Genomic DNA, 141062 nt, shown 5'->3' on the forward strand with positions numbered 1-141062 from the left:
CCCTGGCTCCGCGTCGAGCTGCCACGCACCCCCGCACACTCCCCTACTCGCCACGGCGATTGCCATGAACAGCCAAGCTGCCACAGCTGTGTGCCCCCCAGCACCCGTCCTCCCCAGCAAGCTCACCCCCAGTACGACCTCCCCTCTTCCCCGTGCCTATAAAAGGGTAGAGCCCCAACCCTGTGCGCGCCCAGACCATTGCCGGCGAGCAGAGCTCGGCCCACCGTGGAACCACCCCCTCCACCCCCACATTCTCCAATCCAAGCTGCGCACAGCCTCCTCCACCCCATACGGCACCTCCCCGACCCATCCCCCTCCGCCCTGACCCGCCGGAATTGCCCAGAACTATCGCCGAACTTCCATTGGCGCCGGCGAGATCCGCCCAACGCCGAACTCCTCTCCCCGGCCTTCCTCTGCACAAGCCGACCCCTGGAATGGAAGCTCCTCGGCCTCCTGAAGCTCTCTGACCCATCCGCTCCCTCTTTCCCTCACCGGAGCATGGACGCCGGTGACCAGAGCCACCGCCGACCGCCCCTCTCCGCGGACCTGCCTCCTCCGACCCTCTCCCGATGAGCCACGACCACCCAAAGGTAGCTCTCGACCTCCTCTCCATTTTCCCCCACTTTCCCCCTACCTCCGGCGACTCTCCTCGCCGGGAAACGCCGCGCCATCATCTCCCCTGTTCTGTGAGTTCCACCAGGGACCTACAGTTAAAAGAAACAAAACTTCCAGGGCCCAAAGTGCAAAATGTACATGAACTTCAAAACAGCAGACATGTAAAATACATATAAAATGGTATAAAAATCATAAAAATATAAACTCAACTGTTCTGGAATCCTTAGAACAAGAAATACAACTTTTGTTACAGCCACATGTTCATATTTTGCTTTTATTTTAATCTAAGAAAAATACTAGTTTAAATGGCCCATAAATGTTCTAGGAGTTTGGTTCAGTAACTATGCTTGATTTTTTGATATGTTGAACTTAGTACTGTTAGAGAACCTGATAAAAATATGAGCTCTGTTTGAAATTTTTTGCTTGCTCAAATGATCAAGATTCCTAAATCTACTAGTATTGCTCATGTATTAATGCTGGTAGAAATAATGAGGTTCTGTGTATGAAACTTTTTCCTTGTATGCAGGTCACTAAAATCTTAAAGTTGCGCAAGTTTGAGAAATTTTAGATTAGTCTAACTATATATTTGAGTTAATGCTTGATAAGTAGGCTTTATTTGTGATAAATAGTTCCTTTTCGTAGAAAAATCTGATAATATTTTTGGGACTCTATTTTAGTCATAAATGCACGTCTACAAAATTTGAGATCCATTTGATGACCATAACGGTAGATACAAAATGTGCATGTTATGCCATGAATAGATTTGTTTTTTTTCCTGGTAACAATAATGCTTGAATGCTCATGAGTTTTGCTCCCATTACTAAACAGTGTGTGTAGATGCTATAGAAAAAGTTTGACATGCTTTACTACACATTTGATAATTCGAATAATAATGCATGTGTATACATTGTTTTATTCCTTGATATTTATAATTGTGATGAAAATGCTTCATATTTTTATTGCAGCATTTTTAGATATAAAGTAAGCTCTAGTAAAAGTTTTATTTGCAGAAACCTTGTAGAACTCTTTGTAGAATTAAAGTTTGATAAATGCATGTTAACATTGCCAATTTTATATCTCCTGTTATATGCGCAGATTAAATTTGAAAAAATTACAGTTCAGCACACATCATGTCTAGTTGTTGCTGTTAAATTTTGAACTCCAGAACTAGTGTAGTTTAGTTTGGATAAATACATATTCATTTGTACATGCTCAGATTTGGATAATTTTCATGGCTAGATGCTTTATTGTTTTTACTTGAAATTTTTACTGGGAGTATCTGAGTAGATGAAGTACCTTACATAAAAAGTTTAGCTCCAGAAACTAATCCTAACTTATGAAGTCAAATAGTAAAACAACTAGGTGTTTACATTTAATATAAAACCCGCCACACAGCTCTTTTATGAAGTAAAGAGAATTCAAGAACTACTCTATAAATGATTGCCCAGAAAATAAAGTGAACTAAGACCACCACAACAAACACATGCTATACTAGACTATAACTTTATAGTGAAGGAAAGAAATATGTTTATATCATGTTGTAACAATATCATTTCTGCATGCATATAGAAACGGTAAATCTACTCGACGGTGATTACGAATTGGTGCCCGCGAATACTACCACTCCGGAAAGTGTCTTTCTTAATTACTGACGTGAATCAAGACCCGAACTAATGTTCGGAAGAGCCCAAGGCTACTTTTGAACAGTGCCCAAGAAGGCAAGCCCCGGTGCATAATCCCATTATTTTACACATTATATTCATCTTACTATTTGTATATGTTGTAATTATTTTTATTTCACATTTATGTTTTCTAGGAGTTGATCGAAAACCTTAGGTGCATGATCCCTAGGTACCTATGTTTGTTATCCGAATCTTTTTCTCGGCTAGTTGCCCCGCTAACTAGATACGGTAGAAGTTGCGAGGTTTCCTGCCTTTCGCGAGATTATAGGAGTTGACTGACTTTAATTTCTGCTGAAATATAAGGACAACGGGCGGGGTTGTGTAGTTGTGATACCCCGCTGGTGTAGGCAAAATGGCTAAGGTCGCGGTGTGTGGCTCATTTCGTTAAGCGTTTGAAAGTACTAGCCACATACCGAGAAATATGGTAATCGGTAAGCTTAAGTACTTGATTGGACCAGCGAGTGGAACGATCTCGCACCCTCTTGGTAGAAGTAGGTTTATTTTTGTCCGGACGTACGGGTGCAGAGTGGTCGGACTCTGTAGTCGGGGAGGGTGTTCCGGATCCACGGACTGGAAAGAAAGGGGAACAGTAGCGTGGGCGGGAGCGAAGTCGATCCCCATGCGTGTGGTCTAGGTTCCCCTTGCCAGGTTGCAATTCGATTCAGAATCGTCCGTCTCTCACGGCATGAGATTGCTTAACGTTTCTGGTCACATAGAGTAACAAGTGGAACATGATGATGATAATACTGCTGGTTGATTAAATGATTGCTCTACCATATTTGTATAGAGTTAGATGCAAACTTAGAACGGTTAATTCAACTAGAATATGGTAAAGTTAAAATCTGAAAATAAGGATCAACTCTTAGTGGCGTTTTTGGCAAAACAAACCCCACCAACCAAAAAGCCTTGCATGTCTAGTTATCGGATTATGTTATATCCGGTGACAGGTAAGTCTTGCTGAGTATTAGTATACTCAGCCTTGCTTGTGGCACTGTTTTTTAGGTACAAACTTCAAAGATCTGTTTGCGAGTCTTACTTGGCCGTGTACTTTGCCTCCGGGCTGGTCTGTTGAGTGGGATGGTCCTTCAGCCGGTGCTGACCACCCTCCTGCTGAGTGACGCTTTCGTACGGGCTTTATCGATGCGTCACGTTATCTCGCTAGTTATCTTTTAATGCTTCTGCTGAACATTGAGACTTGAATAATTTGAGTAGATGGAGCTCTGGAGTACTTTACTATTCTGAACCCGGTTTGTAATAAATTCATCTTCCGCTGCAATCACTCTGAGATGTATGAAATGTTCTGTGTTCTAATCTCTGGGCTCACCTTCGTGTGAGTGTTGTCTGCTGATCCTGGAATAGCGTGGCTTTTATCGAGGCTTCACTCGAGGAACTACCGGTGAGTGCCAATTTGGGTCAGAGTTGCTTAGCAACAAGGATCAATGCACCCGGGCCCAGTAGTTTTGGGTGCTTCCGCAACAATACCGAACCCAGTCCACGCAGGCGCAACCACTGGCGCCGCGGCACGCACGGGTGCGGCGGTGGCTGGCACGGGCACGGCGGCGGTGGCGCCCTGGGATCACGGCCGCGCCGCGCCGGGAGCAGCGGCGGCGGCGGCGGCGCCCTGGGACCACGGCTGCGCCGCGCCGTCAGCAGGGGCGGCGGCGGCGGCGCCCTAGGGCCACGGCCGAACCGCGGGGGGCATCCCGAGCGCAGACCATGGAGGGGAGGGGGGAGCAGCAGCGTTGGCGGCGGCGGCCGCGACCCCCGCGCCTTGGGCACCCTGGGCGGCGGCCGCGGCCCTGGCAGCGGCCCCCGCGCCAGCCGTGGCGGCAGCAGTGTCGTCGTCGTCAACCGCGGGCGCCAGCGGCCCAGGCGGCGGCTGGAGCGGCTGCTGCAGTGGGCCCATGGGGTGGAAGGGGCCCGTGGGCCCGACGTCCCCCGTGCCAGAGGCCCCCGCGCTCGCGCCCGCCGCGGCGGCGGCAGGGGCGCCATGAAGGCCGCGGCGGGTCTGGGCCATGCGGGAACAGGGGAGGAAGGGGTAGGGGTGGTGGGAAGGGGGGAGGGGGCGCTGGCGGCCGGCCGGCCATGGAGCTGGCGGCGGCGGTGGCTAGAGAAGGAGAGGGGGAGAGAGAGCTATCTAATACCATGCTAGAGGATAATTGCATTGTAGTATTCCTCCAAACTCTAGAAGGGTGGGTAATATAGTAGCTATACATGAGCCTCTATACATGGGCTCACATATACACCAACACTTTTAGATATGTCAATCCTCTGCGCTCTTAAAGTTGCTTCTGAATTGACATGTTCAAACAATTAAATGGAAGTGTTGCTGCTGAACAATGTTTTACCTGCTGTCTCGTGCCCTTAAATTATTTATGAAGACATGCTTCGAAGATTCACTGAGAAATATGTTTCACAAAGGTATCTTGAAGATTGTGTGGGTAATGTTACAAGAATTTGGGCGGTCTGTCTGTAGCTTTCAGCATATTTGCATCATAAAGATTTGACTATTAAATTAAAGAGCTGTTCTGGTGCAGAGAAGAAGGGGCTGTGATCTGTATCTATGACTAAAACTTCACTGGGCGGCCACTTCTTGATCATGGAATCTTGTTGTTGAGGGTCCAGCATATGGTCGCGCTCTGTCTTTATGAAAATCCAATTGATTCGATTCAATCTCTCATCATCTCCTTCAAAGCTTGCAGTACTAATAGCTGTTGCTGGCCATGGACCCATCAGCATTGAAGCAAGTACTGATTCCTATAAGATAAAAACAAATAAGTACAAGGTAAATTTTACATAATTATTCTCGTTTCACTGGGCAGATGTTTAATTGGTGGGGAAATGATTGAACTAGGAGCTATTGTATTTATGATGATACTACGTTTAGATTTTGGTGATATAATCAGTGGTTTGGTAAAGAGAGTGGCTTTGGTTAGCACATGCCCACATTTCATATAATACCTCTTCAGGGCTTTGTTGGGATAGTCGATCACGTTGGAATTCTGGTCTCAAGGCAATGGTTGTTGGAGGATCATCTGCCCCTGCACCAAGCGTCAACTCAATCTCATTTTCAGGCAAAGTTGGTAACCCCTGTTACATGTTAATATTCAAAGGATGTAATTAGCTTACATGGTATGATCGGAGAGGATTAAATATAGTAAATTTATCACTAATTAAGTTAATTTCATATAATTGTTTCAGAGTTCTTCTAAAACTCCCTGTACTTTCTGTTTCATGTCTATCATGCAAATGACTTTGTTGGGAACAAGTCAGGTTTGTGAGAAATATCAGGTGCCTAGTTGAAAATGTCAACCATATTTAGTGGATTTTTTTGGCACATATACTTTAGCTACATCAACTAGGTGATCTACACTCATATGAGCTATTACATTTCTTTTTTTAAAAAAAATCTTAATGCATGCATTCTTTCTGTTGTATTCTTTGTCTTTGCTTATTTGCCGTATATTTATGGGTTATACTCTAATCAGTTGCTAGGTGATCTATGATTTATGAAGAGATGGAAAATTTTTCAGAACATTACATCTTTCTTATCTTCATCAGATTGAAAACCAAATGGTAGCATTGTAGCTGCCACAAAAAATGCTTGACTGATCCTGTCAACGAATTCATGCATTGCATGAATCACACTCAGCCCTCCAGTACCATGTCCATGTCAACGAATTCATGCATTGCATGAATCACACTCAGCCCTCCAGTACCATGTCCAACTAGAATTACCTGTAATAATACTAAAACTAGTTAGTATGTTTTGTTGGAATTGATCTCCACCAGTTGGCCCAACGGCCAACTAATCTCTTGACCTCGCGCCCTGATCGGGGGCCCAGCCCAAGACGAGGCTGGTGGGCCCCCGTCGCGTAGCCCTATAAAGAGCGGGTGGGGAGTGACAGCTCACTTCACGAGGTTCACCGCCGTCCCTTCCCCACCTCAAAACCCTAATCCGATCAGAGAGGGTGGGCTGCAGCGGCGGGAAGCACCACCGGCGCTGCCACTTCACTGCGCGTCACCACCGCGTCTCCACTGCACCGCCCGTCGCCGCCCCTGAGCGGATCTTCAGCGAGGAACGCGAGATGGCAGGCGGCTCGAGCACCACTGGAGAAGGTCTTCATCTCTCTTAGTATCTGTTACTGTTGTAGATCTAGGATTCTCATGTACTCTGAACAGAGAAAGATGGAGGAAATCCACTCAATCTATTATCTCTGCGGTACTAAAGATTTAACATTGGTATCAAAGCCAACAGTAGAGAGTAGATCGAGATTGGACAGAGAAATTCGATGCAAGTCGAACAAAGAAAGACCCGGACCCTAATTGACTCGGATTTGGGGAAAGAATCAAACAGAAAGAATGAATACATCGATCTTGGCTCGAAAACGACGTCAAACCCTAACCCTAGAGCAAAGGGCGGCGGGTACTCACCGTCCGCCGCCAACACCGCCGGCCACCGCCGCACGGAAAAGTCCCGCACCGCCGCTCGCCATCCAGGACGCCGGAGGCACGAGCGCGCACGGGCTCGGGGCACCGCCGCCAAGCCACTCGACGGCGGCGCCAGCCACACCTCCTCCGTGGTCGCCATGGCCGTCGTCTCCGTGGCCGCCGCCGTTTCGCATGGAGAGAGAAAGGGGAGGGTGGAAATGGGCTAGGGTTTCCAGAGAAACCGGCGCCGACTGGTTTTGTCCCGCCGGGGGGAGCGGACGGCCGTCGGATCAGATCCGACGGCCGAGAGCTCGCCGAGGCCTCGTGGCCTGAATCAGGCCTAGGCGGGGGACGCGCGGGGGCCAAATTCCCAGGTTGCGGCCTGGGCGCGGGGAGCGCCGTGCGCACGTTGAGCGGGCTGGGCTGATTTAGCGTTTGGGCCACCTGCACAGTGATGGTTTTCAATGTTTTTTCTATTTTTTTCAGAAGCTTTTTCAATAGAATTTTGAATGAATTTCTTTATAGTTTGATCTCTATTCAATTTTTCACCAATGTGTATATTGTTTAGAGATAAAAGTTCATAGTTTTGCTTCTGAAAATAGAAATTCCTATATGTTTCCGCTACAAAGTTTATATTGTTGCTCTTTAATTTAATTAGAACCAACGGGACAATTAAATTTTAAGAGCATGATCAAAGAGCCTACTTTGAGTAAGTTTTATCTCTATTCAATTTTGAACCAACGAGATAAATTGTTTAGAGAGAAACTGAGCACAAAGTATTGTGACTATAAAGAAAATGTTTTCCGCTACTACAATAATGTTATCTTTCAATTAAGTCGGAACCAACGAGAAGATTTAATTGGAAGAATAGTTTAAAGGTCTTAAATGAGTTTTTCCCTGTGGGTCAAAGACACATTTAAAGATTAAAGTCTCAGAAAAGCTTCTGTTGTCTTAAGTTAAAGTTAAGTTTTGGCATCATTTCGCCAATTGAAGTCTCAAGGTTGAGCATTGGTTTGTCCTTACAAAAGGAATCATAAAGAAAATTCTCCAAGAAGAGAAATTTAAAGTTAATTATAGTATTGTTATTTTCTGACCAACGTTGATGATAACAATATTATAATTTTATGAGTCATAGCTTAAACTTTAAATTCTTTTGCAAATGTTGCATCAAAGTGACCTTTTTGAGAGAATATATAAAGAACTGTTGTTAAAGTAAAGAAATGTATTTTTTTCCGCTGCAATAAAGTTAATCATCCTCTAATTAAATTCGAACCATCGGAAGAATTTAATTTTGAGGACAGACATATGGTTTTAAAGTTAATTGTGTTTTCTATACATTAATTCTGTTTCTGCCCAATGGTGATACGATTTTAATGTAGAGGAAAGATGTTTTATTCTATTTCTACCCAACGGTGATATAGAATAGAACTTAAAGTTTTATTTATTGTCTTTTCAGACAAAGTTTTGCATGTAGTCCTTCTTGAAGGGACAAAAGAAAATGAACTGGGTACTTGTGACTCAGAAAGAAAGAAAGAAAGTCATTGCATCAGAAAATGTATTCTCTGTAAAAGAATGGCTTAAAAAGAAATGTACTTATGGATGTTGATCCAAGAAAGAAGATAGAGCAATAAGAGATCGTTTTGAGAAATGTCTCTTATGTACTCTCTATCAAGAAGAATTCATTTTGAGTTCATTCAAAGTTGTGACAAGTCATACATGTTTAATTTGACCAATGTCATATTAAGCATGTGTGTCATGGAATATTTAGATTTATTTCTAAATTTGATATGAACCGATCCTGACATTTTTGTCAGGAAAAAGTATGAAATAACCAGGAGCAATAAGTTTTCCATACTTGTTGATGTTGTATACAACACCTGTTGTTAGCTTTTTAAAGAAGATGAATAATGTAAAGAAGGGTCTTGTTATGCAAGAGCCTATAGAGTCCATTGCCTTTAGGCAAAGAGCAACAGCAGCCCTATACAGAAAACAATGTGCCAAGAAAAGAAATGGAGGTTGATTCCACCTCATTTGAAGAAGTCACGAGAATTCTATGGGCTAAGTCCATGGAAAAGGAAAATGATTCCTAAAAGAGTCATCACAGTAGGTTGTAATGGTCCTACAAAGAGAAATGTGACTCTAGAGGGAATGGTGAAAGATATAACGCAAGGCTTGTAACAAAAGTTTCACACAAAGAGAAGAAATGTTTACATGACACTACTTGACGTTTTGTCATGGAAAGAAAGAATATATGAGATACCACAAGAAGAAACCCATTTAAAGCCTTGAGATGGTGGTGTCTAAAGTTCATAGAAATAGTAAGAATTTGGGTTTAAAGAGATTGAGGAGGACAATAGTTTTAAGGAAAGTTAAAAAATGGGAAATTTTATTTCCACAACTTAAAGATAACACCCTACCCACTAGTGGTGGTGTTAATATGCTATTTCAGATAAAGAATTCTTGTCCTCAAGTTTTTTATCTCGGTGGTTGGTTTTCGTTCTAAGAATTGAAACTCATCGAGATAAAAAGAAAGGGGTATTATGGTTACAACAAAGACATACTTAGAAAAAATTCTAAAGAGATGAAGTATGCATATGATTAAACCTACGCCTGTTCCTATCGTCAAGGGTAATAGTTTTGGGAACTTTAGTGTTCCAGGAACCAATGTGAGATGGAAATAGTTCCATAAGCTTCAGCTGTTGGAAGCTTTATGAGTGCGCAAGTAAAGAATTTACCCTGACATTTTTTGTGTATCCGGGTCATTTTGGCAAAAGTTCAATCCAGATATATAGATCACTGGAATGAAATTGAGAATATCGGTCTCATGCTAAAAAAGAAATAACTAGTACTCTCAAAGGGTTGTGAGTACAAAAGTAGAGCTTGTGAAATATGTAGCGAAATCCACAATTGTCGCTAACTTTCACACTTGGAGTTTTTGTGTGGAAAATCTCCAAAATAAAATAATTAACATCAATGTGATGCAAAGACATAGTATAGCATAATACGAGGCCGAGGGACAGGCAAAATGGTTAAAGGAATATGTACCCGGAGTTTGATAATGGTTGACAACAGCGATAACCATTTAAGCAGTTTGCTCCTATGACAACGAGTCAAGTGTGGTGCCAAACACATTGACACAAAGTTATACGTTGTAAAGGAGAAAGTCCGAAATTATGTTGAAATGCATTGAGTAAAAGAATGACAGACATGTGTTTGTGGATCCACTTATTAAAGACTTGCCGCCCAGTGTGTACAGAGAACACACAGTCGACATGGGTTTATGGTATAGCCTATATTTTCCGGACAATAAAGGGCCCAAAGTTAAAGTATCTATTTCAGAACAGAGACATATATTGTAGCTGTTGAATCTATCGGCAACCGACCATGACGATGAAACTGCTCTATGCATTAATCTGTGATGAAATATGAAAAGAAGTAAAAGATATAAAGATGAAAGTATAAGAGGAGATCAAGGGGGAGGATGTTGGAATTGATCTCCACCAGTTGGCCCAACGGCCAACTAATCTCTTGACCTCGCGCCCTGATCGGGGGGCCAGCCCAAGACGAGGCTGGTGGGCCCCCGTCGCGCAGCCCTATAAAGAGCAGGTGGGGAGTGACAGCTCACTTCACGAGGTTCACCGCCGTCACTTCCTTACCTCAAAACCCTAATCCGATCAGAGAGGGTGGGCTGCAGCGGCGGGAAGCACCACCGGCGCTGCCACTTCACTGCGCGTCACCGCCGCGTCTCCACTGCACTGTCCGTCGCCGCCCCTGAGCGGATCTTCAGCGAGGAACGCGAGATGGCAGGCGGCTCGAGCACCACTAGAGAAGGTCTTCATCCCTCTTAGTTTCTGTTATTGTTGTAGATCTAGGATTCCCATGTATTCTGAACAGAGAAAGATGAAGGAAATCCACTCGATCTATTATCTCTACGGTACTAAAGATTTAACATGTTTCACCAAATATCTCTTTCCCATGTCCATGCTCTTCACAGTTTTGAACATTGTTCATAAATATCTCCTGAACTACCTTAACCACTTTTGCTGTAATTAACTATAGTTTGTAACATAGTAATCTGGTCGTCACCTTTTATTCAACATAGCATAAAGGATTTTTCTTCAGGTCTTTTCTGTTGAATAACATAGTATGATATTATAGATTGTGGTAAGATATTAATTAATGCCTTGGTAACAAGGAGAACAATGCACATACCTTCTCCCCCTCTGGCAAGGTTGAGATGAGGTCTATGAGCGGCTAGTCATACTGCTTGAATGACCGAACTGTGTTGGGGTCAGTAGGACCAACACCACCTCCGGCGAGATCAATGCATGTGACCCGGTAGCCGGAGCCCTCATGGAGCCATCGGAGCTTGAACCAGCACCATGCTCCATGAACAAGCACAAAGTGCTCCTTTGCCATGCCCATTTAGTTTGGCACTTTGGCCTATTCCTATCGATCTATATTTCTCCCAGCAGATGGATATAACTATCTGGGGACATGCAGCAGGGGAGCTGCATTTGCATGGCCAATTCCAAATGTCAAACCGAGCAAGCGTTCCAGTGGTTTCTATTCTAAATAGAGGGTCTCCGGGATGTGCCTACATTTGTGGCATGTGAATTGGCCTAATATGGTCGATTTTGCAGAACATTGTGTGTGGACCAGCTTGTTTTTCGCCCTGCATTGTGACTGGTGTTTAGCTTTTGTGGCCTTGAGTTTTCAGGAACTTTCTATCTATATTCTCTGCATGCTGCTTGCTCTTTGGCATATCAAAAGCCCAAAATGACCTTCGTTACAAAAATCCTTGTAGAGTTATACCGCACATAGATGATACCGTGATACATGTATTCATCTAATTTGATTTCACAATATGTTTAAAATGAAGGACTGACAACAAACTACTGATACTCTTTCGCAAAAAAAAAACAAACTACTGATACTCCATCCCCTAACGATCTACATATGAGTATTTTGGAGTCTTCCCATTTAATTCTTCGCATGAGTAGTACTCGACTTGTTTGTCGTGCACAGTCGTCAACTAGTGGCATGCATGCCCCTTTAATTGTGTGGAATGCTTATGTTATTGACCAACATATGTATAGTTAATTGCTCTGGCTTGCATAAACAAGCTGCTTAATGGACTCTCTTATTAGTCCTTGGTATTGGTGAAAACCCCTATGTGTAGATCTTTAGGGGATGCCGGGATGGAATGGTACTCCGGGTGCTATGCTTGTGACGATATTCATTGTTTAGCTTCATCTCTAGTAGTCCATAGTAATTCTTGTGTGATTTTCGTAAGTGTTTTTTTATTAATGTATGCACACCGACCTCTATGAACGTACGTATACAAATTCTACTCCTGTGAGCATCTTCAAAGATTGAGCCGGCAAATCTTTAAGATTGATGAAGTCTCTATAGAAAGCACAACGCCGTTAAATTCTATAATATTTTCTCCTATAGAGAGTTGAATCCAAAACTTGAAATGCTATTGAGGTTTTAGTAACCACCGCGCTACATGCCCTTTCCCTTGTAAATGTTTCTTATATGTGGACTTCTATGTCCTCTATTATTGACTGGATATAGTGCTTACAATTTACACATTTCATCGCCCAAAGAGATTTTATGATAACACAATTGATTCAGTTCCGTATGAGAATTATCCACTCACGAGATTGAAAAAATATGGTGAAGATTTTAATAATTGCTGCAAGTATCTTTATATGTACAAATAATAAATAAAGAAGTTCAACTTACTGTCTCCAAGTAGAACTAAAGTCTAAATAATCTCCTAAACTATAACTTGATTCAATTACCCCTAAACTATTTCATTTAGTGCATTTTATCCCATAATACAATTTGTATTTTTTGTTTCTCTATACCCAAGTTGAATTTTAATTTCAAATTTTGCAGGGTAGCAGTAGACATCACAATGTATTTTTTATACAGTTTTAAACTCCAAGAATTAATTTTTTTATTAAATATCCTAAACTATCAAAATAATAAAAAAAATTATGATGTATTTTTTCTAACCTGTGTTGTGATGTGTACTATCATCTTGTAAAATTTCCATCCACCTACGTATGGAGAAATGAAAAAGATGAATTGTATTATGGGGTAATTTGAACTAAAAGGTATATTTTAGTAGGGGTAAAATGACCAATGATAGTTTATAGGTTATCCGGACTTTGGGTATAGTCGAGTGAGTAATTTAGACTTTTTCCATTAATAAACCTACTTGCATATGGTTGTGGGTGCAGCGCTGATGCAAAATTACACCCTTGGTGAGTACATAGATACACAAGATATTTCTTTTCGAACCATAGTACGGACGTAGACGCTCAATTATACACATATACACTCATCCCTATGAATACACGCATGCAACCATATCCCTATAAGCACATTTGAGAGACTATTACCTAAGATTAACGAAATCACCAAATGCGTCTTGCTGTCAACGGGCGCGTCGCCTACCCCAAAGGTGCCTTGCTGTCGATGGACACATCACTACCACTAAAAGAATAACGTTAGTTAAATTATGGAATAAATATAGAAAAATGCGATCATCCATGTCGAGTTGAGGACTCGAATCCAACTGGATGTCACTACAATGAACATTAGCATCTGAGCTACAATTAGTTCGTCAAAATACAAGGTACTTCATCTATTCTAGTTGTCAATCCGACCTGTAGTCACTGCATTGGGCAGATTAAAGCATGAGTGTAAAGTTCAATTTGCAGATACGAGTGCAGGCGTAAAAATCATCTGTTTGGTAATATATTGTGGGCGGGTTTCTAATCCATTATTCCCTCCTTCCAGCTTTGTAGATCGCATGAGCTTCTACTCCAAAGACCAAAGGCAAGGCTGGGTCATGCGCTAGCACATTTACTCCCGTTTGCATGAAGGCATGCAGCCCCCTTGAATCTCGTCCATGTTTTTTTTTAGCAAAATCCTGTTCATATTTAAATGCTAATTAAACCACTGAATTAAACTTCTTCCGCGCCATACTTTTTCTCTCCCAACTGTCGAATAATACCACTCGTTGTTGCCGATTTGCATTCATGTGACTTACTAAGGTAAGTGGCTACTGGGTGACAGGAGATGTTCGAGGGTGCACCCTTTATTTGTAGAAAAGTAAATTTTACTCGCGCGCCTTACAAAGCTGGAAGGAGGGAGTAGTATCTTATTCGATTCATCGCCATTCTGTTTGGACGTGTAGATTAATGTCTTAGTTTATGATCTGAATACATTTTCAAGCCAAAACGGTTGAATCAAAGTTCATTTGTGAATTGTACATTCACGTGAGCCAAAAAGGTCGGCACAAAATTTAAAGTATCGAACGTTGTCATGTTGCATACTTGCATGTTGGCATCGGCAGCATAATATGGCTAGGTTAAGCTGTTAAAGGGTTACTTGACTACTACTGCATCCAAGAAAAGAAATTGTTTTGCTTGAGCACTACTCTACCCGCGAAAATAAAAAAAAATGGTTTACTTGCCTGCTAGTGCCGCATACTATAAATTTAAATGTCTTGAGGGGTCGAGGTGGAAATTTCCTTCAGACCCAATTCGGCATGGGAAGGAAACGATGCACGCCCGCAGCATTGGATTTATAGGCTAGCTCGCCCGCCCGCGCACGCCTCGCCGGAGACGCCGTCGAGCAGCGTCTTGGCGCGCCCGGACCCCGACGTTCGCGGCGGGGGCGCGTCCACGGACGCCACCAGGCGGCTGCTGGAGCGGGGAGCCAGGCAGCAGCCCGCCTTGTTGACGCTGTACGAGAGGTCGGCGAAGCTGAGCACGTAGGGGACGGGCGCGAGCGGCGTCTTCGTGTGCCCGGAGGCCGCCATGCCTGCTGTATCCGCTGCGTCACGAACGCTCGAGCCTCGTTGCAGGAACCAGGCGAGGGTGGGCATGGTGCTTCCTGGCTTGGATGTACCTTGGATGTTTGGTTGTGTGAATAGCGTCCGTGGGCTCGTTTACTTGTTATAGAGAGGGGCGTAGTGGGCAGTGCGAGCCCGAGTCGTGCTCTGCTCCGACTCGGGTCGGCTGCGGACGGAGTGCATGCTCGAGCTCGGCCTCGGAGTAGGAGTCCGTCCGGCTAGTAGCTGCTAGCTGGGTTGGCCCCTCCGCTGAAGCTAGCTAGGAGAGATCATGTCGAAGAACACATTTATTCCCAACTGTTCGTGGTATGATTGAGCCAGCGCAAGAACCGATCTGTAGCTTTTTAATTACGCATTGAACTCTACATGCAAGAAACCACATCTGGAAAACAATGAACTCGTTAATTAAGCATTAAATTAGGAGCCGGCAATGTAGGCGGAAGCTAGTATGTGCATTCAGAGAGGGTTGCCGGAAAGGAAAATACAATGCGTGGAAGCTTTGCATATGTGCGCACCTGCTACATGATCAAGGACAAGTTATTCAATCCAGAAAAGCGCAGCCATAATGCGTGGTTCGTGTGTACGGATCGAAAGCCGTGCGTGCACGATCAGTCATAGCAGAGGATAATGTGCAGTGAAGCTGCCAAATGGACCATTGCATGGACGGCAAGCTCTCTTCACTTCAACTGCAATATCATATTGCCAATATGTGGCTGCCACGAGGGCAAATTATCTGGCAAATATCCAAATTTAGCGGTCTAAGAAGTTCAAATATCAACGTTACAAAGCAGGGATAGCCCGAGGGCAACAGATCCTTACAAAAGTTTCTGGCTCACAAAAGCACAAGTCGTCGAGAAAATGGGTGGCAAATACAGTTCTGTCTTAAAGCTGAAAATGTAACTATTACAACTGAATCGGCACACTGCATCTCAAACTGGGATGGAAGGTTTTCAGGGGGACTGGCTTCCTCTTGGTGAACCCCGGCCGCCATCATCATCACCAGCATTGCCTTTGGGACTAGGGCTCCGGTCATCTCTAGGGCTCGGGCTGCGCCCATTGGCTGCAGGGCTACGGTAGCCATCAGATGGGCTACGGCTCCTGCTCCTGCTCCTGCTCCTGCTGTTCTCCCTCCTCACAGGGCTGTCACCACGGTCTGAACCGTTGCGTTCACCATTGTCCTTTGGTGGCGGGCTCATCTGATCCCTTGGGCGGGGACTCCTTGGGCTCCTACTGTCGTTAGGTGTGGAGCTGCGCTCCTTTTCCTTTGCACTTGGTGAAGCAGAACGCCTGGGGCTCCTGCTGTAGCTAAGACTCCTTGATCTCCTCTCATCACGGTCTCGGCGTCCACCCCTGGGAGATCCAGATGGGGATCTAGAACGGCTGGATATAATACAAGGACACGTTAGAAAAAGACGGATGGCAAAAACATGAATAGCTCAGAAAAATAATCCATAGGGGTTTCATCAGCATACCTATAGCTCCGGCTTCTGCTGTAGCTCCGGCTGCGCCCCCGTCCACGGCGTGGAGATGGTGACCGTGAATAACTTCTCTCACGCCTGAAATATGTTTAGCAAGCAGACTCTTGAGTAAAAACATATACAATAATAAGCAGCAATTGAAGTGCCTGATAGCGGTGGAATGGAGCTGAAGAATGTTATCAATGAACACCTGAGATTCCTTGGACTGTTCTGGCAATTTCTTTCTATGTGGCCCCTTTCTCCACAACGGTAGCATTTGTTCTTCCAGTCACCAGCCTTGCAATCCCTTGCCCAGTGACCATCAGTTCCACAGTTAAAACAGCGACCTGTCCCTGGCGGAGGCCCTCTTCCCATGTACTCGCGTGAGCCACCAGAACCACGAGGAACCTGCAGTCACAGATGTTTGAAAGACCACGCGTTCAATATCAAAGCACATGCTCATTAAATCAGAAGCTTGAAAAAAATATATATTGTGATCATTCAGAAATCGGATAACTAGCCAGCAACTTACCCCTTTAGCAAACTCAACGATAATGCGGCTGCCATCAACTTCCCTGCCATCTAGGTTGTATTGTGCATCATCAGCATCACGAGGATCGCTGAATTCCTGTTTAGCAAAGAGAAGAGGCACACGAAAAAAAGAGATGCCACATGTGAAAAGTACCTTTTTTTTACAATTCCCATAGCATGTGTGAACCAACACTAAGAAAAGGTGAATTATTCAGAATCAAAATGGGGGCAGTAAAATTCACGTACAATAAATGCATAGTCGCGCTTCAACTCCACTTCTCGTATTCTGCGCAAATGGTTGCCACAAACAATAAGCCGTCATGAGTCAAGTACTCAAATGCATCATCAAGTCGCAACTTCCACTACAACAGTCAATAAGATTACACCAAGGGCGCCCTTCACCAAAGTCCTCCACAAATATTGGAACAATGGCCACCAATTCCACCAAGGGCACCCTTCCACCACAGACCTCCCAGGTGTAAAAAACCAAAAAAACCTTCAACAAGATCATTCAAGTCAAACACACAAGGCCAGGAGGTCAAACATCTACTCTGTGCTTGCTGAAATAACAGAGAATACCAAACAAAAAAGTGGCTTGTATAGCCTCATCCACAAAACGCTGAGAATGCTCCTAGTATCACTGAACCCTCATCATCTATATGAACAAGGATAGGAAGAACCCCCTCACTTATTAGCGTAGTCTAAGTTCTGGACACCAGACCACCTGCATCCCCATGTCAGGAGGATTATAGTCACAGTTTAAGAGATGACAGCCTGGTGTATACCATATTTAACCAGGCTAACTTATTACTACATGTCAACATCAAATGCTCATGTTAAGCTCTAGGACAGAAATGGTGTTTTGCCCTCATAATAACAAGTAACACACTCTGGACTTCACAAGAACTCTTTGTGAATATGTTTCTTACCTTCCATATTTGCTGAAAAGATATTCCAGATCACGGGTACGAGTGCGGGAGGACAGTCTGCCAACATACAAGCGTGTGTTCCCATAACGATCATCATAGCGAGGCATGTCTACTGAACACATGAAAACCTTCAATCAGTCATTTCATAAAAAATCTAGCTAAAGTACACATGATAGTATGAACTCTATAGTTGAGACTTGAGAGAAGCACATTGAGTACAAAAACGATATCAGAACCTAAAAATAATATCACATACTATCTAGAAAATTCTCCTCGGTCTCAATTTACACAACTCGATGGCAATTGGAAAATCACAGCAATTGCAGCATCTAGCATCACAAGGTTCAGTTAGGAATTGTGCTACAAACTTAACTGTGCTACTCAGTTCTAATCAGAAGACCCACCTGAGATAAATCATTTGTGATCTGTGAACACTGAACTGACCACTCTACGATTGATGCTAGCAAACAACAGCCCGTGGATTGGCGGTTTGACGACCTTTTATTTAAATAAATGTCAAGCTGCAACTATTCCTAATTCCAGAGGAAGTAAAACTAAGATCCGCGCTATAAATCCTTCACCGTATAACCGACGAAAACAGCTTGAACCAGCAAAATCAAAGAGCAAGTTGCCCCACCCGCAAAACACAGATTTTGCGGACAAAAAAAGAACTTATTGCTTGAAAACGATAAATACAACTAGATCTGACCGAGAACTAACAAACCCCCTAAACATGGAGAACCCCTAGAAAGTAAATTGATAGTCCCCTCCGCGCATCAAGTCCAGCGTAATACAAATAAACAGATCCGCAACAAAAAATATAAAAGAAAAACTTTTGGATTGAAGGGCTCGCAGCAGAGCAGAGAATCTGCAGAACACCATGAAAAAACGGTCGCAGCAGAGTAGATAATCTGCAGAGCACAAAGCAACCGACTGCAGCGCGCCCGAGTGAGGAGAAAGAGAGAAGCAGTTGCCGCGGCGGAGGGTTACCTGGATCTGGATCGAGGCGCCTCCGGCGGCGGCGCGGAGGGGGCAGGGTAGAGGGTGGTGCAGCGGCGCGAGTAGGGATGGCAACGGGGCTATCCCCGCCGGGGACCTGCGGAACGTTCCTCTCCCCGACACATCAAAATTTCCCCGTTTCAATCCCCGTCCCCGCTCGCGGGGGGAGGATTTTCCCTGTCCCCGTCCCCGAGCGGGGATCAGATACCCGACGGGTGCCTCGTCCCCGACAAATCCCACCCAAAACAGAATACAAATCAACACATAAATCCCCAGCAGCCTTCTTTGTTGGAGCTTTCTTCAAGCAGCGGCAATTGCTTTGGTAGACGATGGTGGAGCGTTCTTCTTCGTGGCCTTGCAGGTGGAGGTCGAGCAGCCACTACTGGATCTTTTGTACGGCAGTGGAGTCCTTCACGTAGTCGTCAGATCCAGCGCCGACAACCTCGCCCTCGCCCTTACTTGTCTCGGTGGGGATCCAGCAGCGGCCGACTGGAGACGTCGGCGCTGGGGAAGAGCAGGCGAGCGGGCGGCTAGCGACAGCAACGTGGCGCTAAGGGGGAGACGGGGAGTGGAGGTGGAGGCGTCGTGGTCGTGGATGGAGGAGGGGACGGCGACCTCCAACGGTGCCCCACATCCCTCCCCCCAGCCCATATCGGGGGAGCTACAGGGGAATCCGATCCAACGGTTCAGTATAGCTCTCCTTATATATTCCTATATATAGAGTGAGTTCTAACTTTCTTATATTTCTAATCACACTGTTTCTTCGCGATATTAATCCCGTTTGAGCCCTGTAACATGATGATAATGTATATTATGACAGTACAAATACTGTATGATTTTTTTAAAATTCAAAAACATTAAATAAATAGTTAGTTAATGAGTGATAGTATATATGGGGAATAGATATGTGGGGAATGGTTGGAGAGAAGTAGTTATAGGGGGATGAATTTTTTGGAGGAAAATAGTAAAATATAATAAATAGTACGTTTGGGGGAGTTGGACGGGGAATGATTGGAGCAAGCCTAAGGCCTGGGCGGCGCACGGACACAAGATGGAGTGGAGGTGGAGGCGCTGCGGATTGCGGCCTTGCGGGGTGGCGGCGTGCGGCTTGGCCAGAAGAAGCTCCTTGGATTGGGGAGCTAGGGTTTTCAGGTTTTATATTGCAGTATTTTGAACATGGACTAATTTTCTGTGTTGGGCTTCTTTTGGCCTGTGTAAAATACGGAGTTTTTTTATTTTTATATTTTTCAAAATCGTTTTTTACAGAAATATGTTTTCGGTTTCATAATTTACAGTTTTATACCCCTACCGCCCGGCTGCGGGGCGGCCGGCCCCCTGCCGCCCTACTGCCGGGCAGTAGGGACCTGAATGTAAATAAAATTTATTTTTATTCGTATTTTGGCCTCTGGGTGAGCCTGCCGCCCGGCAGGGGGCGGCAGGCCCCCCTCTACATAAAAGGCTGAGTTCCCCCCTTCCTCCCTCATTTGCTTCCCACGACATCCAGAGAGGGGGGGAGATAGGACGGGTGAGGGAGGGAGTTGCAGCGGCGAAGCCCTGCCTGATTTTGGATCCGGACCGCATGTAATAAATATTTCTCAACTTTCTTATTCTAAATTTTTTGTATGTTTAATTCTATAATTAGTGTATGCAGCAGTAATGATATTTTTTGTACTGTTTTTATTATAATTTATGTAGAATTAAGATTAGTTTTTAGAAAAACCATTTATGTTTACCAACCTTTTTGTGGTATTGATTAGTTGTTTAATGCGAGAAATTTTTTAAAAAATGCTCAAAAATTGTAGAAAATGCTAGAAAAGTTTATGAAAATTTCAAATAAATTGTAGAAAATATAGAAAACTTATATGAAAAATGCAGATAAATTGTAGAAAATGTTAGAAAAAATTATTTATAAAAATTTATTGTACAAAAATTGTAGAAAATGCTAGAAAAGTTTATGAAAATTTCAAATAAATTGTAGAAAATATAGAAAACTTATATTTTTTGTGTTAGGTATGGCCGAAGATACGCCAGCTCTACTTGACCGAGTCATAGACTCGTCGCACCGGTCCTTCCTTGCAGTGGTTCAGCGCGTGAAACTTAACGTGCTGCGTCCACGTCCACCAGCGGAGTTGATTCCTGTTGACCCACGATGGGCGCCCAGGTGATATGTCGTCGGATTATGTTTCTGAGAATACGTTTGCTTCGTATACGTTTCCTACATAATGTACTTACCTTTGATCGTTCTACTTTTCAGGTTGAGTGAGGCTGGTCTTCTTACTATAGGCCGTCTTGCTGAGAGTGGTTTGGCAAAGCTGGACAGGTCCCTACTGACGGCTTTGGTTGATAGATGGAGGCCTGAGACACACACCTTCCACCTCCCTTGTGGGGAGATGTCACCAACCCTACAGGACGTTGCGATGCTGCTGGGTCTTCCTATCAGTGGGGATGTCGTAGGGCCTCGCGTTGTCCCGTCTACGTGGTTGGACGATCTTGAAAAGCGTTTTGCAAATATTGACATCGCGATTGATGTAGAGGAGCACCCAAAAGCAACAGGGCCTGCCAAGTCATGGATTCTGCAGTTTCAGGTACATACCTCGTTTTGTTATGATTAATGATAGAGTTATGCTTTTGACTAGTTGGTACTCATAAATGTTCATCTTTTCTATGCAGTCCGACAATTTGGTACATGATGCTGATGAGGATAGCGTCACTCGATCCCTTGAGGCATACCTATTGTGTTTGTTTGGATACATAATATTCAACAACTCACACGGGGCTTATGTGGATAGGGTGCTTGTGCCTTACGCACAGGAGATCGTAGAGGCAGCTGTGGAGGAAATGCCTCAATACAGTTGAGGTTCAGCGGTACTTGCAATTCTTACAAGATGTCCAATTCTGCTACAGCTTTGGTCGTACGAGAGGATAGCAATTGGTCGTCCGATTATCGACCACTCACCGTATGAGCCGGATATGTAAGGTGACACCGAGGATGATAGGCCGACCATGGGGACTCTCTGGTACGCTCGTCAGGTACGAAAATGACTGCTACTCGTACTATTCTGTTGGCAATTCTGTTGCTTTGTTTGACCCTCTTTGTATTTCTTATTGGTATATATTATTAATTTCGTGCAGAAGAGTTGGGCCCACATACAGTCTCGGCGGTCCTATCCTGAGTTTGTAGCTGAGTTTGATCGGTTGACACCGGAAGACGTTGTGTGGGAGCCCTACTCCCAGTTGGCTATAAACACTCGTGCACCGTTCGGGATATCTTCGGTTTGCTGTCAGGACCAGGGCCTTTGGATGACAACTACAGTGTTGGTGTACGACGTTTACATTGAGGCCCAGTCCGGATAGAGTCAGGAGGCAGTTCGGTCAAAGGCAGTTGTATCCTGTGCTGTCAGCATTGGATCGGGTCCAACGTGATGACCACAGGTAATGATTCATATGTCATTTCAGTGATAATGCATTGCTGCTTTAACTAATCAATATTTAGTTTGTCGAGGGCTGGTCAACCCTTCTCGAACATGTGGGTGACAAGGGTGAAGCCTTGGGTCGATGGCTGGGACCAGGCAGAGGAGAACGTGACGCTTCCGACCCCTGCACACACGGAGGCTTCGTACAGGGCGTACCTGAGCTGGTACCAGCCTAAAACTCGTTGCCGCTTGATATATGCTAACATGCATCCAGAGCCGCATGTTGCGACCCCACAGGATGGCTATGCACAACATAGGGATGAGGCATTAGCTGGGGCGGTGAGTCAAAGATATCATCGCTTTTCAAATATTTTAGATTAGAGTGTTAATGATTTTCTTTTTCTTGCATGCAGTTTGAAATGTGCAGGTTGATGGACGTAGATGCCAGAGCGAATTTGATGAGGATTCGAGCGGGATCTATGATGGATAGGAATGAGCAAGAGTCGGCCTGGACCCAAGTTTCACAAAGAGCACATTCCATACTTGAAGCCTTTGGTAGCCGGACATCGTACGAGGACTCCTACGGTTCGTCTCAAGCCTCGACCTCGTTTCCTTGTGGTCCCACACAGCAGCAGCCTTCCCCAGTACCTTATTGGTCTCAGCAGCATTATCCAGGTACGTGAGGATACTTACTGACTTCTTACTTTGATAACAACAATTAATTCTCAGTCCATACAGGTGATGGACAGCCACCTTATCGACCTCACGGAGGGACCCAGTTTAGTACCATGGGACCAGCTGCAGGGATGTCATTTCAACCAACACATGCACCACCACGATATTTCGGTAAACATATAGTCCATATCTTAATTTCAATTAATTTTTGTATGAAGTCTTTTTTTTGCATTTACATATAGGATCACAACACTTATATGATGCGGGACCTTCTTCGTATTACCCTATGACGACAGCAGAAGGAACGCAAGGTAAATACCTAATACGTAACCCGAATTTATCATGTTCTTCTTATTTCTATGAATATTTTAAATAATTTGAACGGTTTACAGGATCACACCATCAACTTCCTGATATGGGTCATTCTTCGTATCCACCACCAACAGGTACATATGATGAATATGTACCCAAATAGATGACTTATAAGACGATGATTAAGATATCTTAATTGCTACTGCATAGGGGCCACACAAGATACCTTGGAGGTGAACTTCGAAGACTGGAGTCGGTTATTTTCTACACCTAACCAGCAGGCCGATCCTACCTTCCAGACACCTGTGGCCACCGGACGTCCAGGTAGAGACGTAGGGCCTCCAGACCGACACACATACCCTACAGACCACATCCACGCACAGCGTAAAAGAGGTCGACATGGCCAGGGTGGTTAGGAGGTGCTTCTAGTTGTTTCTGTATTTTTGTTATGAACATGTCGTCATGTTATACTTATTTCGTTCTCATGCATCACATATTTCGTTCTCAGTTGCATATGTGTATGAATTGCTAAGTTATACTTTTCATATTCATCTACTTTTCTAATGATTTTTATTTCTATCCAAAATATTTAAAACCACATCTAATGCCGCACTGCCGCACTGACGGGCAAGATTTAACCTGCGGGAGGGGCCTGCGGCCTACCGCCCCGCCACCGGGCGGCGGGTACTCAGGGGCCAAAATGCGATTAAAAATAAATTTTATTTACATTAAGGTCCCTACCGCCCGGCAGAAGAGCGGCAGGGGGCCGGCCGCCCCGCAGCCGGACGGTAGGGATATAAATCTGTAAATTATGAAACCGAAAATATATTTCTGTAAAAAATAATTTTGAAAAATATAAAAATAAAAAAACGCTAAAATACGTACTCGGGTGCCCCAACAGGGATCGGGGCCAGGGACCCAGAGAACGTTCTCTCCCCCGCTCCGCCGGACCGGGACCAAATTTAGCCGTTAAGGTCCCCGTGGGGATTAAAATCACCCCCATTTTAATTTCTAAGGGCTTTTGGCAGATCGTGGGTGACTAACCCCGGGAAATATTAACCCACGGGGATTTAATTTGGACTTGGAAATTCCCCTGACCGGCAGGGCAGCGCGGCACCCCCTCCCGGTTGCTGTTTGGAAGAGAATCCTGACGCTGGCGGCGGGGCAATCCTGTGGGGGGCAACTCCACCACCATATGCTCTTTTTTTAAAAAAAAAATATCAAAATATTGAGAGCACATGGAAATCCGCAACAATACTACAGACTAATACTCTAGTACATTGTTGCAGATAAATAAAGACTTGTCTAGCAGCAAATTCCTGGATCACATATCCATCTCCATTAGGTAAGGCAAACAAGCACATTTGGTCATCAAACAAAAACTTCGTATCTTGCAAGCACACAGGCCTTGAAAATACTGCATTTATGCCAAACCAATACTGCATTGCTGCCAAACTGCACCTATACAAAAATTCAGATCCTACAAGGCCTCCTGCCAGCTGAAAACACGGTGTAACCATTTCATCTGAGATCTCTCCGCAGCCAGGTCCCTGAAAAGTAAAGGAACATTTGCAGTGCATTGTTAAGACAAATTGCATTACAATAGTAGAAGCCAGCAGGATATATACTCATGCACGGCCAATCAGTCATGAATGGATTAACTAATGAAACAAAGTAATGATTTAACCAATTGAAGTTGAGAAATGTATTCGGAATAAGTTTCTCACCAGTGAGGTCAAATCACGTTACTTCCCGTTTTGTGAAAACAGAAAGCAAACAGTTCCTTAGGAAGAAAAACAGAGCAATACAACAGTTCAGACATAGACATTAGTTTCAGGAGGGGCCCTGATATACTACTTTCAAGTTTCAACATAAATAGCGCTACTTTTCATACTAGCACCATCATCTGAAAGTGCAACAAATTTCAACATCCTAGTGAGATCCATGGCACAAATAAGTGTTATCTTGGGACACAATCAGATATGTCATTCAGGTTAATTAACCAGACAGTTTTCTGATAAACAGACAGGGAGCGTTTGATTTGACTGTCAGCTCAGACATGCTTGACAAGCTACAAGCAGCTCAAGTTAATTGTTAAATACAAAAAGAAATTAGAATGATGGTTTGTTAATGGAGATGATCTTGGAGATCAGCAAGGATAGAATATACAAGACATCATGGAGCATGTGCACAGTACCTGCTAATATGCTTATTCATCCTAGTACTAGAAAATAAAGACTAACAAGCCAATCTCTCCTAGAACATTTAGTCCATGCCTGCTCACTGCTCATTCAGTTCTACTCTAAAAAAGCATATTAGCAGTCTAATTTCAAGTGCAAGTCCACTTTACACCACCTCTCATGACCTTCTAAGACTTCTTTGACATATTTTGGACCGGTCAAAACCGAGGTGTGCTCTGGCTCTTTCTCATCATACATGCCCAATTGAAGTGCGGGGACCAGGACAAAAAATAATTCATGATCCTCTTCTTCTTCCTCTAACATGAATCTCCTAACTTCCTCATCCCAAGAGTCCATGATCTAGTATATAGATAATATTACTTAGTAAAATATTTACTAACATGGTACGTAATGCCTAAAAAAACAGAACAATACTGCAGATAAACAACCAGGTTCAAAGATTGGCAGCCAAGTCCATCACTACTATATCTAATATTTTGCACCAGATCCAAACTTAAATGGTATAAATAATAGCATGTGCAGACGATCAGGAAAGGGTTCATAGCCTACAAGCAGTACTTAAAACTAGTAGCTCATCGATGCAAATATAGTTTATATGGGAACTATAATTATGACTTACTTTCAGAAAAACTGTCCTGGGAACTTATAAGAGCCAAAGTCTGCATATGACAAGCAGCAAAAAATTATGATCTTGGTGGCTTCCTTGAGCAGGAGGGTCGTCTGTTATTCCTATTCGGCCTGACTTAGCTTGCTGAATAAGTGTGTAGTGTACTCACATGGATGGATTCGATGGAGACAGACTGCTAACTATCAGACTCTGCTAACTGAAACAAAAAGACTGACACTGAGTACTAAACACAGGGCTACATCCAACAGATACGAATTGTGAACCATCAAAAGTTAAATCAAGCTTTCAGTACCCAAAGCTACTCAATGCATTCTGAACAGTAGTACACAATACATGAGAATTCAATTACTGCAACATAAAAGTTATTAGTACTACTTGCGTAGTATTTCCCCTGGTCACCGAACATGTGCTTTACGATTTGTAAGCTTTTCTTTTTCTCAAGCCAATCAAATTCTGAAACAATTGAATGATGGTACCTGAATGAACTAGTATTGGAACCAGCACTCAACCTACCGGTTTAACAAAAAAAATTCAGAGACGACTGGCAGCAACGATAGCCTACCGCTACGGGCAACCACACATCTCACGTCTCAATTAAGGGCTAGTTTGGGAGTACAGACATGGATTTGGAGCCACGGTACATCAGAGTTTGATTGAGATTTACCTGGAACCCGAGGTCGACCTAGGAATGGCCAGGGAGAGGAAGAGGAGTGCCTGTGTCAGATCTCCCGCTCACCAGTGCTCTGCTCCTGATCGCAAGACTTCTTCAGTAGGATCTATAAGAAAAAGATGAGAGGAGAGGAGAGGAGAAACCCTAGCGGGGGCAGGGAGATTAATGGGGATGGGGAGGGGGAATCACCTGATACGAAGGATGAAGTGGCTGCAGGGACACCAGCGGAGGAGAACGGCCGTCGCGAGATCGTCGGAGGAGATCGGCAGGCGGCGGCGGCGCTCTGCCGATCGACCTCGCGACTCCGCGAAGCGAGACGAGGGACGGGGACTTCTCCCCGGTGTGGGGAGGTCGGGCGCGATTCCACGGGGTTATTGGGCTCACCTGGGCCAGAAACCCCCACGCAGCGGGCTTCCAAAGGCGCATGCTGGACTCTGCGGGAAGAATTCCGCGTGGGCTGCCGGCCCGGGGAAACGACGGGGAACTGGACTTCCAAACTGGGCCTAAGGGCTAGTTTGGAAGCCCACATTCCCGGCCTTTTCCCCGGGCTGGCGGCCCACGCGGAATTCGCACCCGGCCCAGATTTTCCCTGCATTTGGAAGCCCACCCGCGGGGGGAGCCCGACCCGACCCCCTGTTTTCCCTGGGGCCGGCGCTCCCCACCACCCGAGTCCGGGCGCGGCACCCCCGAGCGATTCCGCGTCCGCTCGCGATGAGAGGCGCCGCCACCTCCGACACCCGAGTCGATGCGCCGCTGGTCGGGCGCCGCCACTGCGCCTACACCTCCTGTGCCGCCCCGCCCCTCCGCCCTCCCCCGTCCGGATTGCGCCGCCCTCCATCTCCTCCCCAGGATCTCCTCCATCTGTCGTCCAGCTGCCGTCGTCTGCCTCGCCGTCCAGATGCATGTCGTCACCGCCCCTCGCCAGCCGTCGCGTCATCACCGCCCCTCGTCCAAGTAGTAGGTCCTCCTCCTCCTCCTTCCCTTTGTAATTTCTTTGTCAGTGAGATCTGGCGGATGGTGCTTATGGCCTGTGAAGTAATTTCAGCGATTCTGACTTTATCTTGTTACATTATGGATCCTTACTTATTTTTGGACATAGATAGCTAAATGGCTTAGCCCGCTATTTAAAACATTGATCCTCCATTGACTTGCTTTCGATTATATGTTGTTTGTGTTCAAATTATGTGTGGATTAATGAACTATGGTAACTGGTTTGTTTGACTTGAGTAGTTTATGTACCTAGTATCTCATATCTTGGCTTAGGTAAGCCACTTGTTATCTAGAACCAAAGAGATCCACTGGCCAGTTATGATGCATGGTTGCCAAAAATTATATATGAGAAACAACCATTCATGTCTACTGCAAGCTGCCATGCCCAGATATGAGATGAAGGTGGCCTCTAGTGGAAGGAACCACTTATTTTGCAACTGCTCACTACAATTGTACATAGAGATCGATCACCAACATTTGTGGTTCTAGCTGTGTTAGTGAAGCTTAGTTTTTTTTGGAATGTATTTGGCAGATGTGGTAGCATGCCGTTGCTCCTTGTTCAACCAATAATAGGAAGAACTTCGACTATAAGGTTGGTTATACGAATGGTGTATACCATTTGTACAAAAAGAATGTTTCCCTCTGATTTCACCTGATATGTGTTTAATCCTCTTCCTTTTCCCTATTTATTTGGCACTGTCCTTCAAATAACTTTGCCAAAAAAAAGGACTGGTATAATATATGGTCTAGTATTTATGCAGAAATAACTATGGATTCAAATAGTATTTATCTAGCTAGCATGTTTGAACAGATGACAGTTGTTTCTATTTTTATATGCTGTTGTTTCCATATGACAGCTAGCTAGCACTATTTTACTAATAAATAATATTATATCTATAGTAGAAAATGGATTCTTGGGAGGATCAAGTTAGAAGATTCATGTTAGATGAGGAAGAAGAGGATGACGAGCTATTTCTAGTTATGGTCCCTGCGCTTCAATTGTGCATGTACGACGAGAAGATGCCAGAGCACACCTCATCTCTATCTGGGGCACAAAGGGTAAAAGAAATTTTAGAAGGTCATGAGAGGTGGTGCAAAGTGGAATTTAGGATGGAGTCTCATATTTTTAGAGCAGTAGCACATTTTCTCAGAGTGGAGAATTTATTATGTGATACCCGTGGTGTTAAGATTGAGGAGCAGTTAGGAATGTTTATCTTCATGCTCTCTCATAATGCTAGCACCGAGAGGCTAAGAAAGAAATTCCAACATAGTAGAGAGACAATACATCGGAAAATTACGGAGGTCTTTGATATAATTCCAGCTCTCACTCGTAGATTTGTGAAGCTGCCAAATGTAAACCAGACTCATGTCAAGATTGCTTTTGATCCTCGATATATGCCTTTCTTCCTTGTTAGTAATAGGTATTAAATATTTGCGCTAATCACAACTTCACAACACATGGTTCCAACACTCATTCCTTGGATTTCTTTTCTTTTCTTTAATGCAGAACTGCATTGGTGCTATAGATGGTACTCATGCCCCAATCACCATTTCAGAAGAAAGAGCAGCTCCTTACAGAAATAGGAAGGGAACATTGTCACAAAATGTGATGTGCGTCTGTGACTTTGATCTGAAATTTACTTTCATCTCATGTGGGTGGGAGGGATCAGCATATGATGCGGGAGTCCTTCGATCTGCTCGTAGTAAGGGCTTTGACGTGCCAGTGGGGAAGTTTTACCTTGTAGATGGTGGATACGCAAACACACCCTCATTCATTGCTCCTTACCGAGGTGTTAGATACCACCTTAGCGAGTTTAGGAGGCATAGATCATATGCAAACTATAAGGAACTGTTTAACCACCGTCATGCTCAACTCCGTAATCATATTGAAAGAGCTTTTGGTGTGCTGAAAAAACGGTTTCGAATTCTCAAAGTGGGGACCTTCCATCCAATTGATAATCAAATTAAAATTCCAGCAATAGCGGCGGTCTTTCACAATATCATTAGAGGGCATCATGGCGATGAAGGGTGGTTGGATCACCAACCAAATAATATAAACCCAGAGGATTTTGTTAACCTGCCAGAGGGGGATGATGACTACCCAAATGAAGTGGAATCAAATGATGGAAACACCCTACGAGACCAAATTGCTCTTCAAATGTGGGCTCATTACAATAATTAGTTGATGCTTATGTGTGGTTATTGTAATGTACTCTAAGTTTTACTCTATGGCATGTAATATACAAATGTGGGCTCAGTACAATAATTAGTTGATGCTTATGTGTGATTATTGTAATGTACTCTTAAGTTTTACTCTATGGCATGTAATATATACTTTATGTAATGTAATATGGGTGTCTTTGTTGGAGTATATTGAGCCCATGTGTATAGAGGCCCATTTAGAGGCCAATGTATAGGTTCTATATATACCCACTCATCTAGGGTTGGAAGAATAGAGGAATTATTCCCGTCATTATGGTATCATTAGTCTAGGTTAGGGTTTCCCTTCCTCTGCTCCCTCCCAACTCCCAGCTCGCAGCACCCGGCGCCGCCGGCCCCCTCCCTTCCCCTCTCCTCCTTCCCTCCTCTCCCTCGCTCCCCCTCTGCTCCGGGCGCAGGGGGGCCTGCACCGGGCGCGCTGGGTGCCGCCGCCGCCTGGCCCCTGTCCTCCCATGCTTCTGCCGCGCACGGGGCTCGGGGAGGCCCGCGGCCGCCCTACGCCACCGTCGCGATGGCTGCTGCCACCGGCGCGTGTACTCCCGGCGCAGGCGCAGCCGCGGGCGGCACTGTGGCCGCCAGCGCGGGCCCTCCCACTCAGATCCGCCCTGGGGCTGCCGCCCTGGCTGCCCCGGCGGGTCCTGGCGCCGCCGCAGCCGCGGGGTGGGCCGCCGCCGCCGCACAGGGGGCCGTGGACGTCGCACAGGCACTGCCTGCGGCTGCCGCAGCCGCCCAGACCACCGCCGCCCAGGACGTTCCTGGCGGGGGCGTGTGCGCGGGTGGGCCTTCTGACGCTGCTCTGGACGACGCCGTCACCGCTGTTGCCGCCGTCACCGCCCACCGAGCTGCGATTGCTGCCGGCAAGCAGCCCGCAGCAGCCACGGCCGCCGCCGGTCCCACGTGGCCCGAGCTCGGGATGCCTCCCATGGATGCGCCGCTCTCCGCCACCGCCTTCCGTGGTCAGCAGGCCGACGCCGCTCTCGCTGCGGCACTCCTCGCCGCCAAGTCGGAAGCTTCAGCGGCCCAGGAGCGGGTCCGCGTGGCTGCCCTCGCCTGGGAGCGCGAGCGCGCCACGGCCGACGCCCTCGCCCTCCGGGTCGCCGAGGCGGAGCGCTTCCTCCGCGTCTCCTCCATCCAGTCCGTCGACCCCGAGCACGGCACCTCCTCCTCCCACCAGGCCCCGCACGCTGGATCTGGAGCTCGGTACGACCCGACTGACCCCATGGTCGCCCAGCTCCACCTCCAGGCGGCCGGCGTCCAGAACATCAGGGCTCTGGTCTCCGTCCTCCTCGACCCCGCGTCCTCCTCCTACGGCCGCTGGCGGGACCAGGTCCTCCTCACCCTCCGCCACTACGCCCTTGATGACCACGTCCTCGTCGACTCGCCGTCGCCCTGTCCTGGATCTTCGGGACCATCTCCCTGGATCTTCAGGACCTCGTCAGGACACACGGCGGCACCGCACGGCAGGCCTGGGTGGCGCTCGAGGGGTAGTTCCTCGGCAACGCCGAGTACCACGCCCTCCAGCTCGACGCCACCTTTCGCACCTTCGTGCAGGGGGACCTCTCCGTCGGTGAGTACTGCCGGTGGATGAAGAGCATGGCCGATGCTCTTCACGACCTCGGGGATCCAGTGTCCGATCGGGTCTTGGTGCTCAATGTCCTACGGGGACTGAGCAGCACCTACGACCACCTGAAGGGCTGGATCGCCCGCCAGAGGCCCTTCCCCACCTTCCTGCAGGTCCGGGACGACCTCGCCCTCGAGATCACCAGGGGTCTCGCACCCGGATCGTCCTCGCCCACCCCCGCCGCGCTCGTTGCTACTCCACCGGCCTCCTCCGCTGCCCCCGCCAGGCAGACCGGAGGAGGGGGGGGCCGTGGACGTCGCCGGCGACGGGGTGGTGGTGGCGGCACTGGTGGCCCTGCTTCTGGGAGCACCGGTACCGGTGGGGGCCGTCGGGGCGCGCCGATACCGGCTCCGGCTCCCGCTCCTGCCCCTACCGCTGGAGGTACGCCCTGGCCATCCTTCAACAACCCATGGTCAGGGCGCATCTCGATGTGGCCGTTCCAGGGTCCGGGAGGGGGGCCTCGTCCTCAGCTCCAGCCGGCGGCCATGTTCACTGGCGCTGCTCCACTCTTCGCGCCGTCCTGGACCCCGCCCGCTCAGCCCAGCCAACAGCCGACCTGGCCTGGGGGGTGGGACCAGGCCGCTCTGGCGCAGTCCTTCAGCACCATGGGACTGACGCCGCCGACGAGCACCGAGTGGATCGCCGACTCGGGTGCTTCGTTCCACACCACTCCCGATGCTGGTATCCTCTCTTCTGTCTGACCCCCACACTCCTCTTGTCCTTCTTCTATCATGGTTGGTGATGGATCTTGCCTTCCTGTCACCGCTGTGGGTTCTGCTCCTCGTCTTCCTAATGTTCTTGTTGCTCCTCAAATGGTTCACAACCTTCTTTCTATTCGCCAGTTTACTGCTGACAACTCATGTTTTATCGAATTTGACTCCTCTGGTCTTACTGTGAAGGATTCGGCTTCCCGGCGTCCGCTCCTCCGAGGTGACAGTCTGGGGCCCCTTTACACTCTTCGGCTTCCTGCTTCCGCTGCCTCGCCTTCGGCTTCTTCGTCTTCTACTTTTGCCGTGACGCCTTCTTCCACCACGTGGCACCGCCGGCTTGGTCACCCCGGCCACGACATTTTGGCTCAGCTCCGCCGTAGTACCGATGTTCCATGTACTAGGGCTCCTGCTGAGCACCTCTGTCATGCGTGCCAGTTAGGTCGTCATGTTAGACTTCCGTTTTCTTTTTCTTCTTCGCATGCTGAGCGTGTTTTTTTATCTCATTCACTGTGACCTGTGGACATCTCCTGTACTCTTGGACTTTCCCTTTGCGCGCCAAGTCTGAGACCTTCCCCACCCTCCTCCACTTCTTTGCCTGGGTGTCCACTCAGTTCGGCCTCACCGTTAAGGCCGTCCAGTGTGACAACGGGCGGGAGTTCAATAACTCCACCTCCCGGACTTTCTTCCTGTCTCGGGGTGTTCAGCTGCGTATGTCTTGTCCGTATACCTCTCCTCAGAACGGCAAGGCTGAGCGGATGATTCGCACGACGAACGACGTCGTGCGCACCCTTCTGATCCAGGCTTCTCCCCCCCCCCCCCCGCGCTTCTGGGCTGAGAGCCTCCACACCGCCACCTACCTGCTCAACCGCCTTCCGTTCACTGCTTCTCCTGCTCCCACACCACACTCTTTTCGGTACCCCTCCTCGCTACGACCACCTTCGGGTCTTCGGGTGTGCGTGTTACCCTAACACCTCCGCCACCGCTTCTCACAAGCTGGCGCCCCGCTCGACTCGTTGTGTGTTCCTCGGGTACTCCCCTGACCACAAGGGGTACCGATGCTTTGACCTCACCTCTCGCCGCGTTCTGATCTCCCGACATGTCGTCTTCGACGAGTCGGATTTCCCCTACTCCACCTCCTCCATACCTTCTTCTGATCCCGAGCTGGCGTCTCTGTTTCCGACTGACCCGGTGGTTCAGCCACCGTTACCTGTCTGTCCTTTTCCTGCAGGTTTTCCCGGCGCATCGGCACCGCTTCCGGTGATCCCTGCTGCGCCAAGCGCGGCCCCGGTGCCCGCGGTCGCGCCACGCGCGGCCCCGGTGCCCGCGGTCGCGCCACGCGCGGCCCCCGGACCTCCGGTCGTGCCGCGCACGGACCCGGTGTCCTCTGCTGTGCCACGCGCGGCCCCGGTGCCTTCCCCTGCACCTGAGCGGTACGCTCAGCCGGTGCAGGTGTACCGGCGTCGTTCGACGCCGAACTCGGCGCCGCAGCTTTACGCTGAGCCGGTGCAGGTGTACCGGCGTCGTTCCGCGTCGACACCGGCGCCGCCTCCTGCTCCGGAGGCTCCTGCGACGCCGACACCGGAGCCGTCGCTGCCGCCGCCTCCTCCGGCTCCCTCTCAAGCAGAGCCGGAGGTGTACCACCCGCCGGTCATCCATCGGGATCCTCGGCATATCCATCCCATGGTGACTCGGCGGATGGCGTCCCAGGCCGCGACTCTCTCCGCCACCGAGGGAGAGCCGCGGGTCTCTCCGGTACCCTCCTCTGTCCGCGACGCCTTGGCGGATCCTCACTGGCGTCGCGCGATGGAAGAGGAGTACGCGGCTCTTCTTGCCAACCAGACGTGGGACCTCGTGCCGCGTCCGTCTGGTTGCAATGTGGTGACTGGCAAGTGGATCTGGACGCATAAGCGTCGGGCTGACGGCACACTGGAGCACTACAAGGCTCGCTGGGTTCTCCGGGGGTTCACTCAGCGGCCTAGTGTGGACTATGATGAGACTTTCAGCCTGGTCGTGAAGTCCACTATGGTGCGCACGGTCCTCTCGCGCACTTGGCCTGTGCACCAGCTGGACGTGAAGAATGCATTTCTTCACGGCACCTTGTCAGAGACTGTTTACTGCTCTCAGCCTGCGGGATTTGTGGACTCGAGTCGTCCGGATATGGTCTGCCGGCTCAACAAGTCTCTCTATGGACTGAAGCAGGCTCCACGGGCTTGGTACTCTCGGTTCGCCACGTTCTTGTTGACACTGGGGTTCACCGAGGCCAAGTCTGACACGTCTCTCTTCATCTACCGTCGTGGGAATGAGACGGCATATATGCTGCTATATGTCGATGACATTGTGCTCACAGCTTCCAGTCAGCAGTTGCTTCAGAGTCTGGCCGGCGCTTTGCAGTACCTCACCTTCACCAGGCCGGACCTCATCTACGCTGTTCAGCAGGTCTGTCTCCACATGCATGATCCCCGGGAGTCACACCTTGCTGCGCTGAAGCGTCTCCTCCGGTACGTCCGTGGCACTGTGGACCTCGGCCTGGTACTTCACCGCTCGTCTTCTGCTGAGCTGGTGGTCTACACCGACGCTGACTGGGCTGGCTGCACGGACACTCGTCGCTCCACCTCCGGCTACGCCGTCTTCCTGGGCGGCAACCTGGTCTCCTGGTCGTCCAAGCGGCAGCCGGTTGTCTCCCGCTCTAGTGCCGAGGCGGAGTACCGGGCTGTCGCTAACAGCGTGGCGGAGGCGTCCTGGCTACGACAGCTCTTGGCGGAGCTCCACAGCCCGCTCGCCAAGAGTACGCTCGTCTACTGCAACAACGTCAGCGACGTGTATCTCTCCACTAACCCCGTCCAGCATCAGCGGACGAAGCACGTGGAGATCGACCTACACTTCGTGCGCGACAGAGTCGCCATCGGCGATGTTCGGGGACGGATCAGCGGACGGATCAGAATGGAGCGAGCTAGAACCTACTTCAAAGATCCGTCCTCTTTACTAAGATCTGATCTCCTACTTCCAGTAGTTTTACGAACTGAACTACATTCATCATTTGGGACAAAGTGCATATATATTTTGACAACTTGATATCAAAACAAAGAGCCGGTACAAGTGCTATCACTACAGAAGGTACAAGTGCTATCACTACAGAAGGTACTGGTGCTAAATCTTGAACTTAAAAGCTATCAATTTATCTCAAGCAATATAAGCTAGAACTGAATTATTTGAAAACAAGAAAGCTCCTTCGCTTGGCTCCACAAACATCTATAAATACTCTTTGGCAATGAACTACAGAAGGTATTGGTGCTAAATCTTGAACTTAAAAGCTAACAATTTATCTCAGGCAATATAAGCTAGAACTGAATCAAGTAGAGCAAGGGCTAATTCTGCAGCACCATACCATCAAATCAATGTGCTGGCTAACTGAATTATCACTCCAAGAAAGATGCCCCAGCACCAAAAGCACTGCCACCACCATTGCAAAAGCTAGGTCTTCTACCCTGAACAAACAAAAACAATAATTCTACAGTTTCAGTCAAAGTAAACAAGAATACATTTTCCAAATAAGCAGAGCTAATGATCAGCACGTTAGATATACCTGAGAAATTTTCTTCTTCAACCAAATAAGCCTAACCTTTGGATTTTTTGTGCCCACAAAGATTTGTCTGTTCATTTCAGATTAGAATAACTCATTACAATCTGCCTTCTGCTCATCAGTTAGTTCTTCTATGGCATCCACAATGTCAATACAATTCTGAACAGAATAGTCCTCTTCACGTTTCTTCTTCTCATTGAGCTCCTTCATAGTTTTTTCAATCTGCCCTTTCCTGAAATCAATGTAGTCTCCAAGTCTTGCAGCCATTTGACTTTGCTTACGTTTCTTGCCACTGAAACCTTCCACATCCTCTGAAGTTTTATTTGTTGCAGCAGGTTGAACTTCAGTGCTCTCTATGCCATCAAGACCAGAATTGAATGGATGACCAGAATTGAATGGATTTCTACTAGGTACTGTGTTATGGGTGCTTTGCTCTGACATACTTCTCTGAGGTGCAGGTTCAACTCGCTGCTTAGTTATCTGAGGTGTAGGCTCAACTCGGTGCTCTGTTCTTTGAGGAGCAGACTGGGTGGATGTAAAATTTAAATCTCTTGTGGCAATACTTCCTATTGTACAAGTGAATTATTAAACAAGTGAAAAAACACAAGTGAATTACTTAACTGATACCTAGATAAAAGTATTACCGTCATACAATGCTTCCAAGCTGTTAAATAAAGGAAAAACATTCTTGCGAAACTTGCCAACTTTAGTATTATCCTATTTGAACACAACAAAACATATATGATTAGTAGTTAGGAATCAGAATAGACACCTCAAGATTCCAAACTAAATAAACAAAACTTATTGATTAGTACTTACATTTATCAATTTCTCCCAAATTTGTGGTTTGGCGTTGATCATACCCAAAGTGTCAATCCAGCCGACACCACTTTTTCTAGCTTCCCGTATTATCTTATAGTTCCCCTTTAGTTATTTCTCCTTTTCTTGTACTTGTTGCTTTGTGAATTGTGCACCAGGAAACCTTTCATTGAATTTGTTGGTAATACTTCTCCAACCTTCCGCTGTCCAACCATTCTGTCCCCTCAGCATGGGGATGTTGACAAGCGCCTGCAATGTTTCCACAAGTCCTTTCTCATAAGTGTAGCTCCATGTAGCCCTTGAACTTTCTGTTGACATGGCTATTAGAAATAAATGATATATTAGCGTTAGAAATATAAATCATTAGGAAATGTTTTAGCCATAGAAAATGGAGCAATTAAGACACCCAGATTACATTACATAAAGTATATATTACATGCCATAGAGTAAAACTTAAGAGTACATTACAATAATCACACATAAGCATCAACTAATTATTGTACTGAGCCCACATTTGTATGTATTACATGCCATAGAGTAAAACTTAGAGTACATTACAATAACCACACATAAGCATCAACTAATTATTGTAATGAGCCCACATTTGAAGAGCAATTTGGTCTCGTAGGGTGTTTCCATCATTTGATTCCACTTCATTTGGGTAGTCATCATCCCCCTTTAGCAGGTCAACAAAGTCCTCTGGGTTTATATTATTTGGTTGGTGATCCAACCACCCTTCATCGCCATGATGCCTTCTAATGATATTGTGAAAGACCGCCACTATTGCTGGAATTTTAATTTGATTATCAATTGGATGGAAGGTCCCCACTTTGAGAATTTGAAACCGTTTTTTCAGCACAACAAAAGCTCTTTCAATATGATTACGGAGTTGAGCATGCCAGTGTTAAACAGTTCCTTATAGTTTGCATATGATCTATGCCTCCTAAACTCGCTAAGGTGGTATCTAACACCTCGGTAAGGAGCAATGAATGAGGGTGTGTTTGCGTATCCACCATCTACAAGGTAAAACTTCCCCACTGGCACGTCAAAGCCCTTACTACGAGCAGATCGAAGGACTCCCGCATCATATGCTGATCCCTCCCACCCACATGAGATGAAAGTAAATTTCAGATCAAAGTCACAGACGCACATCACATTTTGTGACAATGTTCCCTTCCTATTTCTGTAAGGAGCTGCTCTTTCTTCTGAAATGGTGATTGGGACATGAGTACCATCTATAGCACCAATGCAGTTCTGCATTAAAGAAAAGAAAAGAAATCCAAGGAATGAGTGTTGGAACCATGTGTTGTGAAGTTGTGATTAGCGCAAATATTTAATACCTATTACTAACAAGGAAGAAAGGCATATATCGAGGATCAGAAGCAATCTTGACATGAGTCTGGTTTACATTTGGCAGCTTCACAAATCTACGAGTGAGAGCTGGAATTATATCAAAGACCTCCGTAATTTTCCGATGTATTGTCTCTCCACTATGTTGGAATTTCTTTTTTAGCCTCTTGGTGCTAGCATTATGAGAGAGCATGAACATAAACATTCCTAACTGCTCCTCAATCTTAACACCACGGGTATCACGTAATAAATTCTCCACTCTGAGAAAATGTGCTACTGCTCTAAAAATATGAGACTCCATCCTAAATTCCACTTTGCACCACCTCTCATGACCTTCTAAAATTTCTTTTACCCTTTGTGCCCCAAATAGAGATGAGGTGTGCTCTGGCATCTTCTCGTCGTACATGCACAATTGAAGCGCAGGGACCATAATTAGAAATAGCTCGTCATCCTCTTCTTCCTCATCTAACATGAATCTTCTAACTTGATCCTCCCAAGAATCCATTTTCTACTATGGATATGTACAAGGATGCGACGACGTTTGTCCGGACATGTGATGGCGACACCACTAACTTTCCTATTAACATAGGCCTACACCAGGGGTCAGCTTTGAGCCCTTATTTATTTGCTTTAGTGCTGGATGAGGTCACAAGGGATATACAAGGTGAGATCTCTTGGTGTATGCTCTTTGCTGATGATGTGGTACTAGTTGACGAGAGTAGGGCAGGGGTTAATAGGAAGTTAGAGCTGTGGAGACGCACGCTAGAGTCGAAAGGGTTTAGACTTAGTAGGACCAAGACCGAGTACATGATATGTGATTTCAGTGCGACTAGGCATGAGGGGGGAGACGTTAGTCTAGATGGGCAAGTGGTGGCCCAGAAGGATACTTTTCGGTATTTAGGATCGGTGCTACAAAAGGATGGCGACATTGATGAAGATGTTAAGTATAGAATTTCAGCTGGCTGGTTGAAATGACGTCAATCTTCTGGCATCCTTTGTGACAAAAGGGTGCCACAAAAGCTTAAAGACAAGTTCTATAGGACGGCAATTCGCCCGGCGATGTTATACGGTGCTGAATGTTGGCCTAAAAAAGGCGACATGTCCAGCAACTGAGTGTAACAGAGATGCGGATGTTGCGGTGGTTTTGCGGGCACACAAGGAGGGATAGAGTCCGAAACGAAGCTATTCGGGATAGGGTCGGGGTGGCACCAATTGAGGAGAAACTTATCCAATATTGGCTGAGATGGTTTGGACATGTCCAACGGAGGCCTCCTGAGGCGCCGGTGCGTAGTGGGGTTCTTGAGCGGGTCGATAATGTAAAGAGGGGTAGAGATAGACCTAAACTGACTTGGGATGAGTCGGTTAAGAGAGACCTTAAGGATTGGAATATCTCTAAAGAGATAGCTTTGAATAGGAGCGCTTGGAGACTAGCTATCAATGTGCCTGAACCATGACCTTTATTTCTTTGGGGTTTCATTTCTAGCCTACCCCAACTTGCTTAGGAAAAAAAGGCTATGTTGTTATTATTGTAGTAAAATAGTGCTAGCTAGCTGTCATATGGAAACAACAGCATATAAAAATAGAAACAACTGTCATCTGTTCAAACATGCTAGCTAGATAAATACTATTTGAATCCATAGTTATTGCTGCATAAATACTAGTCCATATCTTATACCAGTCCTTTTTTTTTGGCAAAGTTATTTGAAGGACGGTGCCAAATAAACAGGGAAAAGGAAGAGGATTAAACACATATCAGGTGAAATCAGAGGGAAACATTCTTTTTGTACAAATGGTATACACCATTCGTCTAACCAACCTTATAGTCGAAGTTCTTCCTATTATTGGTTGAACAAGGAGCAATGGCATGCTACCACATCTGCCAAATACATTCCAAAAAAAAACTAAGCTTCACTAACACAGCTAGAACCACAAATGTTGGTGATCGATCTCTATGTACAATTGTAGTGAGCAGTTGCAAAATAAGTGGTTCCTTCCACTAGAGGCCACCTTCATCTCATATCTGGGCATGGCAGCTTGCTGCTTGCAGCAGACATGAATGGTTGTTTCTCATATATAATTTTTGGCAACCATGCATCATAACTGGCCGGTGGATCTCTTTGGTTCTTGATAACAAGTGGCTTACCTAGGCCAAGATATGAGATACTAGGTACATAAACTACTCAAGTCAAACAAACCGGTTACCCTAGTTCATTAATCCACACATAATTTGAACATAAACAACATATAATCGAAAGCAAGTCAATTGATGATCCATAATGTAACAAGATAAAGTCAGAATCGCTAAAATTACTTCACAGGCCATAAGCACCATCCGCCAGATCTCACTGACAAAGAAATTACAAAGGGAAGGAGGAGGAGGAGGGGGAGGACCTACTTGGACGAGGGGCGGTGATGACGCGGCGGCTGGCGAGGGGCGGTGACGATGCGCGGCTGGACGGCGAGGCAGACGACGGCAGCTGGACGGCAGATGGAGGAGATGCCGGGGAGCAGATGGAGGGCGGTGCGGCCCGAACGGGGGAGGGCGGAGGGGCGGGGCGGCGCAGGTGGCGGCGCCCGACCAGCGGCGCATCGACTCGGGAGCCGGAGGTGGCGGCGCCTCTCATCGCGAGCGGACACGGAGTCGCTCGGGGGTGCCGCGCCCGGACTCGGGAGGTGGGGAGCGCCGGCCCCAGGGAAAAAAGGGGGTCGGGTCGGGGCCCCTGCGGGTGGGCTTCCAAATGCAGGGAAAATCTGGGCCGGGTGCGAATTCCGCGTGGGCCGCCAGCCCGGGGAAAAGGCCGGGAACGTGGGCTTCCAAACTTGCCCTAATAGATGAAGAATGCCACCCCACCCGTTGCCATCCCCTCCCGAGCAAATCCCACCCCACACCCCTTTTCCCGGCCGCCGCCGTCGCCGCGGCGCCCGAAACCCTAGCCGCATTCGCGGCCCTCGCCGCCGCATCGTCCGGAATCCCAGCCCCCTTCGGCGCCTCCGCGACCGCCGGAGAGGAGGCCATGGACGACGTGTGCGAGGGGAAGGACTTCTCCTTCCCGGAGCAGGAGCTGCGGGTGCTCCAGCTGTGGAAGGAGAACGACGCCTTCAACGAGCAGCTCCGCCGCACGGAGGGCGGCGAGGAGTTCGTGTTCTACGACGGGCCCCCTTTCGCCACGGGCCTGCCCCACTACGGCCACATACTCGCCGGCACCATCAAGGACGTGGTCACCCGCCACCAGTCGATGCGAGGGCGGCACGTCTCGCGCCGGTTCGGGTGGGACTGCCACGGCCTCCCCGTCGAGTTCGAGATCGACAAGGCGCTCGGCATCACCAACCGGCAGCAGGTGTTCGACATCGGCATCGCCAAGTACAACGAGACGTGCCGCAGCATCGTCACCAAGTACGTCTCCGAGTGGGAGGCCGTCGTCACGCGCACAGGGAGGTGGATTGACTTCAAGAATGACTACAAGACCATGGACATCAACTTCATGGAGAGCGTGTGGTGGGTCTTTGCGCAGCTCTGGAAGAAGGACCTCGTCTACAAGGGCTTCAAGGTCGCTTCTGTAATCCCGCACATGGCTAATTTTTGAGTCTGTGTTCATAGTTCTGACTTCTGAGTTAGTTGTACAAAGTACGGCAATATTAGATTCAGTGAGTTTAGTCTGACAAGCTTAGGATTCAGTGAATCAAAACTTAATTGTGCTTTTAGCTTTTCCTACTGACTATTTTTCTTATTTTGGGTTTAAAATTGCTATATGTTGGCTAGTATCATATGCAACTATCAGCATATTCCATTTTTTTTTTGCATCATCTCAATGTGAGAAGTACTTATCAGCACATAGTTAATGCTGTATGATCTACAATTTCCATTGTTTAGCTTTATATATTACTTTTGTTCCCCTGCTTTGTATATTGCTTCTGTAAGGGAATGCTTCATTTCTAATTTGTTGATCTGGGGCTTGTGACCGTGCGTATGTATTTTAAGGCTGGGGTGTGGCTGTCACCTTAGGAATTATATATTGGTTCTAGGGTATTCTGTGCCAGTGATGTTCAAATATTATTTCTGTACAGCTTGCCTTATGATCCTTCCCGAAATAGGAGAAGAACAAGAAACATACATGATATCTGGCAATAACTTATGCTCTCTAAAATATTGAAATGTATCTGAGTTCTGTTTCTGTTCATTGTAATGCAAGGAACCCATTGAAACCTCCTGAATTCTTGTTCTTGTTCCAGGTGATGCCTTACAGCACAGGCTGCAAAACCGCACTGTCAAATTTTGAGGCAGCACTGGACTATAGGGTTGGTTATTGGCTTCCTTGCTGATCTTGCTAATTTTGTTCTTTTAGTTTGTAGTAACTGATTTTTAAATTGTATCATAGACTGTTCCTGACCCAGCGGTGATGGTATCCTTCCCTATTGTTGGTGATGCGGACAATGCAGCTCTTGTTGCATGGACTACAACACCCTGGACACTTCCAAGTAACCTAGCATTATGCGTCAATGCCAACCTCACGTATGCAAAGGTTGGTACTTATCATTTTTTGCATGCCGTCTGCATATTCTGCTCCATGTCTACAGCCCACCCCGGTTGTTTTGTTACTAGAGATTTATTATTCATGCACTTCTCTGCCTGTAATGTTGTCTGAGGATGCTTATACTATATACAAACAGGTTAAGGACAGGACAAATGCAGCAGTATATATTGTTGCGGAGTCTAGGCTTGGGCAATTGCCAGTTAAGGTCAAAGCTTCAGGAAAGAAGCAGGCACCTTCAAAGGGAAGCAATGCTGAAGGTGTTCAGGATGGTTTGGATAAGGAATCATATGAGCTGTTGGCAAAGATTCCTGGGTCATCCTTGGTTGGCTTAAAGTAAGTACTCTTCTTTTGAATTTTAACCCTTTTTGTAGTTGGTCTTTTACCATTGGATCAGATTTCAACAACATAATAAGCTCTTACATATATGTATTGTCACTTGCCTGCACTTCTGTAAGTGTTTGGACCAGTTTCCTGTAATTTTGTTAACCACTGTTGTGTTTTGTAAGACCTCGCTGCTCTGAGCTAAGTAGTCCATATAGCTTGTGATTTGGACGTTCAAATTCTAGAAAATCGCTGCATGTGGATATTTTGCACTGATAATTAGCGTACTCGAACAATGATTCCACTCCTGTCCATTGAAGTTCTATATCTTTACCAAGCACTGCCACTCTTGAGTCTTGATTGCTGAAGATTGCTTTAGAATCTTGAATTCATTATATTGCCAATAATAATTGGAGTATATTTGGAACTTCTTCTATTCTTATGACTGGTGCCATTTTATCTGGTTGCAGATATACTCCTCTATTTTACTTTTTTATGGAACTTCAAGAGACTGCCTTTAGAGTGATTGCGGATAACTATGTCACTGATGATAGTGGAACTGGTGTCGTCCATTGTGCTCCTGCTTTTGGTGAAGACGACCACCGTGTTTGCCTTGCTGCTGGGATTTTTGAGGTTGGATTTTTTTTCTTCTTGAGTTCATGAATATCCAGACTAACTAATATTCTGCTAAGGCATTTAGTCCTGAGAGAAAAGATTACAAAAACCAGGAAACTCGTTTTCAGAAACACAGGGCAGTAACCCTATCTATTTTAATCAAAATGATACAGCATAAATGCTAAATGAGTTTTTCTAACACCTTCTCTTTAAATTTTTCTTCCCCCTTAAGAGCTCTTGTTTTTAGATCAGCGGAAGTATTTATACGCACATTTGATTTATTAAAAATAAAGCTAGAGCTTAGTTCAGTATTTCCCTAATCTTCACAGTTTGACTTGAAGTTCGGGAATAAAATTTTCCTTTTTAGCATAACGTTGTTAATTTATCAATGGATACAGTTTTGTCATGCTGCTTCATTGATGCAAACCATCTCTGGTGATGGGATGCAATTGTGTTGATCTATTTGTTCCCAATTCGGAAGAATGGTCATTGTCTAGAATGACTTGTTTTGTACATCTTTTTGTGCATTGTATCTCTGGCTAGTCAATCATGATCTTGTTTCAATATTTTATCTAATTTAACCTTTCCGATGGCTTCACATGCAGACTGCTGGGCTTGTTGTCGCTGTTGATGATGATGGGTGTTTTATTGAAAAGATTACTGATTTTAAAGGGCGATATGTCAAAGAAGCCGATAAGGACATCATTAATGCTGTTAAGGCAAGTTGCTGTTTCAATTTTCATTAGACTCGTATCCCTAGTCTTCAATAACCTTTGCTTCTAGTTGCCCAACCAACATTGCTGCAGCAAACCATTATTTTTATTTGCATGAGGATTGCACTCTGAAAAATGATAACAATATGAACAGGATAAAGGAAGACTTGTTAGTAAAGGGAGCATTGAGCACTCTTATCCATTTTGTTGGCGCTCGGGCACTCCTCTTATCTATCGGGCTGTTCCCAGCTGGTAATCTTTCTGTACAATGTCGCATAAATATTTTGTCCAAATGCTGACAATTGATGATTTTTTTCATTCAGCTTGATTTTAAGTGCTTTGGTCCTTGTTCTGATAATGTGACAATCCTTTCTGTTACCTCTCTTACTGTCTTATACAACATGGAATGATCACTCCATGGATTTTCCCCCATCATGTTATAGTGAGCCAGATACATAAATAAATCCTCAATCTTTTTTGTTTCCTTTAATCTCTAGTAGTATTACTATTGCCAATGCCTTTCTATTTGACTATGAGTTTTCCTTTGAGTTGATGACTCATGTTGGGTTCCATCTCTAGCCTGCTTAAACTTGCTTGGGACTAAACGACTTTGTCCTTGTTGCATGTTACTTCAGTTCATCTGCCCTTTACTTCCATTACAGTCTTCCTGTTGAATTGCTTGTATTTATTGGAGGAATGTATACCTGAAATAGCTTTTCTGTAGGTTTGTCAAGGTTGAGAAGATTAAGGACCAGTTGCTGGAATGTACTAAGGAGACCTACTGGGTGCCTGAGTATGTTAAGGTATCTTACTTCTTGCTACTCGACACAGTGCCATCTGGAAAAAATACCTTGTTGAGAGAAACCCCATGTGGAATTACTCCTCATAGCCGTTAAAACTGTATTTTGCCCATGCTTAGATGGCTATGATGGAATCTCACATGGTATTGTCCTCGTAGAGGTCCTTTCTGTGTTTCTAAAAATCTAGACGGGAAGTAGCCCCTTAATTGGGGATTTTGTAACGTAAGATTAGCTATTGATAGTATTGTGTTTACCACTGAGCACATTTGATTGTTAAGGCTGGCTCTATATAAAGAAAAATTTATCATGAGGAACGAATTAGTTTGGTGCCACAAGTCCTGTCACCCATCTTGATCTCTCATTTCCCAAGAATGTTAATACTGCATGGTGATCCTCCCTGGCTCCCAGAGGTGCTCGCCTGCCATTTTCTCATAACATTACTTGGCCTTAAACGACATTCAGCAATGCGCACAAGCTGTAGAATTTTTCTTAAGTGTTATCTTAGAGTCACTTGTGAATGAATTGCCAGTGGTACTAAACCCCAACATTACTCTGGCTGATTTTGTTAATAAATGAATTATGGATTGGCTAAAGGTGTTGTAAAAATAAGGAGGCTTTCGATTGGGGATTGAGGATAGTGAACCACTAGGAATATGGTCAGCTCTTGTGAAAAAATATGGTAAGTTGCTATTTCACAGCAGCTCTTGAAAGCAATTTTTTTAACGACCACATTGCTGCTTATGAAGTGTTTTTCCAGTCAGACCCTACCAAGTCCAGAGAGCTGACAAATGTTGCAGGCAGTATCGCCTTTTTTTTTTCTTTCTGAAACTAGGTCCAGCAAGTGCTTAAAGATGCACGTTAGGGAGCTTTAGAGCAGTACTTTGGACTATGTTGCCTTATTATGAAAGTCCCAGTGTTCTTACCCCCAATGATGAGGTTGGCTGACATGTGATTTGTACTTGTGCATACTTAATCATTTCTTAGCTGCATGTGGCACCAATGCCCACATTGTTTTGCCTTTTCAGTTCTGTTTTCATCCCATGTTTCTAATACTCCTTCCAGTTTTCATTGTTTGCAATATATACATAACCTGAAGTATGAACATTAGACTGTTTGGAGGGTTTATGTGGTTAATAACAACATATTCACGAAGGATGATGCCGAAGGTTTCTGTTTTAACTTTTTTTTTTTACAATGAATGCATGCAGGAAAAAAGATTTCACAACTGGCTTGAAGGCGCTCGTGATTGGGCTGTTAGCAGAACTAGGTTCTGGGGCACTCCACTTCCACTGTGGATGAGTCAAGATGGTGAAGAAATTGTTGTTATGGATTCCATTGAGAAACTTGAAAAATTATCTGGAGTGAAGGTTAGCATATTTCTTTCGAGTTTCATCTCTAGCCTACCCCAACTTGCTTGGGAAAAAAGGCTATGTTGTTGTTGTTGTTGTTGAAGGTTAGCATATCCACTATTGATCTTACATTATCTTGACTGAGGATTTGAAACGATGGTGGATTTTGTTATATTCTCTTTCCTTGTTACTGAGACATTTCATGTGGCAAATAATAGGCACTTATTAAGTTATTATCTAGATCTCCTGATCACTCCCAAACTTGTCGTGGACTCGTGGTAACTTTTGTTTTCTCTTGCTAACATATCGTCAGGTTACTGATCTTCACCGACACTATGTTGACGATATTACAATTCCCTCTAAGAGAGGACCCGAGCTTGGTGTGCTCAAACGTGTTGACGATGTAAGTTTCTTTGGACCCTAACTAAGAATTTTAGTTTACATGTGCTGTGCATCTTAATTTACAGTGATGTCCCGGTATTCAATTATTCAATTGACCTTTTCCTTTTCTGTTAGGCCATACAACATTTAGATTGAATATACCTGTAACTGAGATGTTGACATAATAAACCTAAGATGATTCAAGTGCAAAATGTTTGCTCTTAGTAAATAGTAATCTCTAATTTGATTGAGTACAGCTATTTCGGTCTCAAGAAAAAATAAAACTACTTATGATTTAAATATCGACTTAAATACCAATGGAATTTTTTTAATAAGGTATCTAGGTGAGAAACTCTTGTGGGGCTGCGCCTTCTCTTTTTGTTGCTTAGATTTCTGTAGCATTAGATGTTACCTTGATTTTGCTGAAGTGGTTGGTACTATGCAAGTTCCCTTTGATGTTTGAATTTCAATAGCATGTATTAAATTTCTGCTGTTTTGTAATTTTACAACTATTTCTGTTTTTTTATCAGAGCTATTCATATTAAGTTGTGTATGTGTGAACATTTGGCTTGTCAATGCAATGGATGTGAATGTTTAACGTATCAGTGTTTTTCTTGGTTTTATAATGGTTTTCACTAAGCAATTCTGGTTGTTGCTCAGGTTTTCGACTGCTGGTTCGAGAGTGGGTCGATGCCGTATGCCTACATTCATTATCCTTTTGAGAATAAGGAGCTATTTGAAAAGAATTTTCCTGGCAATTTTGTTGCAGAGGGTTTAGACCAAACACGCGGATGGTTCGTTACTCTTTTCAGAATAATAGAAAGTGGTATAATGGTTTCATTAGTCAGTAATGATTGGAGGGTGCATTTTCTTCCTTCTATCTGTTCAATTATGGCCTTTTGTGATGTTTCATGATTTTATGCCATGTATGTTTTTTTCATGCGGAATATTTGTGCAAATCTTGGGACACTTATGAAGACCTGTCAATTTAGTTCTGAAGCCATGTACTTCCTAGCACCTTGCTCCTCTTGGCTTCAAACTCTGCTTCCTTGCTTGTGTGGAAGACATGATTGATTTTCTCTGTTAACATGATGTTTCTGCTTGGATGAATTTACTTTCCTTGTCATAATTTATGAACATATAATATTGTATTTTTAAAATTTTGGTGAAGAAACGGGTATTTCCTGCCATATGGTTGTGATGCATTATTTCGTACCCAAAAGAAGTGAACATCTTTCATTTCTTTAAAGTCACACCTCTATTTTCTTATGTTCTCAGATAAACTGGCCTACTTAGAAAATGTATAGCTTGCACAATATATCAAATGAGAAGTAGAGGTGAAATGGAATAATAGGGATTATATCATAAATAACAAGTGAAAGTGATATTGCTGTTTGCTGATACTGTGCACTAAAGGCCATTAACTTCCTTCACTTCTTATTACTTTTGTCCTTGTATACTTTTTATGTCCTTATGAAATGAGTAATCTGCATTGGTCTGCACTTTTGGGTCCTATCTTGTATCTTCTTAATATTTCCATTTTCTTTATCCTATATTAGTTCCTGCCACAGTTGATAAGAATAGAATCCTCATTATTTTGGGTCTAGAATGTCTGCTAAAAGCCAATAATTGCAACTATGGCACTGCTTCAAACCGTCATACCATGCTTATTAATGGTGGATATGAATTGCGCCTTTATGATGTAGCTTAATACTGCAGGTTCTATACTCTGATGGTGCTCTCAACAGCACTGTTTGGGAAGCCTGCATTTAAGAATCTTATATGCAATGGTCTTGTCTTGGCTGAGGATGGTAAGAAAATGAGCAAGAGTAAGAAGAATTATCCTTCACCCACAGATCTCATCGATGAGTATGGAGCGGTATGTGGTGCTTGCTTTGAACAAGTCGATGTCTGTCATAGGTAGATACATGCATATTGACTCTGTGTTGCAATTAGAAATTGAATTGGAGTTTCCTTTCTTTCAGGATGCTTTGCGACTATATTTGATAAATTCGCCGGTTGTACGTGCAGAGTCTCTACGATTCAAACGTAGTGGTGTTTACAGTGTTGTAAGTTGATTCTTGAAAAGTCTGTGCTCTCTTACTGTCATTTGGTCAGGCTACTGGTCTGCATATAAATCATATGATATCAATTGTCCAATGATATTGTGCTATTGTTAATTGCTACCTTGACGAAAAGAACATGACCTCCAATTTGATTTGCTTTTAATTTATCAGGTGAAAGATGTCTTCCTCCCATGGTATAATGCTTACAGATTCTTTGTTCAAAATGCGAAGAGACTTGAAGTTGAGGGTCTTGCCGTATTTTCTCTGATTGATCAAGCGTCACTTCTAAAATCATCCAATGTTTTAGACCACTGGATAAACTCTGCAACTGAAAGTCTAGTCAGCTTTGTTCAACAGGAGATGGATGCATATCGGCTTTACACGGTTGAATGCTTTACTGTTTTTCTTGATATTTGTTCCCTTGAAAGATCTTTGTGGATGTAATTTGTTATCTTTTGTACACTGCAGGTTGTGCCATATTTGGTAAAATACATCGACAATCTTACTAACATCTACGTGCGATTGAATCGCAAACGGTTAAAGGGACGTACTGGAGAAGAAGACTGCAGAATTTCTCTTTCAACGCTATACCATGTAAGTACATTCCAGTAATGCACAGTTTTCAGCTTCATTTGGTAAATGGTGCTGCAAATTGACTATGGATCACTGAAAAATGTATTTTAAACCTAGCTTATACATCAGTTTACTGTTAACGTGCCAATTTCATCTGTTCTGCCCATCTATGTCTGTATTGTGACTAATATTGTGTTTACAACGATGCTGATAAGTCAGTTTCTTTGTAGCTTTTGGCTACGTTCCTCCAATTATCATCCATTTTCGCTCACATTTTCTCTCTCTCTAGTTTAATGCACTCAAATTATCAAAATGTAGGCTCTTGTTACAACTTGCGTGGCGATGGCTCCATTTACACCGTTCTTTACTGAAGTTCTCTATCAAAATCTACGGAAGGCCTCAAATAAATCTGAGGAGAGCATTCATTTCTGCAAGTTTCCTTCCACAACTGGGGAGGTAACTGTTCTTCATCTAAACATTCTATTATGTCATAATTTATCAGATTGACTTATGGCTTAATGTGCAAATGATCTCGTTACATTATCAGAGAGATGAGCGTGTTGAACAAAGTGTGAATAGGATGATGACCATCATTGATCTCGCACGTAATATTCGTGAGCGGCATAACAAAGCTCTCAAAACACCACTCAAGTATGTCCAGGCTCCCTTAATCTTTTGCATGTGTATATTTTCTATGACGATGTGCGTCGTTCTGCATTTAGTAGCATTCAGCTGTCATATCGCCAGTAATTTGTGTTTTCAGGGAGATGGTGGTTGTGCATCCAGACAATGAATTCCTTGAAGACATCACGGGGAAACTGAAAGAGGTTTGTTTTTTGTACTGAAACCTATCAGTTATTAGCTTGTTAGTTTTCGCCCATTCTGAAATTGTATAGAGCTTTTAGCAGTCACCAACCAGATGCATTCGTAGCTGTTCAAATTCTTTTACTTAGTTTTCACTTACATTTTATTCTTCAGTGTTGAATGTTGACAACATCTACTCTGTACCATGTAGTATGTCATGGAAGAAATCAATGTTAAGACTGTCACTCCATGTAATGATCCCTTGGTGTATGCTTCTCTGCGGGCCGAACCTAATTTCAGGTATTATTAGTTCAACACACTAATTAAGTAATTATCGCACATTTCATATCCATTACTCAGTGCTTGTGGTGTATTCGTAGTGTGCTAGGCAAAAGACTTGGAAAAGACATGGGCAAAGTATCAAATGAGGTGAAGAAGATGACCCAGGAACAGATCTTATCCTTTGAGGAAAGTGGGGAGATTACATTCTTTGGCCATTGCTTGAAGCAAGATGATATTAAGGTAATATTCCATGGACACACATCTCCTGTTTGATGGAGCAAACAATTGTCAAGGATATTACTTTAGATCAAGACTGGGTGATATGTGCTAGTTTAGTTATTCATCTCCACCTAGTTGTATGCATAAGTGTTAGCAAGGGTTATTGGGCTGGGCCTTTGGCCCTAGGTGCTGGTGCACAGGCCTTGTGCCTTGCAGTGTGCTGCAGCCCTAGGATAGATAGATGGGATAGATGATGATCTATTAGGCAAGGATCTCCTGGCTGGTGTTGTTTCCATATACCCCAGAGACCCATGCTCTTTGCATCTCATCAATCAATCTATTATTTCCGAGCCATATTGGTTCCATGGTACCACGAGTCCTAAGTTCCCCAGATTCATCTTCCGCTGCCCTAGATCTGCGCGCTGTCCTTGGCTGCGCCTATGTCCAAGTTCCCCTTACCGAGGAGGCACACCAAAAGCAGCAGCAAGAGCACCAGGCCGTTGAACATAACTAACTTCCCAGTGCTTGGATGCCGTTGAACATATCTGCATCCGGCAAATATTTTTCAACTTGTATGATGAGACAATATTTGGGATTTCTGTTTTCACTGGGGGCTTTATGTCCAATTAAATTTAGAAGTTATTTTTTTTAACTGAAGTTATTTTATTTCAGTCTGCTGCATCTTCACATGTACATAATTTACCATTTAGACCCTATATTTTTATAGGTGGTCCGGCAATTCAAGCGTCCTGAAAACGTGTCAGAGAAGGAGATTGATGCTGCAGGAGACGGTTTGTAATAAATATGCTACTTTATCTTGGTAGTTTGGCTAATATTTTTCGTTAACACTGTTGTTTTTGTTGCAGGTGACGTTTTGGTCATTTTAGATCTACGAGCTGATCAGTCATTGTTTGAAGCTGGAGTTGCTCGAGAGGTAGTCATAGTTCTTTATTTGTGTTTAAGCTTTGGTACATTGTTTCGGAAACTTCAGTTACACAAACGAAAAAGATAAATACATTTGTTCAGGAACACAGTTACTTATTGCAAAAGTTATAGTTTAATATGATTAATATATGCATCTCTGTCCAGGTTGTGAACAGGATCCAAAAGTTACGGAAGACTGTTCAGCTCGAACCTTCTGATCCAGTTGATGTATATTACAAATCTGTGGACCATGACAAAAATTCGCTGGGAGAGATTTTGAATTCACAGGTCAGCTAAAATTGGTTGGTCTAAAGGATACTTGTTTTGGAACATGTTTTTCAGGGAAATTGGTTTGTTCTGTACAGGTTAAGTATATTAGGGACGCACTTGGTTCGCCACTCGTTCCAAAGGAAATGGCACCAATAGATGTGGTAAGTCTGGATCTTCAACCCTTTTTTGTTGCATCACTGATCTTCAAATTCAATTTGAATAATGCATCCTTATCAACCATTTTGCATCCTTGGTATCTTCATCAATAATAGATTTTTTGTAGTTTAATATTGCATTGGGAGATTTATGTACTCCGGTAGTGTCTTTCAGTTCCATAGCAATTGGTCTCCTTTAACACCTAGGTTTCTAGTCAATTTTTCTTTTGCTTGGTTTGGTTTGCAAGAAGGGCGGGCCTGGTGCAGCGGTAGAGCATACCGTCTGTAACTGAAAGGTCCCGGGTTCGAGCCCCAGCCTCTGCACATTTGTGTGGGTAAGGCTTGGGGCTTAAAAACAACCCTTCCCCAGACCCCGCACAGTGCGGGAAGCCTACGGCACTGGGTATGCCCTTTTGGTTTGGTTTGCAAGTTTGAGCAGTTATTTGAAGGACAAACCAGCAGCAGATACCATACCTGATCTATCAAAATGATGGCATATTTGGCATGTCATTTAGGTCTACATTGGCATATTTGGAGTTTATCAAACTGATGTTTAATAACCTGGTTTTTGACAAAATTCGAAATGGTGGCGTTCACAGGTGTTTGTTGGTGAGGAGTCTCATGATGTACATGATATGTCATTTGTCATATACATTGCAAGGTCATGCCCTCTTCTTTCGCCAGATCTTCTTGCTCATGCCTCAGGTAAATCTTGTAGACTCCAGATTATGTGTACGAACCTCCTCTGCAGATACTCACTATTTCAGTTTTGATACCTTGTGGTCCTGTCGATATTCTGCGAGTAATGTATGCATGAACTTTGATGTAACAGGCAACAATGATCATGTGGAGGCATTGAGAGTATATCTTTTGTCAAGATCTCTTTCCAGATTGAAGAACCAATTCCAAGCAGGAAATGGCATGGTAAGCAGTCATTCGAGTCATCCACGATGCATATTTCTTCCAGGCCTTTGTGTATTCCTCAGTTATATATTTATTTTTTTGTCTATCTGTCCAGATTACGGTGGACTGCATTGAAGGTTACCCACCAATCAATCTACAACTAGGAAAACATGTTTTCCTCAGTGCAGGGGATTTCTATCTTGCTAGCGGATCCTGAGTTTTGTTTGCAGCATCCCAATTTTGAATGATTTGCCATTTGTTTTACTGCAATCGGTTTTAACAGCCCAGTCCCATTTATGCACCTCACCAAAGTCATGTATTCACATTCATCGGCTGTTAAAGATGAAATGGCGAAAAAATTCAATGCATGCGATATCAAATTTTGCATATGCTCCCCTGATTGCATGTGAATTAGGTGTACAAAGAACAGACTATGGTTTCTCTTATGTGTAAGATTAAGAATAGCTAGGCATATTTGTTTGTGCTTTTAGTCGCATGCAGTTGATGTAACTGCAAGGCGCATGCAGTTGATGTAACTGCAAGGTTTAGTAGCTGAGTTGAGGTTATTGCTGCGGATCGCGTCGTGGGATGCCTGACTCTGTCAATGCAGAATACAGTCATCAGTTCCATCTCCATTTCTTCCGCCGGTTGCTTTTGCTGACATGTGTCGGTCACGATGACTGCCTCAATGCAGTGTCATTATACTTCCACTTTTTGCTGAAACTGGTCTGCGGTCCAATCCTGGTTCTCGCCATCTAACATGCATTGTCGACTGTCACGAGGTCGGTGCCTGTCTGGCTCTGGCCATGGACTCTGAGAAAAGACTTTATCCACCAGCCGGTCAACAGCATGACTGCTGACAAATTTCGAGCTTTTATTTTATGATGATGATGAAACGAAAAGCACTGCCTTTATGTAAAAAGACATCATTGTAAAGGAGCAATAACTATAAAGATGTCGTGTGCTTGTTGCTTATTTTGTTTAGTATAGGATGATGTTTGCGCCATGTAGCCAATTCAAATGTTGGCTTCTTTTGTTTGGGCATAGTCTAGCTCTGCACGTTTTTCTAACTCTTATTTCACTATGTCTGTCTGTAGAACCCAAGAAATTGGCGAAGTGTAGGCATCTTGTGTTTGTGCCATGACGGATGACGCGGCTTCAGACAGGCGAGGGAAGATCCGAGTTCGTCATGCATCAGCAATGTTCTCCCGTATTTACGTTGACTCTGCCAATGGTGATGGTTTGGGGTGGGGTGGGGGGGGGGGGGGGGCTGCGTGCAAGTCTTACTCGGCCTCCATTCTTGCTCAAACTTAACACTGCAGAAACTGCGGAAACTACACATTTTTCGACATTATTTTCTGAACATTGCGAAGCAAACGTTCTTTCAATGTTCTCTTCACAAGGAGAACGAACACCAACAAGAGAGTTGCTAAAATTCTCTCACGCCACAAAAGAAAAAAAGAAAAAACATAACGACGCGCTCACGCAACAACACCAAACCAGAGATGAAGATCAGAGAGGGGACAATGCAACTTGTCCATCACGTGGGCTTGAGGTCCTGAAACATGGAGTCCCACTTGATGTCGTCGTCGCCGGCGCTGCCGTCCTCGTCGTCCTCTTCGCCTTCCTCGTCCTCGTCGTCGTTGTGGTAGCAGTCGTGGAACATCAGGCTCGCCTTCTGGGACGACGCGGACAGCCGCGCGGCGCCGCCGCCCCTGGCGAGGCCGTCTCCTCCGCCGGCGCCGTCGGTGATCATGAGCACCATCGACTTCTTGTTGTTGGCGGCGCTCTTCTGCTGCACGGCGCCGACCCGGACGGCGCCGTCGCCGCTGCAGATCCTGGGCACGACGGTGACCGACGACGCGCCCCTCCTCCCCACTCCGCCGCCGCTGGCCAGCCGGCGCACGCAGCGGGCCAGGCACCTCGTGGCCCTGCGCGCGAGCCGCGCGGCCGCCGCCGACGCGCCCTCGCCCGCCTCCGCCGCCGCCTGCTTCCTTGCAAGCTTGAGGATCTCGAGGCGGTGCTTGGCGACGGCGATGCCCATGCTCTTGAGCAGGTCGTGGTCGAAGTGCGCCGCGTCGCCGGGCTCCAGCTCGTTCCGGCTGAAGAGGCGCCCGTACTCGTGCGTCAGCGACGGCGCCAGCCCCGTCCTCGACAGCCACGCGTACCAGTCCATGGCGCGCCCTCCCCTCCCCGCCCGCTCACTCCCTCAACTCCTCAAGACCTCAACCTCCAGTGACCCAGGACCAGGTCCCCCTCACTGCTCACCGCGACCACTCGTGACGACGCGCTAGGCTTTATAGAAAGGGGCGGGGACACTGAGAGTCTGAGACCCTGAACCGGTAGAAGCTCGCAGCTGCAGCAGCCAGCAGCACGGTACAGCTCACATGCCTCTCTGCCACAAGGATTGCTACCACCACCACTCACTGCCTCTCTGCTGCTGCTGCAGCAGCAATGGCTGCCACCTCACTCAGATTCTACTCCGTATTCTAGCAGCTGCAGCGAGTAAATTCCGGGACGTATTGCTGCGACACCGACGCGCATAGCGCGTGGCAGTACCGCCTGGATTCTGCGCACGGGCACACAAGATCCAACACCACATGAGGTCACAGCCTCACCAATGTTCGTTCATGCAGTACCGTGTATAACCGTGTGCAAATCTTAATCCAAAACGGCACAGGGAGGTCACCCACAAGTCACACCAACAAACTAACTAAGCTCGAGGCAAAGCTGCCAGGCTGATCTGGAGCAGATCACCGTGCATCCGCTGGCTGCGGCCGCTCACATGCCCCTGCAAAGTGGCGCTGGCTTTCCTTTTCAGCATAGACTAGTCTGAAGTCGTTGAGTTGCTGAGCACTTGGGCAGCTGCGTTGGGCTTTATGGCTCAGGTCATGGCACTTTTCTACGAGAAAAGGCAAGTGTAATCTGCCCACTTGAGATTTCTTAAATTTGGGGGCCAATGCAAAGATCATTGAGATGTTTTGAGGCACGTATGATGATGGCTGCTGCTTAGTTCGTGACAATGGTGGCAGGGGAGAGTGTGAGCTGGGGCCTGCGTGCCCGTTACTGCTACAGTTTTAATCTTCTTTTTTTTTGGAAAGAAAGCTACAGTTTTAATCTGACGGTAGAAAATTCAGGGTAAATTGAAAGCAGGCCAGCTGACGGCCGTAAAGGATGTGTGAGGTTCATGTTTTCAAAAAGAAAAAAAGGACGTGACTGAGATTCATTTGCCGGCAGCACAGTACTGTGCAGCGTGAGCGTGGACAGCGTAGGGAAGGGAAAACCGTGACGGGTCTTTGGATCGATGCCACACTTCCATGTGTGGGCCTTTAAGGTCTTGTCTGGTTATGGGGAGCGTGCTTAACGGCGTCACGAGATAGTTTTAAATTTCAGAGGTTAGTAGTAGGCATGGGCGAAAGTGAATTTTGGCGGTAAAATAACAGGCGAGTGGAGTGGTGGTAAGCAGAGGCACTCGCTGCTGTGTGGTAGGAATCCAGCTAGGGTGATTCCAGCTTAGGTTGTGTTTAGTTCGCGAAAAAATTTGGGTTTTGGTACTGTGGCATATTTCGTTGTTACTTGACAAATAATATACAATCATGTACTAATTAGGCTTTAAAAATTCATCTCGTGCTAATCAATTAGACTGTATAATTAGTTTTTTTCAACTGCATTTAATACTTCATGCATGTGTCAAAAAATTCGATGTGATGAGTACTGTATAAATTTTTTTGGAACTAAATAGAGCCTTAACTTCTGTATCTATCACCCAAAAAAAAACTGTATCTATGTGAGTAGCTTGTGTGTTTTGTACGAGTGCATGCTGCGTGAAGTATCTCGGCCTTTTTGAGTTTGTATGTAGGCATGTGCAGTTTGGCGCCAAAAGGATGCAAGGATCATTCATATTATTTCCTTTTCCTAGAGTACTTCCTAGAGCGCGTAGGTGTTGACTACTGTATGCCAAAGCATGCAGTACTGCTTAGAGCAAGACTTATAAGCCAGCCGGCCGCCGGCTGCAAGGGAGACCTGGATAGTGGTGGGTCCTACGGTCTTGACCAATGACAGCACGTGCATGTCCTCCCAGCCGGCTCAAGCGGGCGCCTGGCAGACCGCCGGCCTCCTTCTCTCTCATGGGACACATAGGCATTCAGCCGGCTCTCCGCCGATTAGAATACCTGCTCTTAGAGTGGAACTTTTATTTATCTTCACATAGCAAGCCGCTTAAGTTCCCAACCACCCCATTTCTTTAGGTGGATAAAAACATTACCCGAGCGCCCTGAATTCTTGTACGGGCGCCGAATCGATTGCTGGGGTGTTATGGAACCCGGCCGCGCACACCGCCCGAAGGCTGCAGCTTGCTCGCCGTCGCGGCACGCGTCGTCAACGCCGGTCCGAGACGGGTTAACGAAGCACGAGCTCAGCTCCCCCGCGCGCCGCTCGCCGCCGTGGGTTCACAAGCGCGTGCCATTAATCTCCCAGCAGAGGCCGCGCTAAGGATAGATTCGGATGTCTATTCGAATGTCAGATTTTTGGTCATTTTTTTTCGATTATAAACAAATAAGATATAAAATTTACTATGTAAATTCATAGCCTTGTATTTAACATTATCTTTTAAAGATTCAAAAAAACTAAACCTCAAATTTATCATATATATTCTCAAATAATAGATATAAAAATTCGAATACATACGGATACGAATCTTTTTTCACCTTTTTAATTGTAGGGAGCAAATAATACATAAAAAAATTTATACAAAAATTTATTCATATGTGTAATAATATGCTTGATATTATAAAAAAAGATTAGCTTAAAATTTTAAGTATATCTATTTTAAAATATCAAATTTGTTCTAAAAATTCTGATGTTTAGATCATCCCTAGGCCGCGCCGCCTGCTTCGCGCACGGATGCTTGTCCCATCCAGAACCCGGTTTCCCGGAAACGTGCACCCGACCCGCGCCGCGCCGCGCCCTGCCGTCGCGGCGTCGCCGGGGGGGGGGGGGGGGGGGGGGACGGGATGATTGTGCGGGGGAAGGCGGGCGATCTCGTCGCGGTGGGGACGGGCACGATCATGGCGCCGGTGTCGCCGTGCCGGAAGGGAGAGTTCCGGTTCTTGGCGTTTCTTATGTTATCCTGTGTATGTACTCCCGTCGCTGAGTTTTCTTTTCTGTTCTTTTTTTTATCCCCACCTATCATTGCACATCATCACGTTGCCGTAAAGGACGCTGCTTTTCCTTGGCCATGCCACGGTTTGCGGATGGACTGGATGGGCGGCGGCAGCGCAGCGCAGCAGCAGCAGCAGCAGAGCCCGTGTCCGTGTGTGTCGTGCCGGGCCGCTCGCAACCAACGTGAAATTAAACCCTGTCCTGGAGCGGCCCGTAGGCCACGGGTGGGCTCGCGATGACGGATCGACTCCAACCCAGCCACACCAAACGGCTTCGATTTTCGACACCTTCGAATCTCTCTCTGACGGGGAGCACCGGCGAGCGTCGCCGCCGTTCGAGTGCCGCCGCGGCTGCTGCCGAGCCGGTGGGCGCTGCCGAACCCGTCGCCGGCGCGGAAACCGAGTGGGTATCGGCGCGGTCGCGCTGCCGTTGCCATCCCAAACGTTCTTCGATGGCCTACCTGTTACGAGCGATTCCGTTCTCCGTTCATCCCAGCCGAGGCCGAGGGAGATTCGGAGTTCGGCTTCGCTGCTGGCACCGGCTCTCTGGCTCCCATGATCGCTGCCCTCTCCGGTCGTTTTTGATCGATTCAGATTCGGAGTCCGCCGTGTTCCTCTTTCAATTCCTCTTTCCCGTCGAACCGTTCCAAGGCACAAAGACTCCGAGTCCGCTCGCCTGCCCGGTTTCTGACGCCGACTCGGAGCGCGCACGGCGAACGAGCCCCCAATAAAACGGGAGCCAGGGGACGCCCTTCTCCCACAACTCAAACCAAAGCATACCACCGATCAGCCAACCACAGCGAGGGAGAATCACTAACCAGCCACCTCGTACTCAGTGCTCCCCGGCCGGAGTAGCAACCATGAAGCGGACCACGTCGAAGCTGCCGCTGCTCGCGGCCTTGCTCGCCGCCGTCCTGCTGCTCCTGCCCTCGGCCGCAGCGGCCGCCACGGCCAAGGCCATCGACGCCAGCAAACCCCAACGCCTAGAGCTGCCGGACACGCTGGCCATCGGCCCCGAGAGCGTCGCGTTCGACGGCCACGGCGCCGGGCCCTACGTCAGCGTCTCCGACGGCCGCATCCTCAAGTACGGCGGCGAGGGTGCCGGGTGGACGACGTTCGCGTACAGCCCGAGCTACACCAAAAACAACTGTGACGCATTCTCCGACCTCCCTCCAGTCGCAACGGAGAGCTCGTGCGGCCGACCGCTCGGCTTGAGGTTCCATGTAAACTCCGGGAACCTCTACATTGCCGACGCCTACATGGGTTTGATGCGCGTCGGGCCAAGTGGCGGGGAGGCGACGGTGCTGGCGACGGAGGCAGGTGGTGCGCCGTTGCGCTTCACGAACGGCGTGGACATCGACCAGGTCACCGGCGATGTCTATTTTACCGACAGTAGCAAGACGTATACACGAGCGCAACATCAGATGGTCACCACGACGGGAGACTCGACAGGACGTATCATGAAATACGACCCACGAACTAATCAAGTCACCGTGCTTCAGTCCGGCGTGACGTATCCCAATGGCATAGCCATCAGCGCAGATAGAACCCACCTTGTCGTCGCGCTTACGGGTCCATGCAAACTAATGAGGTACTGGATCCGAGGACCTAAGGCAAACACGTCTGAACTGTTCGCTGACCTACCGGGATACCCCGATAATGTGAGGCCCGATGGGAAGGGAGGGTACTGGGTGGCGCTGCATCGGGAGAAGTTCGAGCTTCCGTTTGGTTTGGATATACACTTGCTCGCAGTTAGGATTGGTGCTGAAGGTGAAAAGCTGCAAGAGATGAAGGGACCAAAGAACGTGAGGCCGACCGAGGCGGTGGAGAGAGCCGATGGCAAAATATATCTTGGATCCGTTGAGTTATCGTACGTCGGTATCGTTAGCACGTAGAAGTTTAGTAAGGTTTAAGATATTGTATTTGTTCTCTTTTAATGTATTGCAGTAGTATTTGTGTTTTTTTGTCTTTAATTAATTAATAATAAAATGATGCAACTGTTTGAATTATGATTCTCAAATCGGATCGGAATTTAAATGTTTGATCATGTTGGCGGGCTTATGAGAAGCCTGCCGATCGCCACACCAAGCCACCTGCGGAAGGCACCAAACCCGTGCGCGCGCCTCGCTAAACCCTGAACCCAAACGGTCATCTACGATCCCTGACCACCCGAGACAGCAACAACCTACAACATGCGTACCGCACCGTGCACGGCATTTCTTGAAGGAGCCATGGTTAATGGCTAATGGCCTCAGCGTTGTCCAAACGTCAGTGCTTTGAGTCCGCATTAGTCACCGCGGTTCACAAGCATCCAGATCTCCCGTTTCTGTTTTTTCTTTCCAAAACGCATCAGGCAAAGAACTGCTGCGTTCATATACATCCAAACTATGCTCAATTCAGAGCACGGAATTTTAAAACTCAAAGAGATAGCGGAATTTTGAAATTCCAATGAAATTCATGTGCTGCAGGTTTGTGAGCCTGGAGCAGTCGAGCTGATGATCGCAACCTGTTACACTGGCCTGTACGGCCGTCTCGGGCTGTTGAGCGATCCTGCTGCAGTGAACAGCATAAGGGAAAGGATGTGCATGTGCTGCATGAACGGCCGGAACTACCACTTGGTTTTTGGCCCCGGAAATCTCTGCTCTTGTGCTGATCTTTGGGCGTGTGGACTCCTTAGAATATCTCTGTTTCCTGAAACGGCCTAGCTTCGGAACTGCTGGTTCTGTTTTTTAAGATAGTTTTAGTTTCCTCAGACTTTTGCTTACAGCCGGTCATTTCAACCTTGCGTCCCGTGTTGGACGCCCGAGCTTGTGTGGGTCCCTTCACAAAAAAAAAGTGGTGGTTGCCAGCCACCAAACTGCGGTGTGCTACTTGGTTAAGACTGTATTTCGTTGCTTTAGATGCTAACTAGGCGCAAATAGCGCAGTTGGCTAGTTTTATTCCATTAATTATGGTTTTTAATTCAAAATAAATGGATGTGTAGATTTTGATTTAGTTATCTTATTGTAACTTTTATCCTAAGTGTGCGGGTGTCGATCAAGAACTATGATTTACATTTATATTTTGTAGTGCATATTTATGGAGCATGAATTTAGGGCAAAATACCTTATAAAAATACATTTAAAAGTTTATAAATTTTAATTATCAATATATTTTTTTATTTTTGGACAGCTACATACATTCTTGTTTAATATTTTTACCTATAATGATAAACTATTCTTATATTTTAGAAAAATATCTACGTGAGTAATGTACTACCAAAACTAATAAATAGAATTAAATCTAAGTTCACATTGAAGCGTTAACGAGCAGTGGAGGCTTTTGTGATATCCTAACTTTTTTATTTTCTTAAATTCCAACTTTAGCTATTTATCAATCATATTTTATATGAACTCTTGAGTTAGTTTAGATCGCTAGATTTTTATAAAATCTAAAGATGTAAATTCTTCTCTTTTTAAATTAATGTGGGAACTTCTAAACCCTCTTGGCGAAGATAATGACTTCTTTTAACACTCTTTTATTAATATAATAGATTTCAACTTTATGTATTTACTAATCATATTCGGTATGGATTCTTTTGTGATATCCTAATTTTTCTTATTTTTAAATTTTTAATTTAGCTATTTACCAATCTCTAAAGACCTAATAGCGGTGAAATTTTCGAGCAACTATTGGGCCACGTCGCCTCTAATACTTATCCGTCCGATCTCCAACTAGTGAATCCTGCGTGCCGCCGGCCGGCCGGCCGCCGCCTGGAGCAGATGGTGCGCCTTCTCTACCACCGTGTTCGGCTGGTGGGTAGGGCTCCAGCCCTACAGTAATTCTCTCTCACACCACTCCAGCTCCAGTATTCAGCCACCAGCTAAATAATAGTGTTTTTCTCTCACACTACTCCAGCCCCAGCCTCCAGCTCCAGCCTGCCGAACGCGACGTCTCCACAGGCTTCCAGACTAATCTTCCCTGATGCAATGTCTCTTCGTCTTCCGTGCGAAGGCTGTAAAAAATCTTCCGTGCGAAGGCTGTAGAAAAGAACCAAGACCAGCGTAACTCTTGCTAGCGTCGCACACCCTGCCGTCTTCCATCCAACACCCAAGAGGCCAAATTCGCTTTCCTTGGTAAGTGCCGCCACAATTCCTCGCACCCACGGCATGACTGCCCCTTCTGCGACCCGTTTTAGGCCTAATCTCTTCCTTTCTCCCGTCACGCAGGGCCATCAGCGGATCACCCTCGCCGCCGTTTCTTTGCCACGGCTCCCTACCGACGGAGGTAAGCTCGCAGGCCCCTTCTCAGGCGACCCTAGCCTCCTCTGTACAACTCTCGCCCCGGGCACCATCCTCCTGCCTGCGCGCGTCTCTCAACTCTCCGCCGCCGCCGCCGCCATCGAGGTCCCTGCCCCAGCGCCCGCCTATATCGTCGTCGGCGCGGTGCCCCTCGCCGCGACGTCCCTCCCTCCCCCCCCCCCCCCCCCCCCCCCCCTCACACCCCTGCAAGTCGACGTGACGGTGGTACGAGCAGCAGCTCCAGCCACGGCTCCTATACCTGCGCCATCCCTCCAAGGTTGCAGTGGTCGTAGCTGACGTTGCCTCCACTGCCTAGAACATGCTCGACAAAATGCCCAACCTATTCTAACATATTTTACAGTGCTATCTGATAATCACAAACATGCTGGCATTGCACTTCATAAATTACAAACTCCCATAAGTATAGCTCCCATAAGTATAGCGACTATAATTTAAGCGTAGCATATCATTCAACACCATTGGTACTACTAGCATGAAACTCTGGTCCTTCATGAAGATACCTGTCTTCTTCTATTCCTGCTCTGCAAATGAATTCAACAAAAGTTTATTTTTGCAAGCCTGGCGTAAGAGATGGAGTTCTCTATACTAGCTTGTTGATGGGTATATATTAAAAGAAACAACAGTTATTTATTTAAAATAATCTAGGAAATATCATATTCTGGAATCTTCAATTTAAAAATGTATTTATTTTTGCTGTCTGTTTACTAACAATAAAGATATTCTAGATGATTTATAAAACTAAGTTTACTGTCTAGATAAATACATATTGTATACTTTCTGACAAAAGATTGTACTTCCACTACAGGCCTGCAAAATAAGGAGCAAACAAAAGTGAAGGCTAGAGATAACCACAAAAGGTATGCTCTAAACAAAATGTAAAATTTAACTAATAGTAACAAATTTAGGAGATAACATAATACAAGCTATTATAATAACAGGGACACATGTTGGAGAAACCGCATATATACCAAGAATAAATTTGACAACAAGAGGGTGCCGCTGGCCCTTTACTTTAAATCGACGACAATTTCCTATAAAAGTGTGCTACTCGATGACTATAAATAAAAGTCAAGGGCAGACTCTAACAAATGTTGGAGTATACTTAAAGAAACCAGTATTTACACATGGACAATTTAATGTAGCTATATCACGTGTAACAAATAAAAGGGGACTAAAAAGATTAGTCGAAAATGAAGATGGAACATGTGGGACAACAATACAATCAATTTAATATAAAATATCTATATTTTATACTAACGCTTCTCTTTATAAAAATGCAGATGAACATCACCTTCCTAGCAAACGTAAAACCAGGACCATTGAACTACATCATATGTGTCAGAGTCTCAAGAATGTGGGAGTTTAGGGGAAGAGATGAAGAAAATGAGATTAGGCACCTTGACCTTGTGGTTATTGATCAAAAGGTAAAAATCTCTTTCAAGCTTTTCATCTCTTTACCGAATTTTGAATATTGCAATAGCCCAACTATATTTTTACATATCAACATACGTAGACTCAATTACATGGAAATTACATCACTATATTTTTATCTGCAGGGTTATTCCATGTACGCTGAAATACCACCGGATGCAATACCACTACTACAACCAACATCTACAAGAGGGGAAAATTGTTTATATGACAAAGATAACAATCCACAATGCAAAACAAGGATACAGACCTGTTGAAAGCCCTTACATGATCCGGCTCAACATAAGAACACAGATTGCACAACTTCAAGATGAGCCATCAGACTTTCCAAAATATGCATTCTCATTAGCGCCTTTTCCCAATCTATATCAACACGCAGGAAATACAGAGAAATTTCTAGGTAACAGCTATTGCATACCCACATATATTTTCTACAACAACTTGCTGATTATCTTATGGTTTTAAATCTAACATTTTCAACTCCTTATGTTCAACACAGATGTCATTGGTAGAATTCTAGCTGTGTCAAATACAGCAAGAGTACTAACAAGTTCTGGAACTTTAAAATGGAAGAGAATCATTCATCTAGGGGATCTGAGGTACATAATAAAAATATATTCTAAGTTCTAAAAAAAACCTTGACATACTATCAAATTTCAAGTTGTATAATTAAATTTTACTTGCGTATCTTCCCACTCACACTGTTATCTTTTTATTTCATGAAACAAAGTGGAAACATGATCGAGCTATCACTTTGGGGTCCAAGAGCTCTGGAATTTCAGGGAGAATCAGTCTACAACATTGGTCAGAAGAACCATGTTATAGCTATTTTTGTTGGAACTTCTATGAAATGCATAAAAGAAAGTTCTTATTTTCTAAGTGGCACATCAGCATGTCGTTGGTACATCAATGAAAATGATATACCAGAAATCAAAATATTCCAAAAGAGGTACAAAAATATGCAATAAAATTTCTCCAAAATTTCAGAACAAACTTTTACAATATACTAATTATTTCTAAACTGCAGCTTACCAACTATACCTGATCAAGCTGTAAAGAAAATTGACCTTCAGAGTGCAGATGACATTGAAAAGCATATTGAGCAGACCACATGCCTGCAACTTAAAGATATTGATCCTTTCGACAAACTGGTAATGTCAAATTTAGGTTACACACATTCCTATTTTTTAAATTTCGTACTTTCATTTAATTTATATTTTCAACAATGCTCATAACAACAAATCTCATATTTCCTATTAGGGACAAAGGTATGAATGCACGGTTACAATTACTGGTCTTGCAGAGAGGCAATCTTGATATTATCACGCTTGCAAAATCTGTAATTCAAGACAAAGATTCAATGGAAAGAGTTATGAGTGCACAAAGCCAGGATGTCCTTGCACACAATATGAGTACAAGTAAGATTAATTTACATGCCAATTTACTGCTCATAAAAAGAAAAAAAAACAAAGAAAACAGATTTACATTTGAATATAACCATTTTTCAGGTACAAAATACCTCTTATTGGAACCGATAACACCTACAGCTTGGAATTCATGCTTTTCCAGCAAAGAGCATTGCAGCTAATTGGAAAATCTGTAGACAAACTCTTAAATGATTATGGTAAAAATGAAACACCACCAGAGATAACTTCATTGGTTGGGCAAAAATTCACCTTCATTATCAGAGTTTTGTCCAACAAGAGCATCCAAAAGAGAGAACCATCATTTGAAGTCCTTATGATCAAACAGAGGTTTGGCAGACAAGCTAATATACCAGCAATCAGCAAGGAGGAAAACCTCAGAACCACTTCAACCTCAACTTTTGAACTTGCTAATCTACCACCTTTGGTCCCTATAGCAATAAACAAAATGGAGATACAGGTATGCTCTAGACTATAGTTACAAATCCATTTATTTTCTGTTAATATAACCCTATATAACCACTGCATTTAAATTTTTAATTAATTTGCAGCACTCACCTTTTGAATCACAGCTACCAGAAGATATCCAATATATGGAAATAGACAAAACTAGGTATGTCTATACAAATCTAAATATTTCCATGATCACAATGATGAAATGAAAATCATTGCAGTTCTTAACTTCTTATAACTTTGAAACTTACATTCATTTTCAGCACATGGTGAAAATACAAACAAAAGGAATTTTAAAGACTTTGAAGATAATCAGCAGGTACAATATCTTTGCCCAAACTTGTTTCTATGCAATGAACTGTAGAAAATATCGTGCTATGTATCACTCATTATTTGTTTACTTACACATAGGACTCCAACGATAGCAATGACGACAATACCCCTTTGAAACAAACTAAAAGAACACACTCGCAAGGGAAGAGCAAACAGTAAGGTATGCAAATTCACCTAACCTCTCAACCAGCTAAGCTACATATTATCACATACTACACTAACGTTATCTATATTCTAAATTCAAAACATTAGACTGACTTCAATTTTATTTTATTTGAAATCCTTTTCAGGATATATCGTCCTTCACAATCTGAAACTACACATGAAGTGGATTGCTTTTGGGTACAAACTACCAGCTACGTTGGCTGGATTGTTTTTGTTGTATATAGCACCTCTTATGAAGAATAGTCAGAGCAGAACAACAGAACTGCCATCATTACCCATACAAGTGTTGGGTAGATCTTTTGCTGTAAACGGTTTCTCAAATATAAACAAACAGGAGCTACCTTTTGTTGTATATAGCAGCTCCTATGAAGAATGGTCAGAGCAGGACAACAAAACTGCCATCATCACCGATAGAACTGTTCGTTGCATCTTTTGCTGTAAATAGTTCCTAGAGGATCAATATCCACCTTATCATTTGGTAACTCATCTGTTTTACTGTGTTCGTCTCTCTCTTTGGTCGCCATATATGGAAATGATGTCCTCCAAAATTTAACACTCTGTTTTATATTCTTCTAATTGTTTAAAGTTTTTAAGTACTCTTGACTATGCTGAAAAAGTAACCTTCAAAAAACTGATCATTACTAACTGCAGATCACTTCAACATGGGAACTAAATAATCAGTAAGATCTAGCCCAACTCAAATGTAAAATAAAAAAAAAACTGTTCATCTTGTATAAGAATGTGGACACCAACTGGCCCAACTCAGTACGGCACAGCCTTGCTGCGCCAAAAATTCTAGATTTTCATAAAATCCAATGATGTAAATTATTCTTCTTTTAGATTAATGTGAGAATTTATAGATCTTCTCTCGACAAATATGATGGCTTTTTTAAATACTCCCTTACTAATATAATAGATGAAAATTCAGATTCATCACGTCATGGAAAAAATGCATGTACGGCGACATCCGGAACCACTAGAGCTGCTCAGAGAACCCGCTAACCTTAACAGGAACTGCACTTTTATGAGCTTCTTGTAATTTGAGCTTCTTGTAATTTCAGAATAGTCGGCAGGCACTTTTTCGGATGCTCCTCATTTTGTCATGAGCTGAAAAATCTATAATCGGTGGAAGTCTACATAATCCCTCCACCTATCGGCAGTGGACTACTTAACCCTCCAACCTATAAAACCGGACAAATAACCTCCCAACCTTTTCAAAACCGGACAAATAACCCCCCCAAGGGGTTTCGGACAGTGGTTTGTATTTTTTTATTAATTTTGGTTGAATCTTTAAAAAATTTCCACACAATGCTTGCAGTATGTAGATGCCAAATTCTTCCTTGTTGCCACTGTAACCGAGTTGTAGGGGGTGTCTGGGTTTGGCGTCAGTTCGTGATGCGATCAACCAACGTCAGAGTTGTTGCGTGTGCGGCCAGTGCCCACCCTGCTATAGTAGTCTTAAACCACGTTCGGTTTTCGAAACAGCAGCAGATTCCGAGGCCCTGTTTAGTTACAAAAATTTTTCATACACTACCCGTCACATCAAATTTTTGAACACATATATGAAGTATTAAATATAGTTAAAAAAATAACTAATTACACAGTCTAACTGATTATCACGAAATAAAATTTAAGCCTAATTAGCTCATGATTGGATATTATTTGTCAAGTAACAATGAAATGTGCTACAGTACCAAAATCCAAACTTTTCACCAACTAAACACATCCTACTATCCAGATTGTTCGGGCCTTGTTTAAATCTCAAAATTTTCTAGTGCTACAGTAACTTCGACCGTTTGACCACTAATTAAAAGCATTAAATGTGGATAACTGACAAAACTTATTTCACAACCCTCCAGGTGTAATTGTGAGATGAATCTTTTAAACCTAATTGGAGCATGATTAAATAATGTTGTGTTATAGTAAACAATTTCTAATGCTGAATTAATTAGACTTAATAGATTCGTCTCGTGATTTTCTATCCATTCGTGTAATTAGTTTTATAATTAGATCATGTTTAGTTCTTCTAATCTTCGGTTGAAAATTGCTACGGTGAATTTCATCCAAAATTTTATAATTGGATCAGTTCTTCAGAAGCAATGCAACCAGGTATGTGTTTTTGTTAGTTGCCCAAGGTGTTCCCTAGTCATGCCAAACTTTTGCCACTATTTGGTTTGGAACCAAAACTTCATTGTAGTCCCTCTACTCTGGACACTGATAGCCAAAATCATGGCCACCAATTTGATGAACAAAATCTGGCCCATGCCGAAATTTAGCTGGCTACTGTATGGCGAACCAAACAGGATAAAGAGGCCATATCTTGTACCCTGAAGAGCTATGGGTGCCCTCTACTTTCAACATTCAGTTGCCATAACTGGAGACAAAATTAGATGACCATGGTGTCCTACTCAGTCTCGCTCATGGAAAATCAGGCTCTGGTCACATTGCAGAACGAGAGCGGTAACAGACTAACGGCTTTGCTCCTGAATTCTTCAGCCCTTCGTCTGCTGTAGGGATCCACTAGACTGAAAATCTGAAACAGTCATTACGAAATATAATAACTTGTGTTTCGATATTCTTGCAGGCAATGAATTGAAGGCCTGGACCTCTGTGCAAGTAAAATTCACTTCGCTGGCGATTATAGGCACAAAATGTACTGAGAATCATCAGCTTCTCGTGCAGGTTCAAGAACCAACAAAACCTAAGTTAAATTTAAGCATGCATGTTTCCCTCAACAGACGACACTTAACAATCCCAGTCTACAGAAAAAAAACAACAGTACAACCCGGGAAAAATTGGCCGTTGCATCCTAAAAACTGAAATCACCCTTGCGTTGCGAAGGCGATGAGAGCACAGAAGATGATCGTCGACCTGAAAAACAGCATCAGCAGGCCGTTTTCGCCTGTTCGATTCGAAGCCCGAGTCCGTCAGCGTTTCTCCCCCTTCGAAGAGAGAGACTCGGAGCCTGCTTTACCTGCTTGTTCTGACGCCGATTCGGACTGCACGCCTGAAGAAGCCCCCAATAAAACGGGAAGCAGACACGCCGTTCTCCAACAAATCAAACCAAAGCGTAACAGCGATCAACCAACAGTACGCAGTGAGAACCACCTCGTACACAGAACTCACCGGCCGGAGTAGAAACCATGAAGCGGACTGCGTCGAAGCTGCCTCTGCTCGCGGCCCTGCTCGCCGCCGTCCTGCTGCTCCTGGCCCCGGCCGCCGCGTCCAAGGCCATCGACGCCAGCAACCCCCAGCGCCTGGAGCTACCAGACACGCTGGCCATCGGCCCTGAGAGCGTCGCGTTCGACGGCCACGGCGCCGGGCCCTACGTCAGCGTCTCCGACGGCCGCATCCTCAAGTACGGCGGCGAGGGTGCTGGCTGGAGGACGTTCGCGTACAGCCCGAGCTACACCAAGAACAACTGCGACGCCTTCTCCGACCTCCCGCCGGTTGCCACGGAGAGCTCGTGCGGCCGACCGCTCGGCTTGAGGTTTCATGTCGACTCCGGGAACCTCTACATCGCAGACGCCTATATGGGTTTGATGCGTGTCGGCCCAAATGGCGGGGAGGCGACCGTGCTGGCTAAGGAGGCCGGCGGTGCGCCGTTGCGCTTCACGAACGGCGTGGACATCGACCAGGTCACCGGTGATGTCTACTTTACCGATAGCAGCACGACGTACACACGAGCGCAACATCAGATGGTCACCACGACGGGAGATTCAACCGGACGCATCATGAAATACGACCCACGGACTAATCAAGTCACCGTGCTTCAGTCCGGCGTGACGTACCCTAACGGTATTGCCGTCAGTGCTGATAGGACCCATCTTATCGTTGCGCTTACTGGACCATGCCAGCTAATGAGGTACTGGATCCGAGGACCTAAGGCCAACACATCTGAGCCGTTCACTGACTTGCCGGGATACCCCGATAATGTGAGGCCCGATGGGAAGGGAGGGTACTGGGTGGCGCTGCATCGGGAGAAGTTCGAGCTTCCGTTTGGTTTGGATAGACACTTGCTCGCCATTAGGATTGGCGCTGAAGGTGAAAAGCTGCAAGAGATGAAGGGACCTAAGAACGTGAGGCCGACCGAGGCGGTGGAGAGAGAGGGTGGCAAAATATATCTTGGATCCGTAGAGTTGTCGTATGTCGGTATTGTTAGCACATAGAAGTTTAACTAGGTTTAAGATACATTTATCTAGTTCTTAGAGTATTGTTTATATGTACCGAGCTGTTGGTCTTTATAATTAATAAAAAGTTACTGAATTATGATGTGTTTAATTGACTGATGGTTTTTTTTTAGGTTTAATTGACTGATGGTTACCAGGAGTTGAACATCGTAGCAGCGATCAGGTCGCTTGCTCCGTTCTATCTTTACGCACACCAGTACACCACGTTCTCGTTCCTCTTTGAACCGCAAAACGATGTTATTCTAGAGGAAGGCACTTTATGTGGAAAAATTACTTTTGTATTTTATAAATTATTATCAAAGTACAAAGACACATAGATTACCGTATATATTTGTACTCCCAAAACTGCTTCGTACACATACGCATCCTAATCCGAATCAGGCTTCAGGCCCCAATCCAGGCCACGAATTTCCCCCAGATTTCTACCTTTGAGCTGCAACGTCGTCACTCATGAAATCCCTGTGAAATTCCGTTGCTCCAAATGCCTCGATCGACCTTGATGATCAGAACGAAGGTGTCACACTCGCCTGTACGGCCGTCTCGGGCTGTTGAGGAGCACCTTCTCCTCGATGGGCAGCCTGTACGGCGACGCCCGGAACCGCTCGCTCTCGAGCCGCCGCCGCCGCTCCCGGGAGTGCGCCAACCACGCCGCCGCGGCGAGCATGGCGGCCACCGACGCCGCGAGCAGCGCCTGGTACACCCGGCTGCTGTCCCGCCGCAGCGGGGGGCAGCCGCGCTCGCTGATCGTCTGGAACGCGCGGCGCACGGTGGCGCAGCTCGCCAGGTCGCGCAGGGCGGGCGCCTGCCGGCGCAGCCCGTCGCTGACGCTGGCCACGGTGAGCATCTGGGACAGCATCGGCGGCGTGAGGCGGCCGACCGTCGCGCACAGCTCCGAGCCCGACCCCGGCGCCGCCGCCGTCCGGCACACGAACCGCTGCCACACCTGATGCGCGCACAAGCAAGAACGGCAGCGTCAGACATCAAGATCTCATCAACGGCGGTTCTTCGATCGCCGGCCGCACCGCACGCACCTGTTGCGCGTTGTCGGCGGTGACTTCGCCGGCGGCGCAGCGGCGGCCGGAGAGGTCAGCGTTGTAGGGGTTGCAGAGGAGCGGCACGGGTGGGCCGGACTGGTTGTAGTAAAGCGGGGGGCCGGCCTGGGGAAGCACGTTGCGGTTGGACACGTTGGAGACCAGCTCGTTGAGCTTGGCGACGAGCTGGTAGTTGACCTCCTCGCTCCGGCGCAGGGCCTCCGCCGTCACCGCCGCGTCGGCGCAGGGGAGGATGTCGTCGAGGGCGGTGTGGCCCTGCGGCTGGACCACCCACTCGTCCATGGCGACGCAGGTGTCTCCTATCACGCTGAAACATGGGTGAAGGCCGTCGCAGTGTGCTTTAGTAACTTGTAACAAAGATATGAGATGCAAATGCGCAACAAAATGTTACTGTATATGCTATAATGCAACTATAAGTAGCAAACGTTTGAAATTTTGAACGGAATTTGACTGAACTAGGAAAAGAGATGCAAAATTTCATCAAATTTGTGTGAATTGACAATAAGTGACAAGAACGAACTTGTGCAGCAGAAGGAAAGTGCCGGACAGTATTAATGTCGCTGTAATTATTATCCATCCAAGAAACACAACCCTGCCAAAATACAGCAACTGAAACTTAGTACACCAATCTCTGAATATGAAAGAATGTGTTGATGACCTTCAAGCAACTGCAGTCAGAAAGAGGATGTATGTTCTTTGCATGCTGTGTGCTAGCGTGCTTACGTGTACACAAGCGACTTGAACCCCGTCAACGAGAACACTGCAAGAAATTGATGGGAGGAGTTGTGTAAAAATCTCAAAAGGTTAAATAAACAATGCTACAATTTCGAGCAGATTAGGTAAAGATCAAAATATTTTTTATCCTTCAGCTGAGGACTTGGTAAGAGCAATTCGTGCTCACCAAAGCCAAGGAAGACGAGGACCAGCATCACAGCGGCGACACCGATCAGCACCTTCTTTCTGCAATCACGTAAAACAAAGCAACTTGTCAGGATCATCCATGGATGGGCATCAGGAGTTCAGTTCATCTCGCGCCCATCAAGAGCCAGGCCACAATCGATGAATCAGTGTGGCGAGGTTCCGTACATGGTGTCCAGCGCGCTCCGGATCCTGCGCGAGTTGCTGGCCGTGCGCCCGGCGAGCTCGTCGGAGGCGGCGTCCACCCGCCGCGCGACGTCGTCGATGGTCCGCGCGACGTCGGGAGGCAGCGACGCCACGCCGCCGCCCGCGCCCTTCGCCGTCTCCAGGAGGCCGGTGAAGTCGCGCATGGTCGCCGCCGCGCCGTCGGCCTGGCTCACCACGTAGTCCAGCGTCGCCGTCGTGCTGCCGCTGAACTTTCGCTGCCCGTCGTAGAGCACGGTGCACCCGATGCTGCACCAGCCCGTGATTCCCCACACATCAGAAACCTTCGACGAGCAGCAGCTAGCGGTGAACGAGTAGCTGGGATCGATCGGTTGCTTACACGGCTGCTGCTGTGAAGACGATCAGGAGCACGAGCGAGGTGGCGAACACCCGGCGAGAGTAGGAGTAGTTGCTGGCGCCGCCGCCGCGGCAGCAACGGCAGCAGCAGGCGAGGAGCGCCGCGGCCGCGACGGCGACGAACCAGAGCGCGGCGAGCACGAACACCGGCGCGGCGCTGAAACCTGCCGACTGCACGGGTCGCCGGACGACATGAACATCAGGGCAGAGGAAAAGGATGCTTTGAACTGGCATCAACGGCAGCCGGCCGGCGACAGGAAGAAGAAGAAGAACCCAAGAACTCACGGCGAGGTAGTGCCTGTTGCTGATGTTCCAGCCGCCGGTGTAGTACCTGAGCCCGTCTAGGGGGTCCTTCCGCCGCGTCCGCTCCGCCGCCAGCACGGTCGTGTCCGAGTCCGACGCCGCAGCTGCGACCGATCGATGGTCGGGTTCATCATCACCATGTCATGTCAGCTCACCTATCTTTGGTCCATCACACGCTTTGATCGCAAGCTGTTCTTGAAGCGAAGGAGGTTACCTGCTCCATGGGCGCAGAGGGAAGCAGAGACGAGGAGCAGGGCTACGAGACAGCGTCCGCGAGACGATGCCATGGCTGCCTACACAGGCCGGCGAAGCACCGTCCGATGGAGGCGACGATGAGAGAATCCACTAGAAGTGTGGGTTTTTTTTTTTGCATGGCCAAGCAAGTAGACGGTGGTTGAAGTCGGCAATGGGCTGCTGGCCTGCTGGGTGAAGCGATTGGAAGAACTGGTCGTGGTGGAAAATTGCAGCAGCGTTTTATCTGTCGTCAGAGATGTGGATGCATGGGCATGAGGTGTTTAGGTGTGACCGTGTCCATGTGAGATGCAGGCGCGCTGGCCGGGTCTTCATCTGCTGCCAAGTTGTACAACTAGGAAGAATGGCGCGCTTCGCCGCGCCTGCGTCTGCTGTTCTTGCCAGTTCTCTTTCAGTAGTAGTGTTGTTCCATTGTGGTTGCAGTGAATGGATGAAATCCACCGTCCACCGACTTGCCTATATGAAAAGGCTTAATGTTGCGGCGTAACACATGACATTTGCATTTAGATGGTTAAATAACAAATAATTTACGTCGCTAGCTGCTCTCGTGCCCAAATTCCAATTTAGCCGTGATAGCTGCTTTGTTTAGAGAACACAGGCCATCATGCAACTATCTTCGGTCTCAAAAAAAGTTGAAATGTCCTTTTTCATCACCTATTTCTCTGCTGCAACAGACATAATGTTATAGTTATACAACATGGTACTCAAGTACATATAGAAACATTTAGTATTTTACTGGAAAGATGAAATTAGTAAGACATAATGTTCAGGTTTACTAACTTGGTTCACTTAAAAAGGGAGGCACCTCACAAATCATGAGAACTATGTTTTCTCTAATCAAAGTGTGCAATAGATGGAGGCACCAATTACAAATGAATACAACTTGCACTGCCAAACATAAACCAATTATCTATCGACTGTGCATTTGGTACAGCAGCCATAAGGGTAACCAAATACACAGAAATTTTAGCCTGTTTACGCTAAAGCTGAATGAGGAACACCATGAAGAAAGTAACATCCAGCTTACTACAATTTGCATCCTAAAGCTGAATGCTTGTTTGCTCAACACTACTACAGAGAAAGTAAATCGTCATAAATTTTAAAGGTAAACTTTTAGATTAATTGTGCCTATCCTTCTAACATTTGGAAAATATAATCCATAGCAAAACACCATCCAATTAGATATGCCGAGTGACTCACAGAGCACTCTGACAGAAGCAGAGCTTACAATGCAGAACTCAAAAGTGAAGCCACAGAGACATCTTGCAACCACAAAAGTATATGTTAATACATTATGTGCATACTTTGACATTTATGCTTTGGGGGTGTGGACCATACCTGTAGAGGTGCGTGGATATGTCTTTTTAAGTTTATTTTTGCTATATTATTGTAAGATGGACCTTAAAGTATGATGATGCAAGAGAACAATCAATATTTTTAGCAACTACGAATTTAAGATATGAGTAATGCTATATCACAAAAAATTGACGAAATTAATGACAAAATCCTTGCAAGGAGTTTGCATGGAGAATTTTTCAGAAAGGCTATATTGTTTCCAACTTATCTTTTTGAACAGGAGTTGCTTGGTAAGATTAACATGAAACTGGAACCTAAGGCAAAAATACAGTAGCCTGTAACTCAAATCTGAATGGGAAAAAGTGGTGCCATGAATATTATATGATTGTGTACCATTTTACTGTGGTTTGTAAATGGAACAATCTAAGTCAGGAGCAGTACATCTATTTAAGCATTAGATATTCTTATTACCATCTCAGAATGCCTTATCAATCTTCTCGCTTCTAATCCATTCGGTGGATCCTACATTCCTACTGTCATCTATAGCAGCAGAAGTTCCCAAATTACCTGAAAAACAAACACGCAAAGTAATGAGGAAACTCTGAAGACCGTAAAGTGCTAAGTTTAATAGAGAAGGCACACAGAATATGGGCACAAAGACACACGAATTCTATTTGGCCAAAAACCATTCACGCAACTATGAAGATACTACTGCACATATGAATTGCATTATTAGAAACCAATGTCCCAACGTTCAAAATAATGACTCAGATTGTCCCAACTTCACCACCAGATAGGAACGTTGCCCTTCCACAAGCAGATCTACTGCTAGCTCCATGACGGGTTACACGCTGCACAGTTGCAGGCATGGCGTATTGGAAACGTGGTGGATGCGATGCAGATGGGCGTCGTGCGGTGACGCCGACATCAAGCAGCGGCCCAAAGCACAGAAGCAAGTAAGCCAACAGAAAAAAATGGACAGAAGGAAGATTATTTGAAGCAGAGCTCCAACGCCGGGACTGGGGCAGTGGGGATGAAGGCGGTCATTTCTCGGAGGGAGGGAGGGGGCGAACCTGGAGGTGCGGTTACAGCGGTGGATGAGCTAGGTGAAGACCGCCGTCGATTTCATCTCCATCTTAACCGGCGACGTACGACGTCGAGGAGGAACCGAGCGTCGGCGTCAGCTCTCCTCCACAGTCCTGCAGTGTAGAGAGCTGATGCGCAAGAGCAACAACACCCGCGGTATCATGGATGAGAGCTCGGCGCCGGTGTCCCCCTCGGCACCTTCGGCGTGCAGCCCGCCGATGTTGTGTCGCCGTCAGACCCGGCCAGCAGATTGCGGCGGAAGATGGCCGTGGGAGAAGACGACCTCCATTGCCGTGCCTCCAGGATGGGGACAGAGAAGACATGATAGCAAGGAAAGGGGAGAGGTAGGCCAGGCGGTGGCGGTGAGTGTGCGATGAGGAAAAAATTCGCTGGGCAAGGATGCTGGAGCTGCCTCTCGCGTACGAAGAACGCGACCTCGTCCAAAGCATGGCGGTTTTTGCCACGCGCCATGCCTCAAGCGGTGACTTTTCTCTCTCTCGAGGCGCAGGAGGTACACGCGTTGTGATTGTACTGGCGGAACTGGCAGAGGCTCCCGTATGCCTCCGTTTGGTTCAGCGATATAGATTTACATATAATAATGCACTGTTTGTAGGCCACTGCGAAAAAAAAGGGGATGCTTGTGCCGAGTAAAGAAATGCCCAGGTCACTTCGCAGTTTCGTCACTGCTGAATGCAACTAGTTTTTGGCAGTGTTTTTCCCCCTCTCTCTAAACGATTATCTTATCAGTAGTTTACACCTCTATGTTACGGTGTGAGGCCACAGATCAGATATTTCTCTGCCTCTCAGAAAAAAATAAGTGTCAGATCAATCCGAACAGAACATGTAGCAGGCGCCAAGTGACCGAGGTATCTTCCCCCCCCCCCCTGTTTGTCATGATCAGACGATCCAAACGCCACCGTTTGTTTCAAGGCTTTTTGGGAGTTTGCTTAGCAGTGTGTAACTGATAGATCAGAGCATCTCCAAGAGTTTCCAATCTCTCTTCCCTATTCTTATTTTTTTGGAAAAAAAAAGAAAAAAACATCTCCAATAATTTTCTATCTAAGTTTTCTTTCTCCTAACCATTAGCAAACTCGGCTCTCTTGTACGTAAAAATACGCACGCCTCTGTCCTCTCCTATCCGTTTTTTTTTCACCGCCTTCTCCCCGCAGCGTCGTTCTCCCTATGAGAACCCTGCACCGCACCCTCCCAGTTGCGCCGGACCTCATCCAGCATGTCCCCCGTGGATACCAGCGCTGGTTCCAAGAGCTTGCCAACGAAACAGATCACTGCCACCATGGTCTAACGGGAACAGACCACTGCCGCAGCATTCTTCCGGGCGAGATTCTGACCGCTAAGATGCATCCCAATGCAAGGCTCTTAATCGCCGGCAATTTGACTTGTAAGAAACTTCTGTCCGCCAGCCATGGAAGTTTCCTGTGAAATTAAAAACTCGTGAGATCACAATTTTTTATTTTTTGGGAGTAAAAATGGAGAACTCTTGAAGATGGACTCTTTTTTGTCTCCTCATATCTATTTGGAGAGTTGGTAAACAACAAGATTTGAGAAATTTTTTTTTGGAAACTATTGGATATGCTCTCATAGGTGTGAGCATCTCAAATCGAACATTTAGGAGCTGCTGATACTTGGTATTACCTGGGTTGTCTGTAGTTCATTAGAACGTCACCATCCATGTTAAACATATATTACATCCTTTTTTGCTCTGTTGTACTGTCCATTTTTCCTTCTTCTTTTTTTTTGAACAAAAATAATTGGCAGCTCTCTTGCGTGGTTCATTCGAACAAAAAGTACGTATGACCCATTTTTGGAACAAATAGGAGATACAGGAGTACGCATGGCACATCGTTTAAAAGTACGATTACTTAGCCGGGTTCATTAATGTCCAATGACATTGTCATGAGTACACAGTCAAGGTCTGCACATCATTCAGCACAACGCACAAGTTGCACAAAGGCTGGCGTTGATGCATGGTGCAGGTTGAGTATTGACTTTGGGCATCCATTTGGTAGCTCTCTGGTTAAGAACAATTTGATAGTTGTAAATGTAACCATGCAAAGATATAAATCTTGTACGGCTAAGAGCTCTTGACACTGGTCATCCGGCCGGACCGAAATTTAGGTACCAGTTCTGCAGTTCAGAGTTCAAAGTAAACAGTTCAAAGAGAAGCAAAAATCTAGTGAACTCGACCGCATGCAACCAGGCACGTGCTTTGACCTTGCCCGCTATCATTCTGTTCGGCTGGTTGTGACTGGTGCTGATTTGCTGTGAAAGAAAATTACTGCTAGCTGGCTGGTGCTGATTTGATGTGAGAGAAAACCACTGCTAATTCATGCTACAACTGAAGGCCATTCATACTCGATGCTGAAAGGCCATCAGATCATTAAGTTATGGGTTTAGACAAATTACATTCTACACTTTTACAACAAGAGGGCATAGTTACAGCGACCCTCACTGACTAACCTAGACCCTGTGTACATCCACTAACACCCAGTACCAACAGAAGGTAAAACAGTTGGAATTGGGATTGCATTTACATTACTGCCAGGACCCAAAAAATGTACAGCTACTCCCACCTCCAGATCAGCAAATACATCATCTATGTTAGGACATGGCAAGTTCTAAATGCTAAATCTAATTATTGTATTAGTGCTCAATAGCATCTTCCGCCTCAGCGTGCAGCTCTGCGCTTTCATCGAGCAGATACTCGCACAACTTCACGAGCGAATCAGCAAGTGGAGGGATGTGAGGGTGTCGTTCGTCATTGTAGATGTGTCATGTGTGCATTCATTTGTATCTGTGCTACATCGTGCCTGAATTGATGCCGGTTTCTGTACTCCATCTTCCTCACCTTGTCTCTGATGGTACCAAGATCCATTGGGCGACGTATGATGTCAAGGTAATCAGGAGCATCTTTCCTCGTTACTGGTTTTAGAAATAGTAATGATATCTGAGTTTCTCCCCGCAGGTGATCAACTATCTTTTCCAGTATGTTGGAGAGCTCAACCTGCATGAGGATTGAAACAGTTAATTAAGCCCGAATTCCTTGTCCAGCAAATCCCTTCCAAGTGTAATTTAACCTCTCCCTTTTAACATTTATATCAATGTGTGTAGTAACCCCTATATCAATCTTTGCACAGAAATTATTCACCAAAACAATTATTGGATAGCGGCAAGAATGCTCAAAGGAGTGGTGGGCATTAAAAACAAAACTACAGAAATTTACTAGCTTTTGCCATCTTGTTTCAAAACATACGAGATTTTATGGCATGAACAACAGTTAGATAGCAGCTGTCTATATAAGTTCACATAATCAAAATGAGCTGATGTGGCTGTCATTAAATGAGAAAAAAAGTGTGTTGATGTCTACTATTTCATCTACTGCTCTGGCTCGTGCTCCCATGCAAAACAACATCAATTAGAGTACGTATTAAATATCATATAGACAACTAAACAGACAACTGTCTAAAATATTGTAAAATTATCTATTTGACTGTCTGTGTATGTCAAATAGATAACAGCCGTATAAACTGTTGTACATGCCCTAATAATATACAGAAACATATTGATAAAAGATTGAAGGAGAGCAGTTCTTCTTATGCTTTACTGCTCTTTCTAGCAACCATACACCATGTCACTGAATTGCTGAACCATCCAGACAGGCTCTTGAGAAATGAGCAAGCTTGTCATCAGAGAATAGCTCATAGCTGCGACCATTCCGTATCAGAACATAAACATCCATGCTTTCCAGATTGTTGGAAAATTAAACAAGCCTTATTTGCAAAGTTCTGCAACTGACACACGAGAGGAGGAGAGGACAGAGCATTCACAAGTCTGCAGTCAGGCGACGAGCAGAGGTGCGAAATGGTCGGTGAGCGTAACATCCCGGATTTTTCCGGAATGTTATAAAGTCGAAAAATGTAAATTTCAAAAAAAATTTGTGGCAGTGCTATAACTTTCAACTTAAGTAGGATTTCTGCCTCCTCAGAAATCCTAGTAATTAATTTTTTTTATAATTAAGGATAATAATTGCTAGTGTGATAGTATTTGGAGTTATTGGATTTTATTTGGCTCTACCTCATTTAAGTTCGAATTCGATCTGGATTTATTTCTTTGCGTGAGAAAATTGTCTAGAAATTAAATTGAGGTGTGGGATTTAATTTCAAAAGCCAACACTCGTGTGGGATTTAATTTGAATTGAACCATTCAAATTAAATCCAAACCACTAACCGGCTCTAACCCTAACCCGCTACCCGGTCCAACCTGGTCCAACCCAAAACCCAGCTGAAACCCAGCAGTCCGGCCTGCCCTATCTGCCCCGTCGGCCCGGTCCCTTTCTCAAGCCTGGCCTGCTACACACACACAGAGCCCAGCCCACAGGCCTGCACACCGGCCCGATCACGCGCAACCCAGCTTGCCTCGCGGCCCAAGCACGCGTGCGCCCTCGCGGACGAGGCAGCCCACGCCCGCGCCCGCACCCGCACCCGCGCCCGCGCCCCTTCTTTTCTCCATCGCCACTGACAGGTGGTCCCCACCTGTCAGCCGGACCACGCCCCGCGGACGCGCTAGCCCGGCACCGTACCCGCGCGCCGCTCCGCTCTTTCCCCTTTGAGTCGCTGTCGCTTTAACCCGACCTATCGGCACCCCCATCCTATTCCCCTTTCTCCCCCCTTTCGCCCGCTCCTCTACTCTGCCTCTGCCTTTATCGCCGGCACCGCCTGCCCGCTCGTGTCACCGCGCCTGCGCCGCTCCACGACAACGCGCGGAGGAGGCCGCCGTGCACCTTTTGCCGCTCACATTTTGACTGCCGTGTGGTGGGAACCCTAGCGCCCCGCGCATTAGCCGCGCGATGGCCGCCACATAGCCCCGCGCACTCGCCCAAGCCGCCCCCGGCAATCCTCGGCGTCCGTGCCTTGGAGCGCCCCGCGCCGAGCCCTAAGCCCTAGCACCGCCTATAAAACCCCGCGGCCGCCACAACCCTAGAGCCCCGAGCTCTTTTCTTCCGCCGCCGCCAACCACAAGAACAGGGGAAGAAGGAGGAGAGGGAGAGGAAAGAGAGGAAGGGAAGGAGGAGCCGGAGCGCGTCTACGCCGAGCGCCAGGAGAAGGTAGGAGGAAGAAGAGGGACAAGCCACCGCCGCCGCCAAGGAGCTTCACCATGCCGGCGCCCGCACGACTCCTTCGACGTACCCGCGCGGCACGGCACGGCTTCATTTCTTCGCAGCTCCGACTCGTCACTGCATCGCCACCTATCACCCTCAAGCCCACTGGTAGGCCGCCGCCGTTACCAACGCACCTCACCCCTCCTTGTGCCCCTGCTGCCGACGTGATGCCGAGCGCCATCGATGAGCCTTCCCCTAGAACATTCCTAGGACCGGCCCATCCCTTGTTTGTTTGCAGGAGCCCAACGAAGCGCCGCCGCTTGGGCCATGCCCGGCGCTCGCACGCGCGCGTACACCCGAACGCCCCATGACCTGCACTTGCACCCCTCCGCGGCCTCGCCGCCGCACGTTCTTGCCGCACGCCTTTGGCACCGCCATTCCGGCGCACCCTAACATCGCCGTGGCCACGCCTCGGCGTGCGCATGCACCGCGCCGGCCAAAGGTTCCACCTTTTGGCCCGGCCGCACGCACATCTCACCGTTGCCCGCACACGCGCCCTACCGCCGTCGCGCCGTCGCGTCGCAGCCACGCCCGCACCGCGACATCTCGGATGTGCCACGTCGGCCGCAAGGGCCGGCCTTGATCTCACCCGTCACCGGCCGTTCGCCACTGACCGCACCGCGGCCCTGGCTTCCCAGGTGCCCGTGCGCGCTGCTAAAGCCCCGGCGAACCCGGGGACTACGCCCCTTTTGACCTCCCCGCCCTTGTACCGTGCCTACGCCGCGCCCCGCCGTCGTCGCCATGTCGCGACGTCGCCGCACGGTGGCCACGCGCAAGCCTCGACCTGCACCCGCGCCTCAGCCTTGCCTGACACGAAGCCACACACCGATACCCGCCGCGTGGCCCTGGTGTCCCGGAGCCCCGCGTGCACACACCGCAGCCACCTCTATGCCGAGCCCTTGTTCCGCCACCATCCCTGACTGAAGCCAATCCTCCCTGTTATCGTGTCTTGCCTCCATCCTCGTCCTCGTCCTCGTCCCACCGCCGTTCCCTTGCGTCCGCCCTGCATCATCGTCACCATCGCCGGAGTGCCCTGCCCTCGCCATTGGGAGCCAAGCTGTCGCCGTAAGAGCTCCGCCATGCCGCTGAAGGACTCCGCTCGAGCTGACGTCGTCACCGCCACCGGAGCCGTCAAGGACGAAGAGCTCGGAGATCTGCCACACCAGAATCCCTAGGTGCGCCGCCGGACCTCGTCGTCGCGCTGCACCTCTGCACCGCCGTCAAGCTTCGTCGCCGCCCGCGCGAGCCTTCTGCAGCCCCGCCGAGACTTAGCCCTACGTCTTCCCTCGTCTCCGCTCCGCCGCCAGGGGAGGAGCCCGCTGCCGCCTGGAGGAGAGGCCCTGGGAGCCACCTCGCCGCCGCCGCCGCCGAGGAGAGCCTCACCATCGCCACCGCCTGCACCACACGCACAGCCTCCCACGCACGATCCACACCCGATTCGGCCCTCTCACTGACGCGCGGGCTCCGCTTGTCAGTGAGGGTGGAAGCCGCTGCCCGCAGACCCCGGTTGCCAGCAAGAGAGAGAGAAGGAGAGCGCCAGTTGGGCCATCGCCCTAGCATTCAGCCCGTCAAGCCGAGCCGGCCTTCAAGCCGAGTTCCCGAGCCGGCCTGTCCCCTTGAGCCATGGCTTGAGCCGAGCCTGTTGGGCTGAGGAGTCGGCCTGCTATCTCTTTGAGCCCTGAACCAAGTTTCCCTTCTTCTTTTCTTTTTCACCTTTTTAACCTTACACGCGGGTCCCACATGTAAGCCTCTGCTCAGAGACTGACTAGCGGGACCCACTGACTTGCGGACCGCACTGACTCGGTTGACCAGTCAACAGTCAATGTTGACTTGGTCAACGCTGACGTCAGCAGGGCTCACTGCTGACGTCAACAGAGCTGACCCACCTGGTGACGTCATGCTGACGTCATCATGCCACGTGGCACACTCTGGTGCTACCACATGTCACCTCTGTGTTTTTCTTTTTCGATAATCATTTATTAATTCTAGAAAATACTTTAATCTTAGAAAATTCATAATAATTCAACCGGAGCTCCAAAAAATATGAAACTAGTTTCATAATTCTTTTAAAATCATGATCTACGCGTTAGAATAGGTTTTGTTGTGAGTTGGATCTTATTTGAGCCTGAGTTGTGCATTCTTGCACTTTGGCCCTTGTATTTATACGTAATTATGATTAGGTCCTGACGAGGAGGAGTTGATCAACGTTCCGAGCAACCGGCGGATCCAAAAGGACTATCCCGACACCCGGAGGATCCAGAATGACGTACTGGACGACCAGAAGACGTCAGAAACTGAGGAAGGCTACGAAGACCTATCAGATTCATGCCCATTCGCTATTGGATACCTATTAAGCATTGCTTGCTAGATACGCTACGCTCCCAAGTTGAGTGTGATTAGATGAGCTTGCATGGCCATTTATTTACCATATTCCTTGCTTCCCGTACTTATCTTTGATTTGTTAGATGCTATGACTACTATGAGTGAGATTTGGGGTATGAAAATATATGATGTGATAGTTCTTGCTTGCTGGAAATTGCCTCCACATATATGGGAGTTGGTGCTTAGGTTACGGCGGAGGCGAGCTGACCCTTTTCTCTGATCTTCGAATTGAGAGCCGGGGATTGTGTGTTTGGCACGATCCTGTGAGCACTTGTGATGGGTGACGAGCACCTGTGGCGGGTGACAGACTGTTCCGGTGGGAACTTTAGTAGAGGAGTAGTTGAGGAGGCGATAGTTGTGATGGGTATCGATTGCAAACCGTGTTGACGGAATGCTACTTTGGACGAAAACGCTCGTCTCGACCGGATGAAGGACTTGACTTTGTGGCCCTAGTGACGTAACTATGTCAAACGTGCACACCACTTATCCTTTATGAGGGGGGACCCAGCCCAAGCTAGCTATGCGCGGCATCATACCTGTAGGAGGATAGTGTATCAGTGTCAGGGGGAGAGGGCAGGACCCTATCGCCCCCGATCGCAGGATCCATGGAGATTCTATTCTAGATTGCTTCACAGCCCCGAACGACCTTCTGTGGGAGGACGCGCCCCAGACCAGGAGTAGGATGGTGCCGTAGCCGTTAGTTTCATTGATGGGTGCCTCGGAGAAAGTCGGGTCGCTCCTTGCTGGATTCGGGGCGAGTGGATACAGGTGTACAACCCCTGCATGGTGAAAACTATATGTATAGCTGCGTACTCGGTCATGTACAACTCTGAATCTGGCCCCACAAATGTAGTTAGAACCACATATACTTTTCTACCTCTCTCTAGTCCACTTTTCCTACTTGGATAGCAGCTGAGGTGCGGGGAGAGAGAGTTCCCGCACTGACCCAGGGTTGAAATAGTTATAGTGGAAGAAAGGAGACCGGGAGTTCGGGATGCCGGAGCTGCCCGCGTCAAAGGAGAATTGGTTGACTTATATATTGCTTGCATAGGAAACCATAGCCTATCCTTGGCATTACTCTTATACCGTTTGCATCCACATAAAGCTTGCATACGGATGGTGACGTGAACATATCCCATCCTTGGGGATAGCCTGATAGATGTAGGATCCGAGTAAAGGAGTCGACAAGACGACAAAGGAAGATGATGTGAAGGATGGCCCGAGCTACACTTCGAGCTGCCTGTGGAGAGGATTCGTGAAGATAAAGCTTGCCGAGAAGACTAGATATCGTTTCCGCTTTCTGTTTGTTTCTTTTAGTTCAAGGGGCTTCTACTCTGAGATTCGTAATACAATCCTTTGAATTATGTAATAAATGAACCCATGTGATGTTGTATCGTGAGATATGTCTGTGATATTCGATTGAAACAAGTTCTGTATGTGATAGCTATTGATTCAGTGACTATCACGATAATACAGAGAGTCGGGTTCGGCCATCAAAAACCCGGTCTATTTCAGTGAGGCTCCGGACGGTGGTGGTAGACACCGCGGATGCGCCGCCCAGGTACCACTTCTGGATCATCCCCGCCACGTTCTCGTTCTCCACACAAATCTTGGCTTCATCCTTGCCCTCCATTGCAAACGAAATCTGCACAAACATTTCAGAGATCATCGTATAGTCGAGCAAGAAACAAGCAAATTAATCGGTATTTTTTGGTCAGACAAAATGAAATGCGCAGACGGCATCATCTTAGATTTTTAAGTCTTGTTTATTAGATCCTAAAAATTTTTGGCCAAAAACTGAACATATGCATGAAGTATTAAATACGGATAAAAGAAAAAACTAATTGCATAGTTTACGTGTAAATTACAAGACTAATTTTTTGAGTTTAATTGCGTCATGATTTGACATGTGATGCTATAGTAAATATTTGCTAATAACAAATTAATTAGGCTTAATAAATTTGTCTCGTAGTTTATAGATGAATTCTGTAATTTGTTTTGTTATTAAACTACATTTATACTTTAAATGTGTGTTTGTATACTTGAAAACTTTTACACGAAAAGAACTGAACACACCCAGTCAACTGAATACGAATACACTCGACGATACCTCTGCAGTTCCCGGAGTTGTTGGGAAGTGGAAGGTGATAACAGAATTGGGCTTGAAGTACTTGGGCTGGAAGAAGTCAGTGAGCTTCTCGAGCGCCGCCTCCTCGTCATCGTCGTACTTGTCAACGGCGACGAGGCGGTCGCGGACGGAGCTCTCGAGCTGGACGCCGTACTGCGAGCCCTTGATCTCCTTGATGACGACCCGGAAGAGCTTCTCGACGGACGACGGAGGCGGAGACGAGGGCCTCGAAGAAGGCGTCGTCCTGGGACAGCTCGTCGGCCGTCTTGCCCTTCCAGCTCTGCAGGTGGTCCACCAGCGCGCCGCTGCTGGCCTTGTCAAGGTAGACGCCGATGGCGTTGTACTTGATCCGCAGGAAGTGGATCTCGATGTCCGTGATGCCTGCAGCAAGTGTGGCAGATGAGATGATTGCTTGTGCAGAGCAGAGGGCAGGGCTGATAGGTGCTTGAGCTGCATGCATGCATACATACATACATACATACATACATACATACATACATACATACATACATACATACATACATACATATCGTTGGCTAGGAGCGAGAGAGGGTTGCCGGCGGTGATCGGCGCCGGGAACGGGATGCCTTCCACGGTGACGGTCTCCGCCTCTGAGCCCACTGCGCATTATGCAACAATTACAAGGCAACTGATGATCAGATCGAGGTTAAATACCGGGCTAGCTTCTGCAAGCTAATATGGGCTTGCACGTACGTGAGATCGATTGCTCTATAGATTAAGATCAGTATCATGTAAAGTGGACTTGGGAACTGCATTGATACGAGAATGGTGAAAGAAAGAGGACCAACTTACTTTTGTTTGGGCACTTGGTTTGCAAGACAAGGGGAGAAAGTAAGGTCTTGAGGTTATTCTTGTGCAATCAAAAGAGTGTGATGAGAAGAGCATGCAAACTGCAATGGGGACTTCGCAAGGGAATCTAGTCGCGAGGGAGTTAGGTAGGATGAAAGGCAGGGAAGGAAGCAGGGTAGGGAAGGTGTCTGCGACTGCGAGCTAACCCCATGGATGGATGGATACTTATCGCTGATGCCACCTTACCACTGCATCTCATCTTCTGAGGTCCCTCCCAATAAGTCAGTAGTAGTACATGGTGTATGACTGTATGTTGTGGGCAGCAACTAACTGTTTCAAATTTTAATTTTTTTTCTTACAAAACTAAAAAAAGATTTCTTTTATTTTCTTTATGAAACACTGAGGAGTATTTGACTCGACCAACTGAAATACTGCCGATGACCAGCCAAAAAAATAGGAATAGTTAAGAGGGATACTTTACAGGTTTTGCTGATCTCAGGGATGTAGGAGAGCACACAAGTGAGATTCTTCATTGCTTGGCAAGTGATGAGTGCTGTTGAAACAGATGGAAACAAAGATAGATGGAAATGCAAGTAAAGAGGCTGGGTTTCCCTTGGTAGGAAGGAACAACTCGACCAACCTAATTGAGAGACAGCAGGTACACAGGACCTGCCTTCTTGAAACGCCGGCCAATTCTAAATCACCTAAACTTCAATTGAGAACGTTCAGTTTAGCTATCTTCAGTCAGAACCAAATGCTCAGTCTTCCTCTCCAATTGTCAGGCATGACACACCTGAGAACATTCAGTTTAGCTATCTTCAGTCAGAACAGACTCGGCGGGTAACCCTTCATCAAGACCGACTTTACCATCAGCCGTCCAGTGCTCATCCCACGGCTGCCTCGACTCCTCTGCCTCTGCTGTCTCCTCTGTTTTGGCCTGCAGGTATAAAGGAGCTCAGAAAGAAGGCACTAGGCAGTAGCTGTAGTCGAGCTCGACGCCCATCTGGCAGTGGCTCAGAAGGCGTAATTTGTATCCGGATCTATGGTGATGTCGGTACCGCCTATTTTTCATCATTAGATTTCAACTGATGGACGGCTTCTATTTTTTTTCAACCATTATAAAATTCTTGTATTATAAATGTACTAGTGGCTGCGGCACGTGTAATAAAAATATTAAATAAGAATTTTATATTTGTTTACATAAAGTCTATTTTATATTTTATAGTAAATATGTTCATGCAGAGAGAACATATATAGTTCCAAAATGAATTTTGTAAATAAGAATATAGTAATCAACAATTTAGTATCAATATTAAAAATATTCATGTATATATGACGGAAGTGGCGTGTTGACCGTCATCCAATGCCTCCTGAGACTGATCGACCAACGGCTACTTACCTCAGCGTAGCGGGACGTCGCCTAGCGTGGTGTGGCAGCCGTCTGGTAAATCAAGAGACCGTTCTGCTATGCTTGTGGTCATTTGGGGCATGTGGAGAAGGAATGTGATGAAGGAGGTTGGCAGGAAGAGGGGAGGCAGTTTGGCGAATGGCTAAGGGTGAATCCGAGCTGAAAGAGGGAAGGAAGGGGAAAGTGGACAGAGGGGGGTAGCTCGGGTGGGAGCACCTTCCAAAAGAAAGATATGAGTGGTGGGAGGAGTTTGGGGCAGAAGGGATCTGGAAGTGCAGAGGCTTCACGGAAATTTGCTGAGGTGGGGGAGGATAACTTGGATGACGATGGAACCAGCCCTCTAAAGCTAAAGCCTTGTGATATTAGGGAGGGCACACCAAAAAAGCTGGATTTTGGGGCTGATTTAGTACAAGGTGTGGAGCAGTCTGGTTCGGGGTTGTCCAAACCTGTGGAGAACACAAAGGAGGTATTGGGGGTGTCTCAAGTGGTGGAGAGTGGTGTACTGGTACTGGGGGTTGGGTCTGTGGAGAGGCAAAAGGAGGGGGGAGATAATGATAATGCTCACGTTCCTGCAGGGGAGGTGTCCGAAACTGTTTTTAGCATTGAGGTTGATGGGGATGCACATGTGCCGTCGGGTGTGGGGGAGGCTGGTGACAAGGAGAGGAAGGGAGTTGTAAAGAAGGTGAGAGAGGGAAAGGAGAGGGCGCTGAACCTGCTTTCAAATAAACAAACCTTTTGTAACGTCCCGAAAACTCACTAATTCAAATCGTGCGCTAAAACTGTTTTCCTTGTCGTTGAGCTCGACTCCCCCTTAAACCCTGAACCCTAGCCCCAGAATCTCTTCTGAACAACCCGACACCCGAATTGAATCCGCGTCCCATCTTTCCCCATCCAACGCGACGCGTCGTGACCGGCCGCCGCGAATCCCGTCTCTTCTTTTTCCCTCTCTCCTTTTTCCTCTCTCCCCTCCGACCGCGTGCCCCGTCTCCCGCGGCCCGCACGCCACGCGTGGCCGACCGCGGCCGCGGTCGCCGCTGGCGCGCACCGCCCCCCACCTTTTCCTTTCCCTCTTCTCCCTTTTCCCCATTTCTTTTTTTCTTCATTTCTTTTTCCATTTTCTTTCTCTTTTCTCCAAATTTCCTTTTCCTTCCTCCCTTTTCTTTTTCTCTCTTTTTCTTTTCCCTCCATCTCCTTCCCTTCTTCCCTCTCTCTCTCTGCTCCCGAGCACCGCCAGGCCCGGCTCCCTCCCCGCTCGCCCCCGAGCCGCACCCCGCCTCCCGCTCGCCCTGCACGACCGCCCTGGCCGCGCTCCGCACTGCGCCAGACCACTCCAGGCCGCGCTCACGCACGCGCAGGCACGCCGAGCCGCGACGCCGCCGCCCGAACGCACCCGACCACCGAGCCGCGACGTCGCCACGCGCGCGCGCCCGCACGCACACGGGCTTACCACTGCACGGCCGCATCACCTGCCGTGGCGCCGCTGCACGCCCCGCCGAGCCGGCCCACGCACGTGGACCGCGTGCTCGGAGCACCGCCGCGCCGCCTGCCGCTGCCAGGCTGCCTGCACACGCACGCCGCGGCCTCGCCGCCCACGCCACCCCGCTGCGCCCCGCCCCGCTCAGCGCCGCTTGCGCGCACGCGCTCACTGAGCACCGGGCCGTGGCGAATGCGCCGGGCCGCAGCGACGTGAGCTCCGCCGAGCCCACGTGCGCGCCGGGCCGTGCCGCGCGACGCCCGCCGCTGCCCTGTCCGGCCGCACAGTGCGGCACTGCTCGCCGGCCGCCTCGTCGCCCGTGCTACCACCGCACGCCACTCCACGACGAACGGACGTGGCCGGAGCGCCATTACTCCGGCCCGTGCCGCTCGCCGGCCGCCTCACCCACCCCCCACCTACCCCGTTCCGCCTCGCCGACCTAGCTCGCCTATAAAAGGTGGCGCCGGCGCCGCTCCTCCACACCCCAAGCCGTCACAGCCGCCGCCCGCCTCCTCCCGAGCCGCAGCAGTGCCGCCGCCGCGAACCGCTCTGCCCATTGCCTCCCGCTCCCGCCGAGCCACCACTGCGCAGCACCCCAGCTAGAGGTGAGGCTGGGGATCGATCCCCCGCAACCCTCTCTCCCTTTTCCCCTCGGTCCCGGCCGCCCCCGAGGCCCGGAGCGGCCGGATCGACCGCCGCCGACGCCCCTAAGCCGCCTCCTCTGTTCGGCGTCGGGAGGAAGGGGATGAGTGGCTGTTTTACCTTTAGGCCCCCCATCTCCTCCCATTTTAGTAAAGAAACCCTTTCCCCTTTTTTTGCCATATTTCAAAAAGAACCCTGCCCTTTGTTCTAATTTCAAGTGAACCCTTCCACATAAAAACATAATTCTAAGTATACCCTCGACCCTTCCGATTTAGTCCAAAGGTTTCTAGAAATTACAAATAGGCCCCTGCCTTCTCAAGAAATAACTACAACTAGGCCCCTGACCCCTTATCTGACCCCCGAACCTTTACTAAACCTATCATTTCATGTACCAAACGACCCCGAAACAACCCGGAACTTTTCCACGCCTCACTTAACCAAGTTTTGGCCTTACCATTAAGAAACCACTCAAAAATGCCACTTCTATCTCCATATTTTATGTGTTCTGATTCGAGCTCAACGATAGATCTTTGTATTGATTGGATGCTTGTTTGTGTGAGCTGTAGACCACGGAGTGAACGAAGGAGAGCCCGTCAACGAGCAGTACTGTGAGCAGGAGAACGAGGACCAGTTCCGCGACCCCGAGCCCGAAGGACAGGACTTCCCCGAAGGCTTCGAAGATGGCAAGTTCAATCCCATCCTTTGATGCATGTTTCTGTCCTAGTTTTTATAAACACAACCCAATGGCCTGCTTTATAAAACTGTATATGTTTTGCTTGCATTAAAACACGGTTGGATAGCCACCCCTTGATTTGTGATGACCATTCCTTGACCACCTAGATTAATGTCTGACTTTGCTTGGACGTTAATCGATATTAGAACGCTTAGGACTTTACTCATAATATGATTTACTTTATAAAGAAAATGTGTGTGTATGGGAAGGGATAAAATGTGGATTTTTCGAAAGATGAGTTTGGACGGGATGGACGGCATTTCTGTGTGAATTACCGATTGGTGTGCTTGTGCCTGTGTGGCAGGGCAAGGAAGGGAGATATCCATCTTGTCGTGTTTAAGGACCGAGTTGGTGTGTCATCTCACCTAACTCCACTATCGTGCAAACCACTCGACCGTTGAATGGGCAATGGCGTAGCATAAATCCCACTAGTTGGTGTGATAGCCATCAGGAGGGCTGAGAGCAACGGGTGCCCAAGGAGAAGGGATATGTTCGGTGTGACTTATACCCCGGTTATACCTCAGAGTTAGGTCGATGACCCCTTGGTGGATCCCGTGATGGCTAGTCAGGCTTAGCTAAGGTGGGTAATGGCTATGTTGGGATCTACACCGACACGACGGTGTTCGAGTTGTGGTATCCTACTTGTGGGTAAAGTTGCACACCTCTGCAGAGCTAAAAACTATTCGAATAGCCGTGCCCACGGTATTGGGCGAGTTACGGTGTGGTCACATGACTAGTGTTTCTTTGGGATGGGCTGGTGTGAGTTGTTTTGAAATTATGTCCGGCAGTTGTGCCGTGTGCTACGACGGACGGGGAGTCCGGTAGCAGTTTTAAAATTTGAACTCCGTGTTACTACAAAAACTATTTTCAAAAAGGTTTTCTATTGAATAAACCCCTGCATAAAATATCATTTTCCTGTAAATTAAACCGTAACCTTATCCTTGATTTATCTGTGCATATTAATCTGTTATAAACCCCCCTCCGTGGGTGTGGTTGGACTTGCTGAGTACGTTTGTACTCACTCCATTCTTACTTTTTTACAGAAGAAGACCCAGACTTCGTGCCAGACGACGTTGAGTAGGGTTATCGTTCTGCACCCAACCTTGCCTGTGGTACCGGCCCTGTCGAGATGCCTCCGCTGTCGCAATACTCTGAGCCCGTGCTGGACCCCATGTGGTTTGCGGTCTGGTGTTATGTTGTACCTTGGTTAATTATTATCATTATCTGTATCGAGTGTCCTCCAAGGTTTGTACGGTTTTGAACCATCTGATGTAATAAATGTGGCATCAGCCTCCTGGGACTGGTGTTTTGTATCACATTTAAGTCTTCTCTTATGAGGGGACGCTTCACCTTTAAGCGCCAACCTCGATCTGATTTAGAAAAAGAGAAGGGTGAGCAAAATTTGGGTTCAAGAAGGAAAAGGCAAGGGTCAGATTTGGATGGAGCAGCAGAGGGTGAAAAGAAGAAGCAAAAGGGTGTGGAGGGTGGAGGAGGAAGGGAGGAGATGGAGGATGAGCCTTGTGCTGATGAGGCGGGGTTGCTTGGGCATCCCCGCCCGAACCAATGAGACTTATAGCATGGAACTACCGGGGATTGGGGAATGGCCCGGCAGTTCGTGGTCTTCTGGATGTCCAGAAGAGGGAGGGCCCAGATGTATTGTTCTTATCGGAGATCAAGCACAATGCTAGGTGGATGGAGAGGTTTAGGTGGTCGCTCCAAATGCCAAACTTATTTGTGAAGGATAGTGTGGGCTTGAGTGGGGGTTTGGCTCTGTTTTGGAAGAAAGGTATTGGCCTAACAGTTAACAGCACGTCGAGATACCATATTGAAGCAACCATAAAGGAAGAAGATGGTCTTGAGTGGAGATTCACTGGAATATACGGGGAACTGAAGAGTGAGGCAAAGGAGAAAACTTGGAAATTATTGAGGATTTTGAGAGATAGAAGTGACCTGCCGTGGCTTTGTTGTGGGGATTTTAATGAGTTAATGTTTAATTGTGAGAAGGTAGGAGGACCACCGAGACCGGAGAAATGTATGGAAAATTTTCGTCAGGCCCTTGCTGAGTGTGACCTGCATGATATTGGATATGAAGGTGATGCTTTCACTTGCAGAAATCACCATCATAGTGTGGTCAGCTATGTTAAGGAACAGTTGGATAGAGCGGTGGCTAATAGTGAGTGGAGGAACCGGTTTCCCCTTGTCAGAGTAATAAATGGAGACCCAAGACATTCGGACCACCGACCAATTATTGTGGAGTTGGGGGGAAGGGAGAAGAAGGAGTGGGGACGGCCAATGGAAATTATGAAGAAATTTGAAGCACAGTGGCTGGAGGAGGAAGAGGGTCCGGCTAGAGTGGAAGAAACTTGGTGTAAGGCATTGGAGATGGGAGAGACTAGGTTGATGGAGATCCAAAGGCAGCTTCTCATCGATCTGTGGAATTGGGATAAACATGTTTTGGGTGAGCTGGAGAAGAGAATAAGGGGGGGGGGGGTAAGAAGAAAGTTGGAGATTTGTAGATGCAGAAGCCCCAGCCAGGAACAAGGGAATAAAGAACATGTCCTTCGATATATATTGGAGAGGTTGTTGGATCAGCAGCATGTATATTGGAAGCAACGAGCTCATTCTACTTGGTTGACCCAGGGTGATCGCAACACAAGTTTTTTCCATGCCCAAGCCTCATAGAGGAGAAAGAAAAACCATATTGAAAAGCTGGTAGATGAAGGAGGAGGTGTGGTGGCGGGGAAGATCTTGAAAACTTTTATTGCTAACCAATATCAACAACTTTTCTTGTCAAATGCAGGGAATCAAATGGAGGAGGTGCTTGGATGTGTTCATCCCCGAGTGTCCCACGAAATGAATATGAGTCTGATTGCACCTTTCTCTAATAACGAAGTATGGGAAGCCTTACAAGAAATGAGTGATCTCAAGGTACCGAGGGCTGATGAAATCCCAGCAATTTTGTATAAAAGATTCTGGTCTTTAGTGGCTGACAAAGTGAAGGAAGAGGTGCTGAATGTGCTGAATGGGGGTCAAATGCCGCAGGGGTGGAATGACACAGTTGTGGTGCTGATTCCAAAAATCAACAAACCTAAAAAGTTGAAGGATCTTCGGCCAATCAGTTTGTGTAATGTGGTATATAAGCTGATCTCAAAAGTCATTGCAAACAGATTAAAAAATATCCTCCCAGATATAATTTCCCAGTCGCAAAGCGCTTTTATTCTGGGCCGTTTAATCACAGACAATGTGTTGATAGCGTATGAAACGACCCATTATCTAAATCAGAGAAGGGGCAAGACAGGTGTTGCAGCTGTAAAGCTGGATATGAGTAAGGCCTATGATCGTGTGGAATGGTCTTTCCTGAAGAAAATGCTAGAGAAATTGGGGTTTCATGATAGTTTGATTAAGCTGATTATGATGTGTGTACCAACAGTCTCCTACCGGGTCAAGGTTAATGATGAGTATACTCGCAGAGTGTTTCCGCAGAGGGGACTTCGGCAGGGCGACCCGCTTAGTCCATATTTATTTATAATTTGTGCAGAAGCCTTCTCGGCCATGCTACAAAGGGCTGAAGCGGAGGGTAAAATTGCCGGAATCAAGGTGTGTGGAGCGGCGCCAAGACTCAATCATTTATTCTTTGCTGATGATTCCCTTATTTTTATGAGAGCACGGCAGGAGGATGCCAAAGAATTACAAAGAATCCTTGATGTGTATGAGAGAGCCTCAGGACAAATGATCAATAGAGACAAGTCTTCAGTCTTATTTAGCCCAAATATTGATATGGTCAGCAAGGAGACTATTAAGCGTGAATTATATATTGGGGCAGAAGCAAAAAATGAGAAGTATCTAGACCTCCTGGTGTCCATTGGTCAGTCATGCAAGAAAGCTTTTGAGTACATAAAAAGGAGAATCTGGGGTAGGATACAAGGCTGGCAAGAAAAACTGTTATCTAAGGCAGGAAAGGAGGTCCTCATAAAAGCGGTGGCACAAGCGATCCCAACCTATGCTATGTCATGTTTTGACCTGACCAAAGGACAATGTGAGGAGATAAATGCGTTGATTGGCAGGTGGTGGTGGAATCAAAATGACAAAGAAAATAAAATTCATTGGCTAAGCTGGGATAAACTAACCTTGCCTAAAAAAGATGGCGGCTTGGGTTTTAGAGATCTTCATCTATTTAACTTGGCCATGCTGGCAAGACAGGCTTGGAGAATGCTAACTAATCCAGATTCGCTGTGCAGCCAGGTTCTTAAAGCTAAATACTTCGCCCACAGCAACATTCTGCAATGCACGCCTCGGGATGGGATTTCATATACCTAGAGAAGCATTCTGCAAGGGGTACAATTGCTAAAGGAAGGGGTGATCTGGCGAGTGGGGAAGGGTGATTCACTGGAAATTTCACTACTAGAAAACGGGCCTTGGGCACTGGCTGAGAAGGGCCAAAGGCACCGGTTTCCCAACCGGTGCCCCGCAACCGCGACCAATGGCCTCACCTTAAGACACCGGGTTTTTCAACCGGTGCCTTAGTCTTCCATTGGCACCGGTTGGAAAGACCAGCCGGTACCAAAGAGGCTGTCACGCTGACGTAAGGTAGCAGCCCCTTTGGTACCGGTTGGTATTTCCAACCGATACCAATGACCTTTTCTCTTTTTTTTTCCCAAATCCAGTTTTGTTTGTTATATTTATTACTGTTTATTCTTTTATAATTGCTAAACGCACTCAAGCTCTACAGTACTATACGTTCATTGGTCGTTCGTGTTCGTTTTCAGATAATATTTGAAACTAACTAAAAGTGAAATGCGAGCATATAATTAAGCTAATTAGATGAACTAATATATTTATAAATTTACAAACATCAAGGCATAATGTTTAAAAATATTTACAAATGTACAAGTCATGTTAGCAGTCCAACTACTAGTCCCCTCAGGAGGTCGATGGAAGTCCTCTATAGATGTGATCGTCGTGGTAGAACTCGCCTCTAGGATCCAAGATCTCGTTCAAAATGAATCCGGCGAGCTGCTCGCACACGACGTTGATTCGATCAGTAGTAACATTCATCCCCCATTTGAGACATCTATCATTTAGGAAAAAAGGATTAAGATCATGTGCGTTAGTACAATTATGAAAATATACTAGTGAACGGTTTGGACGTACTCTCGTTTCTTCATCAGTAGCCTTCCCGCATGGAGTCATGATGTGTAAGTAGTCGCATACGTAGTACCCGCACCAATCAGTTCCTTGTTGTTGTCTCGCACACTTAAGGAGAAACAAGTAAATTACTCAATTTAGAACAATTTGGGATTATATACTTAACTAGACAAATCTTTATGAATGATCATACCGGATAATCCATGTTAACGTTCAGTTCGGGCCTCCATTGACCACATCCTTTGTTATTTTTCACAAATTTTTTCCAAACCCTGCGCTCAAAGTTAAGTTTGATATTTAGGAATTGTTATTAACAGAAAAAGGATTTGATTGTGCAAACTGAACTTACCTGTTTAAGGGGTCTATGATATGTTGGATTGCGGACTTTGGATTTCTCATTGAGTCAAAGACTATAAGATTGCCGGTCTCTACGGAAAGTATGAGTAAAATCCAATGATAACTGCAGATATAGATAGGATATATACATAAATGTATTAGACAACTTAGTATTTATTTAGTAATATAACAGAGGATGAATATATAGGATTTGTAATTTTTCCTAGTCAACGAATCGTACATGTTTTGGCACGTTTTCTTGTAACTTTCGTTGATCAATTTCTAGTTGACTAGCAAAGGAGACATGAAGCCGATCTGATGGTGCCATCCATGTTTTCGGCTTCTTTGCTTCTCCTGTCTAAACGATGCAATAGAAATTTTATAATGCACACATATAATTATGTTCTTGTTAACAAAAAGTATTAATGTAGAGGTAAGTGATACTTACAAAACCCAAATGGTGATGATAGAGGCGTCGAGGGCTTGTCGATGGTAAATGTGATATAAATTTTGGAAGAACACCCAGAATTCGTCCTCCCCGTGGAAGAAATCATGGTCACGATACTTGACTCCAAACATTTTCCCTTCGTCATTCGCCATTCGCAGGTACCATCTATGCAAATTGAACATCTGTGTGCCTAGAATTTTCTCCTCTTCCTCAGTGACAAAAGGTTTTCCATGCTGGAATGGAGTAATAACGCAAGCGACAGGGATTTTTGCCTCCACATGCCCCGTTGCCTCCTCTAGTGTTAATCCAGTTTCAAAAAGAAATATTGCGGAGTCCGCCTGGAGTTGTACGTCCGTCGGGTGTAGGAGTGGCAACCCTGGCACCCGGAGGGGCTCGAGTTCTTTTTGTTGTGTGCCAAGCTGAGGAATGGTCTTGCCACATTTTTTCTTCAGATTTCTCACCTTGTGTGCCTTTGTCAGAGTACGATCATAGTCTGAGGGTAAGCTTTTCGGTTTTGGTGGGTTGTCTAGGTTTGCGAGAAGCTTTTTCCCTAGTTCTAGAGGTACCTTTTCCCTCGGCGAGGGGACTTTAGGCTTCAATTGTTCTTTTATATATCGAGCAGTCTCCTCTTCCAACTCCTCAGCGGTTTTCTCGTAGGTTAATTGTCTTTCGACCGTTTTCTGCTTCTTCTTTGAGGGTCCAGCCGCTGGGAGGGATGCTGTCTTTTTCTTTCCCTTTTCTGGTGCAGGAGGAGTTGGAGTACTTGTGGCCCTTTGCGCCGGCGGAGACGGTGGTGAAGGAGGTGGTAGTGGGGACGGCGGTGAGGTAGGCCGCGGAGACGGGCGATCGGTCTGCACGGGAGCCGTTGTGCTTGCAGTAAGTTTGATGTCGGCCTTGCGCCATAGAACGACCCCGTGCAGTGCGTCTCCCAATGTCTTCTCTCCATCCCCTCCAACGAAGTCGAGCTCAAGATCCTCATTGTTTCCAACTATCTGCTCGACTGTGACGGAGGTGTAGCCAGGGGTATCGGCCTTCCATGAATTGTAGTAAAAGGATTCAAGGGCAGGGCTGACCCGTATGCGACATGAATGGATATATTTCTTGCTCGCACATGAAGCTCGCACAGTGTCGGCATGGTGACATCATCCACTGGATACCTCTGGTCATCTACCGCCGTTGGCTCAATCTGGGGTTGCTGTTCCGCTTGTACGTCGGGCGCCGCCGTGGATGCACAACTGCTGCGTCGCTGAGAGGCCGGGCTTATCACAACATCCGGGTGCGACCCAGCAGTGCCCCTTTGGCTTAGAGCTAGCTGCACCGCCTCATTGACCCTGGCGTCCATCTGAGATTCCAAGGACGCAACCTTCTTGTTCATCTTTTCTTCTATGGCACGAAGTTTCTCTTCCTGTTCGGCTTTGCTCTTTCGGTGAGTCTTGTAAGAGGGATCTCCGGCCCAAGCAACTTTCCATGGGACCACGCCGATGCCGCGGGCTCGTCCAGGGTGTTCCGAATTCTTTAATGCCCTTGTCAGCTCATCATTCTCCCTTTGAGGATGGAATGTTCCTTGTTGAGTCTCATCTATTGCAGCGACTAGATCGCGGGACACTTCTTGCATATGCTCGGGCACGACCAAACTTCCATCCAACTGGTTTAGTGTCACGCCATTAGCAAATAACCACCACTTGGATCTATCCGGCCAATCCCAAGTCGTCGGCCTGATGCCTCTATCCATAAGGTCCTGCTCCATCTTCTGCCATTTTTTAACTGACTTCTTGTACCCGGCAGCCCCAAAGTGGTGGCTGTACTTCTTATTTGCTGCATTCACCTTGGCTTGTTCGGATTTTTTTTGGGCTTCCTCTGATAGTTTGTATTGTTTGAACTCCTCCCAGTATGGTTTAACCTAAGGAAGATCGTCCCAGTTCGGCTCCTTATCCTTCTTGATGTAATTGGTGTACAACTTCTTCTTGAAAGTTGCAAAGGCAAGGGCCATCTTTCTCAAGGCACATTTCTTCACAAGTTCTTGGTCAACTCCTTCAGAAAGAGTGAACATATCCTTGAGTTCTGCCCATAGCATTTCCTTCTGATGTGCAGGCACGGCGTGTTGCTGTTCTTCGGGTTTGGTCGTTTTCCATAGTCTTGCGGTGATCGGAATTCTTGCCCGAACAATAACCCCACATTGGTTGACAAATTTTGTGCTAGCATCCTCTAGAGCACTTGGACAGCCCTCTGCGTCCACTTCTGTGACGACCTGTCTTCCCTCCATTTTCTTGGTTGGCCGGCGTCTCCCTTTTGACTGGCTCAACGAAGTCGATGCGGAGGTCGACTAAATTACAGAAAAGATATGTTAATCGCAAAACTAATCTACCGAAGTCACCAAGCATATAGTTTTAAGATTCGTACTGGAACATGCTGCTATTGATTGGGCGGCGGCGCAAAGTCATCATCTTCTTCATTGGCATCTCCAGACATATTCAGGAACGAATCAGCTGTCCGAGCATCTTCTTCAGCGATTGGCTGGGTGGTGTTGGCCCTCGTATCTTCGTTTATTGTGTCCAACATGTATTGCCCGGCGGCCTGCTCATCACCGAAAGGGTCCATCCTTAACTGAAACCGTAAAAATGTGTTAGAGTATGTGTCCATCCTTAAATGAAGCAGGAGAATTCAATTCTTTGAACGAATATGCGTGTTTGAGAGAGAGAGAGTGTGTGTGTGTATGTTAGAGGGACAGAGAAAGAGAGAGAGAGAGAGAGAGTTAGTGAGTGTGTGTGTGTGTCTGTGTGTGTGTGTGTTAGTGTGAGTGTGTGTGTGTGTGTCGAGGGTCGATACTTTATACAATTGTGTTAGAGTGTGTTAGAGAGAGAGAGAGAGTGTGTGTGTGTGTGTGTGTGTGTGTGTGTTAGAGTGTATTAGACTGTGTGTGTGTGTGTCGTGGAACGGGGTCGAGGAACCGGGTCGAGGAACGGGGTTGAGGGTTGAGGGTCGAGGTCTGGAGTTGAGGGTCGAGGTCGAGAGTCGAGGGACGGGGTTGAGAGTCGGGGTCGAGGGTCAAGGGATGGCGAATGCGTGAGTTAGAGAGCGAATACAAAATTACTCGTCATCGTTACTCGTCGTCGTTACACGAGTTACATGATAAATACATGAGTTACAGAAATACATGATAAATACATAAATACAAGCATTATTCACTCTCTATTTAAATACATGATTAAATAAAGTCTCTCTAATAACTAAATTATACACTATATATAATGAAAACATTGTACACTATTTGCAAGATGAAACATGGGTCAAAATGTTAAAGATATGGCTAAATACAAGTCTCTCTAATAAAGTCTCTCTAATAACTAAATACATGAGTAAATATGTTAAAGATATGGCTAAAACAAGGTTCTAAGGGCTTATTTGAAAGAAACCAGGGGCTAGATCATAATTAAACCTTAGATTTGAGGACTAGATTGAAAAAAAAGAGGGTTGGACGGCGGGTTCAAAACATAGAAAGCTTAGGGTCCTAAATAGAAGAAAAAGGGCCTCTCTGGAATTTTTGAACTGCAGTGTGGACCGCGGGTTAATTCGGGAAAAACCCGAGGGCTCTTTAGCAAAAAGACTGGCGAAGCGTTACGCTGGTTCTAATCTGGCGCGTCCGTTGCCAATCGGACGGCCCGGACCTACTCCGCGCGCGGGAGCGGCGGCGCTCGCCCGCCGGCGGCTCTGTCCGCGGCGGCGCGGAGCGGGGCTCGCCGGAGATGGCCGAACTCGGCCCTCCAGGGGTCTAGATGAGCGGGGCTTGGCCTGGGAGTGAGTTCGTGCGACGGCGAACTCGTCTGGGCAAACGGGGCGGCGGATTAGGGTTTGGCCGAGGCTTGCCACGGCGAGGGGCGGCTCTGCTTGACAGGGCTCGCCGGCGCGCACGGGTTCCGGCGGTTCTGGGCAAGAGCATGGGATCAAACGCGTACGTGAGCGCGCACGGTGCTAAGGCAGACCGGAGCGGGGTGCGAGCGTGGCCGTGCGGTGCTGCTGGGCGTCTGCCATGGCGAAGCTTTGGCGGCGGAACGCCGGTGAAGGTGTTCCGTCCTAGGTGAGGGTTCCCGTGCCAAGATAACTAGCGCAGGGGGTAGAGAGGGTTGCGTGAATGCTCACTGAGACTTGGATTCAAGCGGGGAGGCTGTGCAGGGTCGACGGCGTCGAGGTCCGGCGGCGGCGTGCGTGGCGGAGCTCGCGGAGGTGGCGTTGCGTGTGAGTAGCGGGCGGACGACGCAACAGGCCGAGCGCAGAGGAGAAGCGGTGGTGCGCGCGGACTATGCGACGGTGTGCACGCGGAGATGGAGGGCGGCGGCGGTCGACCGGAGGAGTGCGCTGGTGAGCAGTGGAGAATGGAGGAAGAAGGTAACGGATTTATACCCTTGGCCAAGGGTACCGGGTTAAAAACTCAACCGGTACCTATGTAGGCCTTAGGTACCGGTTGTATCTCCAACCGGTGCCTTAGGCGAGGCCTTAGGTACCGGGTCTCCGCACAACCGGTGCCTAAGGGCCCAACAGGCGGGAAATGAAAAGACCCTATAGTACCGGGTGGATATCCAAAACCGGTACCTTATGCCATTTAAATTTCACTTTTCACGACTCTTTGACCCAATTTGAACGGAATTCTTCAGTATCTCAATGGTAACGCTCGGTAATTTGGGCTCCGCGGCCACGGTTCGACTCCCGCGCAACGCCCCACTTTTTTTTTACCCAAATAGGACTCTAAGGTACCGGTTGGATTTTCCAACCGGCACCAAAGGTTCTCTTTTCTTTTCCCTTTTCTTTTTCTCTTGTAAATCTATTAATTGCCTCATAATTCATAATAAATCTGATATTTACATAATAAATCTGATAATTGCCTAGAAAATCTAATAATTATCTAATAATTTAAATAATTGTCTAATAGTTAAAATAATTGTCTAATAAATTTGTTATTTGCTCAATAAATTTATTAACTGCCTAGTAAATCATTCAACTAAGAAAATATTAACTATGGTTTTAGGTGCACAATAATAAATCATTTAAATGCACAATAATTTTAATTACTACATAATAAATCATTTAGGTGCATAAATAATTATTTTAATTTCATATTAAATCAAATAATTGCATAATAAATTATTTAAATGCAAAATAATTATAAATACTACATGATAAATCATTTAGGTGCATAACTAATCATTTTAATTGCATAATAAATCATAATAAATCAAATAATTGCATAATAAATCATTTAATTGTCCAATAAATCAATTCATGGCATAAGAAATCTAATAATGTTCACAGAAAATATTACAAGACATAATCATTCAACTAAGGGAATATTAACGATGGTTCGCTTTACAATCGTCCCTTCATTATGATCATGACGTGTGTACGGAGCCTCCTCTTCGGCTAAAAGAATACTTGTGTCAACCTCCACTGCGAACGGAGTCATATCTTCAACCTTATTGTATTCTTCTTCATCTGTGACATCGTCGACTCCCACAATTTTTTTTTTTTCTGCCAGAACAATATGGCGCTTTGTCTCATCTCCGGCACCTACAAAATTTGATTTATTTCTGGACTTGTCCTTTCTCGGTTTGCTAGACATGTCCTGCACATAGAAAACTTGAGTGACATCTTTAGCTAGGACGAATGGTTCGTCTCGATAGCCAAGCTCTTTGAGGTATACCGTTGTCATTCCGTACTCGTCGATATCGACACCTTTTCCTGTGAGTTTAACCCATTGACAACGAAATAGAGGTATCTTCAACGGCCCATAGTCGAGTTCCCAGATCTCTTCAATGTAACCAAAATATGAGTTCGTTTGGCCACTAGAGTCGGTGGCATTTATACGGACACCACTATTTTGATTAGTGCTCTTGTTATCTTGGGCTCTTGTATAAAATGTATAACCATTAATTTCATATCCTTGCTACATCAGGATTGAATTTGCCGGACCCCTGGCCAGCCAAGCTAGCTGCTCATGAATTTGATCGTTGGCCATGACTTCCTTTTGCAACCAGGTGGCGAATGTATCATTATGATGTTTTGTAATCCATGTCTCAGACTTCAAAGGGTATATACTTCGCACAATTTGCATGTGCTCCTCCATGTATGGAGCCACCAAGGCTGATTGTTGTAGAACTGTGAGATGTGCTTTGCTCAACGTGGCATGATCTGTGGCATTTACTGATTTTCTTCCAAGTGTGCCCTTTCCAATCAGCCGCCCCTCATGACGTGATACTGGAATCCCAATTGGGCAGAGTTCTTCCACATAGTCAACACAAAATTCAATGACCTCCTCTGTAACGTAACCCTTCGCAATGCTTCCTTCTGGACGAGCCCGATTACGAACGTATTTCTTTAGGACTGCAAAGTATCGTTCAAAAGGGAACATATTATGAAGGAAAACAGGACCGAGAATACCAATCTCTTTGACCAGGTGAACTAGAAGATGCGTCATAATATTGAAGAATGATGGAGAAAATATCATTTCAAGACTGACTAAACGTTGGACAACATCCTCTTGTAGCCTGCTTAAACTCGATGGATCGATTGCCTTCTGAGAAATTGTGTTGAGAAATGCGCATAGCTTTATGATTGTTGCTCGAACATTAGCTGGTAGAATACCTCTAAGTGCAACTGGAATCAATTGCGTCATCAACACGTGACAGTCATGGGACTTTACGTGTACGAATTTTTTCTCTTTCAAGTTCAGTAGCCTCTTTATATTCGAAGAGTAGCCTGATGGGACCTTGATACTGTTCAAACAGTCAAACATACTTTGCTTCTCTTCCTTACTAAGAGTGTAGCACGCAGGACCTAGATAATGACGTCCTTTATCCCTTTTTTCTGGATGTAGGGCAGCCCGTTGTTTCATACGTTGAAGATCTTGCCGCGCTTCCAATGTATCCTTTGGCTTACCATAGACACCAAGGAAGCCTAGAAGGTTCACACAAAGATTTTTTTGTTAGGTGCATCACATCAATTGCGTGACGGATGTCTAAGACTTCCCAATAAGGTAACTCCCAAAAAATACTCTTCTTCTTCCACATAGGTGCACGTCCGTCATCACTCTGCACTGATCTGCTGTTGGGTCCTTTTCCGAATACTACTTTTATATCTTTGACCATTTCAAACACCATTTTCCCACAACGGTGCCTAGGCTTGGTACGATGATCTGTCTTTCCATCGTAGTGAGCATGCCTCCTCCTTAATGGGTGCTTGATCGGAAGAAATCAACGATGACCCATAGACACGATCTTCCTACAGTGCTTGAGGTACATGCTGTCGGTTTCTTCTAAACATTGGGTGCATGCCCTATAACCCTTATTGGATTGTCCGAAGAGGTTACTTAGTGCTGGCCAATCGTTGGTGGTTACGAAAAGCAATGCACGCAGGTTAAAATGATCCTCTGCGTGCACATCCCACATACGAACACCCTCATCTTTCCACAATAATAGAAGATCCTCAATCAGTGGTTTCAGATACACATCTATATCGTTACCGGGTTGCTTCGGGCCGGGGATAAGCACCGGCATCATAATGAATTTCCGCTTCATACACAACTAGAGAGGAAGGTTGTATATACAGAGTGTCACAGGCCAGGTACTATGGCCACTGCTCTGCTCACCGAAAGGATTCATGCCATCCGTACTTAAGCCGAACCTTATATTCCTCGCATCATTTGCAAATGTTGGGAATGTTCTGTCCACTTTTCTCCACTACGACCCATCAGCGGGGTGTCTCAACATATTGTCTTGCTTACGTTCTTTTTTGTGCCATCGCATCAATTTAGCATTCGTTTTGTTCATGAACAAACATTTCAGACGTGGTATTAGAGGAAAATACCACATCACCTTGGCAGGCACCCTCTTCTTGACACGCATCCCCTCAACGTCGCCTGGATCATCTCGAGGGATCTTATACCGGCATGCGTTGCATACAGGGCATGAATCCAAATTTTCATACTCACCTCGATATAGGATGCAGTCATTAGGACAAGCATGTATCTTCTGTGCCTCTAATCCTAAAGGACAAATAACTTTTTTTGCCTCGTATGTTGTCTCCGGCAAGGTGTTACCCTCAGGGAGTAAGTTTTTTATAAGTTTCAGCAACTCCTCGAATCCCTTATCAGACAAACCATTTGATGCCTTCCATTGCAATAATTCCAATGTGGTACCCAACTTCTTTTGGTCTTATTTGCAATCAGGGTACAATAATGATCTGTAGTCCTCTAACATACGCTTCAGATCTCTCGAATCCTTTTCTGTTTCGCAACCTTCCTCAGCTTCGCGCAGCATCTGACCAAGATTATCTTCTACAACGTATCCTTCAGTATCTTCTTCAGGCTCACCCATTGCAGTGTCATTGAAAAAGGAATTATAATTGGCTGCAAAGTCAGGAATCCTGTCCTCTTCTTCTACATTATTATCCAGCACAATTCCTCTTTCGCCATGCTTGGTCCAAACATAGTAGTTCGGCATGAAACCACTATTGAACAAGTGACTATGGATGGTTCTTGATGATGAGTAATCCTTCTCGTTCTTACAGAATTTGCATGGGCAACGAACGAAACCGCCATACTTGTGTTTCTCGGCCGCTTCTATGAATTCATGCATGTCATCCATGAACTCCTTTGAACGCCGGTCGGCCATGTACATCCATTGCCGACTCATCTGGGTCCACAATACATTTATATACATCATTGTACTGTACAAATAGTTCATTCATAATACCAATTTATAACAATATATTTATATAATTGATAATGCATATAACTATAATAAATAGATACTATTCACTTGTCAAATAAATTGAAAAAACATATAAATACAATAATTTGATAGTATTCAAATATCAAATAAATTTATAATGTATATAACTACAATAAGATGCTACAAATAAAAATAATTATCACATATATAAACTAAATCAAGTAATAACTGTTTCTAAAAATTAATTGCTAAGTTATAAAGAAAAATAACTAACCTTTTTTTTTAAAAAAAAAGCAAAAATTCGCCTCCCCTCACCCCACTCAGCTGCCATGAACAGTGAGTTCACGTCAGCTTGAGAGGGGGAGGGGTATTTATAGGCTCGGGCCAAAGGCACCGGTTGATTTCAATGACTCGGTGCTAAAATTAATTCAATAGCACCGGATCAAGGCACCAACCGGTGCCTTAGGCCCGAGCTCCTGGCAGCTGCCACGTTTCATTACCATAGGAACCGGTTATTCCTATAAGCCGGTGTCTTTCGCGCCGCCTTTATTTGGTACCGGGTGGTGGTTCATACCGGTTCCTATGGTGACGCATTGGAACCGGTTGGAACCACCACCCGGTGCCAATTACCCTCCACTAGGTCGGTCGATGGCCAAAGGTACCAGCTGCTGTTGTAGCTGGTACCGATGGGTACCATCGGTACCGGCTGCAACAGCAGCTGGTACTTTTGGCCAAGACCGATGACCCGTTTTCTAGTAGTGTTTGGTCGGATCCATGGATACCTCTGGGAGTTACTCGCATGCCGGCTACTCCAAGAGGTCACTCTCTACTCACAAAAGTTGCAGAACTAATAAGTCTGTCAACTGGCACATGGGATGAGGAGTTGGTGAGGGATACTTTCTGGGAAACGGATGCAGATATAATTTTGGCTATGGCCACGGATGATAACAGTGATGATTGGCCAGCATGGCATTACAATCCGAAAGGTGAGTTCTCTGTAAAATCTGCATATAAACTGGCTGTGAAGAAGAGAGAGCATGACAAAGCAAGGGATGGGTCGGGATCTAATACAATAGACCGAGGTCCGGGGAATTTTGACTGGAAAAGAATCTGGAAGCTGTCACTCCCAAATAAAGTTAGGATGTTTATCTGGCGCTTAGCACATAACAGCCTGGCAGTCCGTAGAAACATTGCGATAAGAGGAATAAAAAATGATACAATTTGCCCAATGAGCTTGAGGATGGATGAAGACTGTGGGCATCTATTTTTTAAGTGCCACGGAGCTAAGGAAATTTGGCGGCTACTAAATCTTGAACACATTAGGAATGCTCTGGGAGATTGCAAATAAGGAAGGGAAACTATTCAGGAAATTTGGAAATTAGATGAGGGAACACAACAAAAGGTGTGGATTCTACTGTGGAGATGGTCGGCAAAGAACAAAGTGAATGCGGGGAAAAAGCCAATCTGCAATGGAAATCTGTTCACTGATTACCTTTTATGAATCTGACTTTGAAAAATTGAAAAAGCAGGAGGGAGGAAAGACACCGAAGAAACAACAGAAATGGGAACCACCACAGCCTGGTTTTTATAAAATTAACATTGATGCATCTTTCCAAGCCAAATCAGAAAAGGGCGGGTGGGGTTTTGTGGCAAGAGGTAACAATGGGGAGTTCTTGGAAGAGGGATGTGGTCACCTAGAACGTGTTACAAGCTCTTTACATGCTGAAGCTCTTGCGGCTTTCAAAAGCCTTCAAAGGGTTGCACATTTGGGAATGACCAGAATTGTTCTTGAAACTGATGCAACAAATCTAGAGAGAGGGCTGAGATCGAATGAGTTGGACAGAAGTCTAGAAGGGGGCCTCTTTCGTCAGATCAGAGATTTTATACACCATTCTTTTGCTCAGTGTGTGGTCCGGGCATGTCCGCGATCATGCAACAAAGTGGCTAATAGCCTTGCTGCTCATGGGGCGAGCGTTGTACGCTCTGGTTCGGATGTCTACATGGACCAAGTCCCCGACTATGTAACCAGTTTGGTGTCTGGGGATCTCCCTAGAGTCACTAGTTAGTGGAAACTTTGTCTTCCTGATCAAAAAAAAAAAGACCGTTCTGCTGTCTGGCACGGCGGATATTGGTGGCAGTGTGGTCATTGTTGGAAGCAGTGGCCGTCAAGAGCTGTGGTCGTTCGGAGTAGTGGCCATCAGACGTGGTGGACCGTGGACGTCCCGGGCTGGTCCTGAGAATTTGGGGACCTGTGGTGAAACTGAAAAGGGCCCTTCATTGAGCTTCCTACTTAGATGATAGAATGATCTATATGATAGAGTGATCTATAAAAAAAATAGCTAAAAGCTAGTGCTAATCTACAAATAAAGGTACACGATGACCTCGGTGAAATTTACACGTAAAACTTGTGACCTAATAATATAATCTATCTCTAACTTATCAATATCCAATTGATCAACAATCCATGACGTGGGCAATGAACATGTAAAATATTGATCATCCTTTATAACATCATTGAGATCGGATCAATCATGCAATGGCAAAACTATCATTGAGAGTGAGAGTTAGGGCATAACACGGGCAGTTAATTACATTGGAGGCAAACTCGTTTTACCATGCGATTGTCGTCCGATTGTACGCCGAAGGGCCAATCGGCGGTGCCTTTGCGAGCACCGCCGGCCGGCTGCGTGACGGTCGCGCAGGCGGGGAGCCGCGGCTGCCCGCCAACCAGTGGCAGACGAGCGAGGTGCTTCGTCCTCCCATGGCTGCCGAGCAACGGGACAATGCGAGACGACGGTGGGCTGCTGATGCACGGCCGCCGCACGCCAACGACAACATGGACAGTCGACAGATGGACAAGGCCGAAGCGCGGACATGGCCCATGGCGGCGAACCCAAGGCTGGTTGTTTTTCCTTTTCTTCCTGGGGATCGATTGATGGCTGCGCTATTCAGCCTGTTCGGTTGGCTTAAGGCACGGCAGATACTGTAGCAGCAGTTTTTCTTGAGAGTCCATATACTGTAGCAGTTGGTACTGTAGCGACTAGCTACTGTAGTAGATCCTTTCTTTAGAAGCCCGATTACCCATGCGAACGTATAATATACTGATACTGTAGCTACAGTACCAGCCAGCGCTGGCTTATCAGCGAACCGAACGGGGCCATTTTCGATATTGAATGTGCCAGCACGCCGGAAATCAATCAACTATTTTATGCAAATTTGTGAGTCTCGTGCATGGAATGGAAGGAGAAGAATATGGAAGGATAATTGTCAGTGTTACGAAAGGAAACAAAACAAACCGCATGTTGATGTTACACAAGGAAAATAATAGGTGGGTAAACAAAAGTGTTTGGTGTAAAAAAATTTAGCTTTTGGGTGGAAATATTTTTCTTCTATCAAAAAATGGGACTCCACCCTCTTTTGTCAAACCTTCTGCATTGATAAGTGGGACCTCCGTGAGAGGTAGGGTGAGCCTAACCTAGGTGACAAAGAGTTTCAATTCTTTTAACTTTTATAGTATAGAATATAGATTTGGATGGAAACATTTTTCTTCTATAAAAAAATGGGACTGAGACTCCACTCCCTTTTGTCAAACCTTCTGCGCTGACAAGTGGGACCTCCATGAGAGGTACGGTGGGCCTAACCTAGGTGAGATCGAGTTTCAATTCTTTCAACTTTTATAGTATAGATATAAATAAATATAGATTTTATTAGGGATGTAAACAGATCAGATACGGACCGATATTACTAATACTATATTTGTTTTTATATTTGTGTTCAAATACAGAGTCGGATACGGATAATGTTAGTTTTTGCCGGATAAGATTGTAATGGATATCGACATCATAAAAATATAACTTTTGAGCATTCGGATATGGATCGGTTACGAATATTGGATACTCGAGATCGAATACGGACGGATAAAAATCCTTCCAAACCGGATCGAATTCGAATACGGTTAGAAAATATTGGTACCATTTACATCTCTAAATTTTATAGTATAGATTTAACCTGTATCATGAACTGCTTCCCAAAATGCCTATCAAAGTTATGCGACAAATGTCAATTTATTTCTTCTCAATATCCAACTACGGTTTCTCCACGTCAAGCTTGGGAAAGGTGCCCCTTTTGTCGGGACAAAATTGCACAATTATGTCACCGGCAACACAGTTGAGAAAACCTTTCGAGCTGGTAATTCACCTCAAACTCACATCTTCACAATCTCACTTCAATTCAGCCGCTTTTATTTTTTGGATCCCCCTCTATGTCGATGTTACTAGGAGTACATGTTTCTTCTTCTGAAAAAAAAATATAATAGTACCTACTTTTTACTTACAGTAGTTAACAAAAATCATGTTTTTTTTGAACATATCATATGCAAACTAACCTCTCATTGCAAACCGTGCAAACTTCAATCTGGGCCATCGGATCACCATCCAAGGGGTATGGGGTGATTGGATAATTTTACAATTAACCGCCCGCTCTTGGATTGGGTAATCACACTTTTACAAATCTCCCTCTCACTCCCCATGCGACCCCTTGGATATTGATTCTGCTACAACTGAAGGCCATTCATACCCGATGCTTTAAGACCATCAGATCATTATGTGTTTAGACAAATTACATTGTACACTTTTACAACAAAAGGGCATAGTTACAACACCCTCACTAACCTAGACCCTGTGTACATCCACTAACTCCCAATACCAGGTAAAACAGTTGGAATTGGGATTGCATTTACATTACTGACAGGACCCAAAAATGTACAGCTACTACCCCCTCCCACCTCTAGATCAGCAAATACATCATCTATGTTAGGATATGGCAAGTTCTAAATGCTAAATCTAATTATTGCATTAGTGCTCAATAGCATCTTCCGCCTCAGCGAGCAGCTCTGCGCTTTCATCGAGCAGATAGTCGCACAACTCCATGAGCGAATCAGCAAGTGGAGGGATGTGAGGGTGTCGTTCATCATTGTAGATGTGTGCATTGAGTTGTATCTGTGCTACATCGTGCCTGAATTGATGCCGGTTTCTGTACTCCATCTTCCTCACCTTGTCTCTGATGGTACCAAGATCCATTGGGCGACGTATGATGTCAAGGTAATCAGGAGCATCTTTCCTCGTTACTGGTTTTAGAAATAGTAATGATATCTGAGTTTCTCCCCGCAGGTGATCAACTATCTTTTCCAGTATGTTGGAGAGCTCAACCTGCATGAGGATGAAAATAGTTAATTAAGCCCGAATTCCTTGTCCAACAAATTCCTTCCAAGTGTAATTTAACCTCTCCCTTTTAACATTTATATCAATGTGCAGTAAACCCCTACTGTATCAATCTTTGCACAGAAATTATTCACCAAAACAGTTATTGAATAGCGGCAAGAATACTCAAACGAATGGACAGTAAAAACAAAACTACAGAAATGTACTCCATTTCAAAACACAAGACATATACTAGCTTTTGCCATCTTGTTCCAAAACATATGGTTTTTGTGAACACCTACACAGCTGTTTTATTATTCTCAAGAGGCAAGACATTGACACCATTGACACTATTGTCATTTTCCAAAGCACTTGTAATCCAATTAAACATATAGATGAACACTAAGTAAATGTACCTCTCCTCCCCTGCGGCGCTTAGCAGATGGTTCACATTCAATCACATCAACAGGAGTAGATCGTTTTACTGCTCGGTGTCTTTCAGGTACCCTTCTGTCATTTTTGTACGGCCTGTGATCAAGTAGGTCATCATCTCTAAATTCATGCTTTTTCTTTTTCTTGTTTTTCTTTTTTGCTTTCTGATGATCTTCCTCCCTCGATGCATATATCCTAGCATCAATAAACCTCTGTTGCGGCATTTCTCTTTGCTCTTCAACATCTCTCCAGGACTCCTCATTTTCCATTATGGTTTTGCTTCTTCTTTTTCCTTCCAGATCTAGCCTCCTCTCATGCGAGGAACTCATCTGGCTGGGTTCTCCACCAAACCAATGATCATCATCTCTACTTTTCTCCTCAAAACTTGATAATTCAACAATTTTTCTTGTCTTTCTTGTGGGCTCCTGACCACTCCTAGGTTCAACAAGTCTTTGTTGATCTACTACCTTAGGCTGCTTGATGGTGATCTTTTTGCGAGGAACATCCTTTTCTTCAGCAGGAGGCCGAAATACAACAGATGGCTTTGGAGTGTCAGGAGGATAATCTTCTGACTTCATCTTATTAGGTATTATTATCTTGTTTACCTTTCCAGTAGATCTATAGTCTGTAACATCCACGGGGCGTTTATCAGAAACCAGTGAACCAGAGAGTGACATGTTCCTCTCCAAGGATTTATCAGGTGCCCCTAATTTGAATTTTACTGGGACAGATTTTGTCTTTTCAATACATTCTGGCCCTTCAGTTTCAGTAACTTCAGAGGAAACTTTAGTTATCAACCTTTTAGGTGGTTTTGTTTGCAAATGGTTCCCTGTATCTGTAGGATTGGACTTAACTGAATTTGCATCCATTTCTGACACTTCTTGATCCTCCCCATACTTAGGGCATAATTTGTTAGTTCGCATATGCCCCAGCTATACAACAACAAAGAAACAAAAACTAAGTCATGAAACATAATAACAGTTTTTCAGAAGGGCACATGCAAGAATCACTTTATTGAGCTTACATGACCACAGGCTCCACAAACAAGAGTATCTCCCCTTGCACCCTGTCTCTTTTCCTGAAAATATGGAAAGGTGTGCCACTTAAGAGTTAAGAGCCACAATAGCAAAAGACCAGATCGACTTTGACATGAATCATAGAACTAAAATGTACTCAAACTTCAAAAGTTTAGCAGCATAACCTACTTTTATAGGCACAATAGCAAAAATAACCAGTGAGACTGCACAGCAGCAATATCATAAATTGCCACCAGGCTACAAATATAAACTTTGGCATTTTATTTTTCAGTTTAGAATAGCACCCATCAACTAACTCGTGTGAAGCCCTTTTTTTTTCGAACACAGTGTGAAGCCTGATGGCAACAAGCGCAACATAGTCATTGTACCAAGTATCATTACACCATTAAGTGCAACATGATATTCACACATAGCACAGGCTTAAGTGTCCAATATAAAAAATAAATATGATGGAGAAAAAAAAGCTGATTTGAGTTGACAAATAAAAATATTCACATAGATAGAACTTCGCAATTCATAATCATGCTCTGGGTTACCTTAGGTCCATCCTTTCCTGGAGCACTTTTCTTTTTAACAAGAAGGATATCATTTCCATCAAATGCCATCTTTGTTTTTAGTTTTGTGGGCAAACTGCCTTCAGCAAAAGAATTTTCAGCCTGCATGCAGTAAGATGACTAACTTCATTACAACTTGTTTCTGCACAAAAGCAACAAATGCAGGCAAGACAACTAAGGCCAGGTTCAGAACCTCAGATGGAATAATACCTCTTTTGCTTCTCTTGGTGCCCCCTCCTTTGGGGTCAACGCACCAGCATAACCGGATGATTTGATCATTTGCCCAATCTTATTCTGCTTCATTTTATTGACACCTATAGAGGTGCTACAATTTGTCAAACCTTCAGGCTGTTTTTTTCTCTTCATATCATTACCATTGTCTGCACCACAAGAGGCCATAAATCATACGCACTAGATCGTTCTTGTAAGAAAAACATAAAAGAAATAAGTACCTTCGAGTAGTTTTTTTGCCAGAGAAGCTTCTGCTTCATCATCTTCAATTTCCTCATTAACTTGAGCATGAGTAGGGCACCTTCTCATTTTAAGTCCTCTCATTCCATCTGCTTTGTCACTTCTCAAGTCTGCTGTACTAGTATCCTCATCATCAAATTCTTCTGCGTCTAGTAAGTTCTCAAGATCCCCAGCAAACGAGTCCAGATCATTGTTAGCTTCTGTGTCACTGCCATTGTCATCACCATCTATAGCTGAAAGTGACTGGACTTGTCTGTCCCAAATTTCCTGACACTTCTCCCTAGTTTGCTGTTGAAGTTGCAGAAAAGACATCCTTTGTCCGCGTGCAAACTTACTAACAGGAATTTCATCAATAGTAATTCCTGATGCAGCTTGCTCACTTGACAACTTCCTCACCATAGCAATCCGATGCCACCTTGTTAATTTATCAATTTGCTCTTCAGGAACGCCGAATTTCAGCAGCAACTGTACATATCAATGAATTAAAGGCGGAACAAGGGGAGAACATGCAATTCATGCCAAGCTTTGAGGAGATTCTTTTCATCCAGATATACTTTATGTCTAGATACAAGGAAACAATACGTATCTATAAAAGTCAAAACGACCTATAGTTTGGAACGGAGGGAGTATATGGCATGGATATCTGCTTCAATAGTACTGGTGAAAGTCACAGTACGCCAAAATACCACTGGGTTTGTCAATGGCTTATGGGAGTAGGTCGCATCTGTTATTTTTATAGCCAAGACTATACTGGCAAAATGACTATTGTTTTCATTGTATGGAGGAAAGAAGAATGTCAAAAGCCATCAGATAATAATACACACATCGTCTATAGTCCCGACAGAAGCATGTTCCATGATATTAACTATTAAAGCATGCCAAAAACTCTAAAGATTTCCTATGTATGTTATTGTATATTTGTATTAGAAGCCACTGCGCTTGATGAGTACCTCTCTAGCTGCATCCATGCTCAACCTGCGGAGATCAGCATCAGTACCAGTTACAGTGGTACCCTTTGCAGCAGCTGACTTCTTCTTGAGCATTGAATTGGAGGCAGGTGCTTTTGGTGCTACTCGCACATAGCTGAATCCTAGCCCACGACCAGATGGATCACCGACGCCAGTAATTTCTAATCTTTCTATATTTTCTCGGTTCTGCACACCAAAAGAAATTAGATTAAAACTTTAAGGAAAATATTTACCAATAAACACGCAATGAAGGAAAATTAGCAGCATATCTTTAGACATGCATTTCAACATATCTCTAGACATAAACCAGCCAAACTAGGACTGATATTGGCATCCTTTACCTTTGCAACTATCCTAGAGAATAGACTGAGATCCCCCCGTTCCACCTCAATCCCTGTGCACCCAACTAGCCCTTACGAAATCAACAACCCATTACCCACTATGAACTATCTTTCCAATGGTACCAGTGACCCTTATCTCCCAAAGGTTATCTGTAGTATCTCTAAACATAGAGCATGGGCGGAAATTTATCAATGGCTAATGTGGGCCATGACCGCCCCTCAATTTCCAAAGTCCATTATCCCAACAGTAAGCTGAACTTAACAACAATCACTCCATCCATTGCTCTCTAAGATCTGGCCCTGCTGAAATTAGAGCAAGCTCCTCCACTACAACTAGTACTGAATGAAAATAGTGTTGTCCTAGATTGCTGATCACATGAACAAAACGCCACATGAGACCAAGACTGATGTACCTGATTAGTACAAGCAACAAAATTACTCGTAAGATTCCAGCTAGTGATTTGCAGTTCCCTCTCGATATGTGATGCAGCAGCAAGCTCGATAGCTTCATCAGGAAGCTGATTCATGGCAGAGGCCAGTCCAACAGGCTGAGTAAGCTTCACAATTCCTAATCGCTTGAGACGATACAGGCCAGCTTGCATACTCTCATAACAGCAGACCTGAATAATGATGTGTTAGTTTAGTTGAAACAATCTCAATTGCAAGTTATCATGATATTTTCTGATAAGAAAAGGAAATTGTTATTAAACACCAACATAACAAGGTAAGTAACCTTCGAAGAACAAATATCTTTAGCTTTCAAAAAGGATTTTTTTGCAAGAAAATATTCAGAATCCACATATTCTAATGGTGCAATTTTCAAAATATTTCAGTAGTAACCCAATTTCAAGCTTTTGCATTTCAAGAATGTAAGTATGCCTTTTGAAGGCAAGAATGTTTACATTATGGAAATCACTGGTAATTACAGCATATTTGTATTATAATTCTTTAAACAAAAAATAATAAAATATCAATGTCCTCAGTTCAGCTTTGTTGTGCTAGATGGTCCATAAACTCCAATTGTAGGGTGACAGGCCCACGAGCTTTCTCGGTTGCACCAATTAGGTGTATCAGTCAATTATGATGAAAAATTATGTGGAAAGCTACAGAGGTCCAGGAAATGCTTGATTGTGTAATTAAGTCTTTGCATTCAATCGGTCGTGTTGCAAGGCAAATAGCTCTAAGTGTCACAAATAAAAAAGCTGAAGCACATATCGGAAAATTGTTAACATCTGCATTGCCTCATACAAACGGCATGATTAGTCTGAAACCATGCTTTCCCGTAAGAGAAATCATTGACAATGTTCTAGCCAGTAGCCCTAGAAGGAAAAAATCTACTTCTCTAGGTTTTTATATATGGTATTCCTGTTTACCTATAAAACTATCATAAAGAAACTAAGTGACTACTCCCTCTGTTTGGGAATACAAGGCCTATTCTTCATTGGTATTAGCACCAAGAAAGCAAGAAAGCAAAAAAGATTTAAGCTCAGATCTCAAGTTGCAATCAACGCTTTGCTTCCATTCTAAACTAGCACCAAGAAAGCAAAAGAGATTTAAGCAATAGATCATCCGTAACAGGTATAGCATGGTCCAGATTATTATTCTTCTCTACCTCATTATTTCATTTTTGTATGTGCAAGGAACTGGTGCCTTATATATTGGAAAATGTGCAGAGTAGGTAATAGACCATGCTGGCGGTCATTTTATAGCCAACATAATGTAATTAGCATTCACATTTCCTTGAGAGTATCCACTCAAAAATAAAATAATTCTTCAAGAGATAAGGTTTGTCATCCAGAAACAATTGATTCACACAAGAGCCAGCAGTAACCAGAAGAAACTCACACTTTCTGGTGTCAATAATCTTCTCAGTTCTTCCTCTGATGGAACCCGAAAATCAGCTCTCTGTGTCCAGAAAAAATGTCCCTTTGGTCCTTTCTGTAAGAAAATGCAGGAGAGCATTAAATCTGGTTAAATCAAGAGCCCAGAATTAAACTATGAAAATGTACACAAAAAAGTATAGACTAAAACATGTGTGATGGACATCCAACCTTGAAATCTGCACAATGCTTCAATCGTTTCTTCACTATAGCTTCTGTCAGAGGACTTTGAATGGGTAACTCATCTGCTCGAATCTGAGGAATAACATCAGGCCTCTCCCTAGCACGAAACTCACGATAAACATATGCAAGCACTCGATTCAGAAGATAGTTCTGCACATTTTTAGTCCCAGGTGAAAAGACTTCCATATGAGGTTCCTGCAAGAGAACATGACTATTATGTTATGGATGAAACCATGTTTTCAAATCATCTAGTCGAACCTAGTCGCCATGGGACCGATCAGACGACTAGTCGCGATTAGTCGTCGATCAGGCCGATTAGTCGAGCTTAGTCGGTCCTAGTCATCTGCCTAGTCGTCCTATGTGTCCCAGGACTGATATGATATATGTACTACATATTACTTAATAAAAAGCAAGTATGAAGGCAACAATAATGGTCGATTTTTCACTTATTTGTGAGAGATGATTTGTGAACTGTCCAGAACTTTGTATTCCTGTCCCATAGTCCATATTCCTGTCTCTCAGCCCATCACCTTGCCAGCCCATCACCGGTCGAGGCCCACAACTCAAACAACCCACAAAACAATCTCAAGTCTGATCGTTTTCCAACCTGATCGTGCGACTAATCGCGACTAGTCGGACGACTAGAAAACTAGTCGCCCAGACCTACTCGGTGTCCCTTATCGGGGTCACCGAACCGATAAACCCGACTAATCGCGATTAGTCGGACGACTAGATAACATGGGGATGAAATTGTGAAACTAGACCAGCTCCTATAATGACATTGAAGATTTATTTCAAGTGTGCTGTCCTACCACTAACAGAATTTGAATGGCAACAGGAACTCAAGGAGTATTCGTGATAAAATGTGGTAAGAACTCAAGGAGTGCCATTTACGCTATGTCGATAAATAAAGTGAATATTAATGGAACATAATTCTTCAAACTTTACACAGAAATATATCTAAATCCACATTCCAGTCATAATTGCAGTGTTTACGTTCTCCTGTACTTTGTTCCTCACAAGCTGGCAACATGCTGCCAACATGAAGGGTCATCCAAAAAGTGTGTGCATGCAGCTTTCATGGGCAAAACAAGACACTACATTATTGAACTTCATAGCAGATCCATATCAATAAAACAAATTGAATTTCCATGCCAACTATAAATATAATAATGGGAAAAACTGATGGATGATACCACTGTAACAAAGGAATTCCCAGCCCTGTTCACGAAAAATAAGGCAAGAAAAAAAAGGTTAAACTGTTTCTGATATGTTCCCACGCTAAAATCCCCAAACTAAAACCAAGAGGAAGCAACAAGTATTTCAGAACAAGGTCGGCAATGTAAAGTTTGGCAATGCAACACAGCAGAGAATCCAGTAAACGAATTATATCTTGACATTATTAGGGCAAACAGCAGATACAAAGGGTTGGAAACATTGCACACCACACCTATACAGAGCATAGTATTTCGGGTAACAGGGCTTACTTGTTGGCCAACAGCATATAGCTTGTCAATGCGACGAAGGGAAAGCACCCCTTTGGCCGAACGAACTAATAGGTAATCAGTTTGCGCAACCTTATGAGGAAATATAGGTGATCTGTACATGTTTGTTTCAAGACAAGATTGATGGGACCTGGAACGTATGTCTCCTAGAAAAGGGGATTTGTCAGCAGGATCAATCGCAAGCACTGTGCCCAGTCCATCACCGTTGTTTCGCAGTGATGTAGCTGTCTGATCAGCAGGTGAAGTTTTCTGGTAATATGTACAAAGTCGGGCTCCCATTCCTGCATTTGAAAGAAGCAAAGGTCTCTCTTCACAATATCTGCATTCAAGGTAATAAATGACAAATGAATTACTATAGTGAAAAAAAATTACATGCTCAAAATTTGCCCATATGCATAACCAACACAATCTTACACATACTAGCATAATGATAAGCACTTGTCTAAACTAGAAGTAAAAAAAATGAATGTTAAGTATCAGAGATTTTTCCTCACAATAACTGCATTGATTGATGACCAACACATGCGGTACCATAATAGAAGTCATATGCACAATCAACACAACCGATAAGCAATCACACGAACATACTAGTACTCCCTCCATCCACAAGTTTAAGAGGCACAACCATTTAAAATTCAAACATGGTAACTTTTAGCAACAATTAAGTCAACTATACATTAGTTTAATGCTACAAAACTGATACAAATAGATTCACATTTCATTGTATGTTTTTATGTGTATAATTTTGTAGCTCGTAACAATATAATGCAAGAGATAGTTGAATAGTTCTGGTCAAATTGCAACTTAGAAGATCATGCCACATCAAAAGATGGGGTACACCATTTGGCCGAACTAGAAGCAACTAAATTCAATAAATTTGCACCTGTACCAAGTCAGATATGTGAAAGGTCATTGAAATTAATTCTGAGTATATAAAGCGAAATAAATTGGGCTTACTCCATTAAAAATACATGTCCATCCCTGACAGACAAGTCAGTTTTTTTCCTGAAAGCCCCAGGAGGGCGTAGAGGCTTGTCCTCACCAGGTAACTTCTGTGCTTTTGGCCATAGATTCACTTCAGTGCGAACAACATGCAGAATAGAGTTCGGTCGCACATTTTGCATGGCTAACGAGATGTCATCCTGAAGCTCTTTTCCAGAACAGAATAACTTGACCTTCTCAGAAGGCTTCAATTCTGCTTTAGTTAAGGCATCAAAGAAAAATGTTAAAATAGGAGGAAGCGATCATCTGTTTATTCTCTTTTTTTTTGTGTGTGGAGGGAGGGAGGGGGGGGGCTTAAATTACACAGAAAACATAGTAAAAGCAACTGATCAACAAAAAACAGAAAGCGAGTCAAGAATTGTCCAAATAAGAGGAAAAACAAAGGCAGTGGGGGATAGTAAATGAATACTAACCTAACTTCTTTGAAGCTTTTAATTTGACAGAGACCGGAGTGTCCTCTGCATTTACCAAAATCTTTATTCCTTTTCCTGCCAGTGTCATAAGTATAGCAGTCATCTTCCCATGGCTGCAAGTAGCCCCTTGAAGTTCAGCAGCTATTTTATTTTCATGTGGATACCACTTAGCTTTTGGTCTATGAAAGTTTGCAACTTCCTTGCTGCACAAAATTGATAGCAGGAAAAACAATTAGAGATGAAGTGACCTAAGAACAATAAACAAGGTTCGGTTGGTGATGTCATGCATGACAACTAATGTCATATTTGGTTCCATTACCAAGGGCATGCAAATATGGTTCCTTTGCCTAGCCATACATTCAAGGTTCTAAAAAACGCTAGACGCTAGGCGAACGCTTGCCTATGGTTTAGAGTTTTTTGTGATTAAACGTAGATTGAACATGATTAAACGTGTGTTGTGATTAAACGACACTGTGATTAAACGCAACGCTTGGCCACCGTTCAGCGTTTAATCAAGATTAAACGACGTTTAAAAACGTTTTTTAGAACACTGCATACATTTGTGGGCAAGGTGCGCAAGGACTCCATTGATGAGGGAAAGCCAAAGTGGCAATCCTTTTCTGGATAGGGTTTTCTTGCCCACTAACAAGGCTAAGCAAGGCTGGGCAAGGGCATTTTGCGTGGAAATCTGAATAAGAGGGATGAGGAAATTTCCGCCTCCCACTTGGGTCATTCAAGTTGGATCCGAGGCATGAGATTGAGTCAGTGTGTTCACCAACACCAAAATATTTCTGTGCATCTGATGCTTCCTCATTATCTTACTCATATATCATATGAACAGGAGCATAACTATCTCCCTACTCAAACTGCAATTCAAACGAAAAAACCTAGTTCTAAATTTAAGATTGATCCCTAATCAAACTGCAATTCATAGTTACAAAAAAAATTTCCTCAAAACAACAATACTGCCAGTTGATCTCTTCATTGGATATGATTGATGTGTCGCACAAACTTTCAGTTAAAGAAGCATTATTCGCTCCATTTGTGGCCACCCAAATTAAGCAACAATGTAACAGTAGATAGCATGAAAAACTCATTCAAATACATATTTGTAAGATAATATAAGATGAGAAATCATAGATGCACATATTCAGAATTTAGCAGGAAGGAGAGGAGGCCTCATACTTGCTCAAGACTGGTTTCATGGTTTGCAGCTTATGAGCTGGAGCAGAATGAACCACCTTTATGCCCATTAAAGCACGTTTTTTAGTATGAGATTTAGCTTGCTGTGGCGTCTTCCTATTAGAATAAAACTTGTCATTGGAGATGTTGAATCTGTCACTCAATGTCTTTGCTTGATTGTCAAAATTCTCCACTGTTGGTGTTGAAGCCTTAATTGACTGACTGACAATCATGGCACTAGCATGAGAGCGGAGGTGATCCGCATTCTTTTCATCCAGGATCTCAAAAAGCATATGATCATCTTTGAGGTCAAAGATCAGTTTAGGCTTTGGGGTACCCTCACTGGGATCCCAAATTATGTTGTCCAACCATGATCCTTCTAATAATTCCCTGTTCAGTAAACTCAAGTTGTTTAAACGCAGCATGGTGTTAATTTTAACTGCCTCATCTAAATTATTTGGCCTTATGTGGTCTATGTTATCATCATTTGTCAGTGGAGGGTAATTATTCCCAGGTGAATTGTAGTTAGCTGGAGCAGGCATTTCTGTACAACCAAAAGGCTCTTCTATTACTGGAGAACCATTGCTTTTACTCTGCACATCCCAACACCTGGAAACCTGGCCATAATCATTGCCCTGGTCATCTCTGTGTGTGTCCACGCTCTCTTCAGATTCACAGATTTTTGCACAAGGCTGACGTTCATTTGATGGTGAGTTATTCCAAATGATATCATTTTCCCAATCATCATGCTCGAGTGGATAAAAATCAGGACAAACTGGAGATCGCTGGACGGTATGTGCATCTTTCATAGGTTGTTCAGATAGACACGAGTCCTTTAGCCTTAAAGTGACATCAGTAATTGACTCGTCACTGTCACTCTCAACAGAATCTTCATTCATTTGGATATGATTCAAAGTTGAGAAATTTTGTACAGCGCTTCGGAGAATTATTTCCTCATCTTCTTCAGCAATGTCAGCAACATTTGTGATCTGAAGCTCTGGAAGCAATTACAAGAAGATAAATATGGCATCAGATGTATTCAAATGTTTTGGCCAGGATTAACAGCCATAACAAGATATTAACTCAAAATCAACAGCCTACAAGTTGGTAACTGGTATTTGTTCAGTTGCCTCCCTTGCAGAGAATATATGCCACAAAGCTTTGTGAATAATTCAATGTTAAAAAATCATAATTACATAGGAAAATTTATATAGCAGTGAAAAAACTCAATACATTTTTCTCATGCACATTGGAGAATGAAGCAATAATCATCTATCAGCAATGTTATGACGCAAAAAGGATCAATCGATAAAAATAGTCATTTAGATGCAGATTAGGTTCACATGTTCATACTTTTTATTAAAACCAATTAATTACTAAGTTTGTCAGCAATAAGCTAATAACCTAATAGTCTATCCATATAATTGGCCTCACATGCAGCATTTGTTTTTGACTTAATAGGCCTAATTTTAGAAGACTGTAATTAGTTAGAAGAGACATTTTTTATAAAATTATTGTTTCATCAAATCAGATACTTGCTCAGACAGAATGAACATAATGGAAATAAGACTGGCAGTGATAAGTATATAGTGTTGCTCAGACATTTTTAGAATGAACATAATATTTCATCCTCGCAGTATCTCAAATTGAGCAACCCCAAAAGAAGACGGGATAACTATGTTTCAAGTAACCATTGTTTCCAGATAACACCCTCCACTCCAGCTACTCACCATCTATCCTGGGTCTTGGGTATATAGGGGTGGATGGTGCTTTTGGATCTATTTATTGCAATCAACATACAAAATACCTTTATTCACTGGACGTTTATGGTGATCTGTCTTCACTTTTCTTACAGGCTCTTGTATACCAAAAATTTCAGAGAACCTCAGGATCACATTCCCATCCTGTACACATAGAACAGGGAGGGAAGTCACACTTTCAGGCTTATGTTGACCATCCTCGGTGCCCATTTCATTCTGCTTCATTAAAGATGAATAAGTCAGTGACATTAAGACATTGGTTGTGCAATGTTAACTAGATATGATACAGGACAGATGACAAGCAATGCTAATTTCAAGATTCGTGCCTCATATACCTCCAAAACTTCATATTCAAAGTCCATACTTTCTTCTAGATGTGATAATGAGCCAATCTTTTCCAAGGTAAGTTTATCACTTGAGGTTGACATATCTGCCTGCTCAATTGAATCTATAGCCAAATAGGTAATAGGAAAAGAGAATCATGTCAGTTAGAAAAAACAAATATAAGTTGGTAAAATTCATATTAAAACTTTGATGTGTTTGCTCCTACAGATGACTGCTCTATTTATTTTCAAACATATACTCAGCAATCAAAATCAATTCTGCTTTAATAAAAAGGTTGCATAACATTCGCTCTAATTTTTATTTTCAATCATTAACAGTGAAGGTTTTGCTTACTCTGAGTCTGAACACCAAATAAAAGGTAAAAAAGGATGATCCAGTCTTCAGTTTAGGTTATTTTAGAATCATAGTGGAACATACTTGACCATTACCATCAATGCTTGCAAACATGAAAATAAATACAGTTGCAGATAATAAAAAAACTCCAAGCTACAAAATGTTGGATCGATAGAAGGAAGAGAAAAAACAGGGGTAGCATGGGAGCCAGAAAGCAGCAAGAAATGGAATGAATGCTAACATAAACAATGGAACATGAAAAAAATTGGCACTTGATCCAGTATCACCTGAAGAAAGATTTTGAACATCATTATCACCAGGAGGCTCATTATCATTGGGTGTTTCTTCATCCTCATCGTAATTCTCCTCATCAAACACTGAAGCTGTATTATTGACCGAAGCATACCCTGAAGATGATGAGAAGTAATCTTTTTTTGACAACAAGTTGTCTTCCTCTGTAGCTGCTTCAACTTCAGGTCCATCATATTCTTCATCAATATCTTCATAGTCGACAGCATCTTCTGCCTTCTCATCATAGTCTACATAATAGTAAGATTAATATCAATCGTGTGCATAGTCTTATGTGGAAGAGAAGAATTAAGGCGTTCAAAAGCAACAGAGAGGAATTGGTAATTGGTAAACTTGGCTTGATGAAAGTTGTTGGTGTAGCTATTATGGAAACGTTAAGATGTCACTAACCTTGCTCAGAAGGATCAGTTGGTGCTGGAGAAGACTTGATTAACTATATTAGCAAACAGCAAAGTATTAACTTGTTTGGTAATAAAATAGGTAAATAACTTAACAATATGCATATATAAGATAACAATAACATACATCGATGTCTTTGAGAGATGGACCAAGCTTGTCTGCCAATGCAAAAAGGTGTTCCTTTGCATCCTGAATTAAGCAAAATAAAAGTAACGAAGGAATGTAAGTATGTAACATCCAAATTACATTATAAACACAACTAAATATTGTGTTATTTTTCCTGCAGAGGGATTCAGTGGGAAATAATAAAACACAAGTACTGCAAGTCCCCAAGCCAGCACAACAAACTTTTTTCTGGTAAAACTTCCTCAAGTCTACCAAGGACTGTTCAAATTTTATCCAAATTATGAGAAAATTACAGCACATGGACTGAGAAGCAGCTTGTGCATAACCTTGGTCCACCCTATATCATCATTTTCAGAAGTTGAATCAATTTATTTCAATCAGTGGAATAGGATTTCTTTAGAAATGCTGGTTCGTATAAAGCAACTGAACACTCTAAAATATAAATCATACAGATCAAAATGATAAGAAAAAGAGCACCCACAAATAAGTTAAAGTCTATCAAGTCAAGAACAATTGAAATGCACTAGCTACCATCAAAAACGGATTGAAAGGTCCACACAACTAAGATTGTCAAAAGAATTAAATGCATGGTCATGGAAAAGAATTAAATGTATGGTCATTGAAAGATATAATCTCCAAATTCATGATACACAACAATGTCACATATTGAAAAGGGTCTTTTTGGCAAAGCAAATGGCTTTCGAAGCACTACATTTCTAGTTTTAGGGTGCGTTTGGCAGAGCTGCTGCTGGATTCTCAGCTGATTCTGTGAAGTGATTCTGTGAAATGAACTAAGAGGCTGGGAGCTGAAAAAAGTAGCTTCTCCTGATTCTGTGAAGTGATTCTCCATCCTGATTTTAAAAGATTATGCAAGTGCAAGAGAATCACTTTCAGCCACAGAATCACTTCTCTCAGAGAATCAGCTCCCATAGAGAATCAGAATTAGATGGAGCTCTACCAAACAGACCCTTAGATGTGCTAGTTAATTACTAATACCTCTATTAAATTTTTCTTGACCTCTTTATTGGTGATTATTGTTGCATTTCACATCTAGCCTACCCCAACTTGCATGCTTAGAAGGCTTTGTTGTTGTTGTTGTTGTTGTGGAACAATTAACAGTAGCAGATTCAGGATCCGTAACAGCAAAATCTACTACACATTCTGCAACTAACTAAACAGGCTTCCACAGGCGCACACACATAAGTCGCATTCTTGCAATGAGTTTTCATCAAAGCCTGGAGGCATCAATTACAGACACACGGCATATAGATACACTCAAACTCTCAAAGAACTATCCGGAGCTGCATGACATCTGCTGGAGGCAGACACATGATAATAGAAGGATCAAAACAGTCAAGAAAATCAGAGATCAGAAGTCTTTACCTCATCAAGATAGTCAGCATCTAAGTCACCAGAATCATCTACGTTGCCGAACATAAACCCCAGGAAGTGATTTCCTCCACCAGGTTCCTCATAATCCTCATCGTCGTCGTCATCTGTAAGGATGACAATGTTACTAGTATCAACCAACATGTCATCAATTGGCTTGTACTAAATCCAGTTTCAGAGCAACCTAGTATAATTGTCATGAAAATTTCAGAATCCATATTGCGGAAAAATGGGTCCTGATAGTAAATGATGACACAGTGCATTCCCAAACAGCGGCTTACAAGGAACTCAAAATGCTAATGAATGCAGCAAGGTGCTAAAATAGCAGTTACAAGGTATCACAAAAGCACAGAAGATAATCACTATGGAACTGTTAACCCTACAGAAGATCAGACTACATGAGTCATGCCAGCATGTTTGCAGTTTGATAATTAACACAAACTACTCTAAAATTGTGATTTCATAATTATAAGCGCATGGTAGCTTAGCATGCCAACCACCTCGTTTTTGCAAACGTAATCAGCGGAGCTCCAGCCACCAAAATTTCAACAAAAAAAAAAGGAACACGCAATGCCATTTAGCACCAGACAGTATGTCATTGGCTCATCAAATCGCATTTGTAAACAGGCATCACAAATATGTGGCAGAAAATCCAGCAAACGCACACGTTAACATAGCATACCCAACAGAGAGAGAAGTCACATCAGAACGCAGCAATTTGACAACCCTAGGCGCCCCCAATCGAGTCGCACCAACGCCAAACCAAATGCGTGCGGTGAATGTGATAGAGCTCAGGGGCGTCGAGCTCACCTGCGGCACTGGTTGTCGTGTTCTCCTCGTCGTGGCGCTCGCCTTCGCTCATGGCTGCGGCTGCCACTGTCTCCCAACCTCGCGACGGCACCAGCAGCTACAAACCCTAGCCTGGGCCGCGGCGCCCTCCGGCTCCCAATCGGCGTCTGAATTCGCGAACTCTAGAATCGCCAGGCCGGATTGGATTGAGCTTTATTTGCCGAGGTGCAGCATAGAGGACGAGGCCGAACACCGAGGCGGTGCAGGGAGAAACGGGGAGATTCCCCCACAGGTCTCCGCTGGAATTTTTGGCGCGTGCCCGCGCCGCGTCGACAGACGGGACTCTATGCGCGAGCTCGGCGAGGATGGCAGAGTTCCCGGTGACGATGAGAGCGGAGGCGACGACGGCGACGGCGGCGGCGGAAGGGCGGAGAGAGGGGGCTTGTGGGGGGGCGCTAGATGGGGAGCAGAGCGGAGGGCAGGGAGAGAAGCCGCCGGGGCGCCGACTGCGGGGGCGGCGCGTGCCGGGCGCCGAGGAGGCGGGCCAGGCCGGGCCGGCAGGAAACATGGAGCCATAATGTGAGGCCCAATTTGTAAGGACAATCGGGCCGGGCCGACCAACCTGTTGAATCACTAAGGCCCTGTTTAGTTTTCAAAAAGAAAAATTACAGTATTGTCACATCAAATCTTCGGACACGAGTATTAAATGCACTTGAAAAAATAACTAATTACATAATATAATTGTTTTATATGAGATGAATCTTTTAATTCTAATTAGTCTATAATTGGATATTAATTGTCAAATAATAACAAACTGTGCTACAGTACCAAAACTCAAACTTTTTTGCGAATTAAACACAGCCTAAATGAGTATAAACATCATTTTGGCTATATGCTGATTTGTCCCTTTTTCAAATTGCTAAAGTGCGGCTGCGAACTACAAATTTACTTGGAAGAATTGAAAAAACCAGTAGCAGCTTAATATACTGCTCCCTCAATTTCTAAATATGTGACATTTAGATCCAGTTTGGAGGAGCTAAAGTTAAGTGCTAAACTTTAGCACATGTTAGCACTCATACACATACTAAAGTTTTTGAGTCTTACAAGTTTTACACCCCATTAGCGCTTCTGTTTGAATGAGATAGTGCTTAACTTTAGCACTTTTACCCATTAGCACTTGATCCAAATAGGACCTCAGTACAACCGAATTAATTTAGGATCTGTTTGAATGAGCTAAAGTCGAGTGCTTTTGCTAAAGTTTTTGAATCTTGACTAAAGTTTAGCTCATCCCATTAGCACTCCTGTTTGGATAAGATAGTATAGTGCTAAACTTTAGCACTTTGGGGCATTAACAGTTGGATCCAAACACCACCTTATTCTATAACTAATAATCATCTCCTAAATCACATATATTTGAAGTATATTTAAAAACAGAGGTTATATATTGTACTACTTGAAAGCCTAAATACTTTGCAATCGTGAAATTCATTCAAATCAGTAGAACTACTATTACATCGATAAACGGGCAACATGAAAACATTACGATAGAAAGCTGAGTCTCGAATAAAAATATATTACAACAGAAAGCTGAGTCTCCATTCTCCATAGATATTAAGACGTATGGGTTCAAGATTTATATCGTGCTGCCTCCTATTGCCACCACCTCAGTCAGCCTGATGTTTTTGGGACCGACTCTTCATCACTTGCATCGTCAGCACAATTCCTAATGGCGACTAAGTTCTAGCACGCCAATGAAAATCCATTCTTCTTTCTCGTGTTATTTTCATTACACGCACACTTCTTCTAGAGGTTAGCGTTCTTCGCCTGATGCTACCAGAACGGTGTGTGAGCCTGTCACTGTTTCAGAATAGGCAGAAGGGTTAAGCGAAAACAGGGGTCCTGGTACCTAGCAGGGGAAGCAGAGGCGGATGCTCGTCGGAGAGAATAATGCCAGGCTTCAAGGTCCATCGATCAAGATGAAAGTCCCTGTACCGCTGGATAGCCCTCCTCAGACGAGCTCTAAATTCCGAGATGTCGTTGGTGATGAGCCATCGAAGAGGGTTCAACTTCTCCCTCAGCTTGTTACAAATATGTGTGATCATAGAGCCTGTATGTAAAAGGAATACACGAGCGAGTTAAGTGAGTAATGTTACAGGACAAAAAAAAACAAAATAGCTACCAGTGAAATGTGAGTAATGTTCCCTTTTCTCTGGTTAGACTTTTTTTTTTAAATAAAATTTCACAATGGGGCCTCCCTCGCTGTGTTTCCAGATTCAAAAAAGTGAGTAATGTTTTTCAAACTAAAGCAGAGTTTTTCTCCTTGAAAAAAAAAGTTAAGTGAGTCATTTTGAATTGTGAGTCATTTTGAATAAGAATCCAAAAGCAAATTCCCTGTACTTTAAATAACTCGTAGAATACCACTGCGAGAAATTTGGATTTTTACCACAGCAAACAATAGGCTTCGCAGAATTACTACTCTAAAAATGGATTTCGTAAAATCACCACCCAAATAGTTAACAACTCGTTTCCCTTACAATTTTCTCCCTTTTATTCATTTTTAATTTCTTTTTCCATTTACAAGCACAGGAAAGGACCAAACTGCCCTTGATTATACGTGTTGTACCTGGGATTGGATCGATCTTATACTCAGATTCCGATCAGATACTCCGTCGTCCCGCCCGTCCTCATGACCATCGTCGCCCTCGCCGGCCTCCAGCCTCGCCGATGACCCCGTCGCCCTGGCCAGCCTCCACCATCGCCGGCCACATGCCCCCTCCGCCCGCTCCGTCCGCTTTCTGGCCGCCATTGACATCCGCTTGCATGCTCCCCTGTTGGGCGTTGGCCCCGCTGGGCACTGCCGCCTGATGGCCAGGCTGTTGTCTCCTCTGGCTGCCTCCCTCGAAGGATTGATTTGGAACTGCTGTTGTGCTGGCTAGAGGTGGAATCGTGCTCTTGCTGGTGAAGAAGATGCAACTGCTGCTTTTGCATGTAGTATAATCAAGGGCAGTTTGATCCTTTTCTGTGCTTGTAAATGGAAAAGGAAATTAAAAATGAATAAAAGGGAGAAAATTGTAAGGGAAACGAGTTGTCAACAATTTGGGTGGTGATTTTGCGAAGTCCATCTTAGAGTACTAATTTTGCGAAGCCCATTGTTTGCGGTGGTAAAAATCCAAATTTCTCAAGCACTGCTATGATCCGAAAGGAAGGGGAGGTTCTTTTACCACTCAGATTCCGATCAGATACTCCGTCGTCCCGCCCGTCCTCATGACCATCGTCGCCCTCGCCGGCCTCCAGCCTCGCCGATGACCCCGTCGCCTTGGCCGGCATCCTATCGCCTCCACCATCGCCGGCCACATGCCCCCTCCGCCCGCTCCGCCCGCTTTCTGGCCGCCATTGACATCCGCTTGCATGCTCCCCTGTTGGGCGTTGGCCCCGCTGGGCACTGCCGCCTGATGGCCAGACTGTTGTCTCCTCTGGCTGCCTCCCTCGAAGGATTGATTTGGAACTGATGTTGTGCTGGTTAGAGGTGGAATCGTGCTCTTGCTGATGAAGAAGATGCAACTGCTGCTTTTGCATGTACGTATAATCAAGGGCAGTTTGGTCCTTTCCTATGCTTGTAAATGGAAAAAGAAATTAAAATGAATAAAAGGGAGAAAATTGTAAGGGAAACGAGTTGTCAACAATTTAGGTGGTGATTTTGCGAAGTCCATCTTAGAGTACTAATTTTGTGAAGCCCATTGTTTGCGGGGGTAAAAATCCAAATTTCTCGAGCACTGCTATGATCCGAAAGGAAGGGGAGGTTCTTTTACCATGGATGTCTCTACTAGGATGAAAGGCGCGCTACGCCGCGCCTGTACTGCACCTGCCCATGTTACCATACTAATATGGTCGCTCTGTTTTTTTTGGCAATCAGCCTGGTAGGGATGAGGGATCATGGCCGCATGTACGTTCGAATTTATTTGTTCCAGTAACGAAGTTTGTGCCTCATTTTCCTTTGCTCTCTGCAACAATGAAAGGCTTCAAATTTGGAATGAAGCAATACCCAGTGTAAAAAAATAACTGCTTATTTACACAAACTGGGCTGGAGATGTTAGGATGAAAATAGCCATACACCCTGGAAAAAGTTTTTCTTTAATTCTTCTCCTATAACCCATGGAGGAACTTCCTGGTAATTTGGTAAATCCCTTGAGCCCATGGTTTGAATACCTTAAAGCTTCCCTGCTTTTGGTTGCCCACGCTAGACATGTGCTGCCACTGAACTCGATGTTTGCTCCAACAGATACCAACAATCGTTAACATATATGTGCCCAAGTAAAAGGATGCATGTAACATTGAATTGGGGTGCTGTGGCCCTAAGATACCTGCAACTGCAAGTGCACGAATGATACACCGCCAAAATCTTACCGTTACCATTTTTTTGCTGGCATTCGTGGAAAAAAACATTTTTTGCTGGCTCTAAGAAAATCTTTAACCAAGCGCAGCTCTCTTTTCTGAATGCTGAATCATATGGTTCCATGTTAGAACTGAACATTATCTCTTCAACGTCCCAAGGCAATGGATATAGGATAAAATAGAGCAAGTGCTACAATGTTTACAGCTTTACACCAACAATTTTGGCAATCTGTCTTTCATTATTTTACATAAGCAACAAATGGCCATACAGGAAAGAAATTTCACATTCTAAAATGAACAAATAGAATCTCATTTGCAGAGTTAAACAAAGTCACTTATAACTAATTAGCTTGAAATCGAATACCCAGTGAATTCTATTAGTACTAAACTGCATTTGCTTATATTTGGCAATTAGTGTACATCACTTGTTTTGCTCATCATTATCAATTTATCAATCAAATCAACTATATCACAAACAACTGAACAGATCATTGAGGTCCAAGATGCAAGAAGTCGCGAGAGAATGCAATATTTTTTGTTCCTGACACAAAGTAGCAGATGAAGGCGTGGATGTTAACATGGCCTCTTCTTGCCTTGCCTTTCTATTCCGCCAGCATATCGCTGCCTTCAAGTCTGGCCAATCCAGAGGGGCGGATCTGAATGCACGAAATGCATTTGTGCCATGGAGAACATTAGAAGAAGAAAAGCAGACCCTAAAAAGAAATACAAAAGAAAGAAGAATACAGGAGGAAAAGAGAAACAGAATATTCTGTACGGCATCATACCATGCTCTGATGCAGCAAGACCAGAATCGATACTTTCTCAGCGGTACTGAGCAGAGGGCACACCTCACACACCAGCGAGCTATGGAGGGGGGCCTCCACGGGTCACGGCAGTGGTGAGAGCCGCTAGCCATGAGGTGCATCGAACTTGGGGAACGAACGTTGGATGCCATGGTGCTCGGACCTAGGCATGATGGATTAAACGTGGTGGTGGCTGTGAGGCGACAGCAGCAGCTCCAGGCACGAGCCATGTGTCGGCCAACATGCCCCCCTGTCCATACAAATTTCTAGACATATGTATAGAATTACGGAGATCTGAGTTGCAATAATACAGAGTTGTAACAGTTACTAGCTAGTTAGGCCATGCCTGTTTAACTTCTGCAAGCCCACACATGACTACGTAAGTCTCATTGCATGGGCACAACAAGCAGCAACAATCTACTCAATTTACATTTCTACTGCTGCAAGAAGCTGGAATGTTTTTCTTTATTTAAAAAACATTTCTACTACTACATTACTTGTTTTTCTGCGTCAACATTCGAACTCATAGATGCAGTCTGCTATATCTCTCTTCATTTTTGTCAATGCGGTTCTACACATATTGACTGAATGACTGCCACTTCCTACGTATAACGTGTGCACATTGTTGGCCTCCACCCGTCCGCCGCTTAACAGCTGCCATATGTGTAAGTGTTGTAGAAACCGGCCCCTCCTTGGATTGATTCCTAACTCCGCCACTGGCTCCAGGCCAAGGGGATGGCTCCGGCCAGCAAAGCCAACTACACCAGATCAGAAGGGAGGAGGCAGCAGAAACAGATAGCTTATCAAGGAAGGTGGAGAACAACAATGGGGTCGAGGAACAGAGGAAGACGGCAGCCGTCCGGAGGGTGAAACAATAGGGAGGCACCGACGACGCACAGGGCACGAAGGTCCATATTGTACTGCGTAAGATGGACGCGAGCAGCCAAAGCCTGCTGCGTGGCGCGACAGTCTCCGTCTCCGTGCGGTATTTTTTCCCTAGAGTCCGACGCGGCGCGTCAGGACTGGCCAAAGAGGCCAGAGGCTCCCGCAAGCCTCCTTTTGATATATATATATATATATATATATATATATATATATATATATATATATATATATATATATATATATATGCACGAGCTTGTCCACGCAGTCGTCGATGTCGTACGCCAGCTCAGCGAGCTCATTTACCCAGTATTCGATGCTCAAGGCAGGATAACCCACATCTGACGGCTCCATCAGGTATTCAGATATCAGTTGTTCGAGCTCGGATTTGAGGAGGCGGATCCGCTTCCTGTCCCCTTTCAGCGGCATGCATTTGGACCCATCAAGAAGCAGAAGCAGCGCCTCGAGCTTTTGGGAAGGGACCGCAAGGGTCCTTGCGATGCCGTAACAGTAACCTCCATAGATTGAGGATTTCAATCGGAAGCTATACCTTGCCCAGGTCAGCCGCCCGACCTCCGACGCGCTGCTTTACCGTGTGTTTGGTTGGGGGTTGGGGCGGGTTGGGATGGAGCGAACCCGCTCCCATAGCTGTTTGGATGGAGATGAGGAGAGTAGGGTTGGCTCCAGAGGGAAATATTCCTCTCAGATGCGGGTTCCACTCCTCTCTCAAAATCTGGCGAACGGAGCCGCTCCAACCACGTCAGCGTCTCCCATCGCCCTCTCCGTCTTCTCCATCCGTTGTGCTCGCGACTCCCCTCGCCGCACCTCATTCGCGTGTCAGAAAATTCCTCTCCCTCCCATTCCTCTCTCTCCCCGTCGCTCCCACACCCTTGCCGGCGCTCCTCCTCCCCATCCCTCGCCGGCGATAGGATCCAGGCGCCACCAGCGGAGGGGCCACGGCGGGCGAGCGGAGCGGCCACGGCGGCGGCGAGCAGCGGGCCGAGCACGCGAGCTGCTGCCGCGGGCGGGCCGAGCAGCCCCAGCGCGCGAGCAGCCGCAACTCGGCGGGGCGGAGCTCACGGCCGAGGGACGGCGGGACAGCGCTCGTCCTCCTCGGCTCCTCCGCCGCACCTCTCTCCTCCCTCCGCGCCGGGTCCCATGACCCCTGCTCGAGCGGCCGCGACCATGGGCGAGCACCGCGCTCCCTTGCCGTGCGCCGCGAGCTGCGGCGGCAGAGTGGCCACGGCACGCACGCGCTCCCTCGCCGGGCACCGCGAGCCGCGTGGGCAGCCCCCCCCCCCCCCCCCGCTCGGGCTGAGGAAGAAGGAAAGGGAAGGCAGAGAAAAAAAAAAGAAAAAGAAAAGGGTGAGAGGAAAAAAAGGAAAAAAAAGAAAAAGATGAGAGCTTGACAGGTGGGGTCCATTGGTTGCAAGTGGGACCCTCACTAACGGTGTTATCATGCCATCCAACCCGTATTCCCAATTCCTTCAACCAAACATGGAATGGGTTCACTCCGTCCTCAAAATCAGAAGTGCAACCAAACAATGAATGGGTTGGTTCCGTCCCCAAAATCCGGGTTGAATCCAACCCAACCCAGTGATCCCGCAACCAAACACACGGTTAGGGTTCCGATTACCGGAGTGCCAACGTCCGCCGCGCGCGGGGCGGGGAGGGGAAGAGGGATCTCTCCTGGAAGCAAGGGAACATATCAGGTGTAAACCAACCTATCCATGAAAACCAACTTATCTATGGAAACCAACCTACCCCTTGGATGTTGATCCGATGATTTAAATTGAAATTTGCATAGTTTTCACAGATAGATTGATTTGCACCTGATATGTTGCTCTGAAATTAAGGGAGGATGGGAAGAGTTTTGTTTTATTTTTTTCCATAGGGAGGACCACTTGGGGAAGAGTCTCACGGGGAGGAACTTTCCGCCGTATGGGACACTGTTTCAGATTCCAAATTGTAGTTTGTTTAATTTTTTATCCTAAATTTGATTTTAAATTTTATTTAACAGTTATATACTACCTTCGTTTCGTTTCAAATTGTAGTTCGTTTAACTTTTTTTATCCTAAGTTTGACTCTAAATTTTTTTAAATAAGACGGGTGGTCAAATTTTAGATAAAAAATCAAACAACCTATATAATTTAAAACGAAAAGAGCAGTTCATAAAAGTCCAAGTTATTAGAGCATCTCCAAGAGACTTTTTATATCTTTTCTAGTTTACAGAAATAGAGATTTTGGTGAGAAAATGCCCTCCAACAGCCTCTTCAATTGGATATCTAAATATAAACATCCTCTATTCCGGATTTCTCACTATCCAAAGATAGAGAACAAAAATGACTCTCTAGATTACATACAAGATTTAGAAAAGCTGTTGGAAACTACAAGAATATAAAAAATATTTTTTACTCAAAGGACTCTCTAAATGATGATTTAGAGAGTAGATTTTAAAAAGGCTCTTGGAGATGCTCTTATAATGGTTAGAACTAAATCACGAAACCATAGCGATAGTGATATCATCACGCAATGCACTCTACGGCACCAGCCTCAGCGACAGAGAAGTAAGGCACTGGTAGTGTTTCTTTCAAGAATCCGCAGCATGCATTTTTGTACATCATTGTTATGGAAACATTCAGCGACGCACATCTATACAGAAATGAGGAACCCTGGGCACACTATTCTCTATTTGATATGTAAATGTATGAAACTCGAGTAGATTCATTTTACACGGCATCCTAAAGAAACAGTAGCGATTGAGATTTCTTCAGTATGGCTTTTGCCCGGAGAACATGATGAATGACCTCTGAACCTTATTGCTATAGTTAACAAGGCCACACGATTTGCACAAGTCTTCTAGCTCTCCTTCGGTGAAGTAATTGTAGCTTGTGTTAACTGGTCCAACAATCTGCGACGCAAAGCAGTCAGAAAAGGAGAAATTTCAGAATATAAGCTCCCTTAAGCAAACAACTTACCTGTCTCAGTGGCCTTAATGCTTCAACAGAAAATGGGTTGTTCCTGGGAGAGGATAAGAAAGTTGTGCCCACAAACACACCACCAGGTTTGAGGACACGGCTTATTTCAGCTACCTGACAATAAGAAAGCAGTAAATGATACGGTCGCGAAAAAAAAGAAAGCAATAAATGATACCGTAATCATGCAAGGGCAAGGGATTGCCAGTGCTGGATGCCTGGATGGTTTTTGAATAATTGTACTATTACAATTCTGATTTACGAATTTGCCAAGATGCAATGTCATATTCAGGTAACAACAGCATGAGTCTGATCAGGGAAGCTGTACGGAAACATGTAAGGAAAATGCTATCACAGCTTAATATCAGATAATGGCCTTTCAGGCTTCTATATACTCTGTTAAAATAATCCAATGGTCAAAATGGAGAAAATAAGAGTGCAGTTAACATGCATCCCATTTTCATCTACTATTATCCTTCTTGTGAAACTAATCTTTAAAAGCTGAACAGTTATGGTTGAGTAGAAAAAGAAGTCCATATCAAAAGTAATTATAACTTTACTGTGCCTAATACGCACAGAACTTTCAGGTAAGCAGTTACAATATTGTGCAGTTACATGGTGAATACAACACAAATATGAACTTCTGTTGAAATATTTACATAAATCAAAAGTGCAAATGAGAAGGATGATGTACCGCATTAGAGGGTGAGGGCCAGCAATGGATAGCAGCTCCAGCATGAACGGCATCTACAGAACAAGAGGCAAAAGGGAGCCTTGAAATATCTGCCCTCACAAGTGCTAAATTCCTGCAGAGACAAAAGACGAAGAAGGTGTTGTGGCATGATCTTGGAATAATGGCAACAATAGTTTTTAATTACTGCTTATCTTACGTGAAGTGATATGGAAGTTTCACTGTAACCCTTGTATGAAAAAATCAGAGAAATACGGATCAAAATAACGGGTGCACTGTTGATTATAGACTTCAGTCCAGATTATCAATGTTTATAGCAATTGATAATAGCATCGTTGGTATCAGACTGGCATAAAATCTTAGCTTCCAATAAACATGACAGTGATGCCCAGTAAATCTTTAATTGGCAACATGTTTGAGCTAGTTTGTTTCCAGCGAGAAAGTCCTTTGGACTTCTCCAACTTCTCAATAGCTAGTTTGTGAGCATGAAATTAGTATCAGAATGGAAAACTATGGCTCCTAATTCAACCCCAAATCCCTGTTAATATGCATCCATGATCCTACACAAACTTTTCTATTTGAAGTATGCAAGACATTTCTTTCAGTATTATAGGGAAAGCACAAAACATATGAAAAAAGATTCAAAAACAAAATGGGGAGCTTACGCGTTGAGGAGAGTATCATCTTGCTTAATAAATTCATAGCATTGGCGAAGCATATTCTCGGAGAAGTCCAAAGCAATTACAGCTGAGTATGTCCCAGATTTTGCAAATTTCCTAGTAAACAAGCCACTTCCGCAGCTGACATCAAGAAGGATACCTCCAGCAACGGGTTGGAAATACTCTTGAGCCATTTGAAACTGTCAAGTGGATCAGAAGAGGGACATGCATAAGAGTGCGAATCCCTATGAATTAAAGAATCTTTTGTTGCAACAGAAGTGCCTACTGTATAAAATGCATTACATATTGAATCACAAGAAAGGCTTTCCTAACTCATTGTGCAGTATCACGTGGAGTTGAAGATGAAACAATCCAGCAGAAAGATACCTCTTCGTCAAGACCAGGGAAGCCGCTCCGATTGAAGTTTTGACGCCACCCTCTCTCATAAAGAAATGAGACAAGCGGACTCCTGAACAGCTCGGTTCTCGCAGGCTTCTGTTCAGTATATTCTTTTGTCCCAGAAGTTACAGTGAGGTCCAAGAAGATGTCTTTGCTGGTAAATGACTTGTTGCACTTTGAACACTTGAATCCTGACCTATAAATTGCTGGCCTGGGGCATGCATAATTCAGAAGAACATAAATGTCAATCTAGCCAAAATATTTGCCTGAAGATAAGCAGAAATGGACTAGAACATACAAGTTTATGCCTGGTGGCCCTTTTCTTATCAATGGTTCATAGCAAACAGGGCACGCGAACACCTCAGTTTCTGAAGTGTCATTCTGCTGTTCTTTTGTTTCCTGTAAAGATTGTGTCACGAATATTACAAGCTCTCCACTTTACATGGCGCAATGAAGATAAATTGTTAGGGAGAAACCCGGAGGTCCTAGAGAACTGGATATCACTAGTAAGATTGTAAGAAAGAAAAAGCCACGCCACAAAATAGTAAATCCAAAAACAGTATCTACTGGAGGTATCGAAGACATCATGTCCCAGCCTACACCAGCGGTAGAGCATCAGAAGTAGGAACCACTGTAGTCCCTGCTTTCCACTTGATCAATTATTTCACATGGAACCTCATATCCATGATCTGGATGTACCGTAAAGCAAATAAGGTGGTTCTAGGCAGATGCTCTGGAGTCTGGGTTCATCATGTGAACGGTTTAACTCTATCCAATGCGGCAGCTCTTTGGTGCGAGTCTGAACCGTGACAAGATCCTTTGCAGGTACCAGGGCACAGCAACCGGTACCAGAAATACGGATGGACGGCAGCTGAATCATTTATCTCGGCTAAAGCTCATTACCAAGATCCCCTCAGCAGCAGCAATCAAGAAAGCCGTGCTAATCGACCTGGCACAGGGTCGCCGCCATCCCGGCATAGCCGCGAACACGTGGTGGGCTAGACAACCAGTCCGGCAACAACTACTAGTCCGATGAATGGAACACGTACCGGCTCCACGGCGGTGGTCGCCGCCGCGGCCGCCGCAGCTGCGCGGAGCGAAGGGAACCCGGGGCGGCGGGGACGGGGGCGGCAGGAGCCAGCGACGCAGGCGCGGCGGGGGAGCTGGAGCGACGGCTGCGGGGAGGAGGACGCGGCGGCGGCCGCCGCCGCGCGTACCAGCAGCTCCATGGCGCGCCGCGGAGCGCCGAGCGCAGCAAACGGTCACGGCGAGGGCAAGGGTCCCGGCAAGAGCGCACCCGCCGACCTGGCGAAGGAGAGCAAAGCTGCGCGCTTTGGGTTCGGCTGCCGAGCAGCGCGCGCTCGCCGCCGCTACGGGGGTGTGGTGGCAGCGGTTACGGCGTGGCGCGACGCGCGCCCGTTCGCCAAGGGGATGGGGCACGCGGCGATGCTCCGCCGGCCGCGTGGCGAGCCGCGGCCCGCGGGCTCGCCGCGTTGCCGTGGCTCAGTTCGCACGCGTCAAGATTTCTCGCTCGTTTGCCCGTCGCCTGCAGCCACATGCGTAGTGCTTTTTCTTGCGAAATTCCTAAATGTCTGTTTTTCAAAAAAAAAATCCTAAATGTAACATGGATGATTTTGCTGTTTGTTTTCATTCACGAATTGGCGGCTAAGATTGTTTCAAGATTCTTGTTTATTCATTGCAGCTGTTCAGCATATGACTGATCCGACGCATGGACAGTGAAGGGTGTGCTGGGGTCTGTTAGGCTAAACTAAACTGTAGTGTTTGGAGACCAAGCTAAATTTTAGCCTTTAGTATTGAGAAAAATCTTTTATACCTTGTGTCAACCTCACTTTATGAAATCGCAAAAAAAAAAACTCACTTCACGAGAGGATAATATTTGTGCAAGGTACTGTAGTATTTTAATATCTGATGCTAGAAATTAGTCCTTAGTTAGATTTCGAGCGCTAATGGACTAAATTTTAGTTAGGTGGCTAGCTAAGTTAATTTTAGCCCATTATTAACACCTATCTGGATCATCTAGAACTAATTGTTAGCTGATTAAAAATTAGTTTCTGGATCCAAACAGACCTTTAGTTTTAGGATCCATACTCTCAACCTAATAAGACAGTGTCTTCATTGATGTGTCAATGCAAAGTTAGCGCAAGTGAAGTTCACATATAAAGCTATATAAAGTATCTTGTGCGTGAAATAATACGGATTTTTCAGAATTTTACCTCTGATACTTTTGCTCATATTGCTAACCTCTTTCTATTTTCCCTCTGGCCAGTTGCTAAAAGTTTAAGAGGTTCATGTGGCATCCTATGGGGTGATGTATATACCAGTATATAGCTAAAAATATATAAAATAACTAGGTAGATGGCCCAAAAGTCGGTCATGACGTGTCCCATGAAAGATCTACACCTCCTTGCATTTTTCTTCTTTTTTCAACAATCCCTTTAAATGGGCAAATCAATAAGGGTCACATCATGATCACGTAGCCTAGGAACGAAAAAGTGTACAGTACCATATTCCGGCCGTGTTTAGTTGGCGGATGGTGTAAACGCAAAAAAAAATCCAATGGAATCTTATCAATTTGAAGTACTAAATGAAGTCTATTTACAAAACTTTTTACACAGATGGGTTGTAAATCGCGAGACGAATCTAATGATACTAATTAATCCATGATCAATCAATAATTAGCGGATGATTACTGTAGCATCACTGTTGCAAATCATGGATTAAGTAGGTTCATTAAATTCGTCTCGTGATTTACAGCCCATCCATGCAAAAAAAATTGAAAATAGACTTCATTTAGTACTTCAAATTAGTAAGATTTCTTCGCAAAATTTTGCGTTTTTGCATTTACGGTGTGGGAACTAAACATGTGAAAGGCCCTTGTTTGGTTTTGGTAATTGAGTGACAACTTATGTGGACTAATAAGTGTTTATGTTGTGATACACAGGAGATTAGTCCACACAAAGATACTAGTATGAGCAACATGTGCCATGGAGGAGAAATGGCTAAGTGTTGATGCTATGCTCATATAGTGTGATCGAGGAGCTAATTGCATATGAGACATGACATGGAGTTATGTGACCAAAGTGGAGAAGATCAAGACAAGGCTTGGCTTGATGGACCGGTTGCAATGGAGAAGGGCAAGTCAAGGCTTTGAATCGAGGGACCGCGAGGCGGTGAAGCTTGGGCAAAATTTCGCGCCGATGGACCGAGGCAACGGTGAAGAGCGAGCAAGGTCAAGATCGATGGACCAAAGAGGTCATATGATGATATAGAGTGGATCATATCATTTAAGAAAGATCAAGCCAAGTGTTGACTCATAATGATGATCAAAAGGCTTGATGGAGTTTGGTGCTTGTGTGGCATCAACATTTGGGAAGATGAAATGGAATGCGCAAGGCAAAGGTATGACTTGTAGGGCATTTCATTTCACCGGTCAAAAGTTGTGTAGAGAAGTGCATGACCGGATTTAGGATAGATGGCCGTACTATCAAGAGGGGCAAACTTGTTTGCATATCGGTCATCTAGTGCCACTTGAGCGATCTAACATTGCGATGTTGCTAGGATCGAGTGGCGTGGTGAGATCAAGTGAAAATCCTTTGAAAATGTTTGTGAAATGCTAACACACATGCACATGGTGTTGTTCACGTGGTTGTGTTGGCACATTTGCAAAGGAGAAAGAGTTGGAGTTGATGTTGATCAACTTTGGGAAGCAAGAAAGGTCTTTTGTTTTTCTCCGAAAATTAGGTTGTCTCTTGGAGTGGAATACTGCTTTGATCCATTGTGTTTTGGATCAAGAATTCAGTTGGGTTGTGTAGCCCTCTGAATTAGCTTTCCATAGAGTCCAAGATCACCTAATTTGAACATCGGAGCTAAGAGTTATGGCCATTTTACCGAGGTACATTTCTGCTGGAAATAGACCTGCGGACGGTCCGCCCTAGACCTGCGGACGGTCCGCCCTTGAGGGGCGGACGGTCCGCCGTTATCTCAGTTGAGCTCAAATAGAACCGTTTTTGGCTCTGTGGGTGGTCCAAAATGACCTGCGGACCGTCCGGTCCATGGGGGCGGACGGTCCGCCTTTAAAAGCTGAAACAGGCGCAGAAACTTGGTTGTTCTGTCTTGGGTGCCCAAAATGACCTGCGGACCGTCCGGTCCTTGGGGGCGGACGGTCCGCCTCCTACTGAAATTTCTGGGACAGAAACACTGCGGTTTCTGTGTGTGCTCACGTTTTGAACTGTGGACAGTCTGCCCCTGGGGAGCGGACAGTCCGCCGGTAACTTCCAGATTTAGTCAGAGACGTTTGCAAATCGGTTGGTTCGAAGTTTTGAACCGCAGACAGTCCGCCCCAGGGGCGCGGACAGTCCGCCCGGGACTCTAACGGTCGACTCTGACACATAATCATTGCAGTTCTAGCTGTTGATTTTAAATGGCGGACGGTCCGGTTTTTGTGAGGCGGACAGTCCGCGAAAACTCAGTTTTCACGGGATTTGAGTGTAACGGCTAGTTTGGGTCCTCCCTCTATAAATAGAGGGTGTGGCCGGCCATTTGAGTAGAAAGAGCACCTTGGGGACTTGGTGTCCATGTATGAGAGTGCTTGAGAGCCCTCTACTCACTCTAACTTGATAGTAATCATCCGATCGAGTGAGAGAGCGATTCTAGTGCGATTGCTTTGAGAGATTGCATCGAGT

The 141062-nt window shown here is 45.3% G+C and overlaps 10 protein-coding genes, 2 long non-coding RNA genes and 3 pseudogenes across 23 annotated transcripts; 5 read left to right on the forward strand and 10 right to left on the reverse strand.

Moving 5' to 3' along the window:
* Positions 1 to 4769: 4769 nt before the first annotated feature.
* On the reverse strand, positions 4770 to 11153 carry LOC120705227 (annotated as a pseudogene).
* Positions 11154 to 15314: 4161 nt separating this feature from the next.
* LOC120704063 (serine/arginine-rich splicing factor RS2Z33-like) lies at positions 15315 to 19130 on the reverse strand. 3 transcript variants are annotated; one of them, XM_039988315.1, is made up of 7 exons: positions 18512 to 19130; positions 17522 to 17630; positions 16839 to 16878; positions 16594 to 16689; positions 16273 to 16469; positions 16077 to 16160; positions 15315 to 15984 (listed from the first exon to the last, which is right to left on the reverse strand). In XM_039988315.1, the coding sequence occupies exons 2-7, from the start codon at positions 17626 to 17628 to the stop codon at positions 15555 to 15557; spliced, it is 954 nt and encodes a 317-aa protein (XP_039844249.1). In that variant the 5' UTR covers positions 17629 to 17630; positions 18512 to 19130; the 3' UTR covers positions 15315 to 15554. The 3 variants fall into 3 exon arrangements, with proteins under 3 accessions (XP_039844249.1, XP_039844248.1, XP_039844247.1); XM_039988314.1 differs by having other exon boundaries at positions 17522 to 17633; XM_039988313.1 differs by lacking the exon at positions 18512 to 19130 and having other exon boundaries at positions 17522 to 18448.
* A 5031-nt stretch (positions 19131 to 24161) lies between these two features.
* LOC120704064 lies at positions 24162 to 40358 on the reverse strand (annotated as a pseudogene).
* On the forward strand, positions 27563 to 28912 carry LOC120704065. The gene has a single exon (XM_039988316.1). It carries the CDS (start codon positions 28316 to 28318, stop codon positions 28835 to 28837), a length of 522 nt encoding a protein of 173 aa, XP_039844250.1. The 5' UTR covers positions 27563 to 28315; the 3' UTR covers positions 28838 to 28912.
* Positions 36749 to 38214, reverse strand: LOC120704067. Its single transcript, XM_039988317.1, has one exon. It carries the CDS (start codon positions 38212 to 38214, stop codon positions 37693 to 37695), a length of 522 nt encoding a protein of 173 aa, XP_039844251.1. The 3' UTR covers positions 36749 to 37692.
* A 207-nt stretch (positions 40359 to 40565) lies between the features above and the next one.
* Positions 40566 to 53331, forward strand: LOC120704068 (isoleucine--tRNA ligase, cytoplasmic-like). The gene is made up of 27 exons (XM_039988318.1): positions 40566 to 41257; positions 41940 to 42005; positions 42086 to 42229; positions 42378 to 42574; positions 43033 to 43195; positions 43783 to 43896; positions 44045 to 44142; positions 44615 to 44693; positions 45899 to 46057; positions 46353 to 46442; positions 47081 to 47214; positions 48140 to 48299; positions 48406 to 48489; positions 48658 to 48870; positions 48955 to 49080; positions 49378 to 49515; positions 49607 to 49710; positions 49823 to 49886; positions 50075 to 50163; positions 50244 to 50385; positions 51092 to 51155; positions 51231 to 51298; positions 51454 to 51576; positions 51654 to 51719; positions 52313 to 52418; positions 52546 to 52637; positions 52732 to 53331. The coding sequence occupies exons 1-27, from the start codon at positions 40724 to 40726 to the stop codon at positions 52831 to 52833; spliced, it is 3519 nt and encodes a 1172-aa protein (XP_039844252.1). The 5' UTR covers positions 40566 to 40723; the 3' UTR covers positions 52834 to 53331.
* A 595-nt stretch (positions 53332 to 53926) lies between these two features.
* On the reverse strand, positions 53927 to 54890 carry LOC120704069. Its single transcript, XM_039988319.1, has one exon. The coding sequence runs from the start codon at positions 54790 to 54792 to the stop codon at positions 54157 to 54159; it is 636 nt and encodes a 211-aa protein (XP_039844253.1). The 5' UTR covers positions 54793 to 54890; the 3' UTR covers positions 53927 to 54156.
* A 3745-nt stretch (positions 54891 to 58635) lies between these two features.
* Positions 58636 to 59670, forward strand: LOC120702237 (protein STRICTOSIDINE SYNTHASE-LIKE 10-like). Its single transcript, XM_039985961.1, has one exon. It carries the CDS (start codon positions 58636 to 58638, stop codon positions 59668 to 59670), a length of 1035 nt encoding a protein of 344 aa, XP_039841895.1.
* Positions 59671 to 61736: 2066 nt separating this feature from the next.
* On the forward strand, positions 61737 to 66407 carry LOC120704070. 5 transcript variants are annotated; one of them, XR_005687390.1, is made up of 14 exons: positions 61737 to 61890; positions 61984 to 62041; positions 62882 to 62933; positions 63357 to 63500; positions 63633 to 63907; positions 64007 to 64106; positions 64238 to 64456; positions 64535 to 64658; positions 64768 to 64925; positions 65016 to 65391; positions 65483 to 65544; positions 65648 to 65703; positions 65796 to 65877; positions 66008 to 66407. It is a non-coding gene; the product is annotated as an uncharacterized LOC120704070 (long non-coding RNA). The 5 variants fall into 5 exon arrangements; XR_005687391.1 differs by lacking the exon at positions 61737 to 61890 and having other exon boundaries at positions 61900 to 62041; positions 64238 to 64311; positions 64399 to 64456; XR_005687393.1 differs by lacking the exon at positions 61737 to 61890 and having other exon boundaries at positions 61900 to 62041; positions 64238 to 64311; positions 64399 to 64456; positions 64558 to 64658.
* Positions 66408 to 69025: 2618 nt separating this feature from the next.
* Positions 69026 to 70154, forward strand: LOC120702238 (protein STRICTOSIDINE SYNTHASE-LIKE 10-like). Its single transcript, XM_039985962.1, has one exon. It carries the CDS (start codon positions 69026 to 69028, stop codon positions 70049 to 70051), a length of 1026 nt encoding a protein of 341 aa, XP_039841896.1. The 3' UTR covers positions 70052 to 70154.
* Positions 70155 to 70344: 190 nt separating this feature from the next.
* LOC120702239 lies at positions 70345 to 72837 on the reverse strand. The gene is made up of 7 exons (XM_039985963.1): positions 72728 to 72837; positions 72211 to 72495; positions 72026 to 72084; positions 71848 to 71884; positions 71645 to 71716; positions 71104 to 71431; positions 70345 to 71015 (listed from the first exon to the last, which is right to left on the reverse strand). Exons 1-7 carry the CDS (start codon positions 72835 to 72837, stop codon positions 70590 to 70592), a joined length of 1317 nt encoding a protein of 438 aa, XP_039841897.1. The 3' UTR covers positions 70345 to 70589.
* A 54-nt stretch (positions 72838 to 72891) lies between these two features.
* On the reverse strand, positions 72892 to 76125 carry LOC120704071. Of its 3 annotated transcripts, none has more exons than XR_005687395.1 (4): positions 75528 to 76125; positions 74926 to 75021; positions 73121 to 74420; positions 72892 to 73010 (listed from the first exon to the last, which is right to left on the reverse strand). It is a non-coding gene; the product is annotated as an uncharacterized LOC120704071 (long non-coding RNA). The 3 variants fall into 3 exon arrangements; XR_005687396.1 differs by having other exon boundaries at positions 73121 to 73614; positions 73690 to 75021; positions 75528 to 76124; XR_005687394.1 differs by having other exon boundaries at positions 73121 to 75021; positions 75528 to 76124.
* A 2191-nt stretch (positions 76126 to 78316) lies between these two features.
* LOC120702240 lies at positions 78317 to 90696 on the reverse strand (annotated as a pseudogene).
* Positions 90697 to 109492: 18796 nt separating this feature from the next.
* On the reverse strand, positions 109493 to 126423 carry LOC120704072 (transcription initiation factor TFIID subunit 1-like). 4 transcript variants are annotated; one of them, XM_039988325.1, is made up of 21 exons: positions 125580 to 126423; positions 124764 to 124876; positions 123381 to 123443; positions 123246 to 123288; positions 122834 to 123085; positions 122204 to 122316; positions 121916 to 122084; positions 120112 to 121105; positions 118927 to 119129; positions 118469 to 118706; positions 117494 to 117830; positions 115995 to 116201; positions 115789 to 115881; positions 114357 to 114563; positions 113585 to 113788; positions 112616 to 113099; positions 112374 to 112543; positions 112146 to 112265; positions 111597 to 111650; positions 110557 to 111504; positions 109493 to 110149 (listed from the first exon to the last, which is right to left on the reverse strand). In XM_039988325.1, the coding sequence occupies exons 1-21, from the start codon at positions 125629 to 125631 to the stop codon at positions 109796 to 109798; spliced, it is 5418 nt and encodes a 1805-aa protein (XP_039844259.1). In that variant the 5' UTR covers positions 125632 to 126423; the 3' UTR covers positions 109493 to 109795. The 4 variants fall into 4 exon arrangements, with proteins under 4 accessions (XP_039844259.1, XP_039844258.1, XP_039844256.1 ...); XM_039988324.1 differs by having other exon boundaries at positions 118469 to 118709; positions 125580 to 126051; XM_039988322.1 differs by having other exon boundaries at positions 118469 to 118709; positions 121916 to 122087; positions 125580 to 126051.
* A 7774-nt stretch (positions 126424 to 134197) lies between these two features.
* Positions 134198 to 137917, reverse strand: LOC120704073 (uncharacterized methyltransferase At2g41040, chloroplastic-like). The gene is made up of 7 exons (XM_039988326.1): positions 137409 to 137917; positions 136658 to 136758; positions 136348 to 136570; positions 135967 to 136160; positions 135305 to 135416; positions 134614 to 134727; positions 134198 to 134546 (listed from the first exon to the last, which is right to left on the reverse strand). The coding sequence occupies exons 1-7, from the start codon at positions 137586 to 137588 to the stop codon at positions 134406 to 134408; spliced, it is 1065 nt and encodes a 354-aa protein (XP_039844260.1). The 5' UTR covers positions 137589 to 137917; the 3' UTR covers positions 134198 to 134405.
* Between the last annotated feature and the right edge of the window lie 3145 nt (positions 137918 to 141062).

This window comes from Panicum virgatum, chromosome 4K (assembly GCF_016808335.1).
Source record: "Panicum virgatum strain AP13 chromosome 4K, P.virgatum_v5, whole genome shotgun sequence".
Classification (NCBI taxonomy): domain Eukaryota; kingdom Viridiplantae; phylum Streptophyta; class Magnoliopsida; order Poales; family Poaceae; genus Panicum; species Panicum virgatum.

What these genes read in the sequence shown, in the direction of transcription:
- LOC120704063 (XM_039988313.1), bottom strand. Translation starts at nt 17,643, where the DNA reads ATGTGTTCAGTAGACATGCCTCGCTATGATGATCGTTATGGGAACACA. An exon ending in CTTTTCAGCAAATATGGAAG is followed by an intron (nt 16,879 to 17,521) that starts GTAAGAAACATA and finishes CCATTTGCGCAG; the next exon opens with AATACGAGAAGTGGAGTTGA. An exon ending in AGCAGAAGCCGGAGCTATAG is followed by an intron (nt 15,985 to 16,076) that starts GTATGCTGATGA and finishes TATTATATCCAG; the next exon opens with CCGTTCTAGATCCCCATCTG.
- LOC120704065 (XM_039988316.1), top strand. Translation starts at nt 28,316, where the DNA reads ATGGATTCTTGGGAGGATCAAGTTAGAAGATTCATGTTAGATGAGGAA.
- LOC120704067 (XM_039988317.1), bottom strand. Translation starts at nt 38,214, where the DNA reads ATGGATTCTTGGGAGGATCAAGTTAGAAGATTCATGTTAGATGAGGAA.
- LOC120704068 (XM_039988318.1), top strand. Translation starts at nt 40,724, where the DNA reads ATGGACGACGTGTGCGAGGGGAAGGACTTCTCCTTCCCGGAGCAGGAG. An exon ending in TGCTCAAACGTGTTGACGAT is followed by an intron (nt 46,443 to 47,080) that starts GTAAGTTTCTTT and finishes GTTGTTGCTCAG; the next exon opens with GTTTTCGACTGCTGGTTCGA. An exon ending in GCTCTCAAAACACCACTCAA is followed by an intron (nt 49,711 to 49,822) that starts GTATGTCCAGGC and finishes TTGTGTTTTCAG; the next exon opens with GGAGATGGTGGTTGTGCATC.
- LOC120704069 (XM_039988319.1), bottom strand. Translation starts at nt 54,792, where the DNA reads ATGGACTGGTACGCGTGGCTGTCGAGGACGGGGCTGGCGCCGTCGCTG.
- LOC120702237 (XM_039985961.1), top strand. Translation starts at nt 58,636, where the DNA reads ATGAAGCGGACCACGTCGAAGCTGCCGCTGCTCGCGGCCTTGCTCGCC.
- LOC120702238 (XM_039985962.1), top strand. Translation starts at nt 69,026, where the DNA reads ATGAAGCGGACTGCGTCGAAGCTGCCTCTGCTCGCGGCCCTGCTCGCC.
- LOC120702239 (XM_039985963.1), bottom strand. Translation starts at nt 72,837, where the DNA reads ATGCCAGTTCAAAGCATCCTTTTCCTCTGCCCTGATGTTCATGTCGTC. An exon ending in CGGAGCGCGCTGGACACCAT is followed by an intron (nt 72,085 to 72,210) that starts GTACGGAACCTC and finishes ACGTGATTGCAG; the next exon opens with AAAGAAGGTGCTGATCGGTG. An exon ending in TTCAAGTCGCTTGTGTACAC is followed by an intron (nt 71,717 to 71,847) that starts GTAAGCACGCTA and finishes GTATTTTGGCAG; the next exon opens with GGTTGTGTTTCTTGGATGGA.
- LOC120704072 (XM_039988322.1), bottom strand. Translation starts at nt 125,631, where the DNA reads ATGAGCGAAGGCGAGCGCCACGACGAGGAGAACACGACAACCAGTGCC. An exon ending in CATCTCTCAAAGACATCGAT is followed by an intron (nt 123,289 to 123,380) that starts GTATGTTATTGT and finishes TTGCTAATATAG; the next exon opens with TTAATCAAGTCTTCTCCAGC. An exon ending in GGCAAAAAAACTACTCGAAG is followed by an intron (nt 112,544 to 112,615) that starts GTACTTATTTCT and finishes CTTGTGGTGCAG; the next exon opens with ACAATGGTAATGATATGAAG.
- LOC120704073 (XM_039988326.1), bottom strand. Translation starts at nt 137,588, where the DNA reads ATGGAGCTGCTGGTACGCGCGGCGGCGGCCGCCGCCGCGTCCTCCTCC. An exon ending in TCCCTGGTCTTGACGAAGAG is followed by an intron (nt 136,161 to 136,347) that starts GTATCTTTCTGC and finishes TCCACTTGACAG; the next exon opens with TTTCAAATGGCTCAAGAGTA. An exon ending in CATTAAGGCCACTGAGACAG is followed by an intron (nt 134,547 to 134,613) that starts GTAAGTTGTTTG and finishes TTTGCGTCGCAG; the next exon opens with ATTGTTGGACCAGTTAACAC.